We start from the raw sequence: 124,635 nt of genomic DNA, 5'->3' as shown, positions 1-124,635 counted from the left end.
CTGGGGGGTAAGTTCGTGATAAACAATCTTATTCATATCTAACGAATGGCAAGGGCCTCATTTGAATAAACAACAAATAAATAAGAGGTTTGGTCTGTTTGTTTATATTTCAAAGCTCGTGTCTTCGGCATTGTATAATCTCAGTGTTACCGAAGATACATAGTATTTGCTGAAGCATAAAATAGTGAGGATAAATTCATTTGAGAACTGAGTAAATGAAAAACAGAAGACCATATCTGATGACACGACAATTTGTGTCGGCGGACGATCTTTGTTTTAGCTGTTTTGACTACAACAGATCAATCATCATTAAGGTCTCTTAAAAATTAAGCCGTAAATATAAAATGAGAGCCTATTATTATTGCAGGGTTCAGCTATACACATTCGTCGCTAAAACTCAATAGAAGAAAATGCAAAACCTTGTCAACGCACCGTCTATCTATAGCTACTTCGTAAAACAATTTTGAGCCTAACCACAGCCTTACCGCGGCCTCCGGCCCCCGCGATGAAAGGGTAGAAGATTAGTAATGATATTAAAACACAGCTAAATTGGCTAGTTAGTTATCAAGTTCGTAATCAATACCGTAAGGATGTCTTTGATCTGGCGCCTACTTCAGTTCTTCTGCGATCGAGCTTTTAATTGCAACACGGCACCTGATTTCAAGAAGACGATTCAGAAGGCAAATTCAAAACTGCCGCCTACACTCGTCTTCCCCTCAAGCAGACACCCCTCTACTGTAACCTATATGACGGGTGCTCGTTTTCAAATGTGACGAACAGAAGTTCTGCTTTGTGACGTTGCGAGCTTGATCGCTTACATTCCCTGCTTGTCGTAAGGTTACCATTTCAGCTTACGGCTATGTGTGGTCAATAAGTCAGTCAGTCAGTCAGCAGTCGGCGTAGTCGTAGCGACGGCGCAATCGATACTCAACGACTACATGCATTTTGCCTATCTAGCCGTTTAGGAGGCTCCGCTGCTTGGCTGACTATTAAAATAATATGATACCGTGAATAGCGAACCATTTGAAGGGAAGGGGTCGGCAGTGCGAATTGTGCTAGCGGTCCTTTATTGCGGGAAGGCAGTCTTCGTCATAGCAGCATCATCAAGTACGATTCGGCGCAAAGATCGCAGACGACGTGTCTCGTAAGTCGGGACGACATGTCGTCTGCGACCCTGCTTACGCATCAATATAATACTGAAGGGACAGCGCAAATAGCATGGGCTAAAAAAATAAAGTACTCACTACGTCAGAATGGAAATATATATATAGAAACGAAAGAAGTATATGTTCTGTTCTTTCTAGCCTGTTCTAGCCTTATTTCTCACCGAGAAGGGTTACCCACTTTGTGGCTCGCCTTTGCCGCAGCTGTTATCATATTTTACCATGTAACGCTCATCTACAATTAGGTAGATTATCTTCACTCCTAGATTTCAGAAAGCGGTAGGCAGACAGTCATACAGACAAATCGATCATTCGTAGCTGACATTTATCGTATTCGCAATGCGCAAACCGAAAGCAACAAGTATTTCGATAAAATATGCGATAACTGAGAATCTGCTAAGAGCCGATCTAACGTATACCCAAAGAAAAGCTTCAAGATGGAAAGCTGTATAGAAAGGGATCATAGTGAACTAAAACATTTGCAGACAAACGAAAGAAAAGAAAATACAATAGCTATGTTTTCCATGCGAAAACATAATAAAGGACCACGTTCTAAACACCTTAAGAACCGGATAAGCTCGTCAGGGAAGTTAGTTTTCAAATTTCCGCCACAGCTCATCAACTGCTTGTGCCAACGTTTCGTTGTTACGAGTTTAACTTTCGACATTGCCGTTCAATGTTGCTTCACGAATAGCCTGAAGCCGAAGTAAGTTTACGCCCCTTTTCTTAAACATAGGGAACCTCATTAGTTCCGTAGTTTTCAAATACGTTGCCAGTACACCAGCACGTAATTGACTGAGTACACGTGAGTATAAGGCATTATCCTTTTCGATGATAGTTACAAGTTATCATTAACTGACGAACCAGATTAAAACAATAAGCTATTTACGTCGTGCGGCCAATCTTAGCTATTCGATCCGTAAGTTCCGTATCGTAGTATAATTCATATTTACTTCGTGGAGGGCGATGGTGTATCTACCTGATTTATCCTTTACCTTATAATTAAGGTAGTGAGTTATATCTATGTGATTTAGCCGCCTCGATACGATTGGAGAACTTCGTACGTCAACTTAACTAAAATATCATAATTGAATTGATGACACTTATCAGTAAAAATAAGGTCAAAGAAAAAAAAGGTAATGAAGATAATCATTATTCATTCATTAGTACTAGTGTGATATTGTTATCCTATAACATGTTACAGTTTAATTAATATCATTCTACTTTAGGCTTTTTGATACTTCCGTAATGATTGGCATCCATTATTATATCGTACTATTTGTAAGTTTACGAGGGTACACAAGTGAGTAGATTTTTAGAAAATAAATATCACTCCAAATAGTACGTATAATGTGCCACTATATTATGAGATCTGTAATCTCAAGTTTTGTAAGGCTGTAAATATAGCCGAAACATTTAGTAATACACAAATAACTAATATTATATGGTCTGGGTGTCTTTTTGAATCGCTATTGGGAAGAAACCTTTTCCTCTTCCTATTAGTAAACTTGGGTTGCCGAACGCTTTGCTCCTTACGTAACTGGTGGCGCCCTCGTTCAGCGAACTCTGCTAATTCGAGAGCTGTAGGTTTCTAGGGTTCCGCTGGGTGAGCTGCGATCGCTCTAGCCTAGGTTGGCGTTTACCCACGGCTCTCTCGTATCATCGTCACCTTTGTCGGTCCGCTTCATCAAGAGAGAAAGTAATGACGAGTCAGAAATCATGTGATAAACCTAACCCACCATCAAGAGTTACAATCGGCATGGCCTGGTCTCGCTCACAAAAATGATCGCGTCGTCTGCTAGAGTTTACTGCTCATTGCAATAAGCGACGTCCACGAAACGATTCTTGGTGCAGTTATGACAAATCGGTTGTAACGATGAAAAAAAAATCAACGATTCTCAAGTGATCTAGGTATGTTACTGTAAAAGGATTTGCAAGCTGCGTCGATCAAAGGACGTATTCCCCTAGTGCAAATTAATCACTAGGCAAAATTTCGTTTGATACAATATATATCTATTCATCTGCGTATGTATTATTTCTGTTTGTACGGAAGCACCTTATTCAATAGTGTCTTATTATACATTGAAACAACGCTGCTATCTTGTTTCAGTATTCTTAGATTCCATCTATCTAGAATATTACGAGCTCGTTAATCGCGGATCACCCGAACACAGGTACGCATAGCCGGAAGATATATTACGCAAAGTCGACACCTCTAAGTTTGAAATTGATATAGAGCTCTCGGCCGGATTAAATTGGCACGTTCGAACGCGCTGATGTTCTAATTAGCGGATCGATGGAAGTTGAAATACATAAAGATAAATGAGTAACTTACAGCACTAATTCATATTGTGGATAAAAGAAAAAAAAGGAAAGGTTTAAAAATCTATGAATTTGGAATTTGGATTTGTACCTTGTGCATAGCGAACAGCGAGTAGACTTTGTATTATCCCGTATAAAGTAGAAACAAAAGAGCATATATGATTCAAAGACCTTGATATTTTGTTGCATTACACTGCCAAACAGAAATCAGTTCCTCTGGTAACGGTATATTGGCGAATGCAAAGGTTCGGGTCAGCTGAGGTAGCGGTGACTCATCGAACCCGCAGGTGCGAGTGCATCATGACCTTGGTAATGGCTATTTCGAGAGATAATATATTTTTAACAGTTATGTTTTATACAAAAGCGCCGCTCAAGGTTGCGAAGAAGCCAATGAGCAATTGCTTGTGATGAAGGATGGTTACGAAATAATTTTTCATTAGGTAGAAAAACAACAGTTAATTGAATATAAACAGTTATCCGTGAAACATAGACGGCCATAATTAACAAAACATACTACAGTCAAATGGAAATACTACAGAAGTTCAAATAAGTTGACCTAGAAAAAAAATTACGTCTACTGTCCGGAGTAGCAGGTGAACGTACGTCCACTACGAAACGTTTTTGGAAAACAGTACCTTGCACACATGAGACAATATATATGCGACTTCTCCTTCCACAGGATGCATAGCTAAGAGACAGGTCACTTACATCCTTAGCTACTATTCCATAATAACTACTTAGTGTACCTTTTGTGTTTTCATTCCCTTCTCCTCGCCGCTTGCCAATCCCTCACTTTTAGGTCATCACCATAGACAACAATGAAAGAAGCTTGTTGTACCACCACTACAGCGTCTAGCCTAGGCTAGTTGGTGGTGCCGTACGTGTGCTGTTGCTCGCCCCGCAATGCGAATACAGATTTTGCGGGAGCATCCGATAATGACGTGCGTCAAAACCCAGCAGGAGGAAAATCGACTCACGTGGGCACCAAGCGTTATGTCAGTATTATAGTGAGTGTTGATGACGGAGGTTAAAAGCAAAATGAATTGCGCGGTAATAGTATAGCTTGCAGCTCAGACCACCGGTCCGCTAAAGCGATAAATTAGAGTTCGTTTCTGGCTTTTTCTTAGGTCAAGAAGCCCATGCGGGCGACAACGAAAAAATAAGTATAGGCCGACCGCCGTGCTGGCCTACGCAGCAAGTACATTACCCGTGTCTCCCTTGTGCAAAGCTGCAAGCGTTCATACCAACTGCTTAGTGCAAGCCATCGGCGTTTGTGGCCGTGTGAATGCTTGTGCTGCGACGATTTGCCTGTGACCGCTACTGCAAACCACTATAAAGGTAAGTACGGGTTAGCGACCCAACAGAAAATGTCGCGTAGGGTCTGCGTAATATGGCAGCGTCAGAGGCAGTTGTTGAGCGAGTAGATGGAGGCTCATACAGGCGTGCGATTCAGGCAGCTACAGACTTGTAGACTGGTAATGATCGAATGCTGTGATGTTATTGTAGTAACGCCTGTCTCCACGACTACCAACGTCATCCTTGACGCTCAACAAACTTGGCACAAGACCGGAGATGGAAAGGATCTCATACGCATCGTTTGACTGGGACGGAAAAAAGTCTGATGGCCCGTTTCGATCGGCCTGTGACAGAAGGTGAAACCTGCTTAAAACCTGCTTCCGTCGTCGGCGGCAGTGAGCGTATCTGCTGCTCATTCACTCCTGCGGTTCGGCGAGCGGCCTGAACAAGAAGAGAAGTACAAAACGAGTGGCGTCAGTCAAAGCTCGCTTGGCCATTGCAGTGAATCGAGCCAGGCGTTAAACTAGGGCTCACACACTCGGTTGGAATGTAGTATCAAAATGACGGCTCCTACAATCACGACACTCTATAACAGGAAGTAACGTTCGCACAGGGCACATTCACAAATCGGATCCATATGGGTATCTCGTATATGTTTAGGTTCTAGCTATCCCATCGCTGTTACGTCATTTGTTATTCATAAGCAAACGTTCTTCCGTAAAAAAAAAAAGAAAAAAAAACACTGAATTGTTCATACTGTTGGTTGTCATCTTGGCAAATGTTCGGTTCGTAAAGAAGATCGTCTATTGCGCGGTAGGGACAACTGCAACACAGCGAATCATAATAATAATAATAATGGATTAAATTATTCTTTTCATCGTTTTCAGCAGAGTTGCTGCTATTCCACATCAAGAACGACCAGCTGATTTGGTGAAAGCAAGGGACACTCATATGTATATATATATTTGCACTTTTCCTTCTGATCACCACTATGGTGTGTGACCAATAAGCCAATATCTCAATGCCTGTTCCTCGATCCGTCCTGTCATCATCCTGGCTGCCATCAGAGGCCTGCACGTATTTCTAGCGAAGAAAGCCCTTTACGATAGTAAGCCGTGGCGGTTCAGCAGCAAGAAACGGTTATAGCTCAAGCCTATATAAACTAAAGTGTAAAACGACGACGCACGGTGGAACGATCTGTGAGTCATTTGTCGAAACAACTAGCCGCGCCTAGTATAACATCACCACATCCAATGAAGACAACAGAGGTGCTAGGTATTTGTGCGAGCTCCGAATACTTCGACAAGTTGTTAAAGGCTGCACTTGTATTCAAGCCTAGCTATTCAGGTAAACCTGTTTGGTGTAGACACACGATATATAATGTCGTCGAAACAACCGGTCAACACTATGTGCTGTAATAGTCTTGCACTTTTACTTCTTTACTAACACTATTTTGTGTGCATGCGCACATACAGGTTTTCGTAAACCGCCACCCCACGGCTACCGGGAAACTTCTAACAGAATAGATTAAAATAAAATAAAAATGGGCCTTGAATAAGCGATCCAGAGGAAATAGCAAAGAGAAAAAGTAACATTGGTTCATGTGACGAATAAATAAAATCGCGTTTTCGCCCGCCCTGCAAGATCCTTAACCGTGCAGAGCACCGTCAGGTTAGTGGTTCTACTCATCACACAGCGACATCTCGGACAAAACCTCACGTGCTTTAACTGTCGGTGGCGCTTCTGTAGGGCACTATCAATTCCTGACTCACACTGTCGTTGAACGCGCCAGTTCGGTGCGTCGGTGTTGAGACATTTGTCGGTGGGAACTTTACCATTAACATACGCTTCAACGACTAGTCAGGACTATGTAATCCCTTGCAAACAGTAAGCAATGTTCTATGAGCATCATCAACTTTTTGACGACTGTTCTACATTCTTCTGCCTGCTGATCTCATGTTAGCAATAGTCATGGGACCGAATACCTTTCGTGACATAATATCGTAAACATCATAACGGTTGGCAATGATTATGCTTATCTCTTACGTGTGCTGGCATGTCTGCCTCGTAGTATAGTATTCTATGTATGCTCCAATGAGCTATTACACGCATTAGCTCAAGCCCTACCGCGAGCTGTGCAGAAAAGTTCGTCCTGTCCGATCAGTGACGGGGGCCCCATAGAATAACAAATCGCGACTTAGTACAGCCATGGGCGATGAACGCGGGCACAGCTATACTATCAACATCAATAGCAGTAATGGTCGTTGAAGAGCGATCATCTCTGGCACTGGCGGCGTGTCGTGACGGCGATGCAGTGGTAAATTAAGCTCACCAGACGCCGCCCCATGTCAGCGATATATTTCTCTGCAACAGCAGTATGAGACATTACCGCTGTTTGCCGAGGTTCGAACGTAGTTTGGAAAAGATGAAAATGGAAAAGTAAGCTTGGGAAGGACGCTTGGAAGAATACGGAGAACAAACAAGACACGTGGGCCGACTCGGCTGTGGCAGCTGCACCGGTTCTAGCAACAGCGAAATTGCAACCGCACGCTGTTCAGGTTCACCGTAGCACTACATGGTAAACACGATCATACCGGTAGTACTTCTAGCAGTAGGATCTGCGCCGATAGGTCTGACAGAATCCGTCCCATGTTACTGAAAGAACGACCTTTCTGCGAACGGCATTCATAAAATTCTTTCCGTACGCTCGTTCGCGTCTGCCTTCTCGTAATAGTAATTGTATTTTATTAGCTAGTCGCTTAGAGGAGAAATGACGGCGGCGGCGGCGGCGGCGGTGGCGGCAGCAGCAACAAAGGACCGGGGCCACATCAACCGCAATAGCAGGACAACTACTGCAGTACCACGGCTATAGCAACATCGCACGCGTTTCGGGTCCGCGTAGTACTATCACCTCCATTAGCGTCATAGCTACAAGAAAGAAAAAGAAGTCGGTACATCTATGTCAAGATACCAACTGACACCGGCCTGGCAGCCGCCGTGACGAGGGACGAAAAAGAACCAAATCGCGAGACAGATAGCTTATAGTACGTGGTCAGTCTGCCCAGGGAGTTTGGGAAGAGAAGAGCGTGGGTCATGAAATGCCGGGAGACCCAGTCATCGCACTACCGCCGCCACTGATTCCGAGATTAGAGCAAAATAATGTCGAGGGGAAGTAATCGTGTCGAGATCGAATTAGATGGACCTATCTATATGCATATGTATGCATTGCTGCAGCTATAGATATATATGGAGGGTTAGTGAGCGTTTGTGAGGCCAAGGACTTAACGTCAGGAAAAGACCAACAGAAACGATGTTAGAGGGAGCTTCTATAGAAACGAGAGACGACAACGCATGCGTTATCTCGTTTTAGTGAGAGCACAGTTTCACCTAATTCTAGCCGGCATCTGATGATGACTGAAGTATGAGTCGCATATCTCGTTTGAGTTTTGGTTAATACATAGTACAAAGTCCAATTTATCGCTGAAGTGATAAAAAAAATAGGAATGCGAGTCGATAAAGTAGACGGCCTACAAAGCGGCTTCATCGATTTATCCTATAAAAAATGTATTTTGATAATACTTTCGGGACAGCTATAATTACTTTTGAAGGACTTTGTGCATCAAGGAAGGAAGCGCAAACTTACGTATGCCTGGGCTATTCGGGTGCGTTATTTCGGCGCCGTCTTTCGTTATATTTTATGAGCGCATATAGAATGGTGCTTATGCGGTAAAGACAATGTTACTAATCTCTTTCAACCCAGCCTCTGAGAATATTATCATCATCATATAAAAAGTATACGCAGTTTAAAGCTTCACAGAGTAAATAGCCTTTATTCGCTAGAGAAATAAGATATAAATTCTAAGATCGTTCTAGTTAATAGGTTACACGTCTTGATACCTAATGAAGCTAAATATTTTGTAAGTTCTGAATATCTGAATTTACAAAATTCATATATTCAGAACTTACAAAATATTTAGAGATTGTCGAAAAAAACGAAGCCGGAATTATAGCTGCCCATCGTTTGCAAGGTCCGACTGCCCAAGACGATGTATAGCTTTTATATCACTCACCGTAGTATGATCCAGTTTCTGTCATAATGCTGTAAATGGAATGTGCTCTCAAATGAAAATTGCTTTTACTCATTTTTCAAAAATTTTCTATACGGTCGACGTTTTTTACGGCCAAGTTGCATGTGGGTCCAACCTGAACGGTTTTTAATTGTTAATCGTAGCAACAAATTGTTGAGTGCTATAAACAGTTACACTTTAACAAATAGCTATATAAGTACATTATAGTAACGTTGTCTCCCTAGCCGATTTATCGCTGGCCCGAAACAACGACAGCAGTGTCCGCCCGGTAATAAGCCTGCGCGAAGTCGCAATACGGAGCTATACGAGTGATGTGACGTATGGCCTTCGATGTGTGACACAAAAGAGGAAGAGGCTGGCAACAAAAAAAAATATCGGTTGGTTTTATTTACTATTACTGCAATAATCTTTATCTGCATTACTACTATTATAACAACGGGCCGTTTTGCTACCGTTCAAAAAAGCTTTGTCGTCAATCTCAATTGGAAAGAGAAAGGTCTTTTGAAGGGTAAATTGTCGCGATTTTCTCGCAGAGCGTTCTAATTGCCCCTAACAGATTCAAATTTGGTCACCAAACGAAGCAGCAGTAGAGCCGCTATTATTTGAACAACGTTCTAGCTAGGTTAGTAGCAAGCCATGGTGTGGCAAAAAAGACCCACTCATCATTATCCATCATTATCTAGACGTTCGGCGTCATCGTTGTTCCTTGAATTATTGGTCCCGTCTTCTAAACCTTATTCAGTACAGCTTTTTCTTTTTTTTTTTAAATTCCGTTGCTCTTCAAGTAACAGAATATATCACCTTTTTTTGCACCTCTGCTTTGTTTCTTTTTTCGTATCTCAAAAATTAGCATTCTACGAAAGAGATAAAATGTGACCCTTTGTTTACTTCCGACAATTTGATTTATCGGTGATTAACTGGGCATGTTTGTTGCCTAGTCATTGATGCTCAGTCTATCGCTGGGTACGCACAATGTTTACTTTTCGTGAGCTGTACCTTCCATTAACGAAGTGCTATGACGTTTTCCTTCCCTATACGATATGTCCAAAACGTATCAGTTTGTTGCTGTCATCTGCAAAACTGTGGGAAAAAAACACATAATGACGGTTCTGAATATAGCTTAGATAAATAATCGATTGAAAAAATCAACATTATAAAAATTAAGCAATACCTTATCTTGCCGTTTGCGTGTGTTGCTTGAGTATGTTTGAAGGGAACTTACATGAATTTAGGAACGCCGAAACCCTGATAAACTTAAAAGTAAGTGATGGCTCTAAAGTCATTAATGCAGAAACTTAGACATCGATGTTTCCAACTGAAAGAATATAGTCGTCTTTACACAGTGGCAAAATAGTATACCTAGAATAAACTTCTTCAAGATATAAGTACTTATACCAGCCCGATTGTTTACTCCCAAAAAGCTCCTCCAGTAACACTTTCTACAAACCACCAGCCAACCAGTTAGCATGTCGCGAATCGGTAGTCGAAGCCACAAAAGCCACTTTGCAGCTAAAACGGAATAAAGTCGCAGGAAAAACATTACATTTAAACGAAAACAACAACCAGCAACGTGAAATAACAAAAAGCGTTACACACTGAGAGAAAGCAACTTCAGCAGCTATCCCACCACGGATGCTGTAATGTAGGTGTAAAAAGCACCAGCAATATGACGCTACCAGCGATTTCAGAGTTTGTTTTAGCTGCGCTTCGCGGTGGCAATGGTGAAGTGCACTGCCCTGCAAGCGACTGTGAGGTCGGACAACGAGTCACCTACCTGAACCAAAATAAGGTAAAGAGGACTTCGGGGGGCTCATACTCTGTGTTTTCTTTATTTTCGTAGTGTTTCGCATCGTGTGTGGCTAGCGTAAACTGGCGCTAGCGGTGGCAATGAGACGGACACCTGGCGGCGTCTTTTTCTGACTCAGCTAGACCCTTATTTCCTCTGTCTCCTTCAATTCATATGCGTTGTTGAATGGTATTTGTTTTGATGACGAGACCAGTCGCTAACGATTCTCAATGCCCTTCAGTTGATTCGAAAGTTTTATGTCACTTACCGCTGCTATGAGCGACCAGAACTGTCATCGAGTAGCTGCGGCCGCTCTGACACAAGCAGGCCTGCCAAGGGCTGAGCAAACCTGGCCGAAACCGCTGGGTCCACGAAAGAAATATTCACAGCGGCAGCAAAAATGGTCAAAAGCAGTGTGCCAGGGTAAGTGCGACAAATCAGCCGATCACTGGACCGCTACGTAAGCCAGTTTTGTCGTTCAGCTAGGCTCTGAACGCTTGCAAAGCTGTTTCATAAGCGCGTAAGTTGTAAAAGAAAAATATCCATTACACACTCGCAATTAAAAATCACAGAATCGTCGAAAACTACTGTTTTCGCTACTATTGTAAACTATTACTACTATGAACGGTTTTTCCAAACGTTTCCAAAAGACGGTTATCAATGCTAGTAGTTGTTTCGCCTCAGGATCAGACGAGGCAAACGGGCATCTTTCTCTTCCGATGTTGGCGAAGTCATGTAAGCGAAAATGAGCCATTATTACGTTGTGGTATGAGTGGTGGATAGAAACGTTCAGGGAGAGTTAAGCCCGGTGTTTTTTGGAAATCCAATACATCACCGACTTTGTATCGGTTCCGTATGCACTATTACATGTGCAATGGCTAAATAAAGGTACGCACTACAGTGTGATATGACAACTGATCGATTGATTCAGTCTGTTACTCCTTTTAAACGTTATTAAATTTGTTTTTGGGACGTGCCGTCACGAAGACCTCAACGTCGTCGGGCCGCAGGGCAAACGCTAGCGTGCGTTTAAATTTCACCTTCATTCTAACTGGCTACCGCTAACAGGCCTAAGTAAAAGGTTCACTTTTTTTTTTACAAGCAGATACAGTCGGCTCTGCCAGTGCCCCGGCTACGTACTAACTGACTGCATATAATTTGATCAACTACTACTGCAACAATGAATCGGATAGAAGCGTCGCTTGATTCAATAGCGTACCTATTCTCAATGAAATCAAATCCTTCATTTGCTAGTTGGACTTCATATCGAAGGCCGACATCGTTATCTACGTACGATCGAAATCTATAGGCAAAACTTTACAATACAACTTTTGTGTAGCCAGTGGTCGTCACCATTACGATACGTAATCTGAAATAAAAATATACAAAATAAAGCACTTCATTGTCCGTAGTAAGCGAATAGATTATGAGGGCGTTGTCGGGTGTTTCAGTAGCTCACATCGCTGTAACACTCTGACAAACGACTACATGCGATAACACTTCCCTATCTACCCATCTTAGTGAGCTCTGTATTTTATTTAAGCACATTTGAAAAGATAGCTCTTCAGAATCGCCTACGCCGGTGCACCTTTCGGCCATTGCGGTTCACGAATGCGATGGGCACCCGTGAAGAGCGCGACTGTCTAACTTCTCCACAAAGCATTAATGAGCGACGTGAACTCACGCGTGAAGATCCAGATGCTACTATGTCCAACCAGAGAGCGAATTGCTCACAGGATACAATGCGTTACGTAGTATCTGTTTAATGAGAAACAGACCTTGTGCTGAGTCAATGAAGTCCAGATGCGCGAACCGGCCACACGATCCTGACTTCAATATTTTACATGTAAGCTTGAACCACACAAGCTTGTTTTGTCATGATCGTCTAGACACGGAATTATTATACTTCGGAGCTGCGGGGAAAAACAGGTTTCATCCTCTTATCTTCGAATGGGCGCTTCCACTTTTTATGTATGTCTGTTATATATGTACGTGCTTATGGTAAAATGAAGCGTTTGGCGTGTGCTTGAAGCGTTCGGCGTGTGCTTGAAGCATACGCAGACTAAGTAAGCGCGCAAACGTCGAGTATTAATCGACCCGCAGACACAAGGCTAAGCACGCGACAAACTTGGACTAATGCTGCTGATGTTGAGAACATTTCTACCAGCAGTTGTATACTCCGCTAACAACTACATAGTCTTCATTATTTGACTGAGGTGTGTGTTTCATTATTTGACTGAGGTGTGTGTACGCGCTGCACCTAAGCTCCAGGTGCGGAAGCAAAACCTAAGATGTTTATAAGTTGCCTAGCTTTCTTTGTTACAACTCAAACTGTTACGGTTGCCAAAATGGCGATGATGGCTTTTTTTTTCCATATGGTACAACAATGCGTCAAAGGCTTGAGCGGCCGTCCGCATGGCTCGAACAATTGGCATTGAAGATTGGCCCAAAAGTGGAAATTCGTTTTATAAAGAGCCGACCTTCATTGTTCGCCGGTAGAGTAACGAACCGTCGTGAGGAAAAAGCGCCTACGCAGATACGACGTGGCATTGCACGTACCCCTACAATGAGTTGCCTTAGATAACACATACTCTCAATGGAAAGCAACGCCGGCCCTTGTTTTTTTGGCAGAGTATGGAAGCAAATAGTGGATGACAGCGAGATATCCAAAACCCGCGCGTTGAATTTGCTTGCTATCTGTCCGGCAAAAGGGCTAGTTTAGCGTTCTGTTTCATTATTTTAGATTCTTTGTCATTTTGAGGAGAATCTCTGCTTTGTTCACTCGTAACCTCCTCTCAGGATAGCATAAACAAAATTTCCCTGTAATATAACTACTTGGCAGCTTTTTCCGCTAGCTCTCAATGACTCCTGCACCAAATGAGAAGAGAACACGTTATGGTTTCTCTTAAAGGTTAACTGCATTGTGCCGATACGTGGTACTACCGAAAATGGCTTTTACTGGTCCTATGACAAGTCGTAGGAAGCTGAACAGTTGGGTAACCCAATCAACCGAAAGGCAATAACGTCTTTTATTTTGCTAATCAGCATGTTCTTTGTAGAAATTAAAGGAATACTAGTAATTTTTAGAGGAACGTTCGGTTCAGTTTTATAGCTCTTCGTTATATCGAATATAAAATGATGTAGCGCCATTTTTTTTTATTTGAACGATATTTCAAAAGATTCAAGTGCTATGGCAGGAAGCTGTAAGCATATTTCCACTGATATTGGGATACACACTAATATGATTAAAAATAGTAAACAACGCGCTGTTTTTATGGCATTTTCTCTATTTTACCTATATTTTACGAAAACCATATGAATACATCCACATCTCAATTGCATAGTTACTATAGCGAAACGATAAATTTTGATATCAACACTGTCACTGAAAACAGGGTAAAGCTGTAAGCGGCTTTTACCTATTTTACTGATCGTTCGAAATTAAACTTGTAAGTTATTATGGGCGATCACGTGAACTCATCTGACATCGTCTGCTTCATGCTTAATATCTCTAATATTTATATAATGTTTGGACTAGTGAGGACACACTGACTTGGCTTAGGGACGCGTGGTGGTCCGTGTTTGAGTTCAGGCGTTCCGCGCTAGTAGAGGGCGCCTACCTAATTTATCTCTAACGGCGTAAATATTAAACGTAAGGCCCGAATATGTGATAGACGTATGTTTGCTGCTCCTGTCCTACATGATATACTTTCATAATGGAAATATTAACTAACAAAGGCTGTATTTTTCAAATCGTGTCCTTATTCGATACATAATTTATGCCGACATTTGCTGCAGTCTGTGTCGAGAACCGACCAAAAGAGGTTCGACAAAACACATACTACCGAATTACTATGAGGTAATAGATATTAAGCATATGTATTTTATATACAATTTTACTAAATACATTCGTAGGTCGCAAGAGGTTTTTTACAGTATAGTACCGTAGCGTACCGTACCGTACCCAGGAGCTAATATCTTCATCAATTCTATGGTGATCGCCTCTGCTGATTAAATTCCGTTAGGGCCATATCGATGCGACGATCTGGTCCACTTTCTTTTCTTCTTTCTCGTTTCTTAATTCAATTTTATCCACGTCTTTCTATCGATTTTCTGTCCCCGTTATCCTTGTTCAGAAACGTCAAGTAACTTTCACTCTATTCGCAGATTAATCAGTTAGCAATAACAATACTAGAGGGTTGGTCCGATTCAACCCCTTCTGTTACCCCACTGAACGCCATTTCCCACAGATAGAAATATTAAACCCACATTGGTAATTGCATTCGTGAGTTCTCCATAAACTGCTACGGCCGATTCTGGTTTTGTTGCTATTACGTCGGCCTATTTGTCTTCCAAACGATTTCCATTGACATGTGTGCATCCATATACATACACGCGCAGCTTGAAGATCACGTTTGCCGACTAGTGTTATCACTAATTACGCTATATCTTTTTTCTTTGTCATGTCAGATTTGCGGTATTGTCTCAGAAAAAAAACTGGCTTGTTTTTGGGCATATGACAAGCGGATAAACACATGCCCGATACGACAGCTAACCCGTTAAAATACATCCCGACACTCTGGATATAGACATACTGAAGACGTGGATATCTGTAAATTCTCATGTATTCCACACCCCTATGGGGATTTAGTGAAAGCTGAAAAACACTGGTGAATCCTTCTTAAATTCTAACGAACAACTTCCCGCAGTTGTAACAAAACAAAGAACAAGGCGACGATAAAGCGCCGCCAGCTACACGAGGCGGTCAGTCAAGCTGCCTCTTGGAAAGGCCATTAATTTTGACCGAACGGCCACGTTCTGCGTCGTATGTCACACGCTGCAAGCGTACGTTCGAAAGTGAAAGATAGTGGACTAACGACTGTAATAGACGCTATTTTGTCATGAAAATATACGTTGAACAACGATCTCATCGTACTATTACTGGTATTACCTAAAGAAAATTATGTTGGGCCCCTTTGTTAGACCAATGAGCTTTATCGACGCTGACGTTCTGATCCGCGAATGAGAAAACCGTTCTTTTTTTTTTGCTCAAGTTGAAAAGTAAAAAGCGTTGTATGTTTTATATTTGAAAATCAATTCAAACCTCGTTCGGTGTTCTCGGTCCAGAAAACCTAATCACTTAAAAAATACCCTATTCTGTTAGCGGTAGAGAAATTGCGAAGTGCAAGCAGGTGACAACAAAGTAGGGACATTTTTCCACAGAAGGACCGTAGGGCACCAGTATTTGATCGGCGTGTCTTAAATCCTATAGCTATTGTTACGTTGTTTTCGACCGCTTCACAGGTTCGGTTGCTAGTTCGCTCAGATGTTGGCTTGCACTGCGTTAGGGGGGACGTATTACATCCAGCAAATTTTGTTGTAGAAATATAAACAAGTCTACAAACAAATGGATCAACAGAGGTCCCAGTTGGCCGACTGGCTAAGATAAAACCATTACTGTCCTTAATGATGTTGAGGTTTCGAGGTTTTTCTACATCGGAGACATATTGCTAATGTTTATTGATGCTGGGTTCAATTCAGCAAGGCATTCTGGTGGCGAACGTATTTCTAGTTTCACAGTTCATTTCGGCCGGATATGGTTTGCCGAAGACGCTGTTTCTGATCGAGCTGCTAAGATGGAGCCATTAAAAACCGTAAAATTAGGCTTTTTCTACTCCTCCTAGCCCTGAAGCGAAAAGCCGACGGGCAACCGAAACGACGATGCTATAATGAGACGTGCCATTAGATTTACTTGCAAATGAAGGAAGAAAAGCAATTATAGGCAAATAAAAAAGCAGGTAAAACTCTCCCCAATCGAAGACGACCCTTCTTAGTAAATGCAGGAGATATACTGCTTCTCATTTGTCGTTGTTGTTAATGCCGTATTAGCAGAACCAGTGGTCATCGTCGTCGTCGTCGTTGTTGATCGCGCCGTTCGGCATCACGAGCGCCAGCAATAGACGGAACGTCGTTGCCACCGTCGCTTAGGAAGCCGCCATGAACGTGTGTTAGCTAATGAGTCGGGTGAATTCACTAAATCATTAGTAGTGACTTCAAAAATGAGTTCCAATATAAGTACGATATTGTCAGCCAATGTACTTCGTCACATCACGAAACAAACGATTTTTCTCACAGTATCTGATGTGGACCAGGGTTAGCTAATGGAAGAAGTATCAACAATACGCCGATAGTAGTAATAACGATGCTGGGATCCAGATTTGTGCCGACAGCGGGTTCCGTTGTCATATGAATACCATTAAGCACAAAACATTTACAAGACTAGCTAATATTCCTACAGCTGAACTCGGTCGACATGACCGTGCGTACCTATAACGACATTTTTCCGCTATACTGATTCTCTCTAGCTGGATGACAATGTGGCAATCAAGCATCTAGATAATCAAACTGAAACCAGATTATCGCTTTTATCTCTATGATAAGCTTTCTGCATATATTTATTATAGTCGAAAGACAGAAAAAAACGTAACGTTTCTAAACGAAAAGTTTCATCAATAACGATAGCGTGACGCACTGAAAGATAGGACAATCCGCTTTCATCGATTCTGTTGTGGCTGTTGGAGGCCATAATAATGACCGATAATAATGAGGTGGTTTGTTTTGAGGTTTGAGGATTCCCATTATCTACCCAGTGTGTACAAACGGACTAGCTCGCTATTTGATCGTAAACGGCCATATACTGTGAAATAATGGTAATGTTTTATAGCGTGATTATTGAAATGAATCATAGGGGAACGATCATGTCGATCGACGAATTTAGGTCAGAGCCATATGACAAGATCTCTCTCAATTCATTTTTTTCAGATAGCTGTGAAAGTATAGAAAATCCACTCGCTGAGATTCTGCCAAATACGGATTCTTCCTTGGAAAATAATGAAGTAATGGCAAATAGTAGAAGACGAGCCATTGGTTCAAAAGCCAGCCAGCTTCTTGTAACTTATTCTAGCAATTGTTTTTTTTTATATGTTTTAACAATTATTTTGACACGGTTCAATTAACTGATAGAAATCGTTCCCAAACGAATGTTTGCAGTATCAAAGATACTGTAGAAGTCAGCGTACTGAACATCTCATTAGTATCTGCATTCGACGTATCCGTCATGTCCGACTTCAACGATAAATTGCGTATCGGAAATGTACCAAAAAGTATACGTACGCCTGTGTCTCTCTTTCTTGTATGATTATGTGCATTTCTTCGTGTGTGTGTATCTGGGAGGGTAATGGTCTTCACCTGATTAAATTTACATACGATGTATTCGGCTGCTCAACATCTTCACCGATATGATCGGACACAGCACTACACAGTCATCAGAATTAGCGAGCATCTTGCGGTAAATCTCGACGCAACGGTTCTGGTTTGTCTGACATTAGCCCACTCGAGTGGGTGTTAGGGGTACTGCTTCTTCCATTGCCTTACGCAGTGAGGACGGATCACAAGCGGGTGTTATCCGCATAGTATTTCTAGCATCACAAATGTTGATTTTGGCAACTAGCAAAGGAAAGCAACAGGTGCTGACCGTTTCGGTTTTTATCTGCGCTAGCTTTTGCTATTTTTAGGATTATTCCTCGACAGAAACACTCATTCATAAGGTTACCTTTCTCGCATGTGCTTTGTCTATCGTATGGGCACAGGTCAGAGTTAGCCGGTTGTACCGAGGATTTAATAGAAAACATCAACATGATATGGGTATTGGGTTGGACAATACTCACATATGTGTATACATGTTTGACAGTACGAAAGGCTTGAGTAATGTAAGAATATAAAGTATTGATAATCAAAAACGACGTGTATACGCAGTGGCTGAGTGAGAACATTTTTCTCTACTGAATCATCTATAATTTGTGAGCTAGATTGAAGAACTATATGTGGACGAGTGTTCCCCATTGATAAGTTGTAGTACGGTAGATGTAGCAGCGAATACCAGTTTTTGCTAAGTCATGCATATGAAATACAAACAACGTAGTTTTAGATAACAAACATGATGAAATCAATGCAATATGCTGAACACACAAAACTAGATACGGCTGGCTATAGATAATAGTAAAACCAAAAAAACTTTCCTTCCTTAGACCTTTTCCGTCTAGCAATCCGATTTCGTCACCGAAGACGCATCTACTGTTGTGTTACATAAATAACCGTTTTGCAGTCCATCGAATCACCTACAGTGAAAACTCGGATAACTATAAACGGGAGACATGATAAGCCGTGCCCAACCTTACCTGCCAGTGCCTAGGTAATCACCCGATTGTTAGCACGGCGCACCGTTAGGTTTCACGACAGGCTTCTGGGGGGCGAGTACACATGTGTCTGGCGGACACAGCAGCAGCGACGGCGACGATAGCAGCAACGACACAGGGCCGTCAAACGTAGTGTGTGCACCTTTTTGTAGCAAACGACCTGAGCCATGGAGCGTCAACAGCGATTGCAGGCGCCGTCGGTGCTACTGTTGTATTGTGTGGCCTGTACAGGTCGGCTTTCGATGCGCCCGCCAACCCGGCGCCCAAACGCGTACAAAAGGCCCCGATTTTCCTTGCGCAGCCGTCCACTATTAATCGTTCATGCGTTGAGGCTAAAAACTGCTGCAACGGCTAGTAATCTAGACCAGCTCTTCTTCTTCTTCTTCTGTCCTCTATGGCTTGATGATTATCGCGTGCTGGTGATGCCGCCTGTCTGGTGGAGAACGGGCTGTCTGTTCAGGCACGGCCCGGGTTGCTGGGCTGCACTAGCGACATTAGCAGATAACAAAGGGCCAGGACAACCAAACGATAAACCACGAACGGCCAATAGACGAGTGTACACCGGTCCATGGTAGACATCGTATGCATATATCTATAATACTATATATAGATTGTAGTACTTCGTGTGTAGATTAATCGCTATCAAAAGATTGCACACTAGTCGCAGATGGCTGTGGGCTCAGCCTTTATAGCAGTACAGTCGAAGCTTAATCTGTTCCGAAGCATAGTCTTTGTGCTAAGTTTTCAATTATGTCGTATTGCTATTTCTTTGTTACGATTATGCAGCGGCACACCGTGTGGGGCATGCTGACACGAATAGACCGATGAATGGTTGACGTCCATACGTGCCCTTGCACACCAATTATTACGATACATAAACACAGTGGCTGGCACACGTATCTGTTCAATACATATCCCGAACCCATGTTGCTTACTACTTACTAACTTTACATGATAATCTTAAAGTGTCTGCGTACAAGCAAGTTTCGCAGTGAAGTTTGCCACACTGACGATACCATATTTTCGAAAACTTCGCCGAAAAAGATTTACCGAGCACCTTACTTGATTCTCTCCAAGCTCGACAGCCTATAGGATTACAGATTTGAGCTTTGAGGAGAAATAATACAAGCGCAACATAGAGTTCTGTAGAGAAAAATATTTTTTCCCTGACTATTTGTGTATGAAATAGAGTAACATATTGGGATTATCCTCTAAAAACGGAAATTTTTATTCATAGTCCTTTTCCACAAGTTATATACGACGCTAAATACGAAAGAAGAAGGCTATTTAGATACTACCCCTTACAGCAGAATCGCTATCAACTACCTGTAATAATGCTACCTAATAAAAAAAAATCAATTTATTCGTACAATTATTATTACTATACCCTGACATCAAATCAAAAGCCACGATCTAAAAATTTTATACTACCTCTAAATAGCAGTACCTTACATTGTCAATAGCAAACCAACCATCGGACTCTCCTATTGACGGCGTTGAAGAGACCATTTGAGCTTTCTGCAGTCTACGTTGACGATTCAATTTGATTTTGGCTAAGCCGACTTTTCGCGTCTGCTCGCCGTTGACTACCGGTGCTAACCCACGTCATTCTGTCGCGAGTCAAAGCTCTTAGCGGGCGAGAAGACGAAAAAAAGCAGTGCAGCTTCACAGGGCTTCAGATGTGGGCCCCTCTCATCTAGTGTAATAACGGTAACACCTTACCCCTATTCGTCATCAAGATTCGCGCCGTCAGGGTCATAACGAAGTAACATCTTCGTTTATGTCTGCATCGACCCTCTTCGCTCTCGCTCTATCTCTCTATAGCATTCACTGTCTAGCGATTATGTCTAAACAGCATTATCATTACGAGGTCACTGCCGAGGATCGTGAGCAGGGCCTCCACACTCGAGAGTCAATTCAGTCGCTCTAACATGTGATATGATATTACGCGCAGAAAGGTGTAGTTGACTCAAATTATCGAATACCTGCTACGGGGACTATGAAGTACTACCGCCGCTGCGACTATTGTCCATTGACGGAATGCTTGCAAGGGGAGCTGGCTGCAGAAAGAGAGGGATCCAACCCCTTCGACAGCAGGCCAAACCGCTGCCGTCGACCTGCCGAGAAAGACGACTCAAAGATTTCGACTGTCCATTTATATTCTTACCACCAGTACAGCTGCCGTTCTTGCAACCCATCGCGGCGCGCAGCGACATCCGTCAGAGCTGTCAACGATCATTAAAGTACAGCCTCCAGCAAGAATAGATTTGATCTGAAGCCAACGCTGTCATCCCTTCTATACCTTCTCTATAGTACATACACGGATGAGAAGAAAATCCGAACCTGTGGGACCGAGATGAGCCACACACGTTCTTAAGGCACAAGACGACGCAAACGAACTACGTCAATCGAATCTGTAACTTATTGGACTTGACTTATTGCAGGGGATACTAAGTCGCTTGTCACATTAACAACAGGTTATGGGTGATTAGAAACTTTTCAAGAACGTTTGGCAGGTAACAGTAATCAAACAGTGATACTTTTGGTCGAACGAAAGGAAAAATTATTTTCCTTTCGTTCGGCACCACCGATACTCAGAAGGCGAGTGTTGTCCACAACGAGCCTTCTGTAGGACATTGTTGTATGACCATTGACTTTTCCTCATTTCACTAAGCGAAGTTCGCCTTTTCGAGATAAAACAGTACGATTCATTTTAACTGCCTCATCAGGGAAATTAGCAAAACAGCATTACATAGATGCCACTTAGCCAGCCTCTGCTGGTCAGAAACAAGCTAGTCGATCCTTACGTACTCGCTCATTTATAACATACATTGTATGAGCTGATATTGGTTTTTGAACTGAAATAGTATAACAAATTAAATATGCGGATGTTATTACCAAACGTCTTCTATCAGGATATCTTTTATACTGCATAAGTGGCAGATGAGAAGCGTTTTCTAGGTGCTGCACACGACGTTGTACGCATCGATCCGACCCTCGAACACGCCTTCGACGGCATCCGGATTTTGCGGAAAATTTCCGGTCGTATAGTGACTAATCAAGTCGACGATGAACAGGTAGCACTTCAATGGCAGCCGGCACGGCGCATAACACGGAACAGATAACAAAATTTCGGCTAGATATATCTAATTGGCACATGGCCAAGCAGAATATCGAAAATAATGATAGTATACAATCCATACCGTCGGCAATACTTTGTAGCAGACAAAATTCAAATCGTGACCAATTCAAGCGGCCTAAAATTGTATCTAAAGAGCATGGCCTGAAAATGACGAGAAACTAAGTAGGTGGGGGCTGGCAACAAGGTACACTTAACGCAACAAACTACACCAGCGAAGACTTTTCTTGAGCTAGTACAATTGTAAAACATCACTCCTGGCTCACGCGAATTCGAAATGCCTGTTTCGCGTTCATCTAAATATTATACACACAGAGCGGGGGTTACTATTCCACAATGGCAGAACATAAAGGAGATGCGTTTGGCTTTATCTGGTATAATTAGACGGCGTTCGACGAATTTCGTTGAGCCGTTCGAGTGACCGATTTAACTTATTGAAAATTATAGATAATAACGGTATCGTCTTTTAATTGACGAGAGTAATCGTTCATCAAAGCCATGTGTCAAATCGCTTCTCAACATCAGGAAAAACATCAGGAGAACAGTAAAATTGGAATCTGTGATAGACAATTGCCCGTAGATAGATCCCGACTTCCGACATCCTGTCTGAAACGGTTTATTCAGTGTATAAATATGCTGCAATCTCTGAAACGTTACTTCAGCGAGATAACTTTCTTACAATATGCGTTTCTCGATGTTGAAGTTGAATGTAATATGTAAGTACATGCTGCGGGTGTAAGTTAATGGAATAAACAATATTTTGTCGATTAACAAACGTTTCGGAAGTCCCGAAGTGTTTATTGGTCCAATCCGAATCGTATGTATATTGAGCTAGAATAACGTTTACTCCGCTGTAGTCCCTAAGCACTTAGACCCATACAAGCGTCAGTGACTTCACGCATACACCGCAACGGAGACAGACTATCCTATGAGCATGTTATGTTGACTAAGCATTACTAATAGGCATCTAAACTGAGAAGTGCTTGTTTCCCTAGGAGCGGCTTTCGACAGTGGCAAGGTTCAGGCCCGCTGCGTCACAGATACTAGGTTTCTGCTATAATATAAAGTAAAACATCCCAGCGTATCGTGCCGTCATCGGGCGGATGTTGTTGACAATTTTTTGTCCACGTGTTGCCCTAGGCTCATGCTACGATCGACGCTGCCGCTCCGTTGGGGTGCCATTCTCGCGCGAGTGTTTAACGCCCAGCGATCAGCTGAGCTCCTTTTGCTGATGTTGCAAACCTGCAAAACTTTTGTTGGCGTTGATGTTGATGAACTGTTCTAGGCCACTTGAAGCTTGCGTTGCGTTGCGTTGCGTCGCGTCGCTCTTGCCGGATGCACAACAGCGCAGCGACTAACAAGTACAAAACTTTCAAGCACGCGTCGTGCATTCGATCGGTATAACGTGCCATATCATAGGTCATAATGCATTTACAATCTGATTCAGTTCACTGGTATGGATGTGTTGCCTGTAGAGATTGACTCTTCTGTAAGGACTACAATAAATGACCAACGTGTAGCAGTCGAAAGCATTTAAATACAATAGAAACAGTCATTTTTGCTGCTGAAGTCTTTAGGTCGAAAATGATAACTTGCATCTTTGCTTTAGGCGGATCTAACTTCTGCTCACTTTTTAATACATAACTGTAAAATGTCCTGCTTTGTACATTTTTGAGTAGTACTACGTTAAGCCTGCGAAATTTAAATAAATCGACTAATAAAGTGAGCATGCTAACTCTAACTAACCTCCCATAATAGCGATGGTATTGTGGTTGGGTCATCAATATAGGTGACAGCCCAGAGCGCCATAGAGTGACTTTGCGTCGGGTGACAACAGCTGTGCATAACCTAGTCGGCGTTTGGCCAACAGCTCCAATGGGTGCTCCGGTAATTTCGGGCACACGTTGAGGGCCGCGGGCGGCAGACGGTTAGAAAAACAGCACTCGATCTGCGCTTGAGTATTCATGTACAGCTTTGAACTCATAGGCCACTCTTCGAGCGAGGCTGCCTCTCAACATATACACTGTGGGCGTGGCTGGGTCACTGTCAAGGTCCTAGCCATAACGGGCCTTCCAAATGTCCAAAACAACCCAGGTCCGATGCTATGAGCTGCCTCTGCTCAATGTGTGTAGCCTGTGCTTTCATATGGCATAGCAGTTCTTCAGCAATATTATTACCTATGCAGCTTAGGTGAACAACGGTACTTAAATTGGTAAGTGTGTCTGGCTGGAGATATACGTATGTGGTTGACGTGGGCCGGGGGAAGCTCTCATTGGGACGGCTATGCTACATTCATTTTTGACAACATAGCTAGTCTAATTTAAAGGACCGAAAAAATTAGATCTACGCAAGTGCTCTGCTTGCGGCCAGTCTTGCTTGTTCAGACCTCAACACCATGCTTTGGATGTCTTTTTTTGGCTCGGTAGCAGGTAGTTGTAACCGGCAGCGGGCTCAATTCTGCGACTATACAGCGTGCTAACTTGAAACCACTTAGAAAACGAAACTTTTCGTTTTGAAACTGGGAGTTTAAGTTTGCTTAATTGTCCAATGTGGTTATGGCGATTAAGGCAATAGAAACGATGTGCGGTCTAGGAAATACCCGGTCAATTTTAGATATATATCTATATAGTTCGTTCACCGAAACTACCTGCAAGACAAAAAAAAACACATAACATGTTCTTACATCGACTGCGTTGGCCACTAAACATACGAGCTAATGCTTTGTTTCTTGAATTATATCGAAAACATGCTTCCTTACACGCCTTACCTTGCGTCATATGCAACGGTCAACCTCGAATCATTAAGGTATAAAATTAGAACCTGAAGTTTCTATTATATTTTCAACTTTCTTCTTCTGGAGTAGATTTTCACTAGTTAGTACCCCCGAACGAATTTCTTTCTAAGAAAACTTTAATGTGTGTACACCATTTTATTAATTTGTGATTGCTTGACTCAAGCTTCTCTTTGACACTTTATTTTTATTTAAATCGTTCTCCAATTCAATAAACGACGAGTTTTGATACGTTTTAAAGTTACATTGCCACAATGGGGCCACGGTAACCGTAGCACGCGATGACTGTGACTCGAAACGATCGATATGGCGGGGTCAATCGTTCTATAATGGCACGTAATCCAATAATACCGAGAGCGATTCTTGGATATCAATCTTTACGCGAAGTGTCCAGTTCCTTCGGCGCCGTTGGGTACACTAGTTACAACAAGTTATGGAAGGCTATATATATATATGTATATTGATGTTTAAATAGCAAGCCTCTGGCGGAAGGTTACACACAAATGCAGATCACGTTGTAACTTCATAAGTTCCAATTACACATTTTGAGATACGTTTATTCTCTTTCATGTAACTTTATTCATTTGAATACTGCACGTGAAGATTTGTTATTATCTTCAATATTATTGAATATTACTATGCTCTTACAGACACAGTAGAAAAACACAATATTTTACTTTTTATTTAGAAAGCCAACAGCCTAAATTGTCCAGTAGGTTGAAACAGTCATATTTTGATATCGTTTCTTCAATGAAACTTTGAGTTGTCCGACTGGACAGCTCATCGTCCACTGAACCCTTTGAAATAGAGGACACAATACCACCTGTAATAAACAATGCTAACGATATCTGTTAACCAGATACGGATCTAAGTATGTCTGTAAATCTCAGCCGTATGTCATCGATAACCGTAGAATGGGCAGAATTAAGAAGAAACCTCTAATAGATACAAATTGTTATCACTGTCTGACACCATCGATTGCACACGGTGGCTAATGTGTATCTTCATTAAGAGATTTCAGCTTCATTAAGCGTATTTCAAAATAGCATCTGAATCCTAATTGACGTAAACACAGACGTACTTCACTTACAGGACCACACATCTGATCGCACAGCTATCAACGAGACTTATCGATGATTTTATCTTCTGATCGTTGATCGTCTTCGGCTTAATTCAGTTAGCTAATCGTTATTTCGTCTAGCCATTGTAACCGCTGTCGCTATAAATATTATTCTGAGTTGACTTTTTTTTGTTTTCCTCATCCAACAGGTTGACACCGACTACTCGGCGACTCGTCACGCCATTATGAACTCCTCACATCTCTTATTCTGAATACTGCCATCTATGGGTCCAGTGAAGGACCGTAAAAAAGTTTTGGATAAGCCATAATTCATGAGAGAAGTTAAGATCGCGCCAACGGAGTCTTATTGGGCCGGCTACCGCCGGTGGTTGCTAGCGAAAGTCGTCACCAGCGTTTGGGTCGCTCGTGCTAACGCGACGTCGGAGGAAGCCGAAAAGCAAGTATAGCTAGGGACGATAATGGCCGCGTCCATAGAGCTAAAGTTGATGCTTAAACGACGATCATAATGACGTCAAAGTGAGGTATAGTCAACGAAAGTGTCCGCTCCGGCGACCGCAGAAGCGACATGAGCGCCGGCGTAAGATACTAAAATTGCCATGAAAACTTTTGTGAACGAAACGGCTTCCGTTTTTTTACGAGGTGCCAACGAAGTACAATCAACAATCGTAGCCAGCCGACTTGGATAGTAAATTTTCAGGTTATCGTTACCGTTACAACAATCAACATCAATCACGAGGTAATTAGGTTTTGCATTGTCCTGCATTGCTAGCGGTTTACGTGGGTGACTTACGCGTTCGGATCCCGATACGACTAGCAGTATGGAAATATTTCTAAATCTCGTGACGGTAATCTCGCTTATTTGAACGACGTACGCTCTGGTCCGTACTTCACACCCTATTAGCTTAGTTCACATACATGTTCTCATGACGCTTAACTGACCCCTATATACAGTTTAAAATATATCCATTTCTCTTCAAGCCACTATTCTTTTACCATTGCTCATAACCCAGTAACGGTTACGTGTCGTGTGACATGGACATGTTAGTCAGCGACTGTCGGCCCCAGTCTCTGACGATCCCCCTAGCGCAATGCAGCTCAAGCCGACCGCTCTACGAACGCCTTTGCTCTAACATCAATAAGTCATCGAACATGTAACTATGATTGACGGCTGTTCGACCGTAACCAGCTTTGACGTAACTCCAAAGCTGGTCTTCAACCATCAGTCTTAGGACAGAAGAATTAGTGGAAGGTGTTAGCACTGCTGGGTGCAGCAATGGCAGCAGAATAGCAGTCCCGCAGCGCCCATTACTGATTCGTGGTAAGTAAGAATCAGGGGGCGGAAAAGAAGCGGGGAGCTCGGATGCAGCTTAACTTGCCCGAGGCTGGTCTGTGCAGAGATTGATTGGCTACTGGAGAACGAGTGCTGTTACGGTTATGAAATGGAGTTTTGTTTTTTTCTTTGTGTACATATAGAAATAACACACGCAAGTGTACGGATAGCGAGTAACTGGCAAATCGTGTCATCGTTGCGACATTGATTTAATACGTTCGATAGTATTCGAACTAATAATATATGATTTACAATGTAATCGTTTACGCTTCTTTTCGTCATCGATCATAGGAGCCGCTTGAAGTAACCAGTCATATGTATTTGGAATGATCGGAACGGAAGTTCGGGCCAACCTCCGTTATTGCACTGATACAACGCGTACGGTATATGTGATGTTGAATAAATTAGTGCTTAGGTCTAGGCTCCAGTTTGAGGTTAGGATCAATCAACCTTGCGAGACTGAAACAACGAAAGGCGATAGATGGCCAAAACACACAGTTAGGCAGGCTAAACCTAACGGAGTAATACGTTCGTTCCCCATCTAACCACGGTGACGGTGGTGGCCTACCAGGGGTCTTGAACGAAGAATCGTCTCGGAAGGACATCGGCCCAATTTACATTAAATTTGATATTAAGCCCGGAACTCTTTGGCAATTATGTAACTAGGCGGCGGAGCCCAATGAAAAATCTGCGTGTCCTACGTATTACGCCAAAAATGAGCTTGCAGCTTTTTGACTGAGTTCTTGATTCATCTCAACGGTTAGCGTAGTGTATTAGCGTTAAGAATGTATCAAATGAAACACCGATGTCTTATTTAGTGTGGCCTTCCATTGTCCTTCTTATGCTCGTTATTTGCCAGAACGTAGATGCACTGGGTACAGGGGCCGATTTCAAGATTCCTATAAACGGTGATGCGACAGGGTATCATGGTATCCTACCAACTCTACATTAGCTACAAAAGCCGTTCCTTCTCTCGGTAAAAAATATGGACTTATTTCAATTCATTCATTAGTGCATCATAGTCAATGTAACAGGAGCAAAAAACTGTGAAAATAAGAAGTAATCTCTGTTTCTGATGTTGTAAACAAATTGTATTTGACGGTATTGGAAACAGTCGTACTATGCCTTTTCAGGGTTTGTACAAAAACAGAACGCACAAAGGTAAACGCTCGTATTATACGGTTTTGTTTGATAATATTCCTAGCATAAAGTATACATTGCGAATTTTAGCTATACGGTAGATGATCCGTCACGGACCAGAGGTTGATTTTCCTTTACGAGTAGGCCGAGCTGGCTGTATAAATCGTTTCTAATTACCGCCCAGTGACCGCCTTCCACTTAATTGTAGAAGGGTAGATGCTGCCGCTGCTTCTGTTACGTTTACAGCCCAGAACTATTATTAAAAATATTATTAATAATATTTTTATTCTTTATCATTCATCGATTAACTTGAATGTCGATTGTACTATCAAACTTAGCTGACATACCGATTGTAAATGGATACGCATGAGGTATAACTAAATATCAATTCCTATATATATATATATAGGAATTGATATTTTTCTCTTCGTGACGAAGCGTACTCAGCCCAACATAACCATGAAGTGTGTAGCTCAACTCAGGGTCCACCCGCGTCGTCTGCAGCGAAACTGCCTGGTGGAAACTGTGCTCTCCCGAGAGAACGCGAGACTTCACAGATATATAGTGAAGCATGTGTGGTAACCCATAGGGTACAGTGGATGATTAGCAGGCCCTCACTCACCTCAGCAACCCTACAACAACTAGCTGAGTTTGTTGGCAAAGGATGCTGATATAGGAACGGGAGTGGTGTCGATAAATGTTTGGGAAATGGGAAATATTCTTCCTGTTGCTACTAGCGACTGTCCACTATCTCCGTCACTTTAGCTAAATGGGTTTGGGGAACAGCGCCCACGCGGACCAACCCTAGCTTAGCTCTAACCTAAAAGAACAGCCTCAGGTAAAACTTCATGAGTCATGGCTGACGAGAGGAGGTTCCATTATGTTGAGGACGGGTACAATCGGAGGAGATCAAACTCCAACAACTATTGTATTACGCTCGCAATAGAGGGACACCATACTGGTTCTATCATGTAACGCTAGTTCTACTACGTGGAACTGAATCAGAACTCGTTGCACTAACTCGGTTTTCATGTGCGATTGTTGTATCTTCACGCCATCTATAGTGCGTGGAACGCTGTCGACGAATGGGCGGCACTGATAGATTTTTCGAGACCTGGTAGGATTGCCTTGCAGTGCGGAACTGAACCATCGTCAGGTAGATTACAACCTAGTATACTTTGTATCAAAATGGCGACGTATCAGCCGTTTGGAACGTCTGCTTGTTGTATTGAGCTTATATTATGTAACTTGACAAATTTCATCATGCAGGCTGGAACTTTTATCGTATTGACTTAACGCGTGCCCAAACTCACAATATATATAACGCCACCGTATATTTGTCCTGCGCGACGATATTTAGTCAGTCATTATGTTAAAAAATCAATGTTCAGCTCGATTTTTTCAAAAGATACAGGGAGCCAAGTCCAAACGTTCGCTAACGAATAACACTATCGTAGTAGTTGCGATAGAGATAGATAAATCGCATAGTTACATATGTAGTTTATACGCTATGGTTGCACTCTAGGCCAATATGTACCTATGAAGTTCATCAATACGAGTAAAGACTAGTGCCATTCATTCTTAGAAGAAAGAACTATTCGCTGTGTTCGGCCTAGGTTGTGGCTAGCTGAGGTTGATTGAAACAGTGCTTATTGGATCCAAATGACCCAGCACAAGCTAACCCAGTCGGCCCACGAGGAGAGGGGCTAGGTTTATAAACGTCTTTGACTCCATCTGGGTTGTTCCTCGTCTGCGTCTCTGAAAGGATCCGCAGAGAGTTGCTGAATAGGAGAAGGGCGATGATCGGCTAGTGGCCGGCATCAACACAAAAACCCAGCAATAACAACACTTAATCAGTCAATGCGCCCTCGCCAACCAGAAAACGTACCGTTAGTCAGCGTCAGCTCAGTGAGTCTAACACTAGCCACTAGCCATGCGCATTGTCTCCTGCTGTTGTATCAACTGTACAAATAATCTCAGTGTGTGCATGTATGAATACGATCGCAGTAGACCTTGTTCAGTATCACTGTCGTTTTAGTCCACCGTCCACTATCGTAGTTCGCGTAGCTGGTACAGCGTAGACGGCATGGAACGAGTCTCGTCAAGGAAACATGCGGATACTCAACACGAGTGTTGATGCCACATAGAAAACTCCATAGCGCATGACTAAGCTATCAGGAAGCCTGGCACTGGCGTCGCTCTCTACTCGTTCTTCCACTTCGTGTCCCTTTCCAATACGGTCCCCCTTCAAGCAGTAGACGCGGACCAGCGTATTCCGCGATTTTCATAAGGCCAAATCTGTCGTACTTGACCGTTAATTCGACTCAGGTATCCTATCAAAAAACGAAATGCATCAGTGATAGGTTCATATTGCTATGCCATTATACGTTTAACGATTGTAGAGATGCAGACGCCGCGTAAAAAAACATCTAACGATAAGCGACATCTAGGCCAGACGATCCGTGCAGGTTACGTTCAACAAAAAGTATTTTCCAATCCGATTTGTGTATTTTTTTTTAAAGTTAACATTGCTATTGTTCACTTGCATGACAACAGTGGGCAATTTTGAAGCGGCGCCTTGTTCATGGTGGGGCTTTCTTCAACTATTGCAATATAGTAATTCACAAGGAAGATTAGAGTAGGCTGCACGTCGGCCACAGACGCATTCGTGACCATCGGCACACATTGTCTTCTTAGACCGGCTTTATCTGTCTAATATACACGCGTCGTATAAAAAGGTTAGCGCCAAAATTTACCCGGAAGTACCTGACCTAGGTTTTCTACTCCACACACAAAATGATTTTGTCGCAGAGTAACTAAGATCCGATCTATTACGCGACGCGTACGAAAGCCCTTCCCTCTGCTACCGCGACCAGTTCTATGTTGAAGTTGTTTTGGGCAGAATTCGTTCCCGAAAAATCCACGCACTATCGGGTATAGCTCACATCTTTCTTACGACATTGAAGGTATAGCCAACGGTATATTTTACACGAACCGAGACCGGTGCATATGTAATTGAACGACAGAGTTTCAATGTATACAATGTCGCTCAGCGTCTGCAGAGTCGCTCAGCAGCAATTACGGTTCGGAAACGTTGCGCGACGCTTCGCTCAGTCACACCCAAAATAGTCGTAGTTGTTGTTTTGAAAAAAAACATACGATGGCCAGCGAAACCGTTGACGCTGTCTCGGTATTTGTGGGATTAATCGCAGGTTACTAGTTGCCACAAGGAGTCGTTCAGGCTGGCTCTCCTCAGAAACGTTTTGTCTTCAACATACAACGTATCAGATGTGTAGCTTGTATAAATATCCCGACGCAAAATCCGAGGGCTATTTATTAACGCCGAAACGAATAAGTGTTTTATATTTATTTGTCATTATGAAATAGCATAGAAGTAAACCTAAAAACAATATCTAAAGTGAACTTCATTTAACTCAAGGTTAATTTATTGGTTCAATTAATTATCTTGTAAAAAAAATCTATAGGGGCAAATGAACATTACTTATTCCCGAGGATACCTAGGAAAATATCTGTATCATTTTCCGTCTCCTGAACGATTAGCGTCTTGTTATTGTTTCTTGCAGTGTGCTTCAGTAAACGAGTCCACTTTATTACTGCATTTATCGGCTACCCGGTGGCGTCTATGTTTTGTCCAGCTTATCTCGGCCGATTGTAGCGTCTGCATCGTCGTGAGCTGCAATTGTCCTCCTATAGTTTTCTCGTTTCATTTTTGTAATCCTGCTGGACGCGCACTAAAGATTCATTGACATTTAGCGAGAGACGTGCACGATACATGCGAGAACGAACGACCTCTGGCTATTTCTTCTACGCCTTATTGTCTCATGTACTAGCCTGCTATTGTCACCGCTATTTTTAGATAGGGAGACGTGAGTCTTTCCGTTTGTCCTAGTGCCCACTTTCGTTGTCCCAGAGGACAACAGTTTTCCAGTTTAGAGAACATTATTTCATAACAACCCACTATGTCCTTGAATGTTTCCGTTGGACACTCAGTTGTGCTTTACTTCTTCGAAGTAGTTGCTTTAATTGTCGCGAAGATTGTAACTATTTGTTGTAATAATGAGGTCCAAATTGAAACGTTGGCCCGTCTGTGCTCGCCATCTATTAAGCGATGAGTCACTTGCACCGATCACTACTAAATATGAAGTTCAATTATTCCACAGTTATTCTTGTCGCTATGAGACACATAACTGCCGCTGGCCAGTCGCGTCAAGGCTTTACCGCAGGATTCACGCTAGGCCATTAGACCTGTCTATGGGTCTCTAAGCGGTTACCACCGGTTTTCTCATTGTCTGGTGCTACCGTTGGCCTGAGCGAGCGTCGGCCGTCAACGGTGACTGCCTACTAGTCAGGCAACTACAACACAGACCACGTACGGATACAAAGGTAATTAAAGGCCTGGCTACGCGCGGGTGCCAAAAACATGAACTTCCATATACTATTAGTACGTTATGTGTTTGGTCCAATAGCAGCTGAAGGGACCTAATATAATAAATTGTAATAAAAGTTGGCCACCAACGACTTTTCTCGTGGTAGACTAACCGTCCGGCTGACAGTCAGAGAGGAGGAGTCGCCTAAACCCGCCAGACATCAATTCAGCCCGTAGATGATCTAGTTTGGCTGGTACACAGATATTTAGGCGGATTTATACTAAGCGGGAGTAAAGCCAATCGATGCTCTACCGACAAGCGCGCATTGACTTAGCAAGCTTGTCGCCGATATGATGACAAATATACATAACTGAATACAATTATGAGATTTTTGCATTTTAACATGACGCCAACAAGTAAGAGTCTAACATGCGTGTCAATAATATATAAGTATTAATCACGGTCAAATACATACCAGAAAGTGCTTCGGGTTTCTGTCAAAAGAAGTAGAAAACGTTCAATCAACGTTCGGTTTGTTACTGATGCCCATTGACTCACTTTTGTTTTGCTAACAATCGTCCGCATTCGTTCTCTAACGCCGCCATAGACACTGCCGGCGAAACTTCAGTCACTTCAGTTGTAGATAGATCTCGATTTCTTCTATTTTCTATATGTTACATAGACAGATTCGATTGCGCGAGGCACTTACTGTCCGATGTGTGTGATCATGTAAAGATCACGCTGAGCTATTCGCTTTAGTGACGGCTGTGACGATTCGGGTCGAGCTTAAAATCGCAGCCGACGTCTTCGTTGGTGTTAGTGTGACAAGGTGGCATTTTACCGTGCCACACGTAACGACCACAGCAAAGAGTTCTTGATTCGGTTTCTGGGACCTGTCCCTGCAACGGCCAATCGGCCCATTCTATCGATGACAGAATCCCTTTTCCCATTCGCTGGCTACCTCCCTCAACAGAAGAATAGACCGAATAGAGCTATTTTTCTTGCCCTCTTTTTCCAAATCATCAAAGACACCGGATGAGGTAAACGGCACTCGTGGAGCACTTGCTCTTCGGCTGACGCCTATTGCCTCTGTAGTCGCCATTTCGCAATGCCGTTGCTGTCGATTCTACAAGACAGTCTGGTCTCACGCTCCCGATCGCTAGAAGACCAGCCGAGGGCTCCTTCTTCCATATGACGGTGCTGGTAAAGGGACGACGGATGAGCGGACGCACGGACGAGCGAATGCTACCAACTCAAATGGTCAACACTTGAACCAACGGCGTCGATCGCCAGAGGAAAACGAATGGCAGAATGGTGACAGAATGAGGCAGTGCATCAATCGGAGAAGGCTGCCGCTGCCATTACGCCGAAGTTGAGACTGGCATAGGGGCGACGCTAGAGTTAATTCGCTCGTTCATTCCGATAGCTGGTCACCGGTGAGTACCATAATCGAAGTAGTAGTCATTTACTTGTGGATTGATTGATTTGTTTTCTATCTGCTCTTTGATGGCCACTTCATCCACCATCCATGCATTTTTTTCCTAATAAGTATCTTGTCAGTACTTTTAGTATCGTTGCCCTTCAGGTTGAGTTGTTAGCCCGTTGTTCTCTGATAGCCACTTGAAAGGATACGCCAGCGAACATAGGCCCTGGGAGGGCCGAATGGGGCAAGTGAGTGAGTCGGACTCTAGCAAACTACACGAAAGCGGAACAGAGTACAAGAAGTTCCTGCTAGCAGTGAACGGCGCTTCGGTGGTGGCCTCACTGGACTGCTCGCCCTTCTCCAATCCACATTAACATGAAAATAACAGGCGATATTTGTACTGGTTGTAAAAGATAGAAGCGTAGCAGTGGCTCTCGTTCGGCGCGGTAACTATTAGGCAACAGCTTCACAAGCGACTATGAATATCACTAGCAGCAAACTCACACAATTGTTCAGGGTTATGTAACTGTCATCGCTATATATTACTATGCGACAACGACTTTGCGCCATAAAATATCCCGGGTCTGCACAAGACGCTCGGTTCGATGGTGTATAGTTGGTAGATTTCAGAAATATGGTTGAAGCGGGATGAATAGGTGAAGCGTACCTTAACCTTCGTTTGAGTATGTCAGCAAGTTCAATAGCTAATTCTGATAGTTGTTGAAAGTTATTAGTCAGTCCGAGGGCTCTACGTCGCTATTTCGTTCGATCGAATAGGACGAACGACAAAAGTGCCGTGTGCAGGAGACTAAAAATAGCCTTTGTCCAGCTCTGGTAGAATGCCACCGATCCTTATCTTTTAGTTTATGTGATATAGAACAGTATAATTCAGAATAAACTAAAATATACTATTCCGATAGCAGTTATATATCTTTCTAGATATATTACCTTCCTGCAGTAAGTGGTGGTATACATTTCCCCGACGTGGCGCAATGGAATAGGTTTATCTACCTTTGGACTACATACTATTGTATTGAACGAAATAAAGACAGACGAAGAGCAGGTAGAAATAACAGACAAAATATCATTAGTATAACAGGTGTTTCAGCTAGATTATATGTGTCGTATTCGTACGTTCTGAGATCACAAAGACACCTATAGGGTTCTTCCTATTTCACTCATCTTTAACACAGCGTTGCGTCAGTGCACCTGGGGCCTGATCGTCAGCTTTGCTAAGGGTTCCTGAGTGTGAGTCCAAAGCTACGGGTCGCGCCGCCGGTCGGCAGCATACAGGCAGTCGCAGCGAATGGCGTCATCGCACGATAGCATAGACAGATAATCTCTTCGCCGTCGTCGCGCATCTGTGCCACCTCCTTTGCGCTGCCGGTTCTCCATTCCCGTACAACTTGTCTCGTGTCATACATAGACCTCGTGCTGGAGAAACCGCCGGACCCCTCGCGTACTACGTCCGTTCAGTTTAGCCTCCGATTTTTTGGTTCCGAATTGAGGCCGCAGGCGGCCTGCGTTTCGATAGATTAAGGAGACAACAATCGGCCGTTTATACGGTCCTTCTCGTCACTACTGTGACAACAATCCATTGAACGGACCGATTGGTCGAAGCTGACTGATATCGTCGTTAATTAATAGGTGCTAGATAAGGACTGTGCCAGAGCGTTTTGCCGATTCATATTTTACGTCTATCGATACCTAAGCTACTCTACTTGATCGTTCTAATTATATCGCTTGTGTTATGCTAACGTGGTAATATGATTTGATATGGATAAATAGCTCTGCTATAGGCCGCCGTTGCGACTGCTTCTGTTCCAATTAGGGGCATGGAAGAGGGACAGACGCTTCGAATACGGGAGACAACGAGAATGCAACGACTTGACAAAAATTGCCATAACGGTAACGTTACAATAACAGAATTGTGCTGGCATACATTTTAACGTCACGTAAATACCGCACTTTACCGTACGCGTAATACGTCTATATATACACCCTCTGTGAGTGTGCGTACGACCTGACCATGTGGCGAATAAAGCGGCCAACAGAAGCAAATAAAGATTGATTTATTAAGTTAACCGTTTTGCCTAGAAGCAAAAGTAAACTCGCACTAAACAACTTACTATTGTGCGTTGGCGTAGCAACTTAGACAGTTGAACTTCGAACTAACAAAAACAGAAGTCGCTAGTTGAAAGCCTGTTATCGACGTGTTTTACATAAAACAGGCAGCTTTGAGAAAAGATGTTATTGTATGGGGACTGGAGTGTAGTAACAACTTCTTTTTATCTGCCTGCAATGTCGTATCTCACCGTGGCAACGACTTTCGGCAACGATCATTGGTTCTGAGCTTATGACTGCGGTTATACATTATTAGTATCTCTGGAATTGTTTTTACTGTAAATTATTCACTTTGGTTTTAAATGAGGTCTAACTAAACGGTGTAATTTTACAAGAAGCTAAAACCATCCTGGGCGCGTTCTCAAGCCTCACAGTCTACAGGCCAAAATACCTATTAAACACTCCTCAGACCAAACACTTAAATCATTAGTAAGTTTCTAGTAATTCCTGCTTCCAACAAGCAGTGCACTGAACCGAGGCTGTTCAATTCAGGACCAATAAAAGGAGCTTTGAATGGCCTACTCTCTTTTTCCTACTAAAGAGAAATTTTCGGTGTAATGCATACTGCAGTAGCCAAGCCAAAAATCGGTTTTCCATCTCGCATCAATATGGCATTTCCTAATAACTTCAATAAGCCATAAGATAACAAACGCTAGTCTTCAGCGTGAGTCGGTCCCACAATTTTACGCAATTCTCGCAGTTTTCGTTGTTTCGGGCGACGATTCTTGTGCCTTTTGTCGATAGATGTCCGATTATGATTGTCCTGACCATTTTCACTTGCACCATTATCTAATAGAGAAACAGCTCGGTAGCCGTCTCTTCAAAGACCCTAATCTTGTGCTATTTCATCACCGGATATAGCTTAGCAGCAGCAGCAGCAGCGTTATATCTTCGAAATTAATCTGTCTGATACCGTACATCAATAACCGTTAAAAAGACATAAATAAATCTTCGGCCGAGACGAAGAAACGTGTTGCTGGGGCGGAAAAACTACAGACAGACAGACAAAAAAAAAAACACATCTTCGCCGTTTGGTGTGTGTTCCTGGTAGGTTTGATACTAGTTAACAGACAAGGTTATAGGAGGACAGATTAGGTGTGCATGACTTTTAATGCAAGAAGGTCATTTATCCTTTTACCTAACAGCTCTGTTCCTCCTGTGCCTCGTCCTTCCAGATCTACATATGTATATGACACACACTAAGCAGCTTACATCGTAACAGTGATGCCCACTGAGCTTAGTAAGTCAACAGCCAGCCAAGTCTCTATTATTGCTTAACAAGATGAAACTGTATTCGTTGTTATCAGGTTAGACGCAGCCTGTCGTCATATCTCGACGGGCATGCATCTTCTCTAGAGCGGAAGATTTGTCGTAGGCTATATGTTGTTTGCGCGCTACTTCTATGGAATACATTAGATCTACAGATCCTGACGCTCAAGACAAGATTAGCGCATTGCCTTTCTCTAACTTATAACCCCGCAGTCCTGCAACGAATTTCTTTCCTATCGCTATAGGAAAACACCACCACTGAGCACTCTACGTTAATTCAACCAGGCAGCTAATCACGTGAACTACACGTGTCTAACAGCGGTATCTAGAGCTAAACAGAAGTGCACTTGGTATCTAACAACCCAGACGGTATTCTGTTCAATTCGGAGCTGACAGAACGCTTATCGACCCCGCCGGTCGCTGTCTCTTGTTTGTAACAGCTCTGACCTTGCAGCAGTTACGTTACCGCCGTCGCCGTCGCCGCTGCCCGGTTCTCTATGGGACTGTGCCCGCTGGCAAACACGATATCACCAACAGTAGAATTTGAGCCGTCATAGGAGAACGTTAACTATTCTGTACTTGGACCCATTCACCTGTCCTCTCCGCACAACAGATTTAGAAAACCGACGCCATGTTCGTGATCCAAACTGAAGGCGAAAGCCGCCAGCCAGTAAATGAACGTACTAGAAGTTCTAATAATGTTTGCAGGCGTGCGGCAGGTCTTCGAACGAACACAATATTCATCTATCACTAATTGCGCCCCGGGCCACCGTCACAAACCTAACAGGCCGTAACCGATACCTATTGACCTGGTTAGTTTATCGGCACTAACAACATTCGTTCTCTGCTAAATGCTGCAACTTTTTCTATTATGCATAGAAGTCCATTACAAGGCACTCTAATAGAATTGTATCTTTGTACTAGTAGCAACAGTAGTTGAAGTTGCTGAAGTCCGAGCAATCCACTTACTGAGGTACTATTAGCGTGATCGCGTGTCGTTTCCTCGCTTGAGTGGCGGATGACAATGGCCAACGAGTCAATGATGTCGTAGCCTTTGTGTTCAGAGGCCAGTGCATCCTATAGAAAAAGACTGGCGTGGTTCTCTGCTTCTTCTCCGCAGAATTCTACTTCGACTCACTTGTTTTGTCCTAGCTGAGTGCGCGATCGCTGGCGGCAAACGGACAAGTTGACAAGCTCAAATGGCCTTAGAACTGGGGCCGTAACCGGCCAGCGAACGGTCATGGTCGACAAATAACATACGGACAACTTGGACTGCTACTATTGGCGCTACAGGCTTACTTTGCCTATAAGTGATGTCGAGTTGTCAGTCGAATGAACGCCAGAGGAAGTTTGGAAAAAATAACACTAACAACATCAGCCGGAAAGCAGCTGTTGCCCAGTTTTTGTGGATGGTCAAGTGAATAAGCGCGATGACGGATGGCTCTCTCTGGGTAAACTGCCGATTCCGTATGGTTCTCACGAGAAGATGGAAAAAAACTACACACCGATAATCTTGTGTGCGTATGGGCTAAATACTGTACTAGCACATTTTGTGTAAGTTATTAAGGTGATGGGGGTTTCGAAGTGCAGGGCACTGGGCGTATATACCACTGGTGACGGTACTTATTTTGTTTTGGTCGTCGTCATGCGCAGACAGCTCTGCATAAATCACACGGGAACGTTGGGCTGAAGCTAACACATACGAAACTATTGTCGTTGCTCGCACCGTCGTTTCAAGCGAAAATAACCATCCTTTCGAACACGTGGTTTTCCAAGCGAATACACAGGCGTGCCTATATTAGCTTCTACTGAAAGCAGGCCATTAGTCTCCAATAAAACTTTTTTTTTTTTTTTATTAATACCTCAACTTAGGCAATGGAAATAACTTATTCGAATAATCCAGATTGCTCCTCTTTTTTTCCGCCGTGGGTACGAAATATTTATACTCTTTTCTATCCTTCAGAATGATAGTACCTACCTGCAATCTTTAGGACCGCGCGATCCGCCGGATCCAGTTGGAGTATGCTGAGAGGCTTGTCCTTCATCCATTCGGCGAGGTCTGCACTGCCGATTCCGATGAGGTCCATTGAGAGATATTCCTCTTTGTGAAATTCGGCTAATCGTCGATAGGGTGCCGCCGGTTGTGAGCTGCTCCTCCGTAGCGGGCCTTGTGGGAGGTGACGGTGATCGGCCGACGGCGCTCGAGCACGTCCTCGGCCTCGACCGCGCGTAGCCGACAAAACCTGTGGGTCGATGACGAGGCATTCTGTCCAACTGCGGCGACTTGTACGAAGGCCACCATCAACCGTTAGCCCTGTAACCCGGACCACGCCGGGGGGCTTAGCGCCCCCCGGAGCACCCTGAGGAAACACGGTGCGGCCGTGCGGGGCGCCCTTTCACGACAAAGACGACGTGTTGCCGCGTCTTACTAAATAAACACACGTCCGAATAGGGGATTAATTCCCCCGAAACGTCACCAGCAACAATACGGCCGACCTATTACTGTATTAATGGCTACAAGGGAATGGTAGCTGTGAGAGGTGGCAACAGTGACGATTTTCCAATGATGGTGTCCTCCCATTGAAGTCACTGCGTGGTTATCCATCAGGAATCGGAGTGAGGGGAAATATTAGCAACACAAAGGGCACAGATTCGCAAGAACTGTGGTATCTTCACTTAACCGGGCGATGTATAACTGTAGATAATCCGCTGTTGGTCGGCTATAGCAGTTCAATTAATAATTTTTGTAAAGAACGTTTCTATTTTTTTTGCTTGCTCCCCTGCTATTCACAACTCTGTTATCCAATTAGGGCAGCTGAATAAATTTATTCGAGCTCTAATTTTAACTTTGGCTTCGGTTTCAACGAACGACACAAAATCCACGTGTAGACGTATAAATGAAACAGGAAACAGAACACAGTAATGAGCACCCCGCTTTTCCCTTCGTTGTTTTCCTTCTCGGCGGCTATATAGACACACACTGCGAGTCGAGGCTCTGCTTTGCTTAGTACTGCAGGCAATAGAGAACCTCCAGGCCCAACACACGAGGTCTCGTTCTCAAACCCTTGCACGCCGTGGAGGGGGCCGAGTTGCTGGTGGCTATTTCCGAACAACAGTACAGGCGCCCCGTCGTCGGCGCGACACACTTCGCTCACTCGATTTTTTTTAATTCTGTTGTCGTATTATTGCTAGAACCAAGACTTATATGTGCACAGCTTCTTAAAAGCTCTGCATTCCCTTTCTCTGCGTATTACACATTCAACAAGATACCTTCTCATTTTATCGATATTTCGACACTTCGATACATAATGACCATCAGCGTGACCCGGTCCCTGAGAGCGGTGACCCTCGTTTGATGCTTGTACTCGTAGACCTCAATTTAATCCGAGCGATTCAGTCGACGCCGTCGGAACCGTGTATCGACAACTTACAGCGCGTATAGTTAATGTTCCTTTAAGGTTTTCATTGGCTAGATAAGAGCCTTTGTACGCTCCTGGTTCGTCGTCTCGCAGCGCAACTGCTGGCTTGATTCGCTGTTTGCTATTGGCGGCTGCTGCTGCGTTGTGTTCACGCAGCAGCAATGGGAGCGGCGGAAACCACGCACGCTCTAGATTTGTCGGTGGTTAGCGTTGGCCACGCCAATAAAAGATTGCTTGCTATCGATGCAACACTGCCTTACACCGGTTGTTAGGTATCCGCTATACAGCTGCGTAAACAACCCAAAGACTCACAGGTTTCGGATGTTCACAAGGAGCTCGGACTCCCTAGCTAGTGCGGGGAGTAACAAACTCTTGCACTAGGCGCTGTTCAGAGTGACTGTTCCCTCCCGGCCGAAACCATCCCTGGTCGTGCGCCTGCTTGTCCCCGTCCAGAGCGCCGCCGCCGCTGCTGCCTCTGCCGTAGCGGCCGTTGTTGTGTGGCGGGGTGGAGGGCAGACGGAGAGGAAGGGAGGCTCACGAGAGGGGAGCGCTCAAGCCCTCGCTCACTTGGTCCTTCTGTGCTGTTCGTAGCATTGGCAAGAGACGCAGTTGTCATACATTCACCGCTACGATTTGTTGCTGGAGCAAAAGCATCAGCGCCAGCAGGCGGCAGACAAATGCTTTTTCCCCCATCAAAAGCTCAAGCTTCGATTGGTAGTGCTGCTAATATTACTCTGACAATAGCACACACCACAGCGCTGCTGTACAGCCTGCACCGTGCCTACAGGCATGAACGATGCGCAGCTGAACGAAAAAGCTAGCGAAGCGTGCGCTGCGTCTGGCGGCCCGAATTCTACTAACAACGGAACTTCTATGGTGCTTCTGTTATCGCTGGCCACCGGTGTTCGATCCGCGACCGCTGTTGTTACTTCGAAGCGGTCGGACAACGCACATCTAACTTGCGCGGGTAGTTTCCATACGAACGAGAAATAGGGGGCAACACGATAGCGGGGCGGTTGACAGGCAGACAACCTGAGTCAGCCCGCTCACCGCTGACTATGCGAATGACCCCATATCGCCTTTTCTTCCTCCATTCCACCCCAACCTTTCTCTATTTCAGCTGAATGCTCCGCAACTGGCGGCAGTTGGATGACTGGTTCTCCAACAGATTCGAATGGCGAAAATCATTTGTCCCGCCAGCTAAGTGAGGCAAGGGATAGTAACAGATCTGGGCAACAAAAGGGAAGGTATGGGTAACTGCCAGAGTAGTCGGAATAGCTAATAAATCAGACTTGGATTCTACGTATGAATAGGACATAGATCGGGGAACCGGTCGGTGGTGGGTGCAAGGTTCTAGAAAAAGGAATTTTGGCCCTCTTCCTTCTCCCTGTCGTCCTCCGCTATTACTAGTTCAGACACATACTTCATCTCGGTCCTACTTCATTTAGGAGTACCTTGAGCTGCAGTAGTGATAAACAGCTATCGGTGTTAATAAGCGCAGCGTGCGAGAGAACTGCGTAGGCCGTGCAAGCCTAAGTACAAATACAGCGACGTACGAAAGTATAGAGCGCTTTTTTTTCTTTTCTTGGCTAGGGATGCGAGCCATGCGAGAACGCACGTAAGAACTTTTCGGCCTAATGACAGCAGATCTATAGCAAACGTTTCGTCTACCGAGAAGCGCGCCATCGGCCAAACGAGCACAGTCTGACAGTTGAAAGAAAGCCCTCATAGCGCGATGAATTCAATAGATTGCGGCCGCAATGAGTCTAACCCATTGGCGGAATTGTGATATTGGACTATGTGAATGATAGCGATAATCGACAATATGCTTGGAACTGGGCACTTACTCAATGAAACAATGGCTAAAGTCAACTTTAATACGTTTAATACAAGCTAGAAGTCACTGAAAGGGGGGGGGGGGGGGGGTTGAAGGGGCATATCCTCTTAATCACTGCAATGCATAATGGATTCACCATGCTAGGAAATGCGCAGGTCTTATTTAGGTAAAACTACAAAATTTTGCTATTCCACTTTAAGTTTTGAGCTTAAGGTATCGTTAATTTAGTTAAGTGCTAATTTTTTTACCTTAATGCAGGACAACGTGAACCATAATATGTAGATTAAAAGTCATGCCGAAACAATACGAAGTCAAATTTCTGCATAGGATTTAATGGCATTGCTGCGCATCATTCGCACAGTAAAGATAAGCAATGCTTCGTAACAATATAGATCAGGTTATAATAGTAATTATATTGTTATTATTATTATTATTATTATATACCGTGTCAATTTTAGACTTATCTTGCACCCGACATATGGCATCAACGGTAACAGGTATATTAGGCATCTGAGCCAATAACCTTTAGGAGCTTTTCATGAAAGCTCTTTCCACACTGTCGTGTAGCAGAAGCTAGCTAGGTCCGGCCCTCTTCACCCTAATTGGACACGAATTCAGTGTCTTGCTGAGTGCGTGAAAATAAATTTTCCATTGACCGTTTGCTATGTGAAGTACGGATGTAAACAAAATGTTACATTGCGTTGTTCTTGGGGTCAAAAAATTCTTAGTCTACAAAAAAACTAGGGACTGAGCAGATTTCAGCTATAATTGAATATTACCGATGTTCTTTCATTTTTAGTACCGTTCATAAACGTCTAGTAAACGGTGAGTTGACCTCCCGGTACGAACCTTAACTAACCACTCAATTCGATTGAGCTATGCAGAGAAAAAACCACGTTTCTTAATCGAGACTGTCGATTTGCCGCCATGTTTATCTTTATGCGCAGATCTATCCTAAACCGAGTTGGTCTCTATTCGTTGAATGGTTAATTTGCTCTCTTCAAAACCCGATCCTTTGAATTTGCGTTATTTATGGGCCACCAACAGCGCCATCTAAACTAGCCTACGCCGCAAGGGTTCAAGTATATAACACAGATAACCTTAGTCACTAACGTTTGTACTGCAACAAGACCTGCGCAAATAAGATAAAACTAGCAATTCATTTGGTAGTGCCTGTATAATTTGATAAAATTCAACTTTGCGCTTAGCTCGTTTGTGATGTATTTTGTTTCAATATATTTTTATAGTACAGTTCCATGCTTTCTTTCAGAGTTAGCGATCACGACCGATGCGCTAATTCTGTTCCTCCGACGTGGCACGACATGTCAAGTTCCGATCGATTCCTTAGCAAAACACCTAGCTTTCATCAGATTTAGAACAAGATCTAATGGGCATTGGCGGTCGCTGATCGAATCTGTTATCAGGACTTTAGCGTTTGTTGGCCTTCGTCACATGTTGTCATAACATATGTTTACACATATTAAACCTAAATGCTTTATATGATAAGCTTCAGTTGACGTATCAACTCTGGTCCTGGGACATCGCTAAAAATTACATTTTTTTTAAAGTTTTTTTTTTTGTTGGCTTATAGATACCCAAAGACAAATATTATATACATCTCGATTGCCGTTTTCATCTCGTTTCTGGCGTGTCATCAAGTAATATTATATTACAGTGTAATAATTTAAGTTATTGTTGGCCTGGATTTTGACCTAAATTATGAAGGAAACACCACGTAGAAAAGAATTCCTCACACCCGGATCATGGATATTTACGTAAAATCTATGAAGAAAAAAAAAAAGAAGAAAAAATTATATACAACTAACCACCAGCAAAAACGGCTTTATCTGTATATTATTGGACCAAGATTATACAATGTGGATAATTGCTGGTCGTTTTTCGTTGGCAAAATGTTGTTTTTTTTTTTTTATCAGTTCTTGCTGATCAATGCTTGCGATGATGCGATCACTAATCTTCAAAAAGTGCCTATTTGAGGGGTAGAATGATACGATTAGTGATTTGATCAACTTCTTTGTAGTTGTAGAGGCAGCAGGATGTGGCGTCCATCTGCCGTTTTCGCTACAGCTGCTTCCGAGAAACTTACTGCCCGACAATGATATAATTTGCGCCGACACCTCAATGCCATTATCGATCACACCAACTGTTCTTCAAATGAGGCTATGCTCCTCGTCATTTTTATCACAGGGTTGACCCAGAGATTATTAGATCTATACCTTTTCCAACAAAAGATCCCCGAAGACATCTATCTGTGCTGTTCTGGAGAAGAGGATTGGTTTTGCTAGCATCCGCACCGGTTAATGAATTATTTTTGAACTATATTGGCCTAAGCAATCAGCAGTATTAAGTTTTCAAATGGCCAAGACCTTGGTAGTTTGGTTTGTTAAGCAAACTACTAAGCTCTAGGTCAACGTCTAGGTGCTGATAGGGTAATTGAGCAACAAGTGATGCATATATAACGTTTTTGCTTGGATAACAGGATCTATTTTGAAACACAACCCCCTCACGTGAAACGTCATGGTAGATTTTCGAAGCCTGAACTTCGTTGCGTGTTCGAATCGAAGCTTAGACAACGAACGTCCTACCGAATTCGAAACCGAATTTCGACCTAGGTTATCGCTAGTTTTCGTCGGCACAAACAATAGCTCCCTATGTAGATCCTCAAAAATATTCAGCGGTCATTTTGTCGTGAAGCGATATTATATAAGGAAAAAAAAAAAAAAAGTAACACTAAAATGTTGCCTAACCCAGCTTCTATAACCTATTCATAAACATCTAAGACGGGTTCGGACAGAAAAACTTCGACATTCCATAGTCAGAGGTATAAGAGCAATAGCAAAACAATCGCTAACTACTCGTCTTCTAAAAATGCCAGAGCTTGATGGATCCATACTATCTCAATGACTAATGCTGCTTAAAAATATTATGTGCAGGAAGTTCAGTTGCCCTACGCGGTCAGGTACGTGTGCCTGATACTGGCAAACCCTGGGCGTCAGATTGAAGCTATCCAGATTGTGTATCATTCGTATGGAGGACGGTTCGCTAAACTATCGCTATCACTATCGCGGCATCTTTGGAAGATGATTTTTCTAAATTAAGATTTATTTTAGTTAACTATTAAATAATAGACAATAACTTAATTGAAAACAGGTTACGATAGAGGGCCTTCATTGGCGTTCTGTAATGTTCACCATAGCATTCAGCAAATATCTCACAATATCTAGAAATATCAATACTAGACAATAGACTTTTACTACGTGAGTAAAGCACGCACAATGTATTATACGCATCGTAATACCAAATAGTTGTACCAGAGCTGAGTTTGTGCAGCTCCGTCGTGGTTTAGCAATATCTATTATTTGTCTAACTATTTTAGTTGTCGTATAATACCTAATTATTGAAGGATCATCTGGTTCGTTGATGTAACCATTACGTCCTACGTTCATGAAAAGTAGGTACGCTCGTCGCGTCCTTACTTATATCATACGTTGTAACGAGTCGCAGTTGTAGCACCTTATTCCCGGCCATCCACGATGCCAATAGGGTCCGTTCATTCGATAAGCTTTGTCTTAAAGTCCGAGAAAATTACATATTCCAGTAATCACTCGGTGGCGATCGCCGTACTTTTCAGCAACTACAAAAGTTTTTATGCCATATTGTTATCCATTATGCTTTAAGTCAAGGCGCGGTTAAAAAAAAAGGCTCCGCTAAAACGAATAGAAATATTCCACCGTTAAAATTAGCTGGCTTAATTATATAATTAGCCAATTAAGTTTACCAATCCATGGTCATAATCACTGAGATACTCGCAAAGCCGACAGAGCTGCCACACAATGTTGACACGTATATACGAAACTTATATGGTACTTTTTCTTATGAAACCAGTCAAATTACCAAAGGTCCAAGCGTTTAACATGGTCGATACAATGATAGTTCAGCCGATAGTTTCATAAACATTACGTTGGATCTACTCTCAAGTTCCCGATCGGTCGTTCTGCACCGATCGACGACCACAAACGCAATATCCTTACACGCGTCGTAATCGCGCATCTTTGAGGAAACATTGTCCAACAAATACATTGCCGGAGGTCCACGCGCACGTACAGGCGACGTTCTGCTACCCGTGTCATGTAGCGATATGACATCTCCGATCTATGGCAGCAACACATCGATTTCGCTACTTTTTTCAGCGGCGATCTATCTTCATACATCTTTGCTAATCCATGAATATGCGTCACCTGAAAATTCAGCGTGTGTTCACTACTGATTTGTTTAGCATAGGGGATTTAGGACCGCGTTAACAGAGAAATTATGGAGGAATGGATTTTCGTATTAACTGAAATAAAGGACGGAATAAATCACATTTTCTCTGAGTTGCAAAATGGTCACGCAATGCTTACAATTCTTTCAGTTGTGTTAGCTTCAAGTTAGAACTTGGACAACTTGAAGTTCATCGCACGGCGTTTCGCATTTGCGTTCTGTAGTACTTATGGTAAATTTGACAAACAATATTCGGTTTTATTCCTTTCGAACAAACCTAAGTTGAATGCAAGTGGACTTTTGCTAAAGTGTTTTATTTTAACTTCTCTACAAAAGGTGTCGTACGAAGGAGACTGTTTCCAGCCAATTCATAGATACATACAAATAATTAAACTATTGTAGATTACGTTAAATTGACTTTATCACTGATCCTCGTTAAATGGACACGTTTGTGCTGCATCGCAAAGATCGTGAGTGAGCAGTCGCTTCTATCCGTTCATTCCCGTGTCTTAAAGATACAATACAATATTATAGGTGCGACGCTGCCGACTTTTATACCACGTAAGGCTTAGCTGGAATAATCCCTGAACTCAGTCTGCCAATTTAGAAAGAATACACTTTTCAATATATCGAATCCAAACTGTACAAGCAGAGTACCGCTTAAGATCAGCCGAGCCCGTTGAAGTAACGTAGCCGTTTGAGGTATCGCTTCCCCGTTCGACTTCGTGCTGGACTCCGGCGCCCTAAATTCTGCCCTTTTTATATAACAAATACTCGTGTATTGTTTTCTTCAAGTTTATAGCAGAAAATCCTCTAATATTATAACCAGCTTTGATACCAAATAGCCATGTAGAGATCGTGTTTGTGTCTGATGCGCGAAGTTATTATTATCAAGTTCTCGACATAACATAGATCGTTATTAGGCGATGCCTATCTTTTTGTGGGTGGAATTACAAACTACTCAATGCAGCTTTCTGCATGTTTGGAGTTAGAACAGCGGTCTTTTTGTCGTAATGGAGGCTAACAAGGTTTCGTTGATTCGGCGTCGCCTTGTGGAAGCAGCTTGTCGTCCTAAGCTGGTGACCCAGTTCGGTATCCCTAGGCCTTGCCGCGGCCAGAGGTCACGATAACGGCACGCGGCATCGTTCAAAGGTAACTCAATAGTTTTACTATAGTGGCGTATTAAGCAAACAGTCGTGATAAGTCGACACGGTCAGCTATAACCAGTGTCGGCATTTCCTCGAATTTCGATGCACTTCCCTTTGATCAAAATTACACTCAAGGCAAAAAGCAACTATCCAGGATTTATCGAGAAGTCGTCTAGAAAGCTATTCTCAACATGATCCTTAAAAAGGCCATTGGAACCTTTTTATTTGCTCTGCTATGTGCAGCAAGAGGATTAGAGCTCGAGGAATGGCATGGATAAACAGGGGTGAATGAGCTGAGCGTCTTATGAATATAGACTGTGCTTATTGCATTGGGTGTTGCTGGTAATAGAACAACGAATAATAGGGCATCTATAAAAATGGTTTGTTTATACCCCAGTCTATAAAAAAAAAGCGAAAGCCACTTCAATACCAAAATCTACCTCACCTGTAGAAGTTTGAATCTGTGTTGTAGAGATATATAATATGACTGAGAAATCTTCCAGTTTGACCTTGCAGCCTGCCACAGATTTGCTCTTGGGATCAGACGTCTTCTTCAGGATAACTTTTCAAAGTTGGTCACACACATTAGGCGACAAACCGGAAATCCGCGACAATGGTATCGTAGTAATCCCGGTGAGGGCTACAGAAAAGTGTTAAGACGCAATTCTGAAACTGCTGAAATGGCGACGGATATTGTCTTCCTCATCATCCCGATATTGAAGTAATTTCTCCGCTCGTTGAACGGGCTCAGTAGGATGACTGTTGTAAAGAAGAACATATTACCGTCATCTCTACAAGATCATTGCAAACGATCAAGCCTTAATGATGCCCTGCTCTATTGCGACGCGATACAAGGAGTTAAAGCACATTATATTATAACAATAGTAATTACTGTTATAGAAGGTATATAATACTAATAACTATCATTGTGATTAGACTAAGTTATAGTTTTTTAGAATTGTTGTTAAAACAAGGACGAGCCATTTAATAACACTTTGCCTTAAGTAATTATAGAAGCTACGTTTGTACAGCTAAAGAACTAATTGTACGTGGTTGAAACATATGCACCAGCTCTGTACGTACAGATAGCCATGTGGAAGCTGACATCTTACCATTGTCTGTAATATACCACCGCTAACACACACATGTATATAGATATAAAATAAAAAGTTTATAGCTATATATATATATATATATATATATATATATATAGCTTTATGTTGTTTGTATTCAGAGTGGCCTGTTTTTTATTTCTTCGTGGCCTTTGAAATTTCCCTCCGCCTCTACTTTGACTTAAATACGTTTCCTGAAGTGACAAGAATGCCTGAAGGACAGAAATCAATAAGGAAGCTCGAGAACAATTGGTATAACCTATTGCAAGAAAGATTTATTGTTGTCTAAAATGGCTTGGCCGATATATATATATATATATATATATATATATATATATATACATGCTTATGAGATTTTTAAAAACGACGATGGGAGGGACTGAAATGCAGTGGCCGTATTTAGTGAAAGTGAGGCCCTTTCAACGTTTATGAAACCTGAATATGTCCTAGCCCACCATAGTGTTGAGGTTGTGTACTGCAGAAACATACTTCGACAAAGTCAAAATCGTAATAAGCTCATAAACAGTATTCATTTGCCTTTGGAACGTCGAAAGCCAAACTGGAAACGTATAATGGCAGAGTTCAGCAAATGGCTAGATCACGTTAAAGCTCACTGACTCAGCCCTATATTTGATTAAATATAGAACTGAGTGAACACCTGTAGATATAGCGTTACAACTAACTAGGTGCGATACAACATACGAGAACAACTAAATCAATTTTCATAATTTAATTATATAATAAGAAGTACACATTATATCATAACAATGGTATGATTTTTTAAGGTCTTTTGTTCTATTTAAATGTGATATGGTGAATATTCCTCAGGACTTCTGCTCGGTTCGCGTTAGTGCAGGCGTTACGCACAAAAAAACGTCAACGTACATCGGTCATTGCCTATAACACTTACATTGTGTTTGGAATCTGTGTTCAAACAACCCTCAAGAACGCCAAGTATAGTGCGTTTGTAAGATAACGGTGACTTCTTGTTGCTGAGCGAGAGAAGCCATCGCATCATAGGCAGACATTGTGCTCACCTATACGCCGGCCAAACCTGCACTGATCAGCAAAGCACAAAAAAAGGTTTCTCTAGGCAGGTAGCGCAGCCATGCGTCTTGTGTTTTCTTTGTACAGGCCGATGTCTTTAAGGCCGATAATTTAAGAACTAAAGAATTTGCTCTGTGCTCTCATTAAGACGTTCAGACGTAGGTAATTAACGCCATCCTTAGAGATTCCTGGGCGTCATTGCCTTGTTTTAGGATGGAAGCTGTCATATTTTTAGTGAGAGTCGTTGCCTGTCATCTCACAGGTAATTCTGAGTAAAATATGGTTTCGACGATGGGACGCCAGCGCATTTCAACGCTGTTATGGATACGACGTCTTCAGCATGTCGCCCCGTAAAAATCAGGAAGAAAAAAGGCCAGTACATTTTTGTCACTATCCAAAGGTTTTGCCGTTTCGTCCATAACGACGTAGCTACTGTGACATCATCCACTGAACGGTTATCCTATTTTTAGATTCCAGAATGATACCGCCTGAGGCGACAAGAACATGTCTTACTATATTAAAAAATCAGATATCAGTGCTTTTTTGTTTCATTACCAAAACTTTCATACTTACTGCGTTGAAGAGGGTATCGAACGAAACGTGTTTATATTTTCCCAATCGAACCAGTCCCTCTCACAAAGTTCTATATTCTCCTTTTTGATGTTTGGCGGCAGTTGGTTAGTGTCGCTTTCACCAAACGAAAACGTTTAGCGAAAAACAAAGAATTCTGTCTATGACCCCATAGAAAAGTAAAATTTTACCTGCTGGTGTCTCTTACCGTTTATTGTTTTCAGTGGCGGATTTTGAATATCCCGAATACGAGTTGTGAGATGACAAGGCGGTATACTACTACATGGTATTGAATTTATTACAGATCTGTTCCGACGTAACCTCGTGTATAGGAAACGTAACTGAATCGAAAATTATATACCACTTCATGGACAGCCTCAACACCAGTGACAAGCGAAACTTTTTGTTGAGCTGGTTTATTGCAAGCAACACCTGTATAATAACAATTGAGACCTGATCTCAGGATACAACAGTACAAAAAAACGAATTTACAGAGGTGCTTTCTAGAGGTAACCAATAGCCGCATATCAAGAAGGCGGAACACCATAGTGTAAATGTAGTGGCTTAGGCCCATTCGCGAAATTAAATTTCGTATAGAGTTCGGAAGCATCGTTTAATACGCTTTCATCCAGCATAATGACTGAATAGGGCCAGGTAATGCTAAATGGAATTGCAAATGTACGCCATTTTCATTTTCAACTAGGTGGAACAGATCGGAGACACGACTTGTGTGCAATGTAGTCAAAGTCACAGCAATGTAATATAGGAATAGAGTAAGGGGAACAGGGAACTATGTAAGCTGTGCCTGGCCATCAGCTAACACGCAAAGGTAACCTCTGAAGACATCGAGGGACAAAAATAATAATCAATTAGTAATATGCTTTCGAAGGCTCGACACGTGTGGACTTACTGGCTTTTGGTAAACGAATCTATTAGATTGGCGGAACTCAAATGCCTCGAAGGTATTTTGACTATTCTTCGTGGTAAGCCCGCAACATTTCAGAGGCCAGATAAGTGGCCCCTATCTAAATTTACATGGATTCGGACATAGCACTTTTTCTTTGTATCAGAATGACGACAACGATCATGATTTTCATGATCGGAGCGCACGCTACTACCGAAAGAGTTCATTTCGGAAACGTCATAGACCGACAACACGTATGTAAATAAAACGCGTGAGAGACAAAAAGCCTGTGCCATCAATGAGGTAGTACAGGGAAAACGTTTATAAGTAAATTGCATTTCCAATAGAAGCACAGCTACTGAGTTATCAATACTGTATGCCGAAGGGATTATAAAAAGATAAATCAGACGAAACCTTTGTTCTGTAAATGAATCAAGATAAATCGACGATAAAAGCTAATTGTTATTTGTTGAGTGAATTCGGATTTGTTGAGTAAAGATCTGTAAACCTGTTCTTGTAAGCATAGCAATGAAGATCTATGGAAAAAGCGCCTGTCTCCTAATAGATGCCTTCGTGTCGCTTCAACATGAGTGCGTTAGTAGAAACGATAGAAACAGGTTTCTCGAAATTTCGAAATTGTCTAGTTTAACTATCGCCTACCGCAATAACGAGTAACAGTGCCTGTCGCAGAGTAGGCGTCTGTGTTTGCGACGTGACGATATAGACTCAATGGAGTATTCTAGTTAGTTACGGGAGCGTTTCAAGGAGAGCCTCCTCACCAAACTCGCTATAGCCGGGACGCTAGCGATTGGATTTGCTACGTCTCGTAAACACAACGAAAAATATCACAATTCGTATCAGATAAGCATCAAGGGGTTATAGAGCCTACAAGGGCAACGCTGCAGGTATGCCGTTGCTGCACGACGACCTTTTCGACAGGCCTTTACGCTAAAGAATATGCGGCGCGTCAATCGTATTTCGTTGACCAACACACGACCAAAGCCAGGTTCCTCCTAGTTCAACTATCATTAATTTGATCTGCCATAGATCTTCCGAGAAAATTGCCACTCCTTTTTATCAACACTAAACAGAGACTTGGTCTTAGCTAGATGAAGATCATTTTTTGTGTATTGTGTACCCTAGGGAGATCCGACGCCGAAACGCTTCGAATTAAATCTAGGGATTGAACTTCGAATCTCTAACAATAACAATAATAATCATACTTGATAAAGTAATGATGGAGTACTAGGAGTTCTCAAGACGTCCTCAGTAGAGAAAATGTGGAAGGACACAAACAACGAATACGTGTCCCTTACATTTTAATAGAAAGAAATTCCTGTGACTCGACGAAATCTAGATGATCGTTCGCAAATTACCATGTTTCACTATAACGAACCGTTTGTTTTCGCTTCTTATTAACGAAATCATGCCAATGTATGATCGATGAACTGAAAGCATTCATCGCTAGATACGGGATTCTGTATCAGAGTCTATTTGACTGTAAACAACAATCGACTGCAAGGGTGTGGATAAATTATAATTATCTTTTTATTTTACTACTACGTAGCTTCAAAGTTACACTAACTTTGTGGCTATTTATATGAATTACTTTTACATATTTAGTTTCCTCACAGAAAACGCTTTGACTTATGCATTGGTTTCCTTTTATTTTTATATTATTCCAAGCAGTAATTATAATATATAACTGAAGGATAGAACAATCATAAATAGGTGGCGTAGTCCATCGCATCGTATATTCTCGCATGGTTCTGATTCCTGAAATACACCTCAATACATTAGTCTAGAGGGATTTGTCGAACGTAAGTGGCACTCGTAAAATGGTTTAGGGCATTCTCAATCCACTATATGTTTACTACGTAACATGTACGCGTAATAACGTATCACGAACAAATAACGCGCGGCAAGCACAGTGTACACAATAAACCTTGTTAAAAGACGGCATTCTGAAACGCCTGCTCTAGGATTGGCTTTTGGTTGCGGGTACCTTTTTTTCTTAATAGAGGCTGTCATCTCAACTGAAAATTGTGTAGCCGCCTGTGTTTTCCTCATTATTAGATTTTCCAGAAATCACTGTAGCTGCCGCCTATTAAGGTTTGTAGTTTGTGTAAATAGAAAAAGATATCATAAGCTTATCTATGATAAAGTTCAGTTATTAACATGTCTCGACGTCGAAACAAAAGGGAACGTTTTCAAAATGGAAGTCGTCGATACATTTTGCTTCTCCCTCTCTCGCTCGCTCGCTCTTGAGAAAGAAAGAAAGCAAGCAAGAAAGAGGGAGAAAGAGAGAGCGAGAGAGAGAGTAGATATTGTTTTTGTACGCATTAGTGAATGTCAATAAATCAAGGAAACAAATCACCCCTACGTTGACCACACTTGCCTACCGCTACTACTATGCCTCCGGGGTCGAAAGTATACGCCACAAAAATTGTGCCCTCAGGAAACGAGCCAGCCGCTGAGCCAGCGCTCGGGTACGATTCGAGAGTTATGTGCGATGTCTAAAAGTGACATGAATGCATACATACAAGAGACTATGAAACCTCGCCGTATCACTATGCCGCCTCAATGGAAAATACACAGCGATGTACGGCCTTATGTGTACAATATACAATTGAAACGTGAACTTTTTTCAGATGGTCCTACCGACATGAAAAATAATCATCAACAAAACGAAGTTAGAGAAAATTAATGCGCCTTTTGATGGTTAGAATTTCTTCACGCTTTGCGTCTCCAAATATTACATATATATACCTGTATAAACGTAGATACTTCTGCATTCATGTCCGATCTTTGAATACGTTCCACAAAGTGTGCTTCGTCTCAATGTGTACTCAGCACAAATGACGATAAGACAGTCCGTCAACTGGTTTGAGCCGCGACTCTTACGCCGTGGGCGATAACAAGTAAATTTGCAGAGGACGCGGCATTATAGGATGGCCATTAACTACTTTCATTTCATCTACACGTCACCGTCCGTTACCCGGATACATAATAGCTAACTCTATTCTAGCATTATACACGCGACATTTGCGTTTCCAAAGCTTTGTTAGTGTCGCTGAATGATCGTAATTTGTGTCAAACGGTAATGTCTTCTATTGAATATTTCATATTTGCAGGTATCGATATTTCTTCTTTTTTGTACGCATAACTTGAATCTATTTCTAGTTAGACAAGTTATGTGAACGCTTGTTAAGGTCTTCTATCTGCGACGTATCCAATCGTTGCACAGAGAATTCCGCAGTGTTGTTAGTGCGAAAGCACATCGTGCGTTGTTGCTTGGCAAAGTCCTATAGACGAATCTACTTGTTACGCGTTTGACTACAATGATATTTATTCTTATGCAGACGTACAGGAAATACGCCTTGACGCGAAGGGGGCAGAGGACGACCAACAAATAATAAAGTGAGAGAAAACGCTTAAGGAACAACCTGCCTTTTCCTCTCCTGGAGATCTGGGTCTATGCTGAGTGTCACAGACGAATCCAAAACAAAAATGACCAGTCTATTCGGAACTCACTAGCACTGTGTGGACAAAGTTTCGAAGCACAATTCGGGGCTTCGAAGGACGAGAGCGGCCCTATTCGAAAATCAACCTCAATAGACGCGATACAACCTCTTCGGTGGATGACCTGGCATATTCAGTAAACTAAAATAGCAATCGATGACGACGCTCATCATTGTCGACGAGCATTCTTCCTTGGCGTATTCTCTTCAATTGTATTTGGTTAATACTGGCCTCGTCCTGCCCCGTCATACGTAGCAGGTAACGTTAGAATTTCGTCTCACATCAGTATCGCAAAACAATTAAACTGCGCTTTGAGGAACAAAAAAATCTGTTCTTTGTTGTTTACCTCTGATGTGCAGCTATCGAGAGGTTTTAGTGCTGACTTGACCAGCACAATCAATATTCAATTTGTCTCGTTCAGGTTCTTTTTAGAGAATATCATTTTAAACGTTCTTCAGCGTCCGCCCAGAATTCAGCTTACAGAACGCCCTTGCATTTTTCCGCAGTATACTTAGCCATTAGGCGTGTTGACCGCTCATCCATAACGAAGGCATGATCGATATTTTCATTGCACAGAGTAATGTCGGCTTGGGGGTAATCGCGATGCATGTCCTTGAAGTACTCGATGGGACACCAGCCGTCTCGATTTCCGTAATAGAATGACAGGAGACGCCAGGACCTCTTCAAAAATGCGTCGTCCCGCTTGTCGACCTAGGATTGAAAAGCGTTAGCTCGCTTAGTTAATACAACAGTTATCGCCCAATAAGGGATAGTGAGCTGATTACTTCGTAAATAATGCAGCTCTCAAGTAGAAGTGAACTAAGAAAAAGCTAAACAGATTACGAAACAATAATGCTTTTCATATACTTTAGATGTATCTAAGCTTTTCTTAACTTCGAAAATACCAAATAGCTATAAACGGAAAAAAATGCGCTTACGGCCATGTACGGCGCCGCGACAACAACACTCACAGGTTTAGTCTAGCATGAATATTATGTGCTTACTTCGTTATATTTCACGAAATACATATTGCCCACCTTATTGAGTTCGTCCTTCGCCAGAAACCATGATGAGTACATGGCTTGTTTGCATAGGAACGATGCGGTTGCTTCACCTAAATGCGCTTGTCTGGGAACAGGAAGGAAAAATTAAAACGTCAAGTTTAAGCGTTTGACAGAGCAGAAAAAGCAGTGACTTTTTTTGTTACTGGTTTTTGAGATTACCATTTGTTCCTTTTCCAACATGTACTGATTTTTTTTCAAACTGAATACGTCGGCCGCTGCCGGACGAATACTAGAAATTGGCCCTAAACATCACAATCTAGTGCTGCCACGGGGTGTAGCGGAGGAATACTATATCTGTTAAACCCAGTGCTTAATAAAGTTCGACCAACTAACACCCTTTCAGACGTTTTAATTCGCCGACCTGGCCGGACAATTGAGATACCAAAAAGTTACAGGTTATGGCTTAGAACCTAATTAAGGCATGTGGATGCAAAAATACTCTTACTAGAGCTATGCCATAGGATAATAGTGGCATGTGAACAATTTAAATTTACTCAACTTACCCACAAAACCATGTAGCTAGCCATCTCTTGACCGGTAGCGGCGTAAAGTGCATTAGATTGCAAAGAAATAAAAATGGCGAGTACCATCGTTGCACCGTTTTCATGAGCTCTTGCGCACGATCTGTTGAAATCAAGCGTTCTATTACGGGAAAAAGGAGGATCGCTTTTTCACACTGAAATCATCGATCGAATAACAATCATTTAACAACCACACTAATATAGGTGTGGATACAATGATCGTTATTTTGGTTATCTCGTAGATACTTGGGGCACTTACGTCAGCCAGACGTTACCGATATTATATCAGGCAATCAAGGGAAATCTCGATTCTGCTTCATCGCGATTTGTCGTTGAGGTATCAAAAAATTAGGTACGTTAGTAGGGATTCGTTCTGTCATTAAATATATATAAAATTAATCGATTGAGCAGACTAGTTTACAGCAATACCTATACGTTCATCATGCTGTTAACTTGCCGACTCTGCCAGTAGTGCCGTGAGCAGACAGTAAAAAGTAGCTATAATGAAGTAAGCGAAGGCGTTTACAGAGATAAATGAATTTTATCTTTAGAGAGATAACTACAATCAGAATTGTAACAGAACAGCAATTGTGGCCCGCTTATCATAAAGCACTACAAATTGACTATTACTGTATTGATCTTCAGTAAACTCTACATGTGTTCCTCAGGTAGATATACAACCGGACCTTTTCCAATGGCGATCCACAATGATAACTAAACAGTGTATATTTTAGGCCATTATCAAGTCATTCAACAAAGTGACTAAGCACGAATCGTGCATTTTTCATCGTTATGGCGCCCACATCCAATCGCCAGGGAATTCTTTTTGGGTTTAGCTGTACCAGCTCAATCTTCTACTGGATTACGTGCTCAAAATAGACCTTAGCGGCTTGCACGCATCGCAGATTAGCAAGCCCATGTACCACTCGATCCCCATACCTTTAGTCGCGGTTCTCTCTTGATCACCTGCATCGCTACGTACGCCCCAATCGAGTGACCGATTAGGATCACTTCACGTTCGAATCCGATGAATCTCTTTATAAACTCTATTTTGTGGAGAATCTGTGCCTGAAGATCGTAAAGCTCTGAGTGTTCTGCAAATGAGATGAAAGCGCTAATTAATCACAAACATTTTTAGTTACAAAATATAGTTAAAAAAACTGGTGTCATCATAACTGGTCGAAGGGCTACAGACACTGAACTGCAAGTTGCAGCACAGAAAAATTGGTCTTTTTTTGGGAGTTAAAATCATTGGGAAAAAAACCTGTGGATAGTTTGCTAGAATCAACTCACGACGTTCATTCTAGTTTTAACTTCGGGACAAATCTTTTCAGGGAAGCCCTCCAGTCAGTCAAGATTTTACCATACTGAACCCCGTAATCGCACACGTATATGAATATTTAGAAGTTTTTGTTTTCACGTACAAAGAGTAAGTTCGTGGAGGGAGCACTCTAAATAACATTATCTATCAGGTCACTGAGGAAACCAGATCGATTGGGACAAGATATACCTTTTTCGTTTTTATACTAAAATGAGGCCAACTGCTCCGACTGCGACCTCGAACTTAAGATTTTAACCTTAGATCTACGTTAAAACGCCATGCCAGTTGAGTCTATGTTTGGTTCTCGAATCATTTTATCATCCATTTAATCTATATCCTTTCAAGTTAAGCAGGTTCTATTATTCCCAATCTCGTCTTCTTCCTTCTGCAAAAATAGGTTTTTTAGCGGTGTAACTCTTATATTTTGGATAAGTAGCGTTGATACGACATGAACAGGAATCACCAGGGTTATTTTACTTAAATGACTTTTGCAAAACAAAGAGCAAGGTCAATTTAGAGGCGCTTGCAGCAACTTTAATAATATTATGAAATTTCTTCGCCGCTACAACATCTGAATCGTGAAAATCAGATCAAGGGCACATATTTATTTATTATAGGATGTTTACTTACTCACAACTATAATGCGTTGTATTGATTCGAGGTAGTATACTTTTTATACATTTGTGAAAGTCTAGTTTTTACTAAAAAGGCACATTATATGCTATGTACAATGTGTATCGATTTAACGATACCACCGGCCGATCTTATATTTATTTTAGCTTGTTTTGTTATTGAATCTGTTCTACTGCGGAAATGTGATACTAAATGTTTCGATCTAGATAAAAATATGCCCAACAGAAACTACTGTTATCGATAACAGGAAACATGTGCTCCTATCGCTGCTGGTCCATAGGTCCATATGATCTGCTCAGATGTATTTGATCGATCGAGATGCGAACTTTGGCATCTAAGTACGTGCAGGTATATTAGCCGTCGCTTCCAAGTGATACCAAACATATCCCGAACCATGGCCCAAGCTGATAAAGGGGTCCAGGGTTTAGTGGGTGAGAGTCCCACAGTACCGGACAAAGCACAGTCAATGATGTCCGGTCTGCATAATGCATTTGCCCTTAACCTCCAAAAAAAGGTATATTAGCCATCATGACCTGAACTCGCTCAGCTTAGAATTCAGAATGGCTCTTGAATCTAACTGAAAACCTATCGTCATCTACTTTCTAGCCCTCATGCAAACTTAGCGTAAAAACAAGAAATTAGGTAAATCATACATATAAAAACGTTGGAGTTTTTTTTTCAGAAAAGATGGAAAAGCTATTGTTTTACTAAATTAATGAACTTAACCGTGATAACTACAAATTAGTATTTCAGCCTCACTGAATACGGATACAATTCTTTTCACACAATGTCAAAGCTGCATCAGCAAGACAAACGTACACGAGGGATACCGACTAGTTTTCACGTAAACGCTCTACAAAATAAATAACGTAATTTTGAAAATAAACTAATATGACCTTGAATTGACTCTGTCTGAGTTTCTGTCATTTTAATGGAGTACAATTTACGTCGGCTTTCGAATTCAGTTTATCGTGTTTCGGTTAACTATAACTGGTGGTATTTAGTGAGTTTGTTACTTCGTCCAATTATTTTTTTACTTCTATTCATCTAATAGCTAACATATTTAACTGCGAGAAACCCAATCTCCAGAAGGACATTCTAACACCCGTGTACAAGTATGTCGATAGTAAGGCTAACTAAATGATCTGTTTTCACATAGAAAAGCGGTCAGCAAAATGTTTACTCGTCCGCGTTCCTTTTTTCTCGTTACTGTCGTTAACTTAATGAGGTTTGCATTAGACAATCTCTTTCTAATGTATACTCCACTTAAGACATGAAGAAATAATGTAACCTTGATTGATCGATTGGCTGGCATTCCTGGTACGCACATGTAACAAACAGCTAGAGATAGGCAGAACCTAGGTCATACCGAAGGTCACGCTTGTAAGAAAGGCAACTGACAAAGCAGCGTTGCAGTGCTTTTTTCCTTTTTCGTACCTTTTTGTCCTGAGTACATTATGAATGCAATCATAGACCACTCAGCGGTGATCATGGGTAACGGTCTCGAAAAACAACGTTTGTTGCAAAAAATACAAAAGAAGCAAAATTCCTACATGAAACATTGAATTGTGCTTATAGTACATTTGGTAAGCTAATACTTCTACTAAAAATGTCGCCTAATTATGGCACTATATGGACAGAAAGCGCCGTATTTTAGTGGTAAAACGTTGAAGATTACCGCATATAGGGAAGTCACGAGAGGCAGGATGCTATATATATGTATAGGTATATGTGCTGGCAAAATCATCGCATGATCATGTGTTGCTTGAGCATGAGCGACTATCTTTTTGATTCAACCTACTTGTACCGATTTGTGCTTTGCCCCGTCTCTCTAGGTTACACCGAATGCAGAGTGAATGAAATCTGAAAAACTCTTCAGTATCAATCTTATCCAAAATTAAAGCTTTTCAATGTGTCGTCGGGCGTAGTGCGTTCAGTTGGCGTTATTCGAGAGGAAGGAAGTTTGAAAAGCGAGGGGAGAGCGAGAGAAAAATTTGCATTAAAAGCCATGTTACAAATAGATACATCTCCGATGTTGGCTTACCATCAATTGAGGGAAATTCTTGACTATGTTGACCTTCACTTGATTGGCCCACTGGACGTGGCGATGAAGGAGGCGCGTGATGGCCAGTATGGCTTACGCCAACCACTTCCACCTGTTCCTCAAAGTGACCATAGACCTGCCGAAGAAACTCTTCGTAATACTGAATCTCTCCAGGGTTGCCTGCAATGAACAAATTCCACGCAAAAGCGCTTGATTAGATATGTTTATTACAATTTTTCTGGAAATAGAGGGTATGGGCAGACACGTGCATTTTATGTATCATCGCTTAACAAACAATGCGAACATGAAGTACAACAAAAAAGAACTTTCTTTACTCAGATAAATTGCGCGATGAGTTAAAAAAACAACCAGGTCTCTAAAGCGCTACCGTTGTCAGCCTGAGCGCACTGAGTTGCAAGTTCCTTATACAAAATAATATTGGTTATAACTAGAATATAGAAATTAACATGTATGCCATCAACACGAGTTAACAACTGTTTTTTTCAGGCGATGAGAATCTAACGATTTCCTAGCCCTTTTGCCCACCTCAGTTTTTTCAGATAATTTAAATTCTATTTTGCCTTACAACCTTAGACAGCAAATTCATTTACATGCATAAGGAGGTATTTCTATAGGAACGGAACCTCAGCTTCGTGTAATGAATAAATCGTAGAAGCCACCACGCTTTGATATTGTTTTTAATAATCAGAGTTAGTGGTAACCATTAAGATAAAGAATACGTTTCTGATTTTCGAAATGGTCGATGCACTTTTTATCATCCGCGTATGCGAAGACGTGCCGACCTACTCGGACATGGTAAGTTGTGTAATTCTTTTATTCAATGAGACTTATCTAAAACATTATCGGTATGACCTAGTGGTGTTAACTTTGCCGATGAGGACATGTGCTCATCGGCAAATACTTTTCTATAGCACGATAACTTTTATCCATTCTTAAAATGATCAATCGCGTACATTTTTCTCTCGATGATGGCGTGGTGGCAACATGGTCAGCTATGCCTTGACTAAAGTGCGAAGCAATGAACAGTATTTGCAAATAGCCACTAATAAATCGTTTACCTAAAAGTTAAAGGACATGCTTTAGACTGCTTAACTATAACCTGAGAAGACCCCCAATTCGAGCAGTAGGCGTAGAACAAGTTCATGCAGTACGATCCGACACCCCTTCCTTACGTGCCCTCCTGAAGGTAATGACAAGCCTTAAAGTCCACATATACACGTCAACAACGAAGTGAACGGCCCAATACCTCAGCCATTCGACATAATTTCTTTGAAATGCGTTCAAAATCAACAATATTAAATATTTAGAACAAATCTCTGCGTTATACATTTATCGTAATAGTAGACAGGATGACTGAATGGCCAATGCATGAATGGATTAAATTCAGATAGAAATTCTAATACACGAAAAACGAAAAAAATCCTGCAATAACCATTCGTCAACTGGCTTTTATCTTAGCGGTGATTTAAATAATCGAGCCATAGCCTTCGTATTAAACAAATATATACATTATATATATATATCCGACCAACTAAATGAAATAGAACGTCGGAATTTGTAAAAACAACGTAAATAAATATAATAAAAGGCTTATTTTACTGCCTCCGCACCAGTGCTTTCATATATATCGACAGGGTTAAGCACGCGGGACGATTAATGGAAGACGGTACTTCTCTGCAGTGCAGCAGAGACAAAGATTAGATGTGGTTTTTATAACTGACGAACATTTAAACTGAAGAACAGACTAAGTATAACTCAGACACGAAGAGTGAAGCCTGATTTCGTTACATAGACAACGCTAGTGCCATAGGGGTTATGCGATTATCGTTTTATAACAGCATTTGTCGTCCAATGGTATTGAACATTAGTGGTCTATGATACGAATTTATCCATTAACGTCTAGTAGGTGGGTAATATGCCCGTGACGTGCGAACAAAATTGTTTGTTCGATCGGATGAATGAGACACTGGTACTTATAAAAAATTACCGACTATGACGTTGAGCACTCAACGTTAGCTTTACGGAACACCGCATCACGCATACATATATATATATATATATATATATATTTAGGTCTTTAGTTTTTAGAATGTGGAAAGCGTAAAAGCTCTTAGAAATCTGAAAGTTCGAAAAAACAATTAAATATACTGTGCTTAGAATATGATGTTAGCATTTTTCTCTTTACTATGCTGACCTATACGCTCAACCCCTTCTGCCTCAGTAGCCGTTAGCAACATAAAAACAAATATTTCATATCCGTTGCCCTAAAAGAAAACATTTAAAAATAACAAGTTCTTAATATACTCTAAGTTAATCAATCGGCAAAAAATCTCCGATGTTTTTGATATATCTACAAAAACCAATTGATATCAGATATGCTCATATTGAGATGTGCCGCAATGTATTTGATCATATTTCCCTTACGCTATTATGTGACGTATTGTGACTGCACTATCGACTACGCTCTTGAATTATTAAAAGTAGGTCGTTCACGAACTACAGCTATGGCTATAGCTCAATATCAATCGTAGATAGATTAAGGAAACATCGAACACGCGGTAGTCAATAGTAATGATCACCTGGAATCGATACGTGCCTTGTTTCTACTGTAACATCGCTATGCAAAACAGAGATAGACAGCAATAGACGAATTCAGATCTAGGAACCAGGTAATCACAGTTGAAGCCACTACCAGAGCCACGTTGATCCGAACGGTTTATGCGTATCCGATTGACCGCGTAATAATTTGCAGTTTTGCTAAAATCTCACTGTTAAGTACTAAAACCACCGATATGTACAATAATAAATGTATACAATTGTCAACTTTCACACACAGATCTGAACCCCAGCAACAGCCATCAATCATTTGATAGATAATTATTACAATATGACGATCGTATCCTACATGCACATAAGATGTCAGGCGGCAAGTTTATGAAGTAGATTGCAAACTATGCTATGCCGATACGCTAAACGCTATTGTTCAAATACTAGACTTCGTAGAGATTAGCCAGCAAACGTATCCTTGAAACTTTTCTACTAAAAAGGATTTCCAATCCAATTAGTAAAGATGAATCTCAAAGCGACTTCGTCAGTAGGTACCACTACGTTGACAAATCTGCAAAAAAAAAAACCGTTTCGAAGAAGTTCGACTTTCTTGTTTAAAGTATCTATTTGGTAAAATGACAATATGTGCTGGCCTTCCACAATATTTTTGGCCAAATTATTATTATTATTGTTTTTCACAGCCTTCCATTAACGATGAGAAAGAAATTATTACAATAGAAATGTTCTTTACTATCAGAAAAAAATGCCTACTTTACGTATCCTGAGTGGGAATGTGATAACGGTTTCCGTAAAGTAGTCAGATACTCAGGTAAACAGGTTGATAGAATCTTAATGAATACTGTAGTCGTATTGAAAATAATTATTGGCTGCGCCATAGCAACTTTATTATTCTCCTACTAATTGGTAAACACCGATTTTACCAGCAAGACTATGCTATGAAACGCCCAATTGTATAGCGTTTTCTCTCCCTATCCCTATCCTCTTACCCTCACGTGCACGCCCACACACACATACACCGATAGTAATACAGAATATTATAACGCTGTTCAGCGTTGAAGTCTGACTTGAGGGACTGCATTGGCAGATGAAGCTTAGTCAGACGTTTCTATCCAGGTCAAGTCACCTTGGGTCTCGCCGATGTATCTTGCGAAGTGTTTGCCGCGCGGGTACGCGTACTCACTGACCTCCGTGTTTGTTACTACCAGCGTCAGCGTCGCTTGTGCTGCCAGCGTCGGCAATTTCCACAAGTAGAACGAACGTCATTTTGCCTAAGCGGGCTTGCTCATTTCTCTCAACCTACAACGATCAGACCCGAACGCGCAAACCTATCCAGAACACGATTGAATTTTCTGAGACAGCCAGCCGACCTTCTTGATTCGAGGTTCGCTTTACCGTAAGCAAAGCATCACGCTGCTACCCCACTATTCCGCTGCTGTTTTCGTTACCGAAAAAACGTGACAACTAGAAAGAGCAGCGACAAGTGGTCATGGCGATAGGGGCCCAGACTAATGGAATGTCATGAATGACACGACACATTGAGGCTCCCATGACAAAGTTCCGAGACAGCTAATGAGTACTGACAGATAGGTAACACTAGAAGAAACGGGCGTTCATGTCTATAGTAAATTTAGTTGGATGTGAGTAGTAAGTCAGCGTGTATAGCATTAGCGAGCTTGTACACTCGATAGTGTACATTGCCAAAGAATTCCACAAGTGCTATGGCGGCGTTGTGATGATACTTACATGCCTTTAGATATCTGTCATGCTCTATTGCTATTATAACGAAAATCGATTGGAAATGCGCGATTACGATAAACTATTACGCTATGGAATATTACGGCACATCATAGAGAGCAGCCATCAGAACATTGTTGACGTCAGAAAAAGAAAATATGACGGTATAATATATATAATAACTGTGACATAACACGCATCTTTAAAACTTGCATCTACATGTAAGCCTAAATTAAAGTATCGAATGCTCACAACACGCCGACAGAATAGAGATTCGCAAAAGATAATATCGTCCTGTATTAGCTAGTATGTACAATAGGCGCTCAATAACGGAACATTTTCTCCGCGCTATTTACGAAAGGCCCGCGACTACGTTTGAGCTAAATAACTATTAACCTATCCAGAGTTGTTCAGAGCATATTTGTGGCCGTAACTTTTCAAATAACTCGTTTGAAGACAGACTGCCAGAATGAGCCCAAAAGTAAATAACCGCATAACAGTGATACCATGAACGCAACAGATCACTGCATCTATATTAAATTTGCTTTGAGCAATTCTAATAAATCATTCTGACTTTTCCCAGAAACTTTGATCCGAGTCGAATGTCTCTAAGCATAAATTATTTGATGACCTATGGACTTACCAGTCCGGACCGTGAATAGGAGTTGAAATGCCACCTCCTTTGACGACTAAATTGCAAGTTTTCTTTCGAGATAAGCCATTAACAGTTTTCATTGGTCAATGAGAAAACTTCGTACTTACCAATCTTTTTACGTGTTTTCAGCAAGCATAGTATCTAGGGACATAATACAAAGTAACTACAGAATTCGTACCTATATTGTATACTAACCGGGTATCATAATCACAATCGGGAACTCTCTCCAAATTCCGTCTGTCTCTGGTCGTAAATTGGCTTCAAAGCGGAGTATTTTCGTTGATACTCCGCGGACCTTTTCATACGAATAGACCGCGGGATACATTTTTCTGAAAAAGGTTCCAACAGTGGCACCATGCGCGCCTAACGGGACCTATACCGGCGAAACTTCTCTCACGCGAACACGCAAAGAACGCACTGGCCGCTGTTATTCTTCTTTTTTTTTTCTTACTCAATACTGGACACTTGAAATCAATTTACGAGTCGTCCGCTCTGATTAGCTCTTCCGTTGGGGTTGTTCACCAGCCCTTTTTACGGCCGTCAATTCTGACTCACTTCCGTCGTTTTTACGTCATCAGCAGCTGAAAGCCGATTGGCACTAGTTTCAGTTATCGAATGCGCTGTGTCCCGAAGTCGACCTCGGCCGCTAAAAAAATACACAGAGAAATTACCATAGACACTGAGAGGCTACCGCGCGATAGTAGCGCGATCAGCTATGAAGTATCTAAGGTAGTTGGTCCAATCGTTGACCCGTTGTGGTTCGGTTTTTTTTGCCGCCAAAGTACAGCTTTCTGACGACGAAGTATTTAATCGCCTGTCTAAGGTATCGTGTCGTCTCTGATCTGTTTGACGTGAAGCGCAAAGTAGCCATGAATACGAGGCGAACACTCTCTATCTGCACTAATCGCTATTGCTACTGTGGACAGGCAAAACAGTTGACAAAATTAGCTGCGTTCGGTAGCGCTAGCGGCAATGGCGGTGGCGAAGCGCAGGTATGGCTAATGCTTCTGTATATATTAGCTCACGCCAGTTGGCTGGGAAAACTAAGTAGAACTAGTCTGCATTATCTCTGCTAGTAGCTAGGCGTCAAAAAGGACTGAATAAGCTGAGATTAAAAGGGGACGCGCGGCGCCAGCTGTAACTGCCGTAGCAAAATCTGATTGGGGTGTGCGACAATGGTATCATGTATAGCGCACCACCGCCCGATTGTCTTCTGGCTGGCCAGTGAATGGATAGATGTAACAGACACGAGTACGTCACTTAGTATGATTAACTCACCAATAGACTAACAGAAAAGGAAAGGTAGTAATCAAGTGACAAGGGCAACGGACGGTTTCGCGAGAGGCTGCTCGCGCAAAGGCTATGAACAGACAGACACCGTTCGTGCACTTATACCTAGCCTATATCATACTTAGACGGCGGGAAAGCTGCCCGTAGCGGATCAGAAGCCACAATTAGTGCGTACTGTGCACGCAGAAACCATGCACACCACTGCACGCAGTGGTTGCTGATCGCTCGTAGGTGTAGATAGGAACTGGTGGTCGAGTGAATCCTTGTCGGTTGCAGCTGATTGCTCGACTTGATGAGAAGAGAGGACACAGTGGAGGGCACGCGCGCAAATTTGAAAAAGGGCACGAAGATTGATCTCTACTGGTGTTCCTTTGATTACTATAATTTATTATTTTTTTAGTTTACATGTACCTCGAAGCATTATTTATGCTTTGATTGTTATTGATAGTCATAGTAATAATAATGGTGCTTATTATAATTGTATATTTTGTATATATAATTGCATAATTATTATATAGCAATTATTTGGGATTAGGTAACTTCTCTGTTAATATATACCTACCTAATAACATCGTGTACTATAGTTCTCTTTAAATGTCCTTGGTCCTTGTCAATTGTTTCATTTTGCCAATGATTAGGTAACTTCATTAAAGTTAAATTAATACGACACATATTAGTATATGTCCCAAAATAAATATCTACAACGAGTAATCACTTCATGATTATGTTTGACTTCTATCTCACTAACTACAATTTTGAATAACAATGTATGAACAAATAACAAAGTCGCTTTTTTTATTTTGTACTATTCTAGTAGAGTTACTAACTTACAAATTTCATTCTGGTGCTTTTATTTCATTGACCACTAACAGAATTACAATGCCAAAAATGCAACGATATCTTAAGACCTTCACAGCGTTTGTTCGCTTTTTTGTTCGTATCTCAAAAACAGCGTAATTTCGTCCGCGTTTGACAAAATACTATTTACTGTATTTGCAAATTGATGCGTTACAAACGAAAAGTAGCTGCATGTAGCGTAATTGTGTACGCTACTGGATTACTGTGTATAAACGTAGTAAACGTACGTACTTTTCTATAAATAGCATAATATAGATGAATTGCGCTGTATAAGGAATTTACGCTAGCATCTAAACTCATGTCTGATGTAAACAGCGAATATGCACACTGCCAACGGCGGAGGCAGGATCGTCCGTTCATGTTCAGTACTGCCAAGTTTGTTGGACGTAGCTCTGATAATGGACTAATGGGTAGCGTGACTGTCTGCGATTAATTACGAAGCTCGTAGTGGTTTGAATTCAAATCCGAGCCTGGATGCGATTCCTGGAGGCGTATGAATAATAGCTTATTAGCAGACGTAAAATACAGAAAGCATACGAGGCAAATTTGGATAAACATATAATTTTCAGTGTCGAAAAATGTCCCACAGATGGGAACATGTGACGAAACTAACAATATATGTTATTAACTAATTATTAAAGGCCCCGTTTTTCCTGCTTCTAAGCGCGTTTAGTGGACATCACTCGTCTATTCTTTGTCATTTTTAGTCAAAATGAATTTGATGCATCTTGTGCTATTTGCGTACTATCGTTGCGGTAGCTCAGACAGCCACGTTTTTAGTTATGAAGCTCAGTAATGCTTAAAATAGCGCCGGAACATCTTCGTCGTACCTGAAACCTAACAAACAGGTGTGAGCGGGGGTGGGGACGTGAGGGTTATAGAGACACCGTAACGGAAAACACTCGCGCCTTAATTAAGTTAATAAGACAAGTTTTAGGAACGTAGGCTAAACAACTCTACAAAATAAAAACAGGGATACAACATTCCGCTGTACAAAAAACAGATACCGTTGCTACGCCCCTACAGAAGCTGGATACGAAGATGAAATTTATTTTTACAGAATTTTTACAGAATCAAGGAACCACAGTAAGCCAGATGGAAAACATTAAGGGACGAATTACTTAAACTGTTAAAGAGATACTTATAAATCAGAGATGACAGATGATTCAGAGAGGGATTCAAACCATAGAGTTTGTAGAGCAAAGCAAAAGCTACAGTAATAACATAATAGCAGTATAAAACACTCAAACGAAAAATTAGGATTAGCAAAACTGACTAAGACTCTCTGCCAACGTAATATTTAGCATTTATTTTAAAAAAAAGTTTTTTGGAGACATAGCATTATTGCCTATAATTAGCGTTAATCTATTTTCAGCACCGGACGGAGAAACTGATCGAGAAAGCTTCTGATTTTGTCAAAGCAGGCGCGTCGCACCGACAAACACAAGATATTTTTGTATAAATTGTACCTTTTTAAGGGACAATTGAATGTCTATCAAATCTTAATTTAATTATAATTAATTAATCTGTTCGTGTCAAAGAAAGAAGGGTAGGCTTACGATAATGGACCCTAGAACAGCGGTAATATTGAAACTGCTTCACTTATTAAAATAAAAAATTACATACAGTGTATTCAATAACTAAATATAATATGCATAATGTAACTCTACCGTGCAACTTTTTTATAAGTGCGTCCATTGTTATGTCATAACCTGCATTAGGCCTAAGTAAAGCTAGTGAATCTTCACTTGATTTTTTAATAGCTAAGTATTTGGAGAGCGGATGCCTCATTTCCTATGCAGGATTTGAATCATGATCAGCTCCACTGGAACGTAATACCTATCTTACGTGAGTCGAGTGTGAAGCTTAGCCCCATCGCTTAAACTGAATCCCTTCTAGACCATTACTCACTGTTATCAGTTCCCTTATTAAGGTTCATTCTGAATCAGTCCAGATCTTCATTCACCAGTGCTATAGGCTAATAAAAGAGGCTGGCTAGTACCACCGGATCATCATGCCAAGGTCACCCTAGTGAGGTTACCCACTTTTCCACATGAGATACCTCCCTGCACGGGAATATGGCCCCTTATGCATCCTCTAACCCTAGCAAAGCATCGTCTGACATGTTACTCAGTAGTAACCTCACAAGCCGTTCTCTTTTATTCAAGATGTCCTTTATTAGAGTCTCATGCACCTATCAAACCCTCGTGATCGAACAATGAAGGATACAAACCTTTCATGCCGCTTGCTAAGGTCAGTATCATTTCTTTAATCGACTTTCTCTAGTGTTGATAAACGCCCCGCATATATCGCCAGCGTGTGGTGTGCCCTAGCTTCCAGGGTCGCAGTGTAGAAAACACAGATGTCCAATAGAGTCTTACCAATTTCGTGAAGATAGCTTTGAAAAGTACCCTGAGCCATGCGTGAGGTATTAACTGAGCTCCTCACCATCGGATCATGTAGTCCAGACCTTTATGTTAGAGGCGATGTCCTTTACTACCACTTTCGAGGAAACATTAACTTTCGCCATCCTTTATTCCTACCACAATCTAAAGAATTTGCCCTCCGCGTTATCCGTCAGATCGTGTAAGAACATGCGCTTTTCTTGCTGTCACGTCCTAGGGACAGCGGATGTTTACCTTATTCAGCCTTCCCATTGTTAAGCGTTCGGTGACAAAAGCGTTGATTTGGTTTCGTGCGGGGCAAAAGCAGAATTAACCTGTAAGACAAACGATGTTTCGTCTCTTCCTCCTATTTGCTGCTATTGTTGAGCCTTATTATTATTATTATAAAAAGGATAATTTCAACATATTAGCAAATGTATCCAGCAAAATTTCTTTGTTTCTACGTTTGTTTACGGGTTTTTCGGGAATCAAACCGAAGTTACGTCCCGCGCTAATTTCATTTACCCGACCGACAAAGCAGCGAATCAACAAACGCCACTGTGTACAGTTCAAGATCGCAGCTCCTACTGGCGTTTTACCTTCCTGGCGAAGAGCCTGTTCTGCGTCTACCGCTCATATTGCTCGCGCCGTGTGTATGAGAGCTGGTGTCTGCGTGTTCTGCGCTGCCTGGCGCCGTAGCTGCATGCGCTCACCCGCCCGCACATCGGTCGTTGGATATCCCATCTGGTCGGGAATCGAACACCCAAACCGCACCGCCACTGACGTGAAGAGGCAGGCAGGAACTATCCAGCCATATGCGTGAAACACAAGCCAATTTAGCTTTCTTTTTTTTGTTTGTTATCAAATAGCTTACTGATCCTCGGCAGCTGCTTAATAGGCGCAAGAGCGCCTTTAGCAGTTTGGGACAGTTTGAACAAGTAGTACTATATAATAATGTTGTTGTTTTTTTGTTTATTAACAATTTGAGGATTCTGTGCCTCCATTGTCATTGTACCGAGGTCGTTATCATAATAGCAGTAACGATAGAAAAAAAAAACAAGTTGACTTCCCGGTGAGAAGTCTCCGAGGAAGAAATTGAATCAAGTTAAACAGTGTGTGTCTACGAAGCGCTAGAAATAATGTGCGCTTGGTTACCCATTTGATGTTTTCGATACTGTGGGATGTTGGTTGTTTTTCGTTGGCTTCGCGTGAAGTACCATTGATCTGTGTGATAGCATACGATACGTTGGTAAATCTGTGGAGTTTATTAGTAATGCTACGTTGGTCTATGACAATTAAACAGCAACTCGAATTGAGAGACATCGCATGAAAGCTATGGTAAGTTCGAGAGAAATGCTGTACAACAAAACGTTTGTTGAATTCCGTTCCCGCATTTAAATATGATACACCAGGTGGGGAAAGAGAGAAGCTTATTTGTATGGAGTACTTGTTTCAAGTGTATAGTAAGTGTTGCTCGTGCTTTTCGTCTATTAAGTGTCACTGTAGAATTGTGTAAGATCCACAAAGCATTTGCGTATAGTTGCAATGTACATGGGTTTCTGAAATGATTGCGTAACACGGAATCATTTAAATTATGAAAGAGAAGGGGAAACTATTTTAGAAAGTAAGTCTCGGTCCGTTTGTGATTATTAGCAAAACACTGTAAATTGTTTAAGAAATTCTGGTTAGACACTCTTGAACTACTCAGCGGTTGAATGACACCTAGACGTATTAGTTATCTTCCTTAGGATACTTCATTTTGACAGATAGATACTGTGATTATTACTGGACGTTTTTCTACCCGATACACGCTGTGCTGTCATTTCATGGTAACAATATAATGTGGATGCTAGATCTGACGAAAAATATCACTGCACTTTATATTTAGATGGTAATCGAAAATCAGTAGACTAAATCGTGCCATCTCTGCCTCCTCACAGAATTAAACACGTTTCATTTCTTTGAGCACCTAGGACAAAGGTTCTTTACCGAGACATTTTTAGGTGAAACATTGTACTTGTGAAAGTGTTGGTCGAGAGAGATGCGATACTTCCGTTATATCGAGTGTTGGTAATCCAGACCAAACTAAACAAAAGGAACTCTGAAAGATAAGCCAAAAAGCGTGTTCAAAATTGCCCGAAAGTCGGCCATATCTGTGAGCTGTAAAAACTACAAAGGTTTCATGATAGCGAAAGTCTATATCCTACAATTAGCTAACACCTTGTTTCCTAGCAAAAAGGTGTAAGTCAAAAAGAGAAGACTGAAAGCGAACCGTCCCTGCAGTGTCCGCCATTCAATAGAATGTCGTCAATAAAACACGAAGCAGATAAAAGCAGGATAAGTATTTGTTTAATAATAATATTTATCTGTGATGGTAAATAGGGGATCTTTAATAACAACTATTTCGATAAAGTACCGTTTTCATAATATGTATGTATAAGTATGGATAATTGGTTTATGAAAATGTTGGCTCGTATCAGCGACCGTAACGCTGTAGCGACTGCATCCGACCGTTGTGTTATCGTTTCTCGTCGTTCAGTTACACCTACACAATATTTGACGACGTCCGCGAATGAGAAAGGAATTGTGTGCATTCGGACTCCCGAACAAAATGGAGGAAGCATCAGCGTAACACCTACGTTGTACCAGCTATTTTGCAAGATTTAAGAGATTCGTCTGTAATAGGAAGTAGAATAGAAACTCTAGTCTTACTACGCCTTATCTTTTGCAATAATTCTACTAGCAGGAGTGATAGCCAAAAGTATATCAATGATTTTAGCGGAAGGATACGGCGCATGTGAACTTGCGCACGAAATGGCGGGAAAGTGAGGAATTCGTGGGCAAGCCACAAATTTATTGACACCGGTCTTCTTTAAGTGGGATAAGGCCGAAAAACGTGAAAGCAAGAGAGTAAGCTAAACTCCATTACAGGTGCAGAAGCAAATGATACAGAGGATATGAACTGGTGCATAAAAAGTGATGGACACGACTTGGGATATCAGGCCGTTAGAAGTCTTATGAGGAAGGGAAAGATTTCTTATAGGAAAGAACAAATGCTACCAGTGTCAACCGGAGGAACATGCGTGGACGATGCGTGGCTACGAAGCCAAGCGTGCGTATTGCAGGGCTCGCGTAGTAGAGTTTTAAACATGTCAAGCGCAAGAAGTTGTGGCACACTTCTACCATTCGAAGGTCTTCCAAAGGTAACCTGGAAAGGACAAATGGAGGGACACGTATTTGAAGGTTGCGTGGCTGCGATGCCGAACTCGTTCACCTCTCAGCTTCTTTCGTAGTGTCAAAAGGGTCTCTGGAACTAGAAGTTGTAAGTCACTTCAGGCACCCGTGATAATCATAATCGATTTTAATACTTTGCTCTCGAAAACTCGGTGTTTAATTGATAACTTTCTTCTCGTATAAATAAAAATATCCATTTCATTTTATGGGTTGATGTTTCGGTACTAAGTTGATGCGTGATGGCTTTGAATTAACTTACGCACATATGCTTGGTTCCAGTCTGATTTCTGAGGATAATTAGTGCAATGGCTGCTTGATTCGAGTAAGAAATCCATATTGTTTTGTCCCTGTACGAACGCAATTATTTATTATTTAAATACACCGCGAATTTATACGTAACTTTATACTGTATGCGTATGGTTTAGGCAGCCAAATTAGTTTGCCAGCGATTGAACATCTATAGCAAGATGATGCTGCTCTATACATTTATTGTGGTGCTTTTATGCGGAACGTAACTTTTCGAGTTCATAAGGGATGCTTTGATGCGGCTTTTTTTCTACACATTTGTTCGTTTTGTACGCAAGATGCTCATTGATGACAGTCGTTGGCATTACAAAACCAGCAATATAGTGGACTCTTTACAGATAGACATCGAATTGTAAAGTTACGGCGCTGTAACGGTATTTCACCCACATTTCCATAGAGCAAGTCATTGTGGACAAATCATACTCTTATGAAATGCTTAGATGAGAGTTCCGAGTAGTTTTGTTACATGCGAATCACGCCAAGAGACAAAGCCATGATTTGTATAGGATCATTGCCCATAGTATGTCTAAGTACGTGTTCTAGCCATGGTCTCGGCGTGATAACCGATGAAATTGATTACACTAAATTACATGGCAACAGAAGCCGATACCTTTTATTTTGACAGTGGTACCCGCGTTACGCACAAATTGTCGCCGAATGTCGACCGGATGCTTCTATTTTCATTTCTTCAGTACCCTAGGTTTACGGGATCGTTTTATTAGCAGCCAGACTGTAGAAATAAACAGTTGTAAGAGGACAAATGCTTTTCAACGATATGAATGTATGCTAAAATACTTAACTTAATACTGTGGAAGAGTTGCTGCTGCGGACGTTCTGTTTAAGTACTCTTTAGACAGAGGCCGTATCGAATCTAACCTTGAGATTCGATTAGATGTTACGTACCCAAGAGGGGACTCACCGATCGACGTACTACGCTATCTTTTAAAAACCTATGTTTTCCACGTATCTACATAATACTTATTACGTTACCAAGGATGAGTTGCTTATAATAAGGCAATACCGGCTGACCCACAGGCTGCGTATTGATAAAATGTTGGACATTTTTTTCGGATTTTTATGCAGCTGGCTACCATCGGTCGATTTTAGCTTTCATTTTCAGTAGAAAAAAACACCTTATCCACCTTAGTTATTATCACCAAGAATTTCGTGCAAACCCCAATGTAATGAATGGCTAAAAACTCTAATGAAATACAGCAAAAAACGTTAAGTGCAAAAATTATGGTCATTTGGTTTCCTTTGATTTACCCAAGTCGAGATATCTGATTTTTACTAATTACGTGCGAACACATAGCTGGCTTCGCATTGTATAGTTTCCTTCTCGAGTCACCGTACCTCGGGTGTTTTAATGATACAGCGAAGTAGGACGTAACGAATTATTTAATTTTCCTAATATATACACAACGTAGCGAGCTCTGGTTACTGAAACGATCAATTTCATGCGCAAAGAAGGAGAGAATTGCCCGTGGAACGACTGCTTGCTCGGCGTTGGCCTGTGCTGTACTGTTATTGCCTGGAGGAGGAAGGGGAGTGGTGCGTCAGCTTCTGTAAGCCGCTGGCGAGGCGGCCTAGCAGTCTAACAACCTCGCTTGCCTGCATTGTCGGGACGGCTTTACGCATCACAACGGTCAACGGTTTGAAACAGCTGAAACACATTCCAAATGGAATAGAGCAGTAACAGTTCTTGTAGAGGGTGACATCGAGAAACTACAGAAGTTAAGACTAAGTGTACTAGCCAATGTGTATGTGTGTGCTTAGTGCTTTTTGTGAGTGATGTTAGCAATGTTTTGCTTCCGACTCTACTAGTCGCTCGTTGTGGTATTCGAGGAGCTTCGTATAGTGCTGTTCCTTCAAGTCGGAAAACAGCGTCATCAGGACTTACGGAGCTCATCATACCCGCCAAGAGAGTGTATAAATTTCATTTGATCTTCAACAGGCTGCACATAGCGATCGTCCCGGCCTAGGTGCTCGGTGTGCTACTACTAAGATTGTTGCAAAAATTACTGATCTAATTACGAGAGTGAAAATCCACAGTCTAGAATCCAAGGTTTGTTTGCTGCTCGAACGAGGTGTTGCGATGTCCGCGATTCATCAACTTGTGAGGCTGTCTGTCCTCCTCGGAGAATAGATCTAGACTCGTCTCGTCGTCTCAATGGTGTCGGAGGCAGCGTCCTGCGTCGGGAAGGTGCAGCTGGCCTGGGACATTCCTCCTGCGGAAGCTATAGAACCGCTTCTCCTGCGACCGAAACCGCTATGAGAGTTCGCGGCGAGGTGCTTCGCGCCCTCTTGTTAATCCTTCTATCAGTCTGCCTTGTGGTTTCCCTGTGGCTTTCAATTGCGCTAGGCAGTTGGCAGGAAGAGATACAGACGACTACAATAGGAACTGGTAAGTTAAGACTGGTCATATTTATTGGTTATTAAAGAATAATAGTTGACTTATTGCTATGCAACATTAACGATGTATAATGAGGAGAAGAAAAAAGTTTGAAATTTTTCAAGGATTTTCGGATCCTCCTTTATTTTTGAAAATAGGCTTTTCTGAAATCGATTATCATTTAATTGGTCGTTATAACCGCTGCTTTCGATATAAATGTCTACGTTTTTGCTCGTTTTCGTGTGAATCTCACATTGTTTTCCTAAACTTGCCACCATTATGCAAAAATATTTTCGAAGCAAATATCTGTGCACATGTTTACCATGTTGGGCAAATACTTTGCAGGTTACACCTTTGGCTTGCGATATGTTTTTTACGATAGGCGAAAGTAGCGAGAGTAAATACTTACTATTGATTCTATCCATCATTGCTGGAAAATAGCTTAAATTAATAATCATGTGCTGATTCGACATAAGCACCACATCGATCACATAATGGCAAACGGCAAAATTTTTAATTGACTCTCACATATCTGATCAATATCATTGTTGTTAAACTTAATTAGAACTGGTGACAACATTAGTTATCGCACTTGAAAATAACTTCAGAGGTCACCTCTGTGAACTCGTATGCAGTTGGAGCCTATCCATAAAGTTACCCTGTATGGGAAAACGACGCGAACCTCAGTCTTCCGAAGTTACCGTTCAATTATTTCGATTTTTTGCGCGTAAATATCTATTTAGGTAGTCACATTTAGTATTTTAAAATACATAACGTACTCTAAGGGGATGGCAAACTTTGCTTAAAATTGTACAAGTAGTTTAAGATTCGGGGCGAAAGGCGATACGTTTTATAGATCTTTCAACTCACTTTTGCTTTAGAATATTCATTATTTATATATATATATATATATATTCATGGTTACCGCTGGAAGCATTTAAATTCAGTTACTCTTTCATCGGGTTTGCGAATATATTTTTAAAAATAGTAAATATAATAATTTGTTTACTGTACGTTCAAAAATAACCCACATAGAAAATCTCATAAGCATAGCGTAAATATCATATTTCTAAATCGATATCCCCTTTTTGTCCTTTTTGAACTTTCAGGATGCTCTTTGGAGCAGAATCTCACCTGTACAGGTGCCTGTACAAATAAATTATGGTATGACTGCTCCGAGTATCTGGGTGGAAAGGGCTGCTTCGTGTCTTATTGTGGTCAGTAACAAACATTAATTTGTCTTTACACTAACTCTATATATAGTCTCATGCAGCAATGACTTCTGCTGCCAAATCTGACATCATTGCGAGTGGATTCAACAATAGATCGACATTAGACATGTATATATCTATATATTTGCCTTAAAAAGCCCGATAACAACTGAACTTGGCAGTTTTACACGAGGCGCAGTTTAGAAACAAGTCTACTCAGATGATACGAGACAAAATTAATTGCCGCGAACAAGCATGATTGTTATTTGTTAACGGTACCGTGTGAGAGCATAGGTTTAGTGAAAGATGAATTACCTTTTTTCATGATTGATTTATGGTACCTTACACGAATATACCTTACCTGCTAACTATTTATCAGATGCAGCGAAGTTCCTGTAGTTTGTTTTGAATTAGAAGAACTGACCTCGAACGCATCTGTTGCGCATCCGAGCTCCAGATACATCGCTGAACTGTCAATCAAACACGTACTCTTTCTACACATTACATCTGTCCATCGTAGTTTTCTGTCCTCTTCCCCAATGTCTGATGAGTACACGCGCCACTAGAAAGGCCGTGACGTTAATAGTTATATGCAGACAGCAAATAACGAATGTTTAAAATTATATTTAAAGGCAAGCCTACTTCTCTAGTTTTTATTTCTCAAGCAAGAAATTTGTCCTAAATATGTTACATCATCCCAATAAAAACTGTCACTTCTTCATACGGCCGTTTCGTCAAATGTAGCTAATCGGTTTAATTCTGACGTACCTGGTGTATCTTTCAGTTCCATGCACGGACCCTATCTATTCGTACGACGGGCAGGAATGTCCGTTCCTATATGCCGAAAAAGAAGAATGCCCCTCATATTGCTGGCATCAGGTTCCGGAGCCCGACGAGGACCTCTTTGACGAGGAGAAATTTGAAGAGGACCAGGATGATGAGCTATATTGAGCACAGAAAGCCAAGCCACTACTAAATGTTTAAGTGAAGGACAAAGAGAAGGCATTTCTTTTAGAGAGGGTGCGCCACCTTCACAAGCGATATTTTTGCTCGTTTCAATAAATAGGGACAGAAAACATTCCCACTGGCTAAATGAATTTTAGGACTAGTAGTCAAAAGGATGAAATCGTTCTTGTACACTTCAACTGATACAGAACGTTTGAAAAGTGAGAGTAGGAGACGATTCACATATGTCGCAGCGTCGAGCGATCGAGTGAACATGTCCGGCGCCATAAATGCACAAAGCTTCAGTGGGAACGCTTCCGTTATGAAGAGAGAACTTAGGCCACAATTAATACCACCTAGCTTTTAAATAACTCAGAACAGTCGATTTCTTTATTTGAAAGCGGATAGCTTTTACAAAGTTGCCCTTCGTAGTGCATAGCAAAAAAATATATATGTGAAGTAAGATATAAATTGTAAATTAGCAGACGATCGTAAATGACAAATCGTGGAAACCGGTAGCACTTTTGTTATCCGTAAAAGTACATCTAATAATGATTTTAACAGTAATATGAGCCTATTGTTTGAGCGCTTTGCGTTGACCACTGATAGTGTAATTCACGGATGTTTTTCTCCTCTATCTACAGTTTCAGTATATGACAAATAATGGACTCATTATTAAAATTAATATGGATCATTGAGTCATTTACTGTTATCACATGTTGTTTACTTACACTCGTACTAATTGATTTGGATGTTAGTATTTCAAAATTGCCCATGTTGCTCTGTGTAAAGAAGAGAACGTCTGCCGGTTGAGAAGCAGTTGTTACTAGGTGCAAGTTTCTATGGCTGAATCTGTATAATGATACGCACGTATGTAGCATACGTACGGTTGGTTAAGGTTTCTTCATGCATATACTATTCGAATTTGCAGACTCGGAAATTGTTATAGACCAAAACGGAGTCATCTTTCAAGAAAGTAGGCGTTTCTTTAGAGCTTAGAAGTGAAGACGTCATTCTGTATCAGGCTGCCCCATGACGCCGATACTATAGAAACACGTCACTTTCAAAGGAGGAAGATGTAGATACTAGAAACATGTGAACTTTTTGCAATTATGCAAAACTGGATGCAAAATGCTACCTTCGCTTATGAAAAATCAAATGATGTTCTAACAAGACTCAAACGATGAAGAGCCCGATACGTCGACTGGCAATCATTGTGGACTGCTTTATGCTGCATTCTCAGGCTGATACATCCTTATGCATATGAGAAGAAGCGTGCATCCATAACCGTAATAATAACCACCGAATTCGCAGAGGCAGCCCAGACACCAAAGCCTTTTTGACCAAAACTCTATTTACAGGCGAACTTAGTTTAAAATTTAAAGGGTTGTCTGGGCAAAAAAAAAGTAAAGGGAGAGAGAGTTCAGAGTAAAAAGCTATTGTGGTTGATTGTGGATAATGTTCCTAAGTGTTAAATGGCTAGTAGTGTTGGTTAAGGAGTACAAAATGAAAATGATGACATGGGGGTTCCTTGTTCGTGCAGTTTCATATATATATATATATATATATATATAATATATATATATATAAAAGTAATATTGACGATAGGATAATCGTGTGTGCAAACAAAGTGAATGCGAAGCAGAAGTTTTTTTTATAAATAAATGCTATTTTTGTTACTATTATCTATAAAGCGTTGTACGTCTTTTGTCGAAGGTCGAATTGTGCGGTGTGAAACTATTATAGAGACGTCTCTTTATAACTCTATGAATTTAATCGAAAGTTGATGAAGTGAGCTTACAAAAACATTTACGTTTGCAAATTAAACGTACTTTACAATTATGCTTAGAACAGCTTCATTTTGTGTATAATATTATAAACTTAAAAAATTAATTATTTTTACTATTACTATTTTATTATAATATTAAACATTATTATAACTATTTATAAAAAGTTCAGCAAAAATAAAGCCAAAAACATTTTCATTAAACATTAAATTTTTTAGTCTAGACTAAGTACCTAGTCTATGTATGTAGATGCATATGTAGATGCGAAAATCTACTTAAATGAAATAAATAATACTCAAAAAATGTGCACGATATACGTGTTGAAAACATTCTTGAATCTATTGCGTATTTCATTATAACATATATAGTATATATAACAGTATAACATTACAATAGTCCTAAGTCAGATCTCAAAACTCTCAAGTAGATTGTATTTATCGTTCCTGAGTTATCGACCTCTCCGCAACTCAAAATCACCCATTCTAGGCCGTTTGTTTAGTTTATTTTTATATCATTCACAAGCAATGTTTTCGATGATAGGCCCCTAGGACAGAAGAACCGACCTGTAGCGTAAATAGATCTGTGCAAATGCGTTGAAAAGTATGTGCAATGCGTATCTGCTACCATTGAAAGCAATTCAGCTGAACTTTTGCTTTTTTTGTGGATACAGTTACAGCAGAACAAAATCGTTTTATCAACTGGATTATTGTATTTTCTCACAACGCTTGCTCATTTCCTTCTTATTTCTCCCTGTGGAAGCGTCGGAACCGTCAAAAAGGTGACTTCGCCACCATGATTGCTCATTAATTCAGCATAGAGTGTTCGAATTCGAGTAGTAAAAACACTTTTGAAGATGAATCGTTGATAATGAGTACATTAATTTATAGATGTTTTTTCTAGTTACAAAATAGTGGAATGTGCTGCTCAGTTCTTGGTATTACTTCATTCAACGGGAGAGTACTCAGCGTATCATTCTACGAAACTCAGCCAGTGCAGGTTCGTGCTGGTAAGAAGTTCTGCGCCTATGATGTCAAATATACCTCTGCATTGAAAAATTCTGGTATTCCATAGTGATCAACTAGGCCGCTGTCAGTGAATTAGAGGAGCCACTTTCAGATATTTTTGTCCTCTATTTAAAGGCATTTATCGCAGACTTACGTTTGATAGCAAAACAAATGCAGTTTCATGGTCTCAGTGACAAACAAGTAAAAACAAAAGAAATAAAAACTGACTTCGTATCTCTAATATCTTTATTTTGAATAATTAATTCAGCAGCTCGATCAGTTCGTCTAGGTTGACGGTTGATCGGGACATGCTCACAATTTGTCGCTCGCTTAGTGATGATTGTAGACAAAAGACTGGGAAAGTTTTCACAGTTCAATCTCGTTGGCTTCGACTTGACATTCTCGGAAGCGTCAGGGACGGATAATCAAAAAAGAAACAAACAAACATACGTCGTAACGCACACAAAACTCAACGGGCTCAGCTAACAGCCTTACCCTTACCCACTACTTACTTAGTACCGTACTAGAGGGAAGCAACGCGCATGAAGGGACGATTGAGTAAAGGCAAAATCTCGTTTTCTGCTTTTCTCCGAACGGGTCTCTATCTGCAGCGCAGTAGTATTTTGATTGTACCAGGCTTGTAGCGTGTAGCAAATGCAGATCGTTCGCTACGGTGTGTTTAAAAAGTCATAGCAGTCTTCGGTGCTTGAGAACGTTACGTGATCCCTTATTGAGATGCTGGGTAAGACGTCTGGGAAGCAGATATACGCTATAAATGTTTCGCAGCGCTATGGAATTACAATTCTCTTTGGGCATTTGACATTGTAGCTTTAGAAAAACTCTATCCATAAACGTCGTACAGTTGGTAGCTTTCCTAACACACTGTATATTAATTCTGTGTTAAGACAGTTAGCTGCTCGACTTTACTTCTGTTCGTTGTTGTTGGCGTAACTATCATGATTCGCACTAAAAGAAAAACAGGGAAGGATTAAGTCTGTGATCCTGCCTTTGTGCTCCTCATGGTCGTTAAATTTTAATGACACATTAAATCCGCGAAGAGGCTGTACACCGACGTGGCCCAGGATTTCCTCCGACGGAGCCGAACGGATGCAACGACTATGCAAACATCGTATAGTGTATATAGCACAGGCATTGTATTGAAAAGTTTAAAGACAAAGTAATTGTAACTCGTTTCTATTTAAAAATTCACATCGTACAACGTATCACGAATGTAGAAGCTCCTTAGGGGTCTCCTTAGACCAAGTCCGAACCAGGCCAAACTTGTAACGAATATTTCCATTATGATCACGATTTCCAACCTGACCAATAAGGTCGTTATCGTTTACTTGAACGACATATTTCTATTCGTACGAAGCCACCCTTAAATTAACTCCTATACCCCAATCGGCTGCATCGTTTGTAGGCGAAACAGTGTTCTACTTAAGTGGCGCAATTATACGCCTTGCCGATAAGCTTGTAGTAGACATGGATGCTTTACACAAAAAAGAACCAAAAGAATGAAATGTAGATTCGAATGGTCCGTGGATATCCATCGTGTTCACCTTATCATTACGCCGCCGGCGCTCTAAGCGCTTCTATTTTGGATACTATCGGTATCTAAGCTGCTATTTTTATCCAGCGACAACTTACCGTCGGCGGTGCTACCGCAACCAGCAAATTTTGCTAAAATTGAGAGCCTGGATCACACCCCTACCCTCATCATCTTCCCCAGTTCCAATATCTCTTGGAGAAGTTGTAACGCCCTTGCTCCGTGTGCCCTAAGGAGAACCAATTGTGTTTCGTCCTCGCACTATTGAGTCACACCCGAAAAGCCCCGCCCAACATCGCAATCGTCAGGCCCTTCTTGCTTGCCACGCCAGGCAAATTTCTGCCTATTCTGCCTACATTGGTTCCTTTGCACCCTTTTCGCCAGCGCGTTTGTGCAATTGGTACCTATCGGCTAGGGCATACCCTCGGAGAATAAAAAGAGGAAGACGAAGAAGTGGCGAGTATTTCCTGCCGTGCTAGGTTCCGCGTTGTCATTGGCGCGTCCGTATCGGCTAGATATGAAACCTTTATTACTTTTATTCAAGGTGCGATGTTCTTACATTCATTCATTCACAAGGCGAGTCTAGTCGTATGGCGGTGCAACGCTGTTCAATGTAAAAGGCTGCGAACCACCGCCTGATCTCCACTAACGTCCAGTATAGACACATATGTGAATCGATATATGCAGGACTGGTCCTGTTCCCCGTTTCCTATATCGGTACAGTAGAAAACGAATGTAAGATATATAGAGTTGCCCGTTTCTTTAGGTTTCCCCCAGCACTCGTGCCTTCCATTCTGCCGCTTCGCGGACGGCGAGAATAACTGGAGTGGTGGGTATCGGAACAATCGCGTGCTTTTGCGTAAAGCTGGGTCGGAAAGGTGGGTAGCACACAATGGTGCGCTGTTAGGTAAAGTGGTAAATTCGTCAATTTGGCTCAGCCTCTACTGTTGCCTGTACCGACATTTTCTATATTATATATACATAGATATAAAGCGAAAAGAATAAGAAAGTTGGAGACGAAAAACGAAAATGTCTCGGAAATCTTCGTGGTCATTTACGTACTGGCTCGTATTCTCTTATTTCAAATTTGTATGCTTCGTTTGGACGTCTCCGAATGGACGCAGTTAAACTGGTCTCACATTCCTTGATTAGAAACTCCAAACGTCATTGCAATAACTCAGGCTATTAATTGCTAACTAAGTGCATAAAAATGAAATGTTGAATCAATGGTTGTTAAGATCCCGACAGAGCAATGTAGATTCAGTAGATGTTTACAAATATTCTATAAAGCGTTACCTAATCAAACGCACTGCGACGCATATGATAGCAGACGACATCACATGCAGATGATAAAATAAGCAATAGAAGGCTTTAAAAATGAAAAAATCTATCATTTCTTACCGATGGCTAATTTATTAAATCGCAATATGAAAAGTGAAAGACAAAGTACTGACATTTAGTTTATTTAACATTTACATAGTGCATAAATACGTAGATAAAATAATCACAATGGAAATATACGATAACGTTTGGAACGTTACGGTAAACAAACCGCCGTTCTCGTTCAATTCACTCTGCCACTAATAAATACGGCCGCCGACCACTTTTTGGCCATTACGAATATCGTATTCGCGCCTAATTGTACAATTTAAATATTGGTTAATATCTAATTACTATTGAATTGTTAGGTCGTGTTCGTTGCACCGTCGTCGAAATAATTGTAACATCCTACAACAAACAAAAAAAACAGTATCGAAGTTCAGTATTTTCGCCTGGAATTTGTAGAAAGTGCTAATGTGATAAACCAATAACATTGACTACAAATCTTGATTAGGTCTTTCTTACCTTACCTGTCGTTTCCACGAAGATTGTATCTTTCATGTTGTTATATGCCATTTTTGTGCTTATGATAAACAATTATGCTTCGTCTAATTTCAAATATCATGAATACGTTTAAAAATCGGTTCTCATGAAATCACTCGAAAAAGTCATTTTAACTATGACCATAATGAAATAAATCTATGAGAAGTTCAGCTTTTCGAAAAAATGCCGCACTCGATTCTAATCACGAAATGTTTACCGCCGTTGGGTGAATGAACGACAGCTCAGCTAGATATTAGCGGTCACATTGTTCGTCTAGTCAGCGTCGCGATTATATAGATTATATAGTTTATAGTATAGTATAGCGATTATAGTATTATATAGTTAACTCTTTGGATGTTTTGTTATAAAAGGGCCAAATGTATACACTCGCTTGTATGATCCACTTAACTTTATATTGTTGCTCTGCATAGATAATCACCTACAAAAATAAAAGAATACAATTGAACGGGCTCGGAAAAAATCGCCGCAAAAGCTCCGGTGGCGTTGCCGTTAAATACTGATAGTATGTATTCGAGAGAGTGTTTAAGCTTCGAGCTAGATGCTTGCTTTATTAGAAGTTAAATAATCTCGAAAAAAAAAATCTCTGACTACTATTATTACTGACATAAAACTATTATGAGGCATAAGTTTATCAATAACATTTATGTGTAAAGCATTAGTAAATGTACCTACGCGCATGATCTTCATATATGATATGTGGGTATAGGTAACTGTTTTTCAGGTAAATTCCATTAAATATGTACTCAATTCCCATGTGTAAGTAAAGGTGCTTTTCAAATAAGAACATTTAACCATCTATTCTACTTCTATTTAGATACAATGTTTATTTTATGGTTATGTGCAGATATCCTAGGCGTACATGTTCGAAAGGAGCGTTTCTCGTTTTGCCCTAATTACTTATTTCTGCATGTAAATACCTGATCGACCTTTGATTGTTGACACTGCCCTAGAAGTGATGTCTCAAGCCGGATGCATCCTACAAAATGTTAGTAGATTAAAGTTAGATCTTTGCGGTACAAGGCTTCGTCGGTTCATCATCGGTGCCCTGCAGCGTTCCCTCAACGATATCTCAACTTTTCTTTAGTACCGCCCGTTTCAAACCTGGGTTAACGCCCGTTATGTCGCTTCAATTTTTGCTGAAGAACAAATGATTTCGGCAATATTGGAGCAGAATACTAAAATAGTACAGAGAACCGAAATACAATGGCACAAACCTTTTGAATCAATGCAGGGGCAAGCACCCACGAAGTAGCCTCCCTTTACATTAGTTGTGGAACAGCTTTGTATGGAATGAAGTAACAAAGATTAAGCTTTTTTAATAGTGTAATATTCTTGGCCACTTTCTTTTACCCACAGAAAGCACATTCGTTAGGTCCAGGTTTTTTAACCTGAGAAGAATATTCCGCGATTTGAATCCGGACTCAATTTTCTTAAATTCAAAAGAATTCACCTTTTGCCAGGCGTGCCAAGATTTGCACACTGACGCCCCTGAGGGGAGTCGACGAGTTCTACGCAACAGCTTGATTCACATTGGTGGTTCCAACGACAGACCTCACCGACGGTCAGGTTCTAAAGCAGACAGCAGAAAATACGTAACCGTCAAATCATATATTGTGTTTTGCGAACAGAACTATACTATTTTGGCGCACATCTTAACGTGTTCAAACTACTGACGAAACGTATGCTATAGTAGAAGTGAAGTATACTTTGGCATATGTCTACGAGTACGTCGAAAAGTTGAAGTTGTCTCAAATTGAAAGACCCTAGGACCCTCAGGACGATACTCACCTTAATTTCCGTGAAAAGAACCCCATTTAGATCCCGCGAGATATCCTTTTGTTCGAATGGATTCTGAAGATAAATACTCAGTAATTAAATACATTATAATTTACCTAATATGATCTTGCTTACATGAAAACAGCACATTGTACTCGAACGAAATTTTATGAGCAGAACATCGCTGAGTCCATAAATTAATACTGCATCATTTGTGACTTGATGCAGAGCCACAGCTACTTCAGATCTTGACGGGACTTCGATTTAAAACGATTTATGCGATTTTGTCTATTTCCTTGACTTTGGTTTTATAGCATATTCAGTTTTAATGATACTGATAAGGGTCATATTTTAATGTACGACTATCGGGCCCTAAATACCCTATAAAATGAACATGCCAAGCTTATGATTTTTGCTTTTCGACGGGACAATTAGCTAATTTGAAAAACATTATTGTTTTTGGGTATGAAAAAGATCAAAAACATACGTTATTATGAACAATAATATTGAAAGATATGTCTCACAGTATAGCGAACACAAGACACTTACAAACCTATCCTGGTCCATAGCGGCATGTACGTTAATCACAAAAATAACCGCGATAAACTGCAATAATGTCCTATCCGAACAACTCATCTCTGGCCACTGAAATCTCTAAAATTGCACAGTCAACTTTAGTCTTCTAGCTTCTCTCTTCCCAGCCGTTCCCCTAATCATTCGTTGCTAAATCTTCACTGCAACCACCATTACACAGCCGTTGCACATATATGTTTCTAATGTGTTCACCTATTGAAACGCGTCAGAAAATCGCTTTCAAAAAGTCCTATTCTATCTACGTTCGTGACTGTTACAGCGGACGACAGCGGCTGCGGGGGCACGACGTTTGTGGTGTAGTGAAAAGGGTTTCATTTATGGACACGCCGTTTGATGTGTGGACGTTGGCGGTCCCTCACTCTCCTGTGGGAAGCAGTTATATCTCCAGTCCGGTCAGTGACATCATTAACCCGAATATTTCTCATCTTTTCTTGTTGCCATCCTGTAATAAATTTTTTCTTACCTACTTTTTAAATGTTACTACGGACAACTTATGCCCCCGCACTGGAAGTGAATCGTGTCATGGTGTCCATTTTACCACTAATGGAAACATGAAAAAAAATAAAAACAAGTGTAAAGCGACAGAAATAAACTATTATCCCGTTGCTAACAAAAAGTCTGATTTCTGACGTCCAACGAAAGCGTATGTATTATACACTTTCGCAGATATATGTACATTATATCACAAGTAGTCACCTCAAATCCTCACTAGCTGTTTCAGCAGCATTTACTATGACTTTTCCTGGAAGGCAAACCCTTCACTTTGTCGGATTGAATTCTTTGATCCGAATTCAACTCCTGACGTGTCGATCGGTTTTCGGCTTGTAACTCCTTCGTACAAAACATATTAAAGCCAGCTATTTTTTTTCACAGATACACATTTTGCCGAGCTGACGCTGTGGCCAGCCCCATGGCGTCAGCTATAGCTGGAAGCCCTCGGGCCCGCTCGGTTCATGTTACGCCTAGTCAGTGGCAGCCAAGTTATAAGCACCCCTCGAGTAAATATTCAACTGGCGCGCGCTGCTTGTGTATAATTGGACAAGAAGGCAAAGCATATATTAAAAGAGCTTCTGAAGATATATTTAACGATGATGGTTTAAGTTCACAAAAGTAATACCAAACTCGGAGCTCTGGTGCTGCACCGGCAGGAAGAAACACTCATCGAATAGTGAGTTACATGCACAGATGAGGAGTATATGGGCAGTCTACAGTCAAGCCCATAAGGTAGAGGACCTTGTGCGTTGCTGGGCGCTACCTGTACGGTTGTTCGATACTCAAAAAGTAAATATGCCTCTGTCGAACAGAGAATTGCCGATGGAACGCGCTTTCGGTACGTGACGCAAGCAATCGTTAGACACGGTTGTATAGCATGAATCAACGCATGATTTTCTTAGCAGCCGCGCGTCATGAGCGCTTGTACGATCCACTAATTAGACAAATTGTTTTACCTGATTTACTGCGCAAAATAAAGAAGGAGAAAAGGAGGATGCAAAGTTTGACCAATTTCAGACAAAATTTTTCACGAAAAGTAGTAAGTTTCAAATGTTTTACTCGGATGCGTTTCATCATATACGTTCAGCCATAAAACACCTCCACATGGGTACTATTAAATAGAGTTCGTCTTTTTTTTTCGTATTTGAGGCTAAAAGAAGGGACTAGAGAAGATTTTTAGTTAGCCACTGTATGAACAGTTCAGCTGGGACAAGCGGTTAAAAATAGTGTCATTGTTATTTCTGTGAACTTTAGCGCGGAAAATCTGTTCTTCGGTAAATTGTATTGTTTTGCCCTTAAAATTAGAGCGATAGTTATCAGAGTTACAGAACAGACCACGTAGGTTATATATATGGGAGGGCATTAATTAGCTAATTAATGTCAGGGAAATGTGAGTGAGACTTGAACTTGTAAGGACAACAACGAACGAAGTTGGAGGCATTGATTTAACATACGTCTGTATTAGCACTGACATATAAGTCGATGGAAAAGGGCGGATTAACATTGAGATGAGAGTGGTGTTTCTACGAAAAACGCTGGGGAAAGACCCGCAGCCTAAAGGTCAACGACTGTACGACGTGTTTTCCATAATCTTTTTGAATAATGAAGGAAAGAAACAACTATAACAGAAGAAAATACGATGCGCAGTGTCCACAAGAGATGGCCAGAATCGGGTATAGCCTAACTGTAGTTCACGGAGTATCACTTGGCCAAATTGTACTGGATCATTTATGTTCTTTGAAAAAACCAAAAGAACAAGTAGTATCCAAGATGGGCTTTGATCAGCTGAGCAAAGATTAGATATGTCGAACGCGTTGTCTTTGATCGAGAAAGTCGAACAAACAAACGTCCATAACCGTAGTTCAACTAGAGGCCAACTGAATTGCTTGAATACCGTAACAATGTAGCTGATTATTAACAAGCCCAATAATTGGAAAGCCGCTAAAAATGAAAAGTATGGATAGTTCCTAAATCATTTTTTAAGCAAAGGGCTAAACTAGGTTTAATGAATTACACGTTTGGATCATGAAGTATATCCGCAGAAAGACCATAGCGTACATGTTATTTGTACGTGCTTGTTTAAGACTCAGCTAGCAGAAGGGACGGCCTAATGAAATATAATTAGCTATGTGAGTTTTTTTTTTTATATTTTTAGCAATAGAAGAAACAATTTATTTTTTTTTATAGTGTCCTATTAATGAAACGCTATGGCGTTTGTTGCGCCGATTATGTCATAGTAAATATTATTATTCAGAATAAAGTTAGCAAAACGATAGTTAAATAACCATTTTTTCAGCGCGCACGTTTGCCGGATATTGTATTAACGGTGATACATTTTCTAATTTAAAATATCCTTTCTTCTGCTACTCAGCATATCTGAAGTGGCAGGGAACGGCCCATTCGAAAAGGAACAGCGAATCTACGGCACAGAACCTACTTGCTATGCAAAATGCAGCAAACATCTGGGCCGCTAAAAGACAGACTATCTCAGCAATATCGGCACTGAGGAATCTCCAGCCTAGGAACTGACGAAATGAATGATGGATCCTTTGACCATTTGGCTGCAACTCACAATTCCAAAAACTAACAACCTAATGTAAACAGTATTGATTCCAAAATACAGTAAGATAACTAAAACCTTTCATCGCATTCCATCGCAGTCCTAACTCAGAACCTAACCTAATCTAGTGGTTTGCCGAACATTTAAATTTATGCACTGTTCATCGCAGTCCACTTCGCCGCCCCGTCGATACAATCCTTAAACGAATATGCCATTTCTTTACGACCCCACTTACCTTTAATTTGGGTAAGTGAAGAAACTCTTCAAATCTTAACTAAGCACAAGATTTCTTCTTTGTATTCGTTCCGGTCGCCGAAATAATGTATTAATACAGGAACTGATCTGGGCAGCGATTCGCAGACGACTATGACGCCTTCGCTGACTCACTCCCGCGTAATGCCCCGCTATAACTGCCGCTGTCCTTTGCCGTGGTATCGGTGAATAATAAACAAGTCCTTCAACTCTCCATCTCTCATTGCGCACGTCTGGTCCTTTGTCGTTGCTCGCTTAGTTCTTGAGGCGCCTTATAGACAGGTTCAACCAGCGGCATCATCGTGCATCAACTGGGCTGGGCAGAGAGCAAAACTCAAAAAGCGAAACAAGAGATAGAAGGAAACTTCAGCTCTGTTAGAGGAGTGAAGTTGGAATGAGCAATGATCGGCCGGCACCCGGAACAACAAACAAACCGAACACGCACTCCACTTCCTCCGAGCGCCACTCGCCTAGACGTTTGACAGCAGTAAAAACACGCATTTCGGTGGTAACCCTAGCTAACAATTCTGCTAGAGTCATTAGTTCGAGTTCGCTTACAGCTACCCATTTGCTGGTACCCTCGATCGTTGCAGTGGCAGACCTCCAGTTTGAGCGCCAGTGAGCTTCGTCATCCGGCGGCTTTCGTCCGACGCTATCTCGTACCTAAGTAGTCTTAACATCAAGCGAACAGCCTCTTTGCCCTTCTGCCTGGCTAGACTATCGTAAAAATTTAATGACACATTAAGTTCAAGAAGAAGTGAGTTGAATATGGAAAGAACAGCAGTGAGGACGAAAAGGATTATAATTGTGGCGAGCAAACAGAAGAGAGTGTAAAAGCAACGGGACAGATATGCTGCAGAGGTTCCAAAGCTAAGTTGTTCATCGGGGGCCTGTTTTCCTCCAGGCTTCTAGGAACAGCGAATCAAAAAAGGGGCTACGTGGCAAAGCAAAGAGAGCAAAAAAAAATTATCTCTGTTCTGTTTGTATGTCAGCACGTACGTGCATGCGTGTGTGTTTATACACATCTGTGTAGTCTGATGTGTTTCCCAATGGTAATAGATTAAAAATAAAAGCCCTCTGCAAATGCGACTGAAGACTACAAAGATACTAACGTTTATCAAACCGATTGCGGCCACTAATTCTCGTTTAACGGAAAAGTAATATGAAGGTGGCCTAAGTGGTTCCTCTGGCTGAGAACGATCAGGAGCCGCTTCCTGACAACAATATATAGATACTACTAAATATTCTCTCTTTGGTTCATAAGCCTAAGAGTTTCTCTTTTTTCTTCAATTGATGTATGCATATTTTTATATTGGGATGGCAGAGTTGCGTCCAGTGGAGCGGAAACGATTTCTCAATAAAATACAGTAAATGCGAAAGCTAGCCTCAATTATTACGATTGTTTCAAGGGAGTTTTAAGTACCCTAAGAAAACAAGACGTGCTACGTGAAAAATGATAGTGATCACTTACTTTGACTAGATTGCCTTTAATCTGTCATAGATATAATAATTGTTGGTTACCAATTTCATTTGTCTAGTGGTATTTATTTCTTTCCCTATTTAAAATAATTGAAGGAACACTTTCGAAAAATGGCAAAAGAGCGTGATAGGGTCTCTTTATTATTGGCTGATGTAGGTAAACAGAACACTAGCCTTTAAAAAACAGTGCAGCAATTATATACATGTAGCTTAGCTTATTCTCTTCTTTCCTCACCTTTCAGATCTAGTGTTTTTTTAAGAAATAGGAGCATCTATTGAATTGCGTGATTCTTGCGTTACCCTATATACATATATCTTGGTTTTGGCTTTAGTTGTTCGACCAAACTTTCTACAAGTCGAAAGTCGAGCAGTTACAGCAAACTGTGAGGTCTTGAACGGCCATCAAGGGAGTCATGCAGGTTGCCGTTGGCATTTGCCCTATAGACCCGTGTTGTATAACCGTCCGCTCACCATCACACTTCGGCTAGAGTTCACGATGTTGCTAAATCCCTTTACCCCCCCCCCCCCCCGTCTACCCATCATCTGCCAGCCTTTACTATCTGTTCAGATAGAAAAGACTCATCCACATCCATTCGCCCCAACGTCAAGGAAAAGCTTGGCCACCATGGGAAGCGGAGCCCCGAGACCTGAAACTCTAAGCGCTCACGTTGAAACGGGGCTGAGGGGAGGCTAACCTCAGCGGAAGTAGCAAACTTTGCCAAACGTTTGGTGTGCTAAAGGCGCGCAAGTGGCCGGCAAAGGGGAGAGTAATAGGCACTCTCAGGCGGGAGAGCAACCGTTAAGAAATCACAGAACATGGAACCGCGAAGGCTGAGCCTATGTCTATGAAGAAAAAGCGTGCAAACTGGCCGGCCTATTCTAATTGCAAGAGCTATTCACCACGTGATGAAATGTGTCAAGTGGGAATTCGCTGTGGGATCGGTCCTGTTCGGATGGCGTGCCTAGTAATAGCTGGGTCCTATGTTGCTAAAGGGCTCAATTAAAGCAGGTCTGCTAGCTGTGAAATAACAGATGTATTTTCCCTGTATCCCAGCCTGCAGAATATCGCACGTAAATATATCATATAGTACATGCAAACACTGAATATAATTTTATTTCTCATTGGAAGTAAAGTTGATTTTAAATCTGGTAAAGATTCTCAGTGAAGATGATACCAAAAACATTCTAAATGAATACCCAGTAATCTAGTATTTTATGTTAGCATATAGCCTGTCAACCTGCGGTACTATTGTACCATAAAGTGGTAGTTCCTCTGAAGGTAACGAATAGTTTCAACTAACGTTCAAATCACTGTTTTCCTTCCGTTAAGTTTGCAACTTTTCATGAGCGTCTAAGGGTTTGATTCGAATGATATAAGTAAAATAAAATTAAGTGCAGGTATGTCTACATACTCTCCGATTAAGGAAGACGGCTACAATGGGGGACAGCAAATGGTCCTATCAACGTACCATCAATGATGTATTGGACCGACTTTCTCTTCGAAATGCGATTGAGTGCAGAATTAACCAGGCGTGGTCCCTATTTGCAAGCCGCGTGTTCCATTCTTCATAAATATCACAGAATAACTTCCGTGCTGATCAGTCTTGTTTGTTGCGGCAACAACCCCAAAGGAACTCCACCTTTGTATTGACTGCTGGACCAGACTCAATGACGGTACGCACCCGAATCCGTTGGCCAGCTTAAGGCTCATGGACCAGTGAATCCTTGCGCCCTGTGCGCGAAGAAGGGTATGGCCCTAGGTAAGATGAATAAGCCAAATTCGCTTCATTGATTATTCCTGCACCACTTCCCAGTTCGATGTGACCAAAGCAGTCACTCATCAACAGCCAATCTCGATACATATCTAACCATGACTGGTTAGTTAGTTTGTGATGGCGACACATTGGTCATATTGTATAACAATGGTACTAGTATTTTGAACTCTGCATAATCGTGCGAAGACATAGCGTAAAAAATACATTAGAAATACTGGTGAACATGTGTCGCTCATTTTTGGTCACATTAGCTAACCGTTAACATTGCTTACATGGTGCTAATTGATAATACTAGAAACGTTTCGGTTTATTCGTAAATTTGTTTCATAGTTGTGTATTCAGGAAGCAAATATAAAGGAAATAAAGATCTTTTGATCCATCAGCGTGATTACTGAAAACAAACCTGAACATAAAAATGTAAACATGGCCTAGTCATCAGATATCGTCTAGATTTCATCGTTATTCTGTTTCAATGTGACGTGAACCTTTGATGACTCGTGTTCCACCATAGCCCGCTGCGCTATACTATTGAATTTTGAAACTTGCGTTTTATCTATTGATATTTATATGAATTCCAGTAATGTTTTGAGTACGAAGCCCGGTGATGTGTTGATCGAAGGGCGATATGATTTTTTCCACAGTAAAACTTAGCTAATTGTTCGGAAGATCATTCATTTCCACTATTTAAGGTGGCCAAATGTTGGTAAGCATAGCCTTTTGGTTCATCCTCTCCCCCGCTCCCCTGATCTCTGCCACTTCTAAACCCTCGAACCAAACTCCCGAGTGGTTCGAACCAGCAGCTGAGAGAGGTGGCGCATGCGCCGGTAGCCTTGGCTCTTGGCCGGGGCGGGCTCTCCCAACTAACTGAGGCATGGCAGGAACTCCTGATGTTCTCAGACAGCGTAAGTGCTTCATGGACACCGGAGCTGCGACCTGATAAACGGGGAGTCTCACAATCACGTGGTTGCGTACGTCGCACGTGGCGTTCAAACACAGCCAGAATTTCAGATTAACAGAAAGGAGCCATTTAGAAAATCAAAAACAACAGTTTCACTGTTTGATTTGCATAGCCTCTGATGCAACGCGACAGGAAAACCCAAGCATTAGTACTGCAGATACTAATTGAGCGCTTGATAACTGAAGCCAAAGTGTCGGTATACATAATATATGCATATATATAGTGTTGAGGTGTGCCGTGTCCAGAGGGAAGACTTCGCTTGGATGAACTACGCAGAAAAGGAAAAAATACCAACTATTGCTATAACTGCTATATCGTGTAGGTGAACTTATGGGTAGTTGTGAAGCGAGTTCCACAGCTGTTGGGCCAATTGCTTGGTCGCCGTGTCCCGACGTTCACGCAACAACTGCGGAACCATCGATGGCCAATTTGGCGCAACAACGTGCTTCGTATAGCCATCAGGCAGGACAAGGTAGGACGAAAATGCAGATAGCACGGATTTTACTTTTTTTACCTTTTAAAATTCTAGTAATGCTTGTGTCTTTATTTATTTATCTACTTATATTGGGGACGAATGGATAGGGCAACAAAATGACCTCCAACGCATGAGTCTACACCGTAGTTGCAGGTAAGCATGTATAGAATATTTCTACATACATTTTCGACAGATCTACAAACGATGAAATATACCCTAATCTTAAACTGTTAGTTTGCTTGTTAATTTATGTTTTACTTTGTCTGCCATCAGAATCTGCGACTTTTTGCGCAAATGAGCGAGCATCAAAGAACCATTTCATTGCAGAACGCAAGTGAAAATAGGTGCCATTAGTCCTTTGTCAAATAAAGACGAATGCCTCGATGTACTTTCAAGCATAAAAGTTTACTGACTTCGAATGTTCTGTCATGTCCTTACTATAGAAAATACATGATAAGGTCGTTCGGCATAGCTACGAACTTCCAATGAAGATTCGAAAATCCAAAGACTTTGGTGGCGGCAGTTTTCAGATTTCCGATCTGGAAGTTTGTGCAAATGGACAGCAAGCAGGTAATCCTGTTTAACTGCCGCAACTCATAGCAGCTGACTTTCCTCTATGAAAGTGCTGAAAAACCGCAGATGTTACTGAAAGCTGTCCCTAAAAAAATATATCCATTTGAGTATCTAGTCCAACATCCTTTTGAATAATCTTTCATTTCATCCTTTTGTAAAATCGATCATTGAAAATAAGTTTCAGCGGCGTTGTACGAACTGACGCAGCTTTGCCAAAAAGATACAGCCTGCTGTAGCGCCTTTCCTACCTTCAAATATAATTATAGGTCGGGGATACGGTAAGTTCTATATGCCCAAAATAGTATAGTATTTGCATAAATTTGAATATACGATAGGACTGCACGAATAAAACTGTATTAGTTATTGAAGCTGATGTGTGAATGCAGATTTTCAAATTTTATTATACATATAAGATTATTGTTTTCCGCCAGTATTGCACAAACTTATTAATTACAAGATGTCCTGAAAAATGTATATATGGCTTGAATTATTATAACGTTTATTTTGATTTCCATATAATAAAATAATGTACATGACATGTGTACATTTTCCTTCTACGGCAGATGTCTAACTTTATTACCGCTCTGGTCAATATACTGCTGATTACGGTGGCTATTGGTTCACAAACTTTAACAAAGGTTTCAATTGTGATAAACTTTCGTCTAATAGCAGTTTTTAAATCTTCCGGCAGCGTCGATTTTTTCTAGTAGACCCTATTTTTAAAATATCTATCTCCACAAGAAAAAGCCGAGCAAGAAAAAAAATATGGGCAGGGCATTTTACAGGACCTCTTTGTCTAACCCATCTGTACACAAAATTCTCATCAAAATATGCTGTTACATTACGATAGTAGTGTGTAGCTGTTCTGTTCTGTTGGAAAGAAAATTCGCCATTTTCATCTTCCCGAATGCGGGGTGAACCAAACCCTTGCAGTACATTTAACAGTGTACGGTTTTTTTAGTGTACACTGTAGATATCCAGGACACACCTATTTGTATATGGCCTAGTGAGAGAATGCATCCTTTCAGAATTGATACGGTTATAATTCCCGGGGAGTATATTTAAATAGCGCGCTTTTACCAGTAGTTTGACAACAACGACACAAACAATAAGTAACAAACCGGCATCGTAACGCTCTGATGTTATTTAGTGTCCACTGCTAAAGTAGGCATACACACGCTATGCAGTCAGGCCCATACTGACTGCTGCTCCCAGCGGAAAGTAATCTGTTTAAACTAATTAGCAAGAGTGGCTAGGAGACGTCGAGTTGCTTCGTAGAAGAGCGAACGAACAAGTTCCGTACTGGCCGGTCTCGGTGTTATTGCTTCATAAGCAGATTTCTACAGCCGTATTCCTAACAGCGTACAACATTTCCCACATCCAACCCTGGATCCCCGTGTCGTTCGCCTTTCTCCTTAACTGCTTTTCCACCTAAAAATCTTGTCATTAGCGTCAATGACTCAGCAGCTTACTCGAAAGGCAGATTTGGCTAGAAGGCTAAGTTAAAGAAAAAAAAAAAGTCTACTGAAACAACATATTGATCTAGTTGTCGAAATACGACTTGTCGAGCCTGGTTTGCTTACGCGTCTTTGTTGCCCTGTAAGCCTTGCTCATATACGTTCGTTCATGAGCTTATTAGCGAAATGATGCAGCCACTGAGGCTGCCGCCCACTGTAATCTCTTATTGTATATATATATGCAATTTTCGTCTGCTATTGATATATTGACGCGGTCGGCGGCTGGGTCATTTAAATCTATGGCTTCAACGACGACTTGATGCCAATCTCGCTCTCACCGGTGGTGTCGCTTCTGTAGACAACATCAGACTAAGGTGCTTGCGGACGGTGTGTGTGCGTGCGCCACCTGTAAACATAGCTCTTGTGAGATTGTTTCGCGTGTTAAACGTTCACTGAAAAAATTGCAACCTCTAAGGGAATTAGGGCTTAGCATGCATACAATGCACGCAAGTCTATGCGCACATGCGGTTTATTATTAAACCAAAATACATTGTAACACATCCGTTTGCGAAGTGTTCATTATACTTTTGTATAAACAAAGGCAGATCTGAACGTTGACATCAGACACCATCTTTTTCGTCATGTTGATGCAGCTTGTGCGATCCTCGAAGGATCAATTCGATTCGCTGGTTGGACTCGATAAATAAACGTATAGAAAATGTACGACGTCGTATAACAACGACGCTTAGCGACGGCTTAAGGATAAGACATTTCTTCCTTTGCTAAGGTTGTCCAGCACCGCAGCACGCTAAAAACCGATACGAATACCTCAATGGTACAATTTTTAGCAAATGGAACGAGTGAAATTTATCGTTCGTTTGTTATGAGAGACAGAATCGGCTACCACAGAAAAGTACAGCAGAGTCAAAGCTGATTGGGTCACGCTTCATATATCTTTCCCTTCATGCCGTACGTTTTTTTTACCTGTCAATTAGCAACACGTCCAACAAACAACCATAGCCGCTGATCCGTACGGAAGATCTCCCGCTTTGGGGTAGAGAAAACCAAAGATCACATCGCACGATGCCTGTCACTTTTGGTTGGACACCGCAGGAGATCTCGTCCAATAACTTAAGCTCGAATTGAAAAGCACTCTTCTTGAGGTAAGTAAAAGCGCTCAGGTACTGACCACAAGTCTGGGTACAAAAGTGGCTTGCCATACGTAATCTACTATTACATCTTGCCCGATAATTAAAAGTGACAATGTGACTTCAACATGTGTGCCGTTGTATAAAACTCTATTTGTGTTGCTTTCCGTTATCAGGCCTGTTCATGGAGCTAACAGCAAGCAAACCGACTTCCATCGGTATATATATATATCATCGACGAAGCCATTTGGTTACTCGAGTCCATTAAATCAAGTTAAATCTTTTGCTTTATATTGAATTGCTGAGATGCGATTTTTGAGATTTTTAGCGCGACGTGAGAGTTGATCACGCCTTGAGGTTCGTTTCAGTGTTATAATGTAATCGTTGTAAGCAAACGCGGCCAAGTTTCCCGCGTACAACATCTCTAACCGTCTGCAGCATTCATTAGAACGGAGCTATCCTCCCACCGAGCGCGTGTATTCGTTTTCACGAGGTCCCAATGCACTGTTCTTGTACACTATATTGTTTTGTGCTGAGCATGATGGTATCTTACTGGCCAGCTTTCTATCGGCGGCTATATCCCTCCAATGTACTGACTGGCTGCAGCGTTAGCGAGAGACAGTTCGCATATGAAACCCACCACTGCGAAATAACCCCCATAGGGAAATGGTTAGGTTACGCGATAACATAATGTAACTATTCTGTTGGTGTCGCTATTATTAACTCTGCCGTCTCACCGCGAAAAATGCCTATGTGCTTTTTGAGGACCTTCAGGCATTGTTAGCGTTTACTCAATGGAGCCTTGATGGAGGTGAGCGTGTTTCTCGACATGGAGATCTATTAGTGCGTAGATCGCAGCGGACAGCCATATTCAAACATATCCTCAATAGACACCTGACGCTGTTTAGGCGATTTTATCCTATTTATGCAAGGAAACGGAGAATCAGCACCGCAGCTATATAGGTATCTTAGATAATGATTTCCTTTATTGTTATTTTTTATGTTTGCGTCATGTATTTACATGGTACAGTAGGACCCTGGTTGCAAATCCAACTCAACGAACGTTACTACCAAAACGTCTCGCAATCTAGTCGAACAGGAATGCGTTAATTTACATTTTAACCAAAGTCCCTATAGGAACTCTCAACTTATAGTTAGTTCAATTTTTACTGGTTTTTTCATCATTATGATATCGTATTATCGAAGGCAAACACTGGCAAGATTTTTCGTAAAGCTACGCTTTGTCTAGATGGTGCTAGCGTAACAAGCTTGATGTAGATGCATTCAGTCATACAGCCTGCAATTATTAGAAGATCACCGTTGCTTTCTGTGTCTACTGCACACACACACATACAGGATTAGGTATAGACAGGAAATTTCTACGAACTCTTATAGAGTATTTAATGCGTTTTGTCCTGTTCCATATTACCCCTATCGAGTTTCCCTGCCCAACTGGCTGGCTGCTTGCCACCCGTTCGTTGTCTAGAAATACCGAACGGACCACACCGGAACATCAGCACGGCCTGCTCAGCCCTTCAATAATGTGAAGTTATTGCCAGGGGGAGGTCATAAACCGATCGCAGGGTGCAGCGGCCTCCGATCCGTCCATGCAGACGTGTCAATGCATACAAATACAATCTGTGGGGTTGCTGGTACTGCTCTTCGGTCTTGTTTTCCTCGGGGTTGGAGTATTCTGCATGGCCATTGGTAATGTCCTGCGACAATGTTGCGTTCTCATAGACAGATGTTTCTACTACTCAGGGATACTGATGAATTAAACAGAAAGCAACCGTCGGTTCGTGAAATAGGGGCTTTTGAAGAGTTTCATTTGTTTGCCCGCTGACAAAAAATAGACAAGTAGCTAGACTGACATGTAAAAGATATCATATAAAAATCTTTATTTGTAAAATTACAAATAAAGATTCTTTTAAACAATATGTTTTGCGTATACTTTCTTTTTAAACCTTTATGGCATTTAGTTAATGGAATGATTTATAAAGTTGTCCTGGCTATTTCCGATGCAGTGAGTAACTGAGAATTTAGTTGTTTTATGGGCAGGACACTGTCTGAAGTGATTTCAAACAACACTGCTATTTATCTTAATGGTCTAACTAAATAGAAACAATTTTCTTGACAGAAGCTAATAAAAACGTCTGCTTCGTCCCCGTTTATCGTCTATTGCCCAAGAGTATTTTTGCAGAACCAGCATGGCGCTGTGTGATTATTGAAATAGCTGTCAATGATCATTCGTTGTCACAGTTGCTATCTACAATCATCTCTCAAGACGACGCAGGTCCCGTAGAGTACGAGAAACGAACGAGGGGCAACAAAGCAAGTTTCTTCGGTACGACCAATTCCTTCAACACCACGTCCATCTCCTGCCCTCTCACACTCACCGCCTACTTCGTACACAAGCAAATGTCAACCACGTCGCGAACGATGGAGACTAACGGCAGAAGCATTGTAAGCTAGGAACATGCGGAAAGTTCCCTCATACCAAGCGGAGTAGTCGTTGTGCTGTCTGCAGTCGCACATTCGTATGGCGTCGGCGCCAACAACTCAGCGGTTCGCGGCCATAGTTTAGCCACGCCGGACTCCGAGGTCGTTCCGATTCAGAGAGCACTACTTCTTCGCTTGGTAACGGCGGCGGCAATGGGTCGAGGTGCCAACGAGCGCTCCACTCGTGCCGTTGCTGCCGCCGGGAACCACTGCTCGTCGCTCAAAGGGGGTCAGACGATTTATGAGCAGAGAAATCACCAGCGACGCGCCCAGATTTAATAAACGGCTGAAGTGGAAACGGCAGCGATGGCGGCAGCAGCAGCGCTCGCGGAGGCAAACTGGTCGGCCAGCTTCTGCAGTTGCGACTACTGCTACTTTCTACCTTTGTCGACACCATTGTTTCTGCAGCCGGCCGAACGAATAAACGACGGACCACGGGCACCTGCAGAACATACGAAAGAAGAGTATAGGACAATCCAGCAGGCGCATTGGAGGTTGGTAGCACTTTGCTACTCAACCTACAGGCGCTGTAGGACACACAGTCATCGAAGAGGATAGGTCGGAGAAGTGTCGACTCCGGACGTTTGCGCTGGAGCGTCGGACTATTTGAGTGCAAAAGAAGTGATGTGCGATGCAGGTCAAGAATTGGTGGAGGGCAGTCGAGTTGGCCGTGACTTGACCCAGGACAGGCCCGTCGGATGGTCAACGAGATCGGGTCGACCCTAGGGTTAGGGATGGGGAATTGGAAGCGCGAATGTAAGGCGACCGGGGTCTTTGTTTTTCAACAAATGGCCCTCCTGGGAAGATTCTTCGGCGAAAAATAGACAGGAAGAATGGGGCAAGCCCAAAGTAGGAGATCTAAGACAACGATCGTATGTCCTCATAGGCTTCACATGGACGACTCTCGCATGAAGACCTATCGGAAAGGATATAGGATCGACAGTTGTAGAAATGGGTGTGATTGGAGAAGATCAGCAAAAGCAACTGACGTTTAGTCCTTTCTGTTGCTGCCACGCTCGGACTTGTACGAGCAATGCGGGCTTGTGAGAGAAATCAACGAATAGCTGAGATATGATAACAGCCATTAAATAAAACTTGTACTTCTTGATTTTGAAACATTTGTCCAAGCTTCGTTCGCTTTCTGCGTCTGTATCATATAGCCATCTTTGTTCAACCGCACCGTACGCAGCCCTGCGGTACATGGCTATGTTACCACTACAAAGCTCTTAACATAAAAGGGACATTGAATTCTTCACAAGTCTTCCTCGTTTTTTTTACCTATGATTTTTCAGTTTGTCACGAATATTTGTATCAATCGTACCTTTATTAAAGTTTGTCTCAATTTTAAAATCCATAGTGGTTTACTCGACTCAAATTATTTCTTTGACAACAACCTCATCTCAGGAAATGTTCTGGTCATCCTATTTTTTGCCTGTTGTACAAAATCCGGCTAGTTACGTTTCCAAGTCAATTCGATTCCGAAGTAACGAAAACAGAAGTTGAACCGCATTTACCTTTTGATCAAATCGACAATGCTAAGAAGCGCTCTAGGAGCTGCTGGCCTCCGGCTCGGTTCTCACTCAGCCTCCGGAAAAACTGTGGTTAATTAACCAGGCAGTCGAGGAGTGAGTACTAACATGTCATCAGCAGGAAATAGCTAGCCACGATATCTGCGTGTTTGCGAGGGGGGGTCGTCGTCGTCCTCGTCGTCGAACGCGGGGGTCTCCTAGAGCACAGTCTCTAGACGCGATCACGTTAATCCCTGCAGGCTCAGCAGGATCGCCTTCACCGCCTCGTTTTGTCTCGCCATCGCGCTCAGATGGTGACTCACGCATATTCGCTATATGGCAGCTCTAGGTAGTTACAACTAGTGAGACGTCAACTAGTTGTTGGTAGAACTCATCTATTATGCCATTGCCGGTAACGCAAAGCCGAACGGATGATAAAGCAAATTACCGTTCTTTTGTGGGATTTAGTAGCCCTACGAACTACATCCTTGTAGGGGAGCCAATGTCAGAAATTGAACGACTGGAACGTATGTAGGTAGGGCTGTCCTGCGACATTCAACGTAGGGCATCAATATGATACTAATAACGTGGAAAACACAGTGTGAATCTGGATAAAAAAAACCGTTTGATTATGCCAAGCATCATTTGAAAGCACGTTTCGCCTTTTAGAATTAGACCCGACAGGGGCATCGTTGGTGAAAAATAAAAAATACTATGCGTGCCACGAAACGTGTACCGGATTTGAGGGTCAGGTTAGAGCTGAGGTTGTACACGTAAAGTTACTACTGTCCCAGCTTTATATCGTTTTTGATTCAGACAAGCGCAAAGTAGAGATCGTTGCAAAAGCCAAGCTATTGGCTTAGTGAAGTACCTGAAGACGAAGCTTTATCCATACAAACAGGCGTTATGAGACATCAGAATTATGTTTATCTAATTTCTCCATTAACCAGAATTGCTATCGTATGTAATACTTTATAGCCGATGGTAGATGACGTCTCGGAAGCAGAATCAACTTCATTTAGATCGCTAGCGCGCAGTCGATTTTTCTGGCCAAATAATTAAGGATATTAACTGATTAAATTAAAAATATTATTTCTAACTGTTAGGCCCAAACAACGTGGGATGTTCCCCCAAATGCTCTGGCTCAAAGGACGTTTACCGTTGGAAATGTATTGAAAAGGGGATAGCGCTAAGTCATTAAAGTTTGCTCTGATATATTGGCTGAGTCAGTCGAACAGCGGCAGTTGCGGTTGAGACTATTACCATTCAGTCCAAGAACCAAACCCGAACTCGAACGACCACAAAATGTTTTGATGATCTCCCTTGCTCGCGTTTTTGTGTGAGTGTTTCTCCCTGTGTGTATGTCTGTCTGTGTTTACGTCTCTTCGTACTGCCTTAACGCGTAGCAGCAACAACGGCAGCAGCAGTAACTGGCATAGCGTCGGTGCGCTCGAACCATCTTCTATCGTTAGCGAGACATAAATCACCATTATCAATGAGCCCGCGTGAGTTGTGGCAGCCCAGTGTCGAGGGAAACCGAAGAAAACAGGGATCATCGGGGACTTCTCATCTGTTCATCCTTGGCACCAGCAGCAGCAGTAGCACCGCCGATCCAACGGCGGCCGTTGCCTAACGAAGACTCCTTCTCTCGCTTTCTGCGGAAGAACTTTCGCCTCCCAGCACAACTCCCACATATTCTCTCGCTTGCCAAGCACCTTCTCTCCCCCCCCTTCTGTCCCTTTCCTCCCACTTTCTGTGCTCCGTATTTCTCGTTGTATCTGTTTCGACGACGCCGGTTTTCCTGGCTACCAGGGTAGATTCATGATTGCGTGGGTATACGGGCGGGTACGTGGTTGTGTCTAAATGTACAAATGTGCACTTTCGGTCGAACTGCAGAATATGTGCCGCGACGAGCGGCGGATCCTGCCCAATAGGAAATTATGGAACGTAAAAAACGTGCGGAACGACGTTTGTGGGGATCTGTTTCATCTCAATACTATTCAGGTATACCGCAGCGTACCTACGAAATTGAATAATCATCTTAAAAGGCGTTTCTAGGGCAACGTTAAAATACATATCGGACCAATATGCTTACTTTATTTAATTACACCCATCGTGTGGCATTTGATTGGGCCTATTGCCTGAGCTTGAACCAGCGACTCTGGTGACACCAACGTTAATTGCGGAACATCTACTGCATATGGCTAACTAACGTTACAGAATCACTAGGAGGAGAAAGTTTGGAGGCTATTAAAGTTATCTTACGTAACATCTACCAATATATTGTACCTGTTCAGTTTTGCTCAGTAGTTTTTTTCCTACAATCGAGTTGGTTGCGTAATTAACAGCAGAAACACAACAAATATAGAAATCGCGTATAACGAAGTGTTCGCCTTTCTACAATGCGCGTATCCAGGTCTACGTTATCTGTTCATAGACAAACTTAATTCTCCTAGACACGTAAACGACAGATTCTGTCGGTTGTCAAGTGTTCTAATGCTGTTAGCGTTTAGATCCTAGTAGCTATATCAAGCCAAGGAAAGATCGACCGTGCAAACGCGGTTCCTGGTTAGCGTCGTCGCCATCAGCATCATGCAGTATTAGCTACATTGAGCCAGCAGTTGGTAATATCAGGCAGTGCCTGCCCACAACCGTATGATGTATGTCCAACGATACAACAGCAGTTCGCGCGGAGTTGTTTAGCTGAATCGCGGTTCCGAGCAACACGTTCCCACCTAATTGGGTTTTTCGTCGATTGCCAAGGAACACCGGTGAGGAATGCCAGCTCCCAATGTTCGTTTCGCCTGATACCCGCTCGGTCAGCCCCGTACAACACAATCATCACAGGCGGAAACTCTAGGGAAATTCGACGAAATTGTTGTCTTACCAGTTACATAGTACACATGTAGTTTGCTTTTGACGGCTCGACGGACATGAAGATACTTTGTGGATTGTTAGCGCCGTGATGTCAGGCATGATTGCCCTGTTTTCGCTTCCTCTTTGAGGGAACCTATATGCATTACTGTTGCTTGTTGGTGTGTGATCAACGTTGGACTAATTCAAGGTTTACTTTCAATACATATGAATATGAATTTTGTGTCGAGGTAGGGAGCGTGTGCTTAGCTGTACATCCATAATGCTCTTCATGTTTTTCTGGCTAAGTAGTCGAGATTTGCCATCGTTACCACTTTGCATCAAATAGTTGATTAGCTTTCCCCACAGCGGTTGATAGATAAAACGAGGGCTGGCAATGGGAGAGAATGAAAAGCCCTGACTCTGAGATAGATAACGAGCGCGTGCGTGAAGTCGGCAATAACAAATAACCTACAGCGCACGGGATATGGGAAACAAAGACCCCTCTCACTTTCATGGACCACCCTAGCGGTCAGCCCCCTTCTCGAGCGCAATATTTGAGGCTGACCATTACCCGATGCATTGCAGGGACCATTTAGTTCACGCAACAAGGGAAAGTACAAAGAATTGGTGATAGGTCGTGAGCAGCAGAAAACACGGTGGAAAAAATGATCCCAGACAAAAGTGTATCTGCTTCGAAGAGCCAATAGGAATTAACCGATGACGGTACTCATTAGGCTTGCGCCACGGATTCCACAACGAAATTATTTAATGTCACATAAATGCGCGGCAGCTGGAGGTAAAATCAAGGGAAAGGTTGCATAGGTAACAGGGCTCGTGAAGGATCCATGACTGTGGAAAGACGAGGTTCTTAGAACACACAGTGTAAAAGTATCTTAGAGATAACGACAACTTATTATTAGAATGAATGTTCCTACACACCTAACTTATACTTAAAATACGCTCGTTATGATCTGACAAGCTTGAGGAACTTGAGTTCATCATGCGCCTAAGCGTAAAAATACAATTTAAACAAAAAACTACAGTGTCGAAATGTCTATCAAAATGTATGTATCAATGTTGTTCTTCGTAAACTTCTGGTGTTCGTTAGGTTTAGCAAAAACCTAGGAAATAACTGTAATTGGCTTAATGCTTTGAGGATAAACACAGATTCGCTTCCGGCCACATCAAACCCACGAGATGTTTTAGTGCTAGCCGCTAAATGTACATGACGAATTTTACTAAACAATATCTACGCCAAACTAAGTATGAAGTACCAAAATAATAATATGAATAAAATACTCCGACTAGTACTCCTGTGCTACATGCTACAACCTTAAAAATAGTCACAAGGATCGGGTTTTATCAAACGATGTTATGACTACTCCTTTTTAAACAACGGAGCCGCGTACGAATATCCAGATCCGACTCGCTCATCGAATGGAGTATTTGCTGCTTTTTAGAGTAACTTCATTTCCTAATATTAATTACGTTCGTTCACTCCGTGTATCTCGGCAGTGTTGAATATACTCACATTAATGATTACGAATAGTAACTGGGGCGTGGGTCTCTTTGTACTTGCAAATGCGCTTTAACCCGGGCAATAATAGCTCCTCTATTGCACATGTCGACTTTCAAATTCGCTACAGAGTCCGCGTTTTCCGTCGGGAAATGCTGACGGGGGGGACGCATCCATGGGATGCATAGAATACTGCGCGAGTACTCGGTATCGATACTTCACATCACACAAGTAATGCATCAGCATTGAAGTGGCCCTCGTTCTCGATTGGACGTCACCGTAGTATTCATTGGGGATATAGATTGCTTTTTTCATCCATCGCCACTACGCTGATCTTATCAGTCCCAACGGGAAAGCAATATTTGGGATACTCATATGGGATCATTATTTCGAAGCAGAGATCCGAGTTCATTTAAAAGTAGCGTCACAATAACTACGTTGCGTTATCGGCTCAGGCATCTGTAATAGTCAAACAAACTGACGTCCATAAGGTGGGCTGTTTTTAGCATTTCACGTTTAAAGGTGTCAGAAAGAGAAAAGGATAGCTGGTGACGAACCTCGGGCAGCCAGTGCCTGGGGCGGCGGGGCGTATAGCACGAGCTAAAGATATCCGGAACTTGCAGGAGGATTTTGTTATCCCTTGTGGGTTATATATAAACACAGGGACGCTGGTTCTGTTTCAAATTAATTTGTAAAAATGGTTCGGGTTCGGCGAACGGGCTTGAGCCATTTGATGTCAATAGTTAGCGCCGTCAACAGCAATTTGATGGAAGTGTAACTTTAAACAGTGCTCTAACTTTTTTTTTAGGTATCTGAAACTAAAGTTGCCCTAAACGTAATCAGTGGCTGCCACTGATCGAAGCTCCACGCGGTATATGTTCAAATCATTATATGCATCCCTAGCGGACATGCATTACATTTTGTTTTTACTTAGTCGGCATCGACTTCGGAAAACACTTTTCGATTCCAGTCGACTTTTAGATTGAGTAGCACCTGTTAAAAACTGGCTTCCCCTTTAGTCTCTATTATTTAAATTTGGAAAAGGCGTAAGATCTCATCAAAAAAAAAGGATGGGTGATCTATGCATTTTGAGCATCTACCTTACTTCGGGTTCCGTCTCGATCGAATGCGATTTACAGTAATTAACGAGGTCTGTTCCTCGATCGAGAATGGTCGAAGAAAGCTGCTGAACGTTAGTTTGTGAAGTTTCAAAATGGCTAGCTGGACCTGAAGGATGTGCCCCACTGTGGCCGATCGCACGAGCTCGACGGGGGGAGCGGGACAGAGGGTCGTTCCGAGATACTGCTGAGGGAAAACAGCTGCCAAACCTATCGTGAGTGAGTTGAAGGAATGGGCAGTTGCTAAATAACAATAGCGACCCACCGTATTTACTGGGATATACACAAAAATATATCTGTTGTATATCGTACACAGTGACCGAAAAAAAAACCTAAGAAAGATACGTTAATACTACGTCATGACACCACGCCGGGCATTGTGCATCGTGCCGTAATTAAACTGGTTGAGCGACGCAAAGACGCCCTGAGCTGTGACGAAGGACACAAGGTAATTTAAGGCCGAAAACTAAGTGAAGGCGCTTTCTGTTAAATGAAAAGGCGGCAAATTTTACAGTTCGAAGTAAAAGGTTGCTCAAGTTGCTAGAACTTGTGCAGTGTGCACAGCTCGAAGCATCGGTTTAGGATCTATGGCTTTTCTTACTCATGCGTTGTTGCGCCGTTATTACAGCTCTATATCAATTTTCGGAGAACTGGTATCCAGATGTGTAGGGCAGGTTATGACTGATGACATGGCGTTTCTGGTGTAAGTTGACCCATTTGTTGGTCGATTTGTGATTCGTGGTGAGGCCAAGAAGGTACGCGGGTGGGTGGCAATGTCTCAAATCCTCGTATGTGCCAGCTGTGATGGATCATAGTTTGGAAGCAGGGAAACCCATTGGTACATATCCTAATTCTGTGTGTGTCGCGCTTGCCGATGGGTGTCATGCTTCAGTAGGAAAACAGTGAACGGCGATAATTATCGTCGTCGTCGTCGTCGTAAGCAGGTGGAAAAAGCTCGATCTGCAAACCGAACTAATAGTTCACTTCTCTAAATAAAGGGCTAACATAAACCTGTATTGTTGTCAGCAATTGTAACAGTCGAACAAAACTGTAATACTCAAAACAAGCGACTGAGACCCGAATTGAGAATTTTTTCTGTTCCTGTTTGATCTCTAAGTCAAGTATGGGTATAGATACTGACACTCCGCTAATGACGACTACCGACTTCTCGGCTTATACTGTTGTTATACAATTGCTTGACGTCTTGGGGCGATGTAGCAATCAAGAAAAGATGCTTGAGGTGATTCAGCACTGATAGCAACACATACCTACAATTCCTTTATTAATGATTCGCTTCGCAGATTGTCCTTTATGTCAAGCGCTCTACATAAACTTAATGTGGTCAGGGCACACTCGTTTCAATGTTACCTTTTACAAAAAGCGAAAGTCATGCCAGGTATGCTTTCGTACATTCAATGGCTATGTATCTAATCAAACGAAAACAGCTTTATTCATCCTGCTCTTCATTCGCCCCGTACTATCAGCAGCGCTGCATAGCGAAGCTAATTTAATAATCTACTAGCAAATACCTTCTTTGCATTGGCCTGCCTCTTGGCTGATTGCTTCTGCTACCAGATCTTATACCGCTGATATGCGTCTTGTGCGCTGAATGAATGGAAGGCAAACGCTCTATGATATGTATTCCGCAGTAGTGGTCGCATGACCGCGGCCTGAAGCTGTCCGTGTGGATGGCCAGGCTAAGTATATAAGCCGACTTCACATAGTGAGGTCTGTGCGAACGGCTGTAAGTCCCTAGCCGTACATCACTACAGACTTAGCCTTCTTTTTCCCACCTCCTGCTGCCACCGACGCCCCAGTTCTTCAGCTACAAAAGACACTATGGTCATCAGTCCAGCGCCTTCAAGGGAGAGAAACTGCAGACTGCTTACCTTTGGGACACTGGCCAGACGCCGTCGCCGAACCACGCGCTGGTCATCCTAGCAGACGTGTTCCGGATAATCCAACGGTAAGAGCTGTACAAAATACAATACGCGCAAAATGAATCAATAAAAAAGGGTTAGTGGAAGGTGGGTGATGCAAGGCAATGCCAAGTCAAGAAGGGAATCACAGTATGTCAGTGTAACGAAATTGTACAAATGCGCCAGTACGACGAAAACCGTGTGAAAGGCAGAATCCCCTGTTCCACGAATAACCATGACGACTAAAGCGATAATTTGGAAGAGATGCGAAGAGGCTTCCTCTGTTCACGGCGGTATTCGTTGGTTTTGAAAAGAGCTCTGTTTCAGCGCACGTGCTTGCTGACACAAATGTGCTGGAGTTGTTAGGAACAAGCGCACGGCATGAGTGCTTTATCCACTGCCACGGATACGGTAGATCGTTTGTTCGGGTTTCCTTCTATTTCAATACGGACGTATCCACAGTGCAACCGTTGAGGGGCCACCTTGCAAGCTTCTACTATCTGCGCGTATGGGGTTAATCGGTATATATCAATCTCCGTGACGTCATGCTCTCTATTTCGTTTCTTACTGTCACAGCAAGTTAAACTAACAACACTTTCTGGGAGCTGTTAAGGTCTGCTACACCACTCGCATCCCTAGAAGCGGCGTTACCGTCGTGTCTGCTCTATCGGACAGTCCGTAGTCGTCGTCGTCGTCGAGTAGGCGAAGACGAGTGGCGGCAAGAGAGCGAGCACCATTAGCTAGGCCACGTCTACTGCTGAAGAACAAGTCAGTTCTAAGTGGGATAAATACCCACCCCAGAACCCCCTAACTGACTCCTTTGCTCTCCCACTGCTATCGATGTGAAGACAATCGCTTCAAGCACCTGATACTCTACAATGAGTCCACGCTGATAGCAGGCTCTGTCTGCGAGGAGTTTGTTCGTATTCCCGATTCTCGCGCGCCGCAGATCAGTTCAGGCTAGCTTTGTTGTTCGTGGCAGTGGGGACCGGCTACTTCACGAGTGCTCCGCAAAGGACACTCCGCCTTTATGAGAGAATGCGGATAAAGAACGACTCGATGACTGTGTGGCGGTAGTACTGAAAGAGCACAAAGCAGCAGAGTCCGGTATATCTACGCTAGCCTTGGAAGGGATCGCTTTCAACCTTAGCTAAGGGGGTAAGTTCACCAGAGTTCTACTGTTTCTACTGTTGGGCATGAAGTCTGCTTAGCACAGAACATAGCAGGAGAATAAGAGTAGCTGTTGGCGGAGCGAAGTCCATTCGAGTCTGGCAGGAGGAGCAATGCCAAAGTGGAGAACGCAAGACCAGCGGCAAACGTTAGAGACAAGCAAGGGGTCTCTGAGGATATTTTTCCTAATTTTACACAACGCATGTGACACACGAACTACTCGACTTGCTCACTTTCTTTCTCTTCCGTTTTTCGCCCTTTCTCTACGCGTTGCGGACTCGCTTATAGGGAATGACTTGAGGCAAAGGAAAAGCCCAGAAGTAGAATCGAAAGGGCCGACAGGCAATATCAAACGCCGTTGAGTACACTCTCCTGCCAGGCAGCGTTACCACAACGAGTTAACTAACTTCTCATACGCTCCTTGATTCTGTGGCACCTAGTTCCCCTGCGCACGATAGGAGGCGGCTTCGGTCGGTCCGGAGTGGCTGTCTGCTCTGGTCTGACTTTTACGCCAGTAAGAAAGCGCCCCAGAAGGATCTATACAAAGGACGACTTCGGGAAAAGGACATAAGTTGAAACAGAGTCACGCTGAATCCTGAAATTGCGGTTGAGAAGCAAGCTCACAAAAATTGGACAGTTAAAGGAAAGCTCTTCTAGACGCAGAGGTTTACCGGCGCAGCAGCCGTTCGCCACTTCGAGTAGCGCCTTTCTTCACTTGGGCTAGCTAGCTTCGGTATGGCGAAGACCAAAGGGTGACAACTGTCATTCGTTTTAGCGATTTGTCTTCGTGAAGCAAATCACAACATGTCGAGTGCCGGCTTAGCAGACACAACGGCAACGGAAGAAGAATTCGGTAAAGCTTTCGCTTGAACGGTGACCCAACACAACAGCAATTGACAAATGTTGGTGCTCATTAAAAGAAATCACATTGAGTATAACGATATATCCCAAGCCGATGGTTGTATTTCAATTAAAACTAATGAAGCAAAATTTTAATACAGTGCACTTTAGATGCGCGATCGTCCATCTATTAATTTTTTTTTAATATTAAGCTTTTTGTCATTGTATTTCCGTTGTCTATACGTAGAGCATAAATGCACGATGCAAAGCCAACGATTTTTGATCGCTAACCTCAAAAGCGATGCATAATCGGGGAAAAGTTCAAAACCAAGTTCCGATTTCCATTTAATCGCCATCAAATCAGTTCCACCGTACATATTATACACTGATACTTAAGCGGACACTGGACAGATTTGGTCTAGCTTTCCAATTATTAACTGCAATACTGCAGCCATTATTCGGAAGGAGTCTCTCGGGGTTCACGAGCTCCTTAGACACGTTTTCTCGGTTGTCATTCCTGCCCGACCGCTGGATCTGTCGGCCTTGTTCCCTGCCTACGCTTCTGTTCTCCAACTACGCCGCTACCCCTGCGTGTAATATTCACCCTCTCGTTATTACTTATATGTTTGTAGTCCTCTTTCCTTCTCTGATGCGCGCGATATATTGACGCTTACAGAGTTATAGGAAAAGCAAACTCAAGAAAGAGTACCCAGGAGGACACTGAAGAAGCTACTGTTGGCCTATTTGAAATTCTCTTGGTTCGTCCGAGTCCATTGGCGCTCTCCTGTCGCCTCTATGGGGCGAATTCGTATTCAAATTCCACTACACCACATACCTACTACATCCCTGTAGCAGCGTTCCCTCAGCAGCAACAGCGTCCTCCATGTGCCGACGACTACCCTTCGAAATCGCCCAACCCTGTTCAACCGACCCCCATGGTCCGGTGTTCGGTCCCGTTGTGCCCAGAAGTAACGTCTGTCTTCATCTACCTCGCTTCTCTCTCGCTCGATTTCAAGTGTAGCGCTAATTAGTTAAGCCTATTCAACCTCACGATCTAAAGTAAATAATTAACTGCCGGGGGCTATCAACAAGAGGGGATGGTACTATCTGTCGGTCCTACCAGTTATCACCGGTGCTCGCAGTCAGTAAGTTTCGTCTGCTCGGAAACGCGAGCTACATTATAAGCGATAAGCGCAAAGTCGAAAAATGGCTTAGATGAGCTGTCTCAGAGAAAGTTGTTTTAGCTTGACGGACGTATACACATATGTATGTGGGTGTGCATGTGATCTTTGAGCGTCAGTAGGTAACACGCTTAGACACATAATTTCTGTTTGACGCCAGGTCATGCTGACGATTTTGATCAAGGCATGCACATTTCACATGACATAAACACTGCCAAACATGACACATAATTATTTGATTTGGGTATGGTAAACAATGTTTCATAAGACGTATCATACTTGCTTGCACTCAACCACACGTCAAGATAAATCGTTTGCGAATAGGTGATGGATGCATGGCATGACGTTACGGCTTTAGACAGAATCCGCAAAGGACCGCTCCATTATTTATTGGACGTCATATAACATGCCGGACACTACATGTCCTATAACAAACGTAGTATTATCGTATAGTGAAGTAAATATCGTACATTTCATCATTGTATTTACTATTAATTATCTCAAAATTGACTTTAAATAAACCCAACACATTGGTCCAGCTGCTGTTACTAGCCGCAAGCGCGGTCAAAACGCGGTACTCCTCATTCCCCACTCTACACCTACCATTATTGGCGAGAGATTTCTCATTATGAACTATAAAGACTTCAATGGCTAGCCGGCAGGTCAATTCAACTACTATCGGCAAATCGCGCCAGACCTTGTGAGCACTCGATGAATAATAATACATTTTAATGCGCCACAATAAGAAAACGACGAAGTCGATGAAACGGTCTTTCTCCACGAAGCTGATGTCCTGTGGTGGCTGTATGTAGTCGAGCGGTTTCTTTGTGCCCCTGGCAGGCTTTCTATGACAGTCTATCCCTGCCATGCACCACGCTGTTATGAGGCCATCGCGACCCGGGCTCCGTGCCGCCTCCGAAGTCAGTCCGCTCTGCTTTATTTCCCCTTCCCCTTATTCTTCCTTTCTCCCCTTTTTGCTTCTTCTTGGCGCTTATCGTTTACTGTTTATCTATCGAGCGCTCTCGTGCGCGTGAACGGACGAAAGCCGAAAGGACCAGCTGCTTCATAGTGGCAATCCTGTCTCTTCTTTTTTCCCATTTCTTACTGACGAGTCACTTGCGGGAGTAGGAACTGTGGCTAAACGTGGCCTGACCGTGGCAGACGCTAGGCCTTTCTCTTCTTTTTCTTCGTCGTCTTGTAGGAAGCCGCAACGATGAACGATAGAACGAACGATATCCTCTCATCTAAATATTATACATCGCCTTTGCCGCCCCCTCGCCATTTCCCGCGCCCCTGTCAGCTTCTATGACTCCATCTCCCTGTATCTTGTTGAAGGAAGAAGCCATGGAGCGTTCTTCTATGAGGGCGCTGCTCAAGTCCATAGCTCATCTGCGGCTATCTTACTCTTCGTCTATCTGTTCCCAGTGGCGGTGACGGCCACTGTTGGGCGTTGTACTCCTTGCGCGGGATGGTTGTGAGGCCGCGTGTCTGTGAGCCTGCCCAGACGATTTTTGCTTTCTTCGTGCCTCTCATCATCGTTGGTTCCGCCCTCTGTGAGTTTTGCAGGGTTCCGCTCAATGACATCAATCTGAAACTGCCGAAGATGACTTTTGAGCAGGAGCTCCATTATCGTTAAACCAAACAGGCTGTCTCTGCTACCCTGTAGTCATATACGTTCAGGTATTTACATGTATACATATATGCAGTCCACTCATTTCGAGCTCTCAGTGATTCTTACTGAAGTTGACTGGATGTAAAGCAGCCAATGTTTTCAGCAAAGCTTCGCTCTGCATTAGTCTGTGGGGATGTGGTTCTTTCTAATATTTTGTTTATTTTACTTTGTAAAAGAAAATAAATATTTCCCTGGATGATAATTGAGCTACCTTAAAAATTGGGCTATTTGCTTTCCAGTAAACATTGCATAGCTTAATATAATTAGTTTGAACATTTCCGATCAGGGTTGGCATCCCATAGTGCACTACGATGTACTGTCACAATGGGAAATTGAAGATTTATATATACAAACTCCAGATTAGTAACAGGCCCAATAGCAAACCTAGAAATACCATGCGGAAAGGCGAACCCTCCCACCAATTCAGCCGTGTAAATCTATCAGATTACTTGTAGATATTTGAGATGAACAGTTATCACTTTTCGTCCTGAAGTACTGAAAACTAGGTGCAAAGGACAGCTCCGTAAAAAGACAGCGAATAGGATCCTTTGTGAGCATATCATAACAATCGCTGGCATTCTTTATTGTCGTCATTCGAAGTTCACTGCTAATCTGTCTTGATTCCAGTTAGCGCTACGGTTCCCGCGGCGATGACTCGTAAGACTAAATCCGGCAGTCGTCGGGCTCCGGGTTTCGAAGCGCCGCGAAATATCCCTTCGTTAGCGTCCAACGGAAATGCCGCATCACTGCCCATTGCGCCAGAAACAAGCAACAACAATAGTGACATGTCTAACAAAAGCACGCAACAGCAACAAGTTCGAGGAGCTGCACTAGAATGCGCAGGTTGTCAACAATCTATTCGGGAAAGGTAGGTTGCAAAAGACTGAGCCATCTTTATTAAATCATAACCACGAGAACAGCCCTCAGACCAGATGAGTTACCTTGTCTTACGCGAACTGGGATAGCAGCTACACGTCGAGGTTTTTGAGCAAAAATCTTCCCTAGCCTATCGATATCATATATATCTCAAACTGGCGAGTTTATCCACTTCCAGATATCTTCTCTGCGCTTTGGACCGATCATGGCATGAAGGATGTCTGAAATGCTCGCACTGCAACTGCTTACTCGGTGAAGTAGGATCTACTCTATTTTTTAAGGAAAACAGGATTCTCTGTAGGAGAGATTACCTCAGGTGATTTAATCAACCATTAACGCTATTGTATATAAACGGTAGAACAGGGATGGCCGAAAGGGTTTCCTCATGTATGTATAGATCACTTGGACTTAGAAATTTTGTTTATTACGCTGCATTTATACGTCGCTGGTTATGGCATGTCTTCTGAAGCACAACCTGAAAGAAGAAACATTTATTTCGTCACATCTATTTCAGGGTTCCGCTCATCTAGACTATAGTTCATTTAGAACTACAAGCGCTCTATCGAGAGCTTGTTTGCATCCACTTTAGATTCTAGCTGCTTTCTTCAAAAAAAAAAAATAAATAAATAACTAGACATTGTATCTCATCTACTTAGACAAATGCAGCTACACAAAGGTCGCACTTCACAATATCCACTCTCCTTAAACTTCAACAACCGTAGCTCAGTCGTAGGAGAGGGCTGGTCTTTTTCTTTTTTGTTTTTTCCACGTTTCCACCCCACCTCGATTCAGCTAGCCCCAGTCAACGTTGTGAGGTCGAACATCGACTTCACTCTCGCTGTATCTATTTGGTATTCAGAATCTAGCTTTCAAGCAATATAGAATTCGAATCGGCTCCCTGGCACAGCGAAGTAACACTACACTCCGATTCACTACTATCAAATTGCTGGCTCCATTCGGTCAATCTCAGTTTGTCGGTTTTGCTTTTCAGGGTAATCTCCTAAACCAGCCCACAGGATCGATGATTTAGTCCGTTTTTTTTTGTAATGGCAGGATATCGTCCTGAGTGCCTTCGTTCTTTCCATTTCGGATTGACCTAACAAAGGGTTTTGAAATTGCTTTTTGATCGAACGTGATCAGAGTAAGTCTGCCACGTCACACGTGGCGGCAGCAGTAGTAGTGATACTAACAGTGGTATCTACCTTCTACAGCTTCTATCTCCTACAGCGGAGTCGTGAAGCAAACGGGATAAACAACAGTTGGTAGGCGTGCGCACATGTTAGAAAGGCACGTGGCCGAGTAGGCCCAAAGACTTGCCATCTAGCCCGTTCAGGCAGCTAGGCTCGTTGTTTAGATAATAAACGAAAATACTTCTGGTATTGTATCCTATCGTGTGATTTGTTTGTCTCCGAATAGATCAATCGTGCGCTGTCATGCAATGACGACGCTCGTGCTTGAATGGTCCGAATACATGCCGAGCAGCTATTTGCTGCAAGCGTCGTTTTCCTGTGTTGTTCCTGCGGCTAACGCACACTAATGCGTTATGTGTAATTGTGTCAACAGGCTGTATGGGTCATCCGGAAGATGTTCGGCCTGTCAAAAGGAAATTCCTGCTTTCGAAATGGTAATGAGGGCTGGCGCTAACGTCTACCATCTCGAGTGTTTCGCTTGTCAACAGTGCCGTCATAGGTGAGAGGGGAGCGGGAGCACTTAATACAAGACTCTGTCGTTGTTGAATTCTGACGAGTAACGAACGCTGAACCGATGAATTTTTTCTAATCGGAATGAAAATTACTACACTCTCGGGATGAGCTAGTTCCCAGCCTCGTTGCACGCTTTAAGCCCACGTTGAACGTCACGCAATTTCTATGGAAATCGCTAGCGTAGGATGCGTGTTTCAACTAAAACAATAGTCTGGTCGAATTAGAAATATAGTCACGCTTTCGAACCCAGTGACTTATTACTTAGATGATAATATTTATGTCATCTTTGTTCCAGGTTCTGCGTCGGTGATCGATTTTATGTGCAATATGGACAAATTCTTTGTGAGGAAGACAGGTATACCCCTGCCGAGTTATGAACACACCCGCAGGTGGTATATGCTATATCAAGCGATGAATCAATGCAATATCCATATTAACCCTCTTAAGCTTTCTCACGCAATCAGCAGCCCGTAGTTGACTATAGCTTGTGTATATATTAGATACAACAGGAAGCATGTTTAATAAAGACTCTCACGTTTTTCACCAACATGATGACTTTTTATATCTTACCATCCGATATAGATTTTAAAGCTTTATTCGTCGTGTAAGGCAGTACAAACAAACATAAAGAGTATAACATGGGTAAATATCGGCATATCACTTAAACGAAACAACCATAAACCCATGAAGAGGAAGCTAGAAGCTTTTCTCGTAATGTTAATTACAAAACAATATGCCCTATGCAAATACTCTACTTGTTATTGATGTAGGTAAGGGCTCGTTGAGGGGCTCATGGTGGCTAACGGGAGCAATCATAGAATGTGTGTATTTTTACCCTAATAAAACCTACTATCGGGTCACAACGAATGTAAGTAGAACGTTCCAGCGGTTAAAGTATCCCCCGCCCCCGGCCCCTGCCCTTCCACAGACTCATGTGCATTGTACATGCATAATATAGAAGTCCAGAAGGCAGAGACAAAAAGGCAAAGGCAAGAAGCGGGATTTCAATTTTAAATAATATGGCGGAATGTGCCTAGATTGTTAAAGCACAATTGAAGACAACGACCGCTGGTGCTTCCTGTTCCGACTGAGTATCGGACGAGTGGATATCGAAACAAGACGCGTTGGTACAAGGCATGTGTTTTTACCTAGACAGCTATTATTCGATGTTGTTCTTGTTTGGTGACATCAGCATCAAGATCGAGGGACTGCCCTGCCAAGACGAGCATTCTTTAAAGGAGTCTTGCATATGCGTCTCTGTAACAGCCATCGTCGTCGGTATGGTTGTCGTTAGATCCCTAGGCCTGCTATGCGCCGAAGTAGAGCAGATGCGCAATCATCTGATTTGAATAGAGAAGAAACGGACGTGAGTACAGTGGTCGCACGAGAAGCCATGACCATACAGGAAAAGTCGCAGCCAGCGGTGACGGCAAACATTCGAACACCTCTTCGTTGCAGAACTGCGGGGGGCGGTTGTAGTGGCGGTGGTGATACTACTCTCGCTGGACAAGATGAGATCAACAATGTAAGCATTGCGGGCACTGCACGCAGCTGGGCACTGGGATCGTTGGCATGGGGTACATCAAGGATATTGGACATCGGATACTCATGTTCCAAGGAGATGAGACGGAAAAGAAGTAGAGGCACAAAAGTTGCCCATAAAAGTCTAGTGGTATTTTTGTTCCATGGCGTTGTCCCCTCTTCGCAATGTGATGTCCGCTTGACAATGTGGTAGCGGTCGTAGACAAAACAACAGCGCCAGCAGCGGAAGCGACGGCTGCCGACACAGCAGACCTGGTCATTCGCTTTCTTATGGAAAGAATCGATCGGATAGAGCGAAGACGTACCATTCTCGTCATGCATCTTCGGGCCTTGAAGTATCCCACTGTCCGATATTTGAGTTCGATTAGGTTCAATTTTAGGACAGGTAGATACGGCTGGGCGCCCAAATCGAAACCATGGTTAGTTGAGAAGATATTTCTGATTCTTTATGCAACATGTACAGTATATCGTAGATAAAATACGCATGTAAAGCGTATACACCGTCTATGCTATCTGAGTGAGTCCTGAACATTTGACCTAGCCGTGAGATTTATGCAGATGTATTTCCTGTAGCTAGTATGTTGAAAAGCTGCCGCTTTTTGTATTTGTCTTCTATTTTGTTAGCGATAATTTCGGGTGCCTTTCCTAGAGATTTATCGATGAAGACCAAGGGGGCTCAAGTGATTCCGCAGTAGAACTCCGCCCACTTATCGTTCCCCTTACACAACAGCCCTTTTAAGGGACCATCCCCAACCCTTGTTCAGTCTGGACAGTCGTTATCAGCCATCTTTTTCCCTTACCCCTTCATCTCGATGTGAGTAAATATTTCATTTCCATCAGCTGACTCCTCCTTAACACGTGTCTCAGCCGAAACGAGCTGCTCAGCCATGACATGCACCCACACACATGCACGCACGCATAGACAGACTGATACGAAGTTCTTCTCTTCGTACCGCTGCAGATATTACCTATACCGTACATAAATAGGAACTGGAGTACGCGTGTGAAATTGTCGTTCGTAACCTAGTTTCGCCTCTTGTCTTAACGGCTTTTGTAACGGCCTTCTAGGCCAAACGTTCCACATTTTGAAATTAATTTTCGTATCAAGCTCTCACGCATATCCTGTCGAAGTCTTTGGCCGCGATTATGACGATGGCCAAATCAATGCAATGGATAGTAGCAACTACTTTTTTTTTTACGAACGGTGCAGCGTTGACTTACGCTTGCACACACGTGTAATAACAGTCAGAATAGAACAGCATTTTCGCAAGCCTGAGCACGTAAATAATCACACATAAAATCTTAATATACCAAAGCTATGGCCACATGATTTCGATAGCCACTCCCTTAAACATGCTATCTTGTGGGCTGTTGTCATCCGCATATTTTCACATCAAAAATATGCTAACTCTAATTAGCATTGAATTCTTTACCCGATCAGAGAGAACTCGATTCGAAACATCGCATTCGAAATTTCAGGGGTCGATGAAGTTTATGTTAGGGCATTTTCTCTATAACCTTAGGCCTGAGTGACTGGAGAATTTCATTGTCCTTGCAAAACGCTTTGCACTAAGAAATAGAACAACAAGCGGTGTTATCTTATTTTGATGGGCTGGTCAGGGACATCACGTCCGAAAGGAATACATCAATGGCAGTGCTGTGTTTTCTATCAGAGTTCGTTTGTACGAGCCGAACATCAGATCAATCACAAAATATCGGATCATCTGGTTGACTCCACCTTCCTTCATCTTTATACATTCGCTCTAACCACGATTCGTCCATATTAGCTCGTTGCTTCTGTCCGCCAGCTAGGGGGGTATCGGTGATCGATCCCCATACAATCTCAGCCTTTGAGTACCTCAGGCCATTATCAAGGATCGTCGTCAGCATCGGCGCAAACCGCCGAGTAGTTTTATAATTACCAACAATCAAGTTGTCTGAAAAAAATGTTTTGATACTGCCTTTAAGCATTATTTCAGGGGAATAACCCATACCTGGTACAATACAGAGTGAGTCTTAATCAGGCTTCGAGGCCAGATAATTTGACGCGTCTTTACGCTTAATGGGCAAGCACGCTGACACTGCACCATCACGAACTTACTATTACCTTTTATATACGTCGTCTTGGCATGTTCTGCTATTTTTTTTCCCTCGAACTCTTGCTATTCTATTATCTCTCTGGGGTAGTTCTGCTTCTTTTAGATACGAATAGATACTTTGTTGAGTCTTCGACTGTTAATGCTCTGCTTCAGGCGTTCGCGCACTCAACATATTGATTGTCTTTTAGCAGACAGTGGATATGTGGACTATTAGGTTGGAGGGAATCAGAGCAGGGGATATTCTGCCTGGCAAAACTATGACCTCTAACAAGAGTTTGCACGCAACCGGAGGATCATTCGCCCAGCTCGAACAAGAAGGTAACTCCTAGAACGGGCGTGGGCCGTCAAGAAAGAGCAACTGCCTAAATGTTTCGGACACCGCCAGCGAAATCGCAAATTGGTATTCTGCTATAGCCTGTAGAGAGAAAATCAGCCAGCCCCTTGTCCTATATTCTATAGCAAAAACGGCGATTGTCAGGCAAAAGAAAAATGGCCTGTTGATCCTTTGTCAGTTGAGTGCTTTGCAGTTCTATAGGTCATCTTTGAAAGGAAACACCTTCTGCATTACTTACAAATTTACGTACGCTCGTGCAGATAGCACGAAGATAATACGGATTCAAGTTTATCCTTATGAAATAGTATAAATTATTAAACAGCAAACTCTTTCCGATAACGATTTTAGTTGATAATAAATGTCTTATTTGTATCGTTCTAAAAGTGCTATCTACGCGTGTTCGCTTATACCAGTAGCGTAATTAAAGCTACTGTTTGTTTTTCACGTCATATTTGTTTAATCCGTATGTTGATAGCTGTTTTTTTTTTCATTAAGACACACTTTAATGTCAGTGCGCTGTCGAATTAGTATGTGTGTGGCTTGTTATTGTCTCTGGTTACAAACATTGATTAGGGCAGACAGTAATTGACCGCTATTCGATCAGGGCTGCCGGTCGCTTTCCAGCTCGGCTCTTTCTTCCCACATATATAAGCTTTTAGCTGACCAATGGACACAGGACTTGCAGGTTTACAAGGTAGCTGCGTCTACAATGCCTTACACCCCGTAATGTTTTCACGAATAATTGGCAATTGAAGTAAACAAAAGTTCTTTTGTTCGAAATCTAGAGCACTGCTAAGTTAATCCACCTTGAAGGTGACTAGATAATAAAATGATCATAGCGAGGAAGACATCACTCCAAAGACGAATCGTGACCAGTCGTTTAAACAAATGACTATTAAGTTTATTTACTCATTTGTCACCGCGGCCGGCGCAGTGATCGTTTTAGCCTCTCTCTGAATAGAGATTGTTGATTTGTTCGACCGATAACGCGCTCTTTACCCTTACGTGCGTCATATGCAGTGTGACATGTCCGTTGCAACAATATGCCACAGTGATATTGGGAACATCTATATTTAGATGCTGGATATCACATAATTTAATCGTTTTGTATTGAAGCAGCTGCAAGGTGAAACTAATAGCAGTTCAACGCGCGGCACAACACGAACGATCGTTTTTCCACACAAAAGTTCAGTGATCTTTTCCAATATGGCTGACACTACACTCGAACGGTATTGTAGTGGATCTTACATATTAGTCAGAACAAATCGAAATTGATCTTGTCCATGAGTTCCAGAAATAATAGATTCAATATAATAGGCTTATTGTACAGTATCTATATTCTCAGCTCCATGGAAAGGTCGGCAAATTTCATCCTTAAAGTACATAGATATTTTCTGTTTTCTACCGCCTCTGTGGTTGCTGTTTATTCTAACCCCCCGTTGTCCTTTTCCTCTAGTTCTAGACTCTTTCTTGTTCGCCTTATCTTCACGCCCAATGGGCCTTTTCAAACTCGCTCTCGGTACGCCGAAGGTCCATTTTGTGCAACGAATCGCAAGTTTCGAACCTGCCCCAGCGTAAGCGTCTCGTTGCGACATACCACACTCATTTCGGGACCCACGAAGGGCAGCTGAAGCGGCGGGCAACGACCACGAGATCTTTTCTTTCCTGCTTCTTTTTGCCTTTTGGGTATCTGTGCGTTCATTGAGTTGTTTCGTACGTACAGAACTGCCGTATGAAGAAAACTGTTAAAATGAACCGGTTGAATGCCCTCTATGTGCAGCCGTATCTACCATTCAACGTTACTTCTTGCCCCCTGTTTACCGTGATGCACGAACCCATGTTGGTAGGATGGCTTTGATTGCAAGGTTACTATGCCACTGTCACCCATTCGGGCTCGAACGTCGCGCTCAGTGAGACTTTGCTTTCTCTTATGTCCTATGCTAGCCCGCATGAATTTGTTTCCTTGATGAAGAATTCCTGCCAATACTGGGGTGTTGCGTACAAAATTCAAACAGGACAAACTTCACATTTGTCCTGCGCGTAAAGCGGCTTACATTAATTGCATTTATTATTGTTGTTGTTGCTAATCGTTATTCTATTCTTGTTTCTGCTATGACGTCTGCTAATACCTGCCCCCTTTGTCTCACTTTCGGTCACAATGCTTTATGTGGCGTCCCTTCGAATGAGCAGTCCTTTCTTCCCTTAGCTACCCGAGCATCGGGATAGCGCCAACCTATCAAGCAGCTAGCAACTTCCGGTGGAAATTTTCGCTTGTTATCAAGGTGCATGCGAACTCCTTGAAAATACGAGGTGGCAAAAATGCCTTCAGAGACGTAGCTTGCTTTTCATCGCCACTGGGCATTACTACCGCCGCCATCATCGTCGAAACTGTCCCTTTGTTTCGCTACCCGTGTAAACTAACAAGTTAATGAGTCAAAGCAAAATTATTGGAAAGGCGCGCGTTTCTAACAAGTGACAGGGGCCTATCAGATACGCAAGCAGAAACAATTGGCCGAGCTTTGAACCGTGGAAAGGCTACGAATCTGTAGAAAAAAACGCGAGGATTCGATGGGGAGAAAAACCAAAAAGCTGGCCGCCCCTACAGAAGAAAAGAAAGATGACAGCAGGATACGAAGGTGTTTTTGGGGCGAAGGGGTAGTCGAAAAAGGTTAGCCGAACGTTGATAGTGGTAGTGTAATTTTTCGTTGAAACCATCAAATGATTGGTAACCGTATAATTGCATGGACAACTGGCAATATTGGCATTTAACGTGCATAGCTGGGGGCTCAGGTACCTGACAAGCAGATAAATAATTGCGATCGTTTTCGTTTGATCGATTCCGTGAGACATTATATAATGACTTATTACAGCAGTCTGATAGGATGGCCACATACATGATATACCTCATCCACTCCATAAAGGAAAAAGAGTAGGTATACAAAACTAATCGTTGAATTTTTACAAAATGTGAGGATCAATGTTGTGTTGTTCAACGAAGATACATATTGACTGACGACATATAGCACGTTCTTAAGTCGACCATTTGGAACAAAGTAACTTATAAGTTCTTGTCTATTTTTAGATTGTTTAATTTTCTAATAGCATACTATGCTGAAGTGCATTATGCTAGACTCTGAGCATAGCAAATCTTTAACACTATATGTCACACATACATATACAAATTCGCGGCCGAGAACGGCGCGCATCTTATTGTATTTCGAGTCCTTGTAAGAAGGTACCTCTCCGCGGTGTTCATGATATTATTAATAGTTTCAGAACAAATCCTGTTACATATTCCTCTCTACGTTACTCCTTCTTAAATGTTATTCATGGCAACTTTGCCATTAAGCCCCCGCTAGACATATATTTGCCAGAGCACCGCTATCGACAATAGTCGGGAAACACACACACCATACAGTTCTGAGA

At 42.1% G+C, this 124,635-nt stretch overlaps 4 protein-coding genes and 3 long non-coding RNA genes across 26 annotated transcripts; 5 read left to right on the top strand and 2 right to left on the bottom strand.

The window, feature by feature from the left end:
• The first annotated feature begins 2,846 nt into the window (after positions 1-2,846).
• Positions 2,847-6,297, top strand: LOC111262733 (uncharacterized). Of its 3 annotated transcripts, none has more exons than XR_015312036.1 (4): positions 2,847-3,074; positions 3,274-3,337; positions 4,285-4,480; positions 4,613-6,297. It is a non-coding gene; the product is annotated as an uncharacterized LOC111262733 (long non-coding RNA). The 3 variants fall into 3 exon arrangements; XR_015312037.1 differs by having other exon boundaries at positions 4,285-4,823; positions 4,992-6,297; XR_015312035.1 differs by having other exon boundaries at positions 4,285-6,297.
• Positions 6,298-53,557: 47,260 nt separating this feature from the next.
• Positions 53,558-67,583, bottom strand: LOC111262732 (lipid droplet-associated hydrolase). 6 transcript variants are annotated; one of them, XM_022837213.2, is made up of 8 exons: positions 67,459-67,583; positions 66,189-66,639; positions 61,016-61,195; positions 57,957-58,111; positions 57,000-57,172; positions 56,470-56,560; positions 55,779-56,143; positions 53,558-53,686 (listed from the first exon to the last, which is right to left on the bottom strand). In XM_022837213.2, exons 2-7 carry the CDS (start codon positions 66,316-66,318, stop codon positions 55,910-55,912), a joined length of 963 nt encoding a protein of 320 aa, XP_022692948.1. In that variant the 5' UTR covers positions 66,319-66,639; positions 67,459-67,583; the 3' UTR covers positions 53,558-53,686; positions 55,779-55,909. The 6 variants fall into 6 exon arrangements, with proteins under 6 accessions (XP_022692948.1, XP_022692946.1, XP_022692949.1 ...); XM_022837211.2 differs by having other exon boundaries at positions 67,405-67,572; XM_022837214.2 differs by having other exon boundaries at positions 66,189-66,574; positions 67,405-67,572.
• Positions 67,584-71,164: 3,581 nt separating this feature from the next.
• LOC111262730 (uncharacterized) lies at positions 71,165-80,737 on the top strand. 6 transcript variants are annotated; one of them, XM_086969303.1, is made up of 5 exons: positions 71,165-71,863; positions 73,457-73,847; positions 76,020-76,469; positions 77,567-77,674; positions 78,453-80,737. In XM_086969303.1, exons 3-5 carry the CDS (start codon positions 76,337-76,339, stop codon positions 78,617-78,619), a joined length of 408 nt encoding a protein of 135 aa, XP_086825429.1. In that variant the 5' UTR covers positions 71,165-71,863; positions 73,457-73,847; positions 76,020-76,336; the 3' UTR covers positions 78,620-80,737. The 6 variants fall into 6 exon arrangements, with proteins under 6 accessions (XP_086825429.1, XP_086825428.1, XP_086825427.1 ...); XM_086969302.1 differs by having other exon boundaries at positions 75,536-76,469; XM_086969301.1 differs by having other exon boundaries at positions 75,533-76,469.
• A 3,609-nt stretch (positions 80,738-84,346) lies between these two features.
• On the bottom strand, positions 84,347-88,478 carry LOC111262745 (U-scoloptoxin(18)-Er1a). 6 transcript variants are annotated; one of them, XM_022837231.2, is made up of 7 exons: positions 88,325-88,478; positions 87,163-87,267; positions 86,626-86,688; positions 86,288-86,406; positions 86,052-86,116; positions 85,755-85,813; positions 84,347-84,681 (listed from the first exon to the last, which is right to left on the bottom strand). In XM_022837231.2, exons 1-7 carry the CDS (start codon positions 88,367-88,369, stop codon positions 84,613-84,615), a joined length of 525 nt encoding a protein of 174 aa, XP_022692966.1. In that variant the 5' UTR covers positions 88,370-88,478; the 3' UTR covers positions 84,347-84,612. The 6 variants fall into 6 exon arrangements, with proteins under 6 accessions (XP_022692966.1, XP_022692968.1, XP_022692969.1 ...); XM_022837233.2 differs by having other exon boundaries at positions 85,764-85,813; XM_022837234.2 differs by lacking the exon at positions 88,325-88,478 and adding an exon at positions 87,400-87,499.
• A 162-nt stretch (positions 88,479-88,640) lies between these two features.
• Positions 88,641-91,890, top strand: LOC111262746 (uncharacterized). The gene is made up of 2 exons (XR_002681830.2): positions 88,641-88,738; positions 90,594-91,890. It is a non-coding gene; the product is annotated as an uncharacterized LOC111262746 (long non-coding RNA).
• Positions 91,891-94,666: 2,776 nt separating this feature from the next.
• Positions 94,667-117,781, top strand: LOC111262747 (LIM domain only protein 3). Of its 2 annotated transcripts, XM_022837238.2 has the most exons (5): positions 94,667-95,195; positions 115,283-115,523; positions 115,710-115,847; positions 117,095-117,220; positions 117,530-117,781. In XM_022837238.2, exons 1-5 carry the CDS (start codon positions 95,054-95,056, stop codon positions 117,609-117,611), a joined length of 729 nt encoding a protein of 242 aa, XP_022692973.1. In that variant the 5' UTR covers positions 94,667-95,053; the 3' UTR covers positions 117,612-117,781. The 2 variants fall into 2 exon arrangements, with proteins under 2 accessions (XP_022692973.1, XP_022692974.1); XM_022837239.2 differs by lacking the exon at positions 117,095-117,220.
• LOC111262748 (uncharacterized) lies at positions 97,582-100,311 on the top strand. 2 transcript variants are annotated; one of them, XR_002681832.2, is made up of 3 exons: positions 97,582-98,391; positions 99,151-99,339; positions 99,816-100,311. It is a non-coding gene; the product is annotated as an uncharacterized LOC111262748 (long non-coding RNA). The 2 variants fall into 2 exon arrangements; XR_002681831.2 differs by having other exon boundaries at positions 99,151-100,311.
• Positions 117,782-124,635: the final 6,854 nt, after the last annotated feature.

Source organism: Varroa jacobsoni, unplaced genomic scaffold (assembly GCF_002532875.2).
Source record: "Varroa jacobsoni isolate VJ856 unplaced genomic scaffold, vjacob_1.0 scaffold_696, whole genome shotgun sequence".
NCBI classification, from domain to species: domain Eukaryota; kingdom Metazoa; phylum Arthropoda; class Arachnida; order Mesostigmata; family Varroidae; genus Varroa; species Varroa jacobsoni.
This window is presented reverse-complemented; position numbering and strand designations above follow the sequence as displayed.

Coding starts and splice junctions, on each gene's coding strand:
- LOC111262745 (XM_022837231.2), bottom strand. CDS start 88,369: ATGAGTGTTTCTTCCTGCCGGTGCAGCACCAGAGCTCCGAGTTTG. Junction 86,407..86,625: donor TTCTTTTCACGGAAATTAAG/GTGAGTATCGTC, acceptor TGTCTGCTTTAG/AACCTGACCGTCGGTGAGGT. Junction 86,117..86,287: donor CTTGGCACGCCTGGCAAAAG/GTGAATTCTTTT, acceptor TTCCATACAAAG/CTGTTCCACAACTAATGTAA.
- LOC111262730 (XM_022837209.2), top strand. CDS start 76,337: ATGAGAGTTCGCGGCGAGGTGCTTCGCGCCCTCTTGTTAATCCTTCTA. Junction 76,470..77,566: donor GACGACTACAATAGGAACTG/GTAAGTTAAGAC, acceptor TTGAACTTTCAG/GATGCTCTTTGGAGCAGAAT. Junction 77,675..78,452: donor CTGCTTCGTGTCTTATTGTG/GTCAGTAACAAA, acceptor TGTATCTTTCAG/TTCCATGCACGGACCCTATC.
- LOC111262747 (XM_022837238.2), top strand. CDS start 95,054: ATGGGTAGTTGTGAAGCGAGTTCCACAGCTGTTGGGCCAATTGCTTGG. Junction 115,524..115,709: donor CAACAATCTATTCGGGAAAG/GTAGGTTGCAAA, acceptor ATCCACTTCCAG/ATATCTTCTCTGCGCTTTGG. Junction 117,221..117,529: donor TGTCAACAGTGCCGTCATAG/GTGAGAGGGGAG, acceptor TCTTTGTTCCAG/GTTCTGCGTCGGTGATCGAT.
- LOC111262732 (XM_022837213.2), bottom strand. CDS start 66,318: ATGTATCCCGCGGTCTATTCGTATGAAAAGGTCCGCGGAGTATCAACG. Junction 56,561..56,999: donor CTAGCTACATGGTTTTGTGG/GTAAGTTGAGTA, acceptor TCCTGTTCCCAG/ACAAGCGCATTTAGGTGAAG. Junction 56,144..56,469: donor CGAAGGACGAACTCAATAAG/GTGGGCAATATG, acceptor TTTCAATCCTAG/GTCGACAAGCGGGACGACGC.